The 126529-nt window shown below is 46.2% G+C and overlaps 2 protein-coding genes across 5 annotated transcripts; one reads left to right on the top strand and one right to left on the bottom strand.

Annotated features, from left to right (window-relative positions):
• The first annotated feature begins 14958 nt into the window (after positions 1-14958).
• Il16 (interleukin 16) lies at positions 14959-109528 on the top strand. Of its 4 annotated transcripts, none has more exons than XM_036193510.1 (19): positions 14959-14991; positions 38387-38799; positions 63300-63408; positions 70110-70243; positions 72014-72124; positions 74663-74777; positions 78798-78871; positions 79668-79884; positions 82501-82618; positions 85071-85203; positions 89024-89111; positions 91038-91519; positions 97117-97261; positions 99512-100598; positions 101298-101466; positions 103454-103555; positions 105629-105887; positions 106193-106315; positions 109000-109528. In XM_036193510.1, the coding sequence occupies exons 2-19, from the start codon at positions 38488-38490 to the stop codon at positions 109185-109187; spliced, it is 3966 nt and encodes a 1321-aa protein (XP_036049403.1). In that variant the 5' UTR covers positions 14959-14991; positions 38387-38487; the 3' UTR covers positions 109188-109528. The 4 variants fall into 4 exon arrangements, with proteins under 4 accessions (XP_036049403.1, XP_036049396.1, XP_036049412.1 ...); XM_036193503.1 differs by lacking the exon at positions 14959-14991 and adding an exon at positions 28058-28367; XM_036193519.1 differs by lacking the exons at positions 14959-14991; positions 38387-38799 and adding an exon at positions 39175-39214 and having other exon boundaries at positions 109000-109527.
• A 2369-nt stretch (positions 109529-111897) lies between these two features.
• On the bottom strand, positions 111898-122361 carry Stard5 (StAR related lipid transfer domain containing 5). Its single transcript, XM_036179219.1, has 6 exons — positions 122212-122361; positions 121561-121610; positions 121088-121220; positions 117040-117157; positions 116216-116309; positions 111898-112706 (listed from the first exon to the last, which is right to left on the bottom strand). Exons 1-6 carry the CDS (start codon positions 122308-122310, stop codon positions 112559-112561), a joined length of 642 nt encoding a protein of 213 aa, XP_036035112.1. The 5' UTR covers positions 122311-122361; the 3' UTR covers positions 111898-112558.
• Positions 122362-126529: the final 4168 nt, after the last annotated feature.

Genomic DNA, 126529 nt, shown 5'->3' with positions numbered 1-126529 from the left:
CTCAGCCCTGAGGTCTCCTTCCTAGTTTTCCAGGTCCCTCCCATAGGTGCTACATGTTAAACAAATGTAACTGGAGAGTCAAAGCCAGGATCTACTCATGAGAGAGACCATGAAGAATTCGTCCTTCTGGGCCAGGATTACCTCACTCAGGACAAGATTTTCCCAATTTCATCTGTTTGGTTGCAAATTCCACAATTTCATTTTTCTTTATAGCTGAATACAGTTCATGTGTGTGCATGTACCACATTTACATATGTATATGTTTTCATTTTCCATTCATTAGCTGGTGGACATCTAGTCTGCCTTTATTTCCTAGGTATTGTGGATAGAGCAGTGATGAACATGGTTATGCAGATATTTTTATAAAATAAACCACAGTCCTTTGGGGATATGCCCAGGAGCCATGTGTCTGGGTCATATGTTTGTTCTATTTTTAGAGTTTTTGAATAACCCTACAGACATATTTCCAAGGTGGTTGCACCCCAATAACATTGTATAAGGGTTTCCCTTCCTCCACATCCATGCTAGCATTTATTGTCACTGGTATTCATGATGATGGCCATTCTTACTGGGGTAAGATGGAATATTAAAGTATAAAGAATATTTAATCTATATTTTCTCTGATAGGTAAGATTGTTGAACACTTTTTAAAAGTGTTTCCTATCAATTTACATTTATTTTTAGAGCTCTGTTTTTGCTTCATAGCCCACTTTTTAGTTGAGTTATTTGATTTCTTGGTTTCTAGAATTTTGAGTTCTTCATATATTTTGGACACTAATCCCTCTGTCAGATATGTATCTATTAAAGATAATCTCCCATTATGTGAGCTGTATCTCCACAAAGGATAGTCTCCTTTGCTGTACAGAAGCATTCCCATTTCATGAGATACACTTGTTAATTTTTAGTCTTACTTCTTTGTCAGGGACTAGCCTGACCTGTCAAATAGTCTTTGAAGGCAAGAGTGAGGACTGAGAAAAATATATGATATGATATGAATATAAAAAATATAGCATATGAAAAATATAGCTGTAGATGAAGAAAGGGACACAGGATAGCTTTGGGAAGGCTCTGGGTAAAGACCATAGTCACCTTGAGTTTATTCCTAATGGGATTTTTATACACTAGCAAGAGGAGAGGCAAAAGACCTCCACCTTTCAAGGTCAAGATACAAAGTACAAACAAGTGTTTAACCTTCCTTAATTTTCAAAACACTTGGCAACCAGCCTTATGGCAAAACATTTTGTAATTAGGCCTTGAAGTATAGGACATCTGGTAACCATGCCTTTGGCCAAAACTCCTATTATGAAGCCTTGCAGAGCAAAGCAAGCTCAGACTCTCTGACCCAGAGTCAAGATGGAATAAGGCCATACTATGGAGTATCTGTGGGCCCCCCACATTTCTTGTACCATCAGAGTTCCATTTAGAGAATTGGTTGAAGCATACTCCCTACTTTTTCTTCTAGAAGTTTCAGGGTGTCAAGTCTTATGTAGCAGTCCTTGATCTAGCTGGAGTCGACTTTTGTGAGCGGTGAAAGTAAAGGATCTAGTTTCCCTTTTCTGCAAGTTGATATCCGAGTTTCCCAGAACTGATTTTTTTTTTTTTTTAAGATACGATCTATTCTCTAGTCCATATTTCTGGCGTCATTATCAAAACTCAGGTAGTTGTAGTTGTATGGACTTATATCTGGCTCCTCTGTCTTATTCTACTGATGTACGTGTCCACTTTTTGCCAATACCATGAAGTTGTCTTTGTTGTTGTTGTTGTTGTTGTTGTTTTTCTATTTGTCACTCTACAGAAAACTTGAAATCAGGTGAAACACATCTACTGCAGCGTGCTTTTTGTTCAGGGTTGCTTTGGCTATATTTGGTCTTTTGTGTTTCTTTATAACTTTTTGGATTTTTTTTTGTGAAGAATGACCCTACACTTTTGATTAGAATTGTCTTGAATCTAGAGATTGCTCATGGGTGGATAGCTATTTTTGCAGTATTAATTCTTCTGATCCACGAGTGTGGGGCATGGTTCCATCTTCCAGCATCTTCTTCAGTGTCTTAATTCTGAAGTCTCTTCATTGTAGAGGCCTTTTATTTTCTTGGGAGGTTAATTTCTAAGTGTTTTATTTTAATTTATGTAGCTATTGTAAATGAGATCATTTCCCTGATCTCATTGTTAATATACTTGTTACTGGTATACAGGAAGGCTACTCATTCTGTGTGCTGATTTTGTATCCTGAAACTTTGCTGAAAGTCTTTATCAGCTCAAGGAGTTTTTAGGTGGAATCTTCATGGTCTCTTCTGTATAGAAATATGTCTGAAAATAGGAACACTTATCTTTTCATATTTGTGGCCCTTTTGTTTCCCTCTCTTTTCTTATTGATCAAGAACCTTATTGAATAGAAGTGAACATGAACACCTCATCTTCATTCTGGTCTTAGTAGGAATGCATTGGGTTTTCTCCAGTTAGTATGATGTTGGCCGTATTAAGTCTTTATTATGTTGAGGCATGTTCTCTCCATTCTCTCTCTCTCTCTCATCCTTCCTTCCCCCTTTTTCCCTTCATTCTTTCCCCTGTCTTATCTGGTCTTTGTATCAAGGTAACACTACCTTCATGACAATGTTTAGAAACAACCTTTCCTTTTCTATTATAGAGCAAGTTGAGTAGTATTGGTGTTAAGTCTTTGATGGTTACGTAGAATTCTGGAATATATCCACCTGGTCATGTTGTGGCTTTTTGTTTGTTGTGTTTTGTTTTTTTTGTGTGTGTGTGGAAACTTTTTATTACTGCTTCAATGTAACTGGTGATAATATATGTGTTTAAATTATTTATTTCATCTTGGTTTAATTTTGGTAAGTCATATGCACCTAGATATTCACCCATTTCCTTTAGGTTTTATTAGATTTAGTGAAACAGATTTTTTTCCAACACAGAAGATATTTTATTCAAGTGTACAAAACAGTGTTATTTTTTATGTGTTACTGGTTTTAAGTTACAGAAATAAGTCAAAACTAAAATATGAAAACAAATAGCTTCCATTTAGAGAGAGCTGAAATCAGTGAAGACATTCCTAACAACTGAACTTCTGTCTTGTGTCTATTTTCCAGTTTTTCAGGGTCTACTGGGCCAAGTCCTTTGCTGTCTGTGCTCTGCTTTTCCCAGTTTTTTTTCTTTTCCTCTCTCTTTGCCCTCTGTCTTTTTCTCTGACTCTGGTTCATTCATACAGGGTTCTGTTCATGCTGGTCTAGGAGAATCTTTTTGTTACTCTTAATTTCAGCCTCCATTTTCATGTCTTCCTTTTCATCCTCTACCACATGCTGAGTTTTCCCCTGGCACTGCTCGGGTACCACTACCATTCTGTTTCTTCAGCATCTTTTGTTAAAGCGTTACTGTCAACTCTGAGAACACTTTAAAGTCTGTGGAGCTCCCTTGGGGCATGTCCCCAACTTTTCAGCACACATCTTCCTTTTAGCCATGCTTTGACTAAGAAACAGGACCACACAATGTGTGTAGAATGCCAGCCACAGAATACAGATGTTTAAAAAGTATGTCTTTACGCTTTTCCCCCCCTGCATTTTATTGGTGTCTATTTTGATGTCTTTTAGTTCTAATTTTATTAATTTAGGTTCTATCTTTTTTAATATTTTGGTTGATTTGGCTAAGGGATGGTTTGTCAATATTGTTTATCTTTTAAATGTTGTTCTTTATTTTAGATTTCAATTTTTTTATGTGTATGGGTGTTTTACCTGCATGTATGGTCTATCTACCACATGCATCCAGTGTTCTCAGAGGCCTTAAGAGGGCATCAGGAACCCTGACACTGAAGTTGCAGTTGATTGTGAGTCACCATGTGGGTACTGGAACTTGAACCCAGATCTTCTGGAAGAGTAGCCAGTGCTCTTAACTGCTGAACTGTCTCTCCAGCCCTTTGTTTATCTTTTCAAAGAACTAACTCTTCATTTTATTTATTTATTTATTGGCATTTTTTTCCTATTTCACTAGTTCCTGCCATGATCTCTTGTTTGTCTACGTCTTTGGGTTTCATTTGTTCTTTCTTTTCCAAGGCCTTAAGGTGTGTCATTAAACTGCTTATTTGGGATCTCCCAAATTTTTGATGGAAGCCTTTAGAGCTATAACATTTTCTCTTAGGATGGCCTTCATTGTATCCCATATATAGATTTTGATATGCTCCATTTTTGTCTTTTTCAATCCTAGAATATTATATTTTCTCCTTAATTTCTGTAGGGACCCACACAACAGTGTGATGTTAATATCTGTGAGTTTGTGTGTTTGGTAGTATCTCTTAGTGCTGATATCTAACTTTATTTCAGTGTGGCCAGATAGTATACAGGATATTACTTATATTTTCCTATATTTGTTGAGGTTTGCTTTGTGTCCTGAGATATGATTTATGTTTATTTTGTGGAAAGTTCCATGAATTGTTGAGAAGAATGTGTATTCTGCTGTGTTTGGGTGGACTGTTCTGTAGATTCATGAGGTCTGTTTTTATTTATGGTTTCATTTAACTCCAATGTTTTTATTATTTTTTTTCTGTCTAGATGACCTGTCTATTGGTGATTGTGTGATATTGAAATACCTAACTATTAAAGTGTTGGAGTTAATCTGTGGCTTTCCATCTTGTAATATTTGTTCTATGAAATTTGGTTCACTTGAATTTGGTGCATATATATGTTGAGAATTGTAATGTCTTCTTGGTAGGTTGTTCACTTAATAAGTATAAAGTGACCTTTCTTATCCCTTCTGACTAGTTTAACTTAGAGTCTATTCTGTCTGGTATTTGAATAGATGTGCTTTTGTAGTTATATTTGTTTAAAGGACCTTTTTCTATCCCTTTACCCTAAAGTGTTTCTACCACTGATGGTAAGTTGTGCTTCTTGGACATCCTATTTTCTAATCCAGTCTGCTAGTCTTTGTCTTTCTATTGATCAATTGGCATCATTAATATCCAGAATTATTATTGAAAGATGTGTATTCATTCCCATCATGTTGTTGGTCTTGTGGTATTTTCTTCGATTTCTTTGGATGAACTGTCTCAGTGTTGTTTAGTTTTCCCTTATGTCCTCTTAGATGTGTTTATCCTACTCTTCAGTCTGAAGCAATCCTTCCAAGATCCTCTATAGTCCTGCCTTAGCTGTCCTGTATTTCTTTAGTCTGTTTTTATCACAGGGACTTTGAGTTTCTCTTTCAATTATAATAGATAGTTTTGTTGGGTGTAATAGTCTGCTTTGGCAGTTGTGATCTTTTAGAACTTGGACTACATCTTTCCAGGCCCTTGGGGCATTAAAAGTTCCCATTGAACTATCAGCTGTTATTATAATGGGTCTGCCTTTATATGTGGCCTGGCCTTCATCTCATGAAACTTTTAGTACCTTTCATTTACTATATATTTTTACCATTTTAACTATCGTATGTAATGGGGAGTTTTTTCCTCCTCTGGTCTTGTCTCTTTTGTATTCTGTGGTCCTCTTCTACCTGGATAGGCATTTCTTTCTCCAGGTTTGGAAATTTTCTGTGGTTTTATTGACAATCTTAACTATGCCTTTGTCCAGGAATTCTCCCCTTTTCTATGCTCATACATAGATTTGGTGTTTAAGGTGTTATAAAGTTTTGATATGTTCCAGTCTGTGTTTTTATTGAATGATTCAATTTTTCTACTTTGTCTTCCATCCCTCTGTTTTTAACATGATTCACTCTGTTGGTGAGGCTTTCCACTGAACTTTTTATTAGGATTATTGAGTTTTTCATTTCCTGTTTCATTTCACTTTGGGTTTTCTTTAGTGGCTCTGTTTCTTTACTAAATTCAACTTTCATATCCTGCATTGTCCTTACAATTTCTTTCATCCATTTGTCTTTTCTTGGATTTTAATAGTTTTATCCAATGTTCTCTTTATGTTCATTCATTCAGGCATTTAGTTGTGTCTTGTCTGAATGTTTTAAACTCATTGAACACGTTTGTAATTGGTCTTTGGAATTCTGTCTTGAATTTCATCTAAGTTGTTCCTTAGGGAACATTACTGTGGGACTGGTGATGGAGAGAGGGGACATGTTGCTTTGGTTTATCATGTTGTTTGTATTTTTACAATGCAGATTTAGCATGCTCATTATCTTTCAGTATAAATTCTAGCCTACCAGGCTGAGATCCTGACGTGGGATGATAGACTGGGTGGCTTGAGGGCAGCCTCAATAGTGTGAAGCCCAGACTAAGAGGCAGGGGTCCTAGTGAGACTAAGGTCTCTTACTGGGGCCAGGGTCAGAGGGAGTGGGTGGAGTAACTATGGTGTATAGGACCTAGGGAATTATGGGACAAGGGTCCAGGCAGGGTCTAGGGCTGGAGGGACTGTATGGGACTAGAAGTGGCATGGGCCAGTACCAGAGTCTGGGGAAGCAGCAGGGTCATTTACCACACTAGGAATAGAAGGATTCTGTGGCAGCTATTGGGCATAGGACTAGAGATGGAACTGTGTAGATTTGAATTTTATTGTATAGTTTATGTGGCCTTCAGAGCAGCAAGCTAAATGTATATAGGCCCAGTTCCTGTGACTATGGAAGAGGGAGGACTGGAAGAAGGTTAGATTGGCAGAAGGTAAGAGATTTTGAGGATTACCCCAATGCATATTACAAGAACTTTGAGCGGAAAGTGGCAGAGGAACAGAGAGGCATCATTATCTATCCTAGACATCTGACTTAGGGCTCGGGTTGCACACGAAGATAATTAAAAGGAGTTGGGGCACTTTGGAAAGATGGGCTTGTGTGTCAGGACTATAGATGATGCTAGGAGAGAAAACACAGAAGGTCTCAGAAACAGTCTCCATCTATCAGATTGCCATCTCTTGAACTCACTCCGTGTTTCATCCATACTGGTTCCTAATACAGAATTGATTATCCTTATTACCTTTTTCCTTTCAGCTCACTCAATGACTGCCAAAATGAACTCATTCATATGGAGCTTCCCTAAATGGACTCTTGCTAAGCTTCTTTTCCAAGCCCCTGTGTCCTCCATTGCTTTGTGAGTGTCTGAGCCTCCAAGGACAGCACCCATGCCACTCAACTGCTATTTGGCAACACCAAGTGCCACTTTGGAACAAATGAAGGCAGTTCTTTTTGGTGATGGAATTTAAATCCAATATACCTGCTTACCATGGTCAACACAAAAAAGCATCAGAGATTCTGTAGTGTGAGTTGCTATTAGTGTGGGCTCAAGGAGAAGAGGGATCAGGGAAGCATGTGCAATGGTCTGTGGCCATGTAATGGTATGGCAGTTTCTCTACTGTTAAGTGGGTGGGTAGGTTCATCTCTGTGGGTGAATGGCTAGTACTTTGGAGGCATAGCATAAGAGCAATGGAATGTGGGCTTAAGTCTCGTAGGGACCAGCATGGGAAAAAATGATGATGGAATAGTGGTCAAATGGAATTGGCAGCGGAAGACCACAGAAAGAAAAGCTGTATCCTGGGGCTTCAGGGATGCCTTCCCCTTGGCTCCTCGCAGGGCAGCCTGGGGACCAACTAGCACGGGGTCATTACAAAGTGCAAGGACAAGAACAGACTAGGATTTAAGGGCAGAGGTAGAGGAAGGTGGGGGAAAAGCAATTGAAAGAAAAGAAAAGGTTAGAGAATCATGGCTGTGTGCTTTGTAGACAGTACAAGCATAGAGAAAGGAAGCCAGCCGAGGGCCAACCCTGCACAGGAGCCATATCTACCAATTATCACAGAGAAAAAGGGACAGGAACCTCAGTAAGCTCCAAGCCAACATAGGGGTTGTGTCCACTGCTGACCATGAAGACAAAGGGACAGAAACCCAGGTGAGGGCCAAACCTATGGTAGGCATGGTGTAGGGATGCTTTGGGTCCTCACAGCCTCACTGGTGACTTCTCCTGGCTCTGCAGCTTGTATAAAAGAAAGGAAATCTGTTGAAGGCAGTTGGGCAGCTGGGTGCGAGAATGCCTCAGTGCTGTGGTTTCTGTGACGTCCATTCTGTTTTTTCATCACTGAGCTCCTTTTTCTCCTGTTTCATGCCTGAGCTTAAAGTCACACAGGCCACCACTCCCTGTGTGCCCAGTTTGCCCTTTGCATCTAAGGCGACAGTATGTTTCTGGTTTTCTCTTGCTTTTTTTGGTTTTTGTTTACTTATTTGTTTTAATTTTTTGTGGTTTGACTGTGGAGCTTCCCTTGTGAACTGATCGCCACTCTGTGACCCTTACCTGTAGTTTTGATTGCCTCAGATTGGACCATGGGTCTCTTTCTGGTTGGCAGTCATCTATGTTCATCCAGTTGTCCTGGAGAGGTGGGATGCAAACAATAGACTTTTGTCCCTGGGCTCTGCATGCTATGGCAGTCTCCATCCCAACATTCCATCCATGCTTCTGCCTCCCCCAGCTTGGCCCAGCTGCGGCCACAGAGTCAACTCTCTGAGTCCAGGCTGATCTCAGGTAGGAAGAGCAATACCAACTCCACACAGTGGATGCGTTATCCTTTAATCCTTCAAGGACAGAATAAAGTCATGATCTTCCAGAATAAGCCCTTTGCTTTGGATCTGTTACCTAAGCTGTCTCTGTGTTTCCCTGGATGCTCTCTGGGTCTCCAGTTGCTTTGTGGATCCCTCTCTAAGCTCATACTTAGTCACCTCCCTTATCTATCTATCTATCTATCTATCTATCTATCTATTTATTTATTATCTATCTATCTATCATCTATCTGTTTGTTTGAATGCAGGCTTGTGTATATGGGTACATGTGGGCATGGGATACCTGCGTGTGTGTGTGTGTGTGTGTGTGTGTGTGTGTGTGTGTGTGTGTGTTTTCAATCTATCACTGCCACGTCCAATATAGACTATCTCCGTCCATCATTTTGTCATCGTATAGGACTAGGGTGGCCAGCAGCTGCTGCCTTAAATTGAAAGGGTCAGAGTAAGAGTCAGTACACTTCATCCCTGAAGAAAGAAGACAAGCTGTTGTGTGGGAAGGAAAAGTCAGAGATCCTTCAGTGTGGGAGTCTCCAGGAATGGTCCAAACAGTGGTCAGTCTCACATTGAGAAGAAGCTGGAGAGAAAGAGCCAGGCTGGAATAGGAGTAGAGAGCTCATTGGGGAGGGAACAGAGGCAGGGAAGACAAAAAAAAAAAAAACTGGCTTGCAAGTAGCCTTGCACTGCTCAACATCCTCAGTGGAGTTCTGGTTCTATCAAGAGCTGACTTGAGTCAGATCCGTGAGGATGGAAGAGGGCCCTGAAGCTGGGTGGGCATATGGATGCCCAGCTGGGACACTACAGCATCATGTTTGGCCCAGAGCATGTGCCAAGAAGTCCTTGCCACGTTGAACTGACATCCTGGTGACTTGGCATATTTCTCACTGTGACCCATGTTTGCTCTTGGGAATTCATACATAGTTCACAGAGTAGTTTGGAATTTTGTGTATTGGCCACGGATGAGTAATGATGAATATGAATTTATGTCTGTGCACGTATGTATACACAATGCAAAACATACATAATAGAAAACACTTGCAAGAAAGGCTTCTAGAATTAAATGAGACACTATGTCTGTGTCTTCAGAAAACAGTCTATAAGTTAAACATATAAGATGAGACAGCTATAAAGCACATAGAAGGTCAATTAAGTCGGTCGGATCCATTTCTACAGTCTGTTGAAAAGTCTCCTGCCAGGGATCCCTGCAGACAAGGCAGCCCTGGCCCAAGTGTCTTTGGCTCATCTTGCTGGTGTTTACGGACAGAGCAGGATAGCTATTTATTCTTTCTGAGTTGGATTTGGGGGTAGAGGAAGTGGGCAGTGCTCTTTAAGACTCTCGTTGCTTCTGTGGTCCTTTGTCTTTAAGAAAGTCATTTCCCCTTAATGCCCCAGCATCCCCATGCTTGTGTTGAAAGGCCACCATAGAAGAAAGTCTTTGCAGGTGCTCAACAAAGTCCTGGGGCCTGCTAAGGTAGGGGTGAAGACAGCAGTCCTGTTCCTGTTATTCATTCCACCAGAACAACTTCACAGAGGTTCATTTCAGAGCTTGCTGTCCCAAGCTTTGAGAAAAGAAGCTGGTTCTCTCAAGACACATGACTTAGATCCTCTAGAAACAATGGTCACCAGGGATCAGTCTGGGGACCAAAGATCCTTGTTGTCTCACCTGGGGACTGGTGTGATGCATTTTCATTGATGCAGCTGTTTAGTTCTTGGTTGAGAAACTGGTTGGTATTTTTTATGTGTTTTGCACGAATACTGGGTGTGGCCCCACCTCTGTCATTTCTTAGTTCTATGGCCATAAAGAAATTCCCTAAGCTCTCTGAGCATCTTTTTCTGTAGTTTCAATGGGGGAAACTGTGAGGTTTAATAACAACATCTGTGCTGTTCCATTCTTTGTGCAGTATGAAACTCGAGCATTAGCTGACAGCTGAGCTGAGTTTGGGATCTCTAACACTACCACTGATGACCTATCAGAATTTGGGGGTTGTTTCTCTGTGACTTGTACTTACCAAATAATCCAGGTTAGAGAGGCAATCTGTGCATTTGCTCTTCTTTGAAGACTGTTTGAAGCCCCATTTCTCCTTACCATCAATATTTAAAAATAAAAAAGTATTTGAAATAGCATCAATTCATATATAGATTGTTTCTCATTCCCTGAGGGAAAAAAAATTGGCGAAGCCTGTGAACATTTAAAAAATAACAGGTTTGTTGAACAATGTTTAGTGGTGCTGGTTAATCTAGGCTGTTAACTTGAGAAGGTATAAGATCACCTATGAGACAAATCTCTAGGTGTGTCAGTGAGGGAGATTCCCAATCAGTTTAGCTGAAGTAGGAAGATCTACCTTGAATGTGGACAGCACCATCCTTTGGGGTAGGGTCCTGCACTGAAGAAGAGGGTAAAAGTAAACTGAACATGGACGTCTGTCTCTCAGTTTCCTGACTGCTGACAGTGTGACCAGCCACCTCATGCTCCTTCTCCATGCTATACCCTCAGGTTGTGAGCTGAAAGAAATTCTTCCTTCCTTGAGTTACTTCTTGGTAATCATTTTGTCATGGAAATGAAAAACATAACTAATACAAACAAGAACATTAACCTTTAGGTGGGCTTAACATCCTTGAGTTGAAAACACATGATTTAATGCTTATCATTAGGCCCTAACCCCTTTCCTGGCTTTTCTGAGTTTTCTGCAATTCTCTTGGGTTTCTGTCATGTGGGCTGTCCCTTATCATGACATGTGGCAGGCAGGTCTGTCTGTAAGAATGTGTGGGGAGTGGCCAAGGGATGGAAAGTCAATGCTAATGTCTTCTGATGACAGAGCTTGGAGGACAGCAGGTCACTTGGGGCACAGACCTTTGTGGACAATGAACAACGCCTTGGAGGTCTGTGTTGTGTATGATTTGACAATGCCAATGGGGAACAACACAGAAGTCCAGGAAATGGGCAGTGGAAGTGGAAGCAAAGTGGGATCTCCATCATTGAGCAACATTGTCCTCCCAATCCTGAACAGTGTGTTTAATTAGTTTATTTGGCATGGATTAAAACAATGGCTCCTTCCTGGATTGTGGGGTTAATGAAATGGGCCATGGGATGAACAAAGGAATACTCATGCAAATAAAAAGCAACTCCATTATACTTCTCCAAACTTTGTGTTATGTAGGTGGATGAGCAACACACCTTGTTTTGTAAACTGTCTTGCTCACTTAGCACAATCTCACAGACCTCTTCCTGTGACTGTAAGTGTCACCCTATCTACCTTGTTTATTTAGCCTGTTTCTAGGGCCACTGCAATTTGGGACCATGGAAATGGCATAACAGATGAGGCTCTCCTGGTGCATCCTACAGGTCCAGGATCCAAGATGTTCTAGGTCCCCATCCTCACCAAGGGTGACTCTCAGGGAGTTGTTCTGACCTCAGGTGCTAATAACAGGGGCCTTACTTGAAACCCACATTGTTACTCTGAGAAACAATGATGACCTAGACTTGTCTTTTTCAATTGTGGGTTTCTACCCCACATGGGATCACACAACTGAGTAAAAATCTAATTTAAATCAAAGACTTACCAAATTTAAGATTTTTCTGGAAGTTCTGGCTTGTGCTCATGGAGTCTCACAACTTTATAGCCACCTACTATTATTATGCATCACAAAATCAGCCACACAGTGCCGATAAACACTGTCTGCAAAGCCTCAGCTCAGATGCAAGACTATGCCATGAATTGCAGTGGTCTGGGCAGTACATCCAAAGTCTTCTGTTCTTTTTAAAATGTAATGGGTTAGTTACAGATAACAAAGACTTAATATTTTTCTACCATCATGCCCCATCACATAAGCATTGAAATTGTAAGCCTATGGATTGCATTGTGATAGAATGCTTGATTTAAAAAAAAAAAAGTTTGTGAGATACACGGTGGTCAAGATGAAGAGAGTGAGACTGTGGAATAGTCAGCCTTTAACGGGACATCTGTATCACACTTTCCTCCGAAGGCTCAGGAGTCAGTGTGAAAAGAGGGTGGGAAGACTGTCAGAATCAGAGGCAGTGGATGACTCCAAGGAAAGAGTACTTTTCAGACACAGCAGGGCAGTTGCATGTGTGAACCCACAACAATGGTGACAGTATGCACAAGACTTTTGCAAGCTCAAGCCAGACCAAATGACAACATGGACAGGGGAGGTGGGTACCAAGTCCATTCCTAGCTCAGGAGCTATCAGAAACTGATAGGTGCTGGGAGAGAAACGGCCAGTTTTCTTTAAAGGTGTGGCTCCTGGTATGTGAACCATGGTCCAGTGGATGCTCGAACACCCAAGAGAATATGGGCATAACACACTGGACTCAACGGGTGCAAAAAGAGAAAGAAAAGAGGTCACAAAATTGGAGGAGGGGAGGAGGGGAGGGAGGGGGGGAGGGGAAGGGGAAGAGGACAGGGAGGGGAGAGTGAATCCTGGAGGAGGTGGGATGAGAGGTGAATATGATGAAAATGCATTCTATGAAATTCTCAATGAATTAATTAAAAATTGCTGTAAGTCACTGATTTGAGTTTGATTAAAAATTTATTACTTGTGGGGCTGGTGAGATTACTTAGCAGTTAAGAGCACTGACTGCTCTTCCAGAGGACCTGGGTTCAATCCCCAGCACCCACATGGCAGTTCACAACTGTCTGTAACTCCAGTTCCAGGGGATCTTCACACAGACATGCACACAGGCAAAACACCAATGCACATAAAATAAAAATACATCAATTACTTAAAAAAATCTTTAAAAAATTAAAAAAATTTACTTGTATTTCATTTTGAGATTAGGACAGAATTTCCAGACATTTTTGAATAACCCTGAACCTACTTTGCTACATATTTATGCTAAGCAGTATTCTCAGCACTGATGATCATAAAATCAAAATATTGGCCAACTCTACATTTTGCATCATCAAATACTCACCTAAGATTTAGTCTTTTATGTAAAAATAAAGAATCCTTCTCATTAGCAATGCAAAATTGCTTTTTTCTTTAATAAATGGTAAAATTGTAGATATACTAAAGAATTTTTTATGATTTGTAGATAAATGTTTGATTTGAATGTCTATTTGTTGTTGCTGTTGAGACAGGGTTTCTCTGTGTAATTTTGGAGCCTGTCCTGGATCTCACTCTGTAGCCCAGGCTGGCCTCAAACTCACAGAGATCCTCCTGGCTCTGCCTCCCAAGTGCTGGGATTAAAGGCATGCTCCACCACCACCCGGCTGAATGTCTATTTTAAATACCTATCTACCCAAGGACATGTAAAAATTTCTTGGGTGCAAAGAAGTCATGAGAAAAAAAAAAACATTTAAGAAGCCTTAATCTAAGGTATATTTGTGAATGTGCAGGTGCATCCCCTGAGTAGAGCAATGGAGGTTCAAAGGGATCAGGGCTGCCACGATAGGGCTGTATTCTAGGAAGACTCGGTTGCTTGACAGGTATTTCAAGAACTGCCCCAGGGTCTGTCTCACTTTGTCCCTTTTGATCCCAAGAGTCTGGTTTATGTTCCCCACTTCCAGTTCCGTTTGCCCACTTACTATGTATCCTTTTTGTCTTTGCAGTAAAGAAATCCAAGAATTTGTTTAAGCCAGCAGTCAAATTGGTCACTTAAAATAACAGTACATCTTGTCCAAGTCCAAAAATACTACCCAATATAAGGAGGCAAGTGGGGAAAATTGGGCAGAGAAGGCTGACGACATTTAACAGTGTGCTGGAACCCCTGCTCTTTGATCCCTCCGTTTCCAGACATGGGGCAGGAGCCCAAAGCCTGCTGTTTGTATTGATCAAAGTCAGCATCCACCTTCCCCAGAGCCCCTCTGCCCTTCTGGGGACACAGGCTGCATTCACCACCAGCCACTCTGCCCAGACCCTGTGTACACTTTATGAAAGGCGTTTCCCACTTGGATTGAACAGGCGCTGTGTTTGTGTGTGAGGGAGAAAATGAATCACTGTAACGTGAGGGCTAGGATTCGGGGTGTTTTGTTTGTCCCATGCAAGTACATAAACACAGCAGAACTCTCTGGAAATACCAGGGGCGGGCACAGAGACTGGAGTGATACGGTGGCCCCAACAGTGGGGCACATTTTCCATATGTAGGACCTCTCTGGGTTCTGCCCTCTCACAGCGTTCTCCAAGTCCACGGGAAAGGCGGAGGTTTTTGCATTTCTGTCTGTGGTCCGGGAAGAGGCACAGGATCCGAGGGCTCTCTCCAGTCCAGTGAAATACACACTCCCTTCATACGGAGGCCGGAGTTGGAAGCGACCGTTGTGAAACGTTAAAGATTTTCTGGCAGTGGGAAAGGGATTTTTTTTTTCCCTTCCTCCCTCCCTGCCGAGGAAAAACAGTTCTAAGGAGAGAATCACTTTGTAGTTTTAACTCCCATTCAAAGACTCCCAGCCCTGAGGAGCTGCGGATCCCTGTGCCTCCAGTGTGTGGTCTGTGGGAGACTGTCACTGGTCCTCACTGCCCTGCTCATGAGTTTGCCGAGGACCATCTTCCCCAGGCGGGAGGCCGGTAAGTGCAGCCTCTTCGTCTGTCTCTGGGGACTTGAAGGGGCCTGATCTTTTTGGACATCTTCCCGGAGGGGTGGGAGAGCAGTTTTCCTTACTTGGTGAGGGTGTGTGTGACTGTGTGCACACGTGTGCTGTGAGACTGTCTGTCCTTGTAGGGGCTGGCTGGCCTCTCACCCTTCATGCACTTGGCAGAGGGGTGAAGTGCCTGTCACCAGGTCTCTCCCTAAGTGGGTGAACACACCTGGCTTCCTCTGTGACTGTTGCAAGTAAGGAGCAGGGCCATCCATGTCCAATGATGGAGCTGTCAGGGTTCCCACAGCAGAGGCAGAATATAAGAGAATTGTGCAGTGGGGTAGGGCAGTGGAACAGATGGGGACCTCCTAAGTCTAGACTCTGAGGGTCTAGGGCACCCTAGCTTGAAGCCCTGCCTTCCTGCCGGTATAGCCCACGAGATGAGGTCACTTCTTATGGCAGCCCCCTGCGTGTGCTCCGGAAACAGACACAAACAGGCACTGGACAGCTGAGGTTAATCCCTCTGCCCAACTGTGAAAGCCGGTGAAACTTGGGTTCCACTTTACCTTTGGCAAAGGGAATGCACACATGGTTTTCTTTAAAAAAGGAGAGTGAGGCAAGTCTAGAGCACAGCCTGACTTTTCCAGCTCCAGGAAGATAGGGACAAAACTCTTGAGAGCTTTTGATTAGCTCCCTCAAAAACCTCTGAATTCAGAGGGAAGGCAGAAAGGGGCAGGCCACCACCCGACATGGGGTGTGATGTCTGTGGCTCCAAGAGGAGCTAGTTGGCTTCCTAATCTTGGAAAAGGTGTTCACTGTTGCTGTGACTCAGTTTCCTCTTTTGCAGATCAGGGATAATCCATTCCTGCCTCACAGGGTAAAAGAAAAAAATGACAGAGCTCAAGTCTGTGAATGTCTTGAACAGCATGGGTATAATATGGTGACCATGTCAAGTCTCAGGATTGGCTCTCCTAGGTGGCCCAGCAACCATCACAGACACCCAGCTCTTGGGTAAAAAGCAGTAGTGGTCTCCTTTGGAGCAGGCAATAGCCTTCCATTCAAATACTTCTTTGTAGAAAACGACTGTGTGGCTGTTGTCTTTTTCCCCTAGGGAATCTGTCTCAGCAAGCGCTGACCCGGTACTTAACTAGTGCTGGGTGCTGGGTAGAACGTCTCGGCTCGGCTTTTACCCACTTTCTGTCTCTGATTGTATCTCCTTTGGTGAGGTTTCCCTGGCAACAGACAGAGGCAGAGCTGTGAGAGTGGGAAGTTCCCTGCAGAACGCTGTGAGTATAGCACCCATGAGGGTAAAGGACACAGTAGGGCAGGCAGAAGGACAGGGATGGAGTTTCAGCATTGGCTATGGCTGGTCTAGCTGTTCTTAGAGAGCTTGGTATCCTTGCACTTACCAGCCATTGCATATGGGCTGCCCCTGAGGCTTGACCATCATCACGAGCAAGGCAGCTTTAGGGTTCTGGGAAATGCTTGAAGAGTTCAGCTGTGATCTGCCCTGAGCAACCTTTGTATTGACTGTGGAAAAGAATGTCTTAGTTGTGGGGTAAGGAGCCTCTCTGAGTGACAGCTACTGAGTGCCTTCTCTTTTTCTGAATTTAGTTATCTACAAGATTGGGCATTAGCAATACGGCCACTTGTCCAGTTGAACTCCTACAAAACATTGTGATCTTGGATAAGTCCTTGTCCATCATAGGACTCAGAATCCCTGACAAGAGAATGGCGAGATAGGAGATGGACTAGAGATGGCCCCAGGAGCCATTCCAACAGTACCTTTTTCCAAGTGTAGATTACTGCTAATGTGACCATGCTGGTTGCTAGGGTCTTTCACATGACTACAGGTGCCTTAATTTCTTCCACTAGAAAATAGGAACCTAGATCCTTTAGGAAGGAGGAGCAGCTGCCAGCAGGGCATCGGCTTGCAAGGCAAACACTGGCTCTGCATAAGGCTGGCAGCAGGATGGGCTGGGACTGGAGACTCCTGCTATTGACTTTCCCTGCTCCAGGGAAGAAGGCCAGCTGTGTAAGACACTGTACATGTCTTCAATAGTTCAGAGCTTTCTAATGTTCCCTGGTAGTGGGATTTGTTTCTCCTTCCCTGACCTCTTTATTTTCTGTATATTTTTTTCTTCCTTCCTTCCTTCCTTCCTTCCTTCCTTCCTTCCTTTCTTTTTTTTTTGTGGGCACCACTTGTAAAGTTCATTTCATTGCATTTTAGCTTACATTATTTAAAAATACTTATGTATTGAAAAGTTGTATTAGCAAAACCAGAAAATAGTAGGTATGTTGAATTAAATTAATTGGTATATTAAACAATGAAGTATAAATTTAGATTCACATTATTGAATATAAGCAGGAACAAGTTAAACATAAATTATTAGGAAAAAGTTTCTATTGCAGTTTTCAATGAGAGAAATGCATTGGACTTCAGGCTTTCTTACATATGCAAATTTTAATTTTTATTAACTTTGAAAGTTAGTATAAAACGCAGTGGGTTTTATTATGCATTTTCATATGTGTGTCATTATGCTTTGTTCTAATTCATGCCCTCTTCCAATTTACTTTTCAATACACCAAGAATGAAATCACTTTCTTAAACACTTGGGACTCATTTACAGCACATTACTTGTCCAGAGCATTTGACGCTGCAGGCACTGTGCTGGGTGCTAGAGAGCTGATGGTACATATTAAATAAACAACAGGCTTTAAAAATACGAAGCTGCAGGCCTTCAAGATGCACCCGTTGGGGAAACTAGCCTAATGTGGTGGGTCAGAATGGGCTTCTGGGAGGAAATCTTACTTGAATTTTTTTTTTTTTTTTGTGCCAGAGTGGATGGGTAAAGTCGGGGTAGGTCTGTTGCGGTGCGGTGGTGCATTGTCAGTAGGCAATTTGCTTAAGAGGATGAGGTGGGAGGGTCAAGAGTGTGAGACCAACTTGTGCTATGCTTTTCTAAATATGTATTGTGGTGTACACCTGTAATACTTGGGAGACTGAGACAGGAGAATTGCTGTGAGTTTGAGCTCAAGACCAGTGAGGGCTTGATAGGAAGACCCTGTCTGAGCCAACAGCACCATCATCACCACACAGGTCAGGACAGGGGTGGAAATGTAGGTCCTAGGCAAAGGGGACTGGATGGTGTTGGACCAAGGGAAGACAGTGGCCTCAGACCTCCCCCCTCAAACTAGCCACTGTATAGAAGGACGGTTTTGCTAGTGGGGCACGATTCTACCTGTCATCAGTCAACTGTCTTTGTTCCTGATCCCAAGTATGCAAATTATTATGAGGCCTCCTCGTGCCTTTTGGAACAGCCTTTTGGAAGATCAACTCCCCCTTCCTCCTCTGGAGTGTGTTCAGCAGAAACAGCTCTTCAGGGCCTCCTTGAGCAGAGCTTACCTGACTTTCCCCACCATGCCAGGGCAGTGTATATGTTTCAGCAAATGGTATGGGGTAGGACTAAGGTTTGAATCCTGGCCTGTGTGTTCCACGTGTGGAAAATCATGTCTTAGTGTGCTACACTATTGCTGGAAAATAACGTTCACACATGTGTGCCAGCATGTGCACACACACATATGTGCACACATGGGATACACACAGGGGACACACGTGTGCCCAAGTACACACATGCACACACCGATGTGCATACACATGCATGCACACATGCAGAGATTTTTCCACAGGTGCTTCTACTTGACATTAGGCCTCCATAACTCCTTATGCCTAAAGGTATTAGAACCCTAACCTTGATGGACTAAAACAGTCTGTGTCAGTGACTATTTCCATTTTCTGTATTCTTAAAACTTGCTTTCAATTTTGTGTTTTCCAAAGCTGCATTAAGAAGGGCTTCAAGCATACAGAGAGGCAGAAACCACCATACTAACTGTTTAGACAGTGTCCTATTGCTGTGAAGAGACACCATGACCAAGGCGACTCTTATAAGATAAAGCATTTAATCGGGGGGCTTGCTTACAGTTTTGGGGGTTTAGTCCATTATCGTCATGGTGGGGAGCATGGCAGCATGCAGGCAGGTGCTGTCGCTGTAGCTGAGAGAGAGATGCTGGGCATGGCATGGGCTTTTGAACCCTCAAAGCCCATGTGTCACACCTCCAACAAGTCCACACCTCCTAATCCTTTCAAATAGTGGTACTCCCTGGTGACCAAATCTATCAGCCCATGGGTTTACCACACTAACCGTGCCTGTATCCACCAGCTACACTCAATTTTCTCATCTTTCCCTCATTGTGTCTATCATCACTTAGTCTTTCTCTCCTTCTGTCCTCCATCTTTTTTATGTATTTGCATATGTATCAGGTATCACTAAACCCCAAAATGTGTAGAACGACCTCAATATTTTCCAATTTACAGACAGTGAAATACACAAATCTTTTAAAAAAGATTTATTTATTTTTATGTATATTGGTGTTTTGCGTACATGTATGTCTGTGCAAGGGTGCCAGAGCCCCCAGAACTGGAGTTACAGAGAGTTGTGAGCTGCCATGTGGGTGCTGGGAATTGAACCCCAGTCCTCTGGAAGAGTAGGCAGTGCTTTTAACTGTTGAGCCATCTCTCCAACCCTGAAACACACAAATCTTAAGCCAATGTGTAGAGTACTTTGAGAAGTGCATGTACTGGTGTGAGACACACTGTTAGGGAATACTGAACTGGAGATACAGCTCAGTTGGTAGAGTGCCTCCCTAGTGTGCACAAGGCTCTAGGTTTGATCCCTAGCACTCCCTAAAGCATGCATAGTGGTGCAATCCTTCAATCCTAGCACTTAGGAGATGGGATGCAGAAAGATAAGGCCATTGTCATCCTTGGCTACATTGTGAATTTGAAGACAGCTTGGGCTGCATGAGACCCTTGCCTCCTCTTACCTCCCCTCCCTCTCTAAGGAAAAAAAGCCACCATACCAGAAAGCTCTTGTATTCTTGTATGTACTTTCAAATTGCTTGGTGGCCATATAACATGCCATTAAATTTAAAGGCTTTTTTTTTTTTTTTTAAAGTGTAGTATCTGTTCAGCATCTCTTATCTCCAGAGACAGAACCCTTACCTGTGATTGGTAGACATGCCTCACAGTGGGTACCAGTGCAAATCAGATTCTGCAACATGGGGCAGCTCCAAGAGGGTGGTAACTCTCCATTCAAGGGGCTAAAGGGAAGTTACACAGAGACTGACCCAGGCTGTCACTAGGAGCAGGTGAGGGTTACAGCTTTTGGTCAGATAGCAGAGTGGGAGGAGTCAACTGGAGCAGGTGGACCTTGGGAACAGATCAGGATGATGAAAGAACTACATAGAGGCTCTATGTATACCCATGTCTTTCCCAGGGCCTCCCGAGGGCCCCAATGGACCCTGAGCAAGTGTGTGTTCATCTGCCTCCCTGAGGCTTCCCTGTGCTTCCTGGTCCAGCCCAGCCTGGCCCTGGCCCCAGCCCTGGCAGCAAAGATCTGCTTTTACTGGAAAGGACACTCAGAACAGCCGAGAGCAGGCTGCAGGCAGTGTTGGTGGACAAGCTTTCAACTGTTTGAGTGATCTTGCGACAGAGAGAGAGAGAGAGGGTCCAGTTACAGGGCGTTGAGGCTGCTGTGCCCTGCGGGTCCCTCCTCCCCTCCTTGGAAAGCAAATGGGGCACTGTAGTACCATGGGGTCTAGGGAAGCAAAGCTAGTATTTGAGTTGCCAGTATGTCAGGCAGCAAGACATTCTCCAGGCCTTATAATAACCCATTTGCAAAAGGGAGTCTGGCTCTCAGGCGGGAGAAGGCTTGTGGTAGGTCACGCCGCCAGTGAACAGCAGAGCTGAGGATGCTGGCTGCTGGACTCCAGAGCCAGTGCTCCGTTTCCTGCCGGTTCTGCCTCCTGTTGCCAGGGTGTGAGCACATGAGCCCAGCTTGATGCAAGCTTAGCCTCCTATTTGTCTATCTTATGTCTGTGTCTGTAGATCTGACCGCAGCATCCCTCTCTCCTGCTTCCTTGTCCTCCTCCCTTCTCTGTCTTTCCTTCTTTTTTTTCTTCCCCCTCTTGCTCCTTCAGCTAGCAGCTACTGAGCATGCACTTTGTGCCAGCCCTGTGCTGGGTTTCAAGGCTGCAGAGGGAGATATGAACCACAGTCCCCAGAGCGGGGAAGTCATAGTTATTGGGTAAGGCAGATTCACAAAGGAGGGAGACAAGCACAGAGTGCTTTGAGAGGATGAGAGGACAACCCTACATTCAGTGATGCAATTGGCAGGCCATGTCAGGGAGGGCTTCCCGGTGGAGGTGATGGAGGCAAAACTCAAAAGCCATACAAGTTTGTTGGGAAGCAGTAGCTGGCTAGTCTCTCTGTCAAAGGGGGTGTGCTGTCTGAGCCGAGGAGGAGGAGGAGGAGGAGGAAGAAAGGCACATCTGTAGGAAAGAAGTCTATGACCTTGGCAGAGATTTAACATTTTTATGGACCAAGTCAGTCATACCAAGACAGTAACAAATGAGGAAAAGAAAGGATTTCTTCATCTTTAAAACATTGCTTTCTGATAGGAGGCAGGAGGCAGTGTTCTTCAGATAGTTGTGTGGGCAGAGAGTGTGAGGCCAGTTACTGCCTGGCACAACTAGACACAGTCATCTTCTGATTCTATCTTTCCCAGTCTGAAATGACACCCCAGAACCCAAACCCCATCCCTTGGAACACCTCTGACACCCTTAAAAAGCCAGAAAAGATGAGGTGTTCAATTAATCCCCACTCTTTGGAACCAGCAGACCCTCTAGTGTCCCAGCTATTGCCAGGGCTCTGCTGGGTGGGGCTGTCTATTTCCTCACCCCTTATGTCAGCCAGTGAGAACTGGCTTTCCATTTTTTTCCAGGTGGAGAGGCTGGCAGGGTGCTGGTGCTTAGTAAACTGCTCCAGTCCTGTCCTTAAAATAGCACCACCCAAGCTGGGACCACTCCCTCCAGCTTTGTGTTAACCCTTTCCAAACCTGTCCTAACAGATGGGGACAGTGGGACAGGCAGAAATCTCCAGCAGCTCAGCTGGGCAAAGTGTACTTCTTCAGCTCATGTTAGAAGGACAGGGCCATCCAGGTGATGTTGGGTTCACATCTGGCCTCTGCACCCTGCTGGGTCCTCCTAAGGGAAAAGGTGGGAACTACACCTTCCAAAGGAAACTGAGCAGCAGACACTAGGTTGGCCATGCTTACTTAGCATTACAGCACAGTGTCAGTAAGTTCTGTGCAGTGGAGACTGTCACTGTCAGTCAGGTTCTGTACCTCCAGGTGATTCCCTTTGTCCTATAGCTCTGAAATAAAGTCTTATAACTAAATTCTGCTCCTTTGAGGAGAATATGCTCCCTTGTTTTCCTGGCCCGAGGCCTTGAGGGGCTAAGGAGTGAAGTGTGTTTTTAAAGTGCTATTTAACCTGAGTCTAATCACATGAGTTAGATGAGGGAAATGTCTGTAAGGGCTCTTTGTAAACCGTAAAGTACAAACAAATGTGGAAAGCCCATTAGAAGGCATGGGTCGTTTATTTTTTCTCTGAGTTATGTGTTGACTCATTCTGTAAATGTTTAGGGAGCCCTTATGTGGGCCTGGCGTGTTTGGGGGACCCTGTGGTGAGTGAAGCAGATGAGGTCGCTGTTTGGGGGATTGTATTCTAGATGGGATAGATGGACAATTCACAGGGACTCAAGTAGGCTAATAGGTCACCCTCCAATGGTGGCAGGTTCCCCAGTGGAAATAAACAAGGGTAACATCATAGAGAGCTTGCGGGGAGGTCACTGAGACAGAGTGGACAGGACAGGCTGCATTTAGGATGGGGTCGGCCTCAGAAAGAGCTGGAAGGGGAGCTTTCTCGGGAGAGGAAGCAGCTGTGGCAACATGAGGCTGACTTGTTTGAGAATCAGAAGGCCAAGGTGACTGTGGAATTCGGCGAGCAGGAGGTCCCCAGGGTAAGGAATAGTGGCAGGAAGCACAAGGAACGCAGGCTTCTTCCCCTCATGGTGCATTCCTGAGCCTGTGAGACTATGCCCCCTTCCCCTTCTCTCAATCACACCCTGCACTTGGAGTTTCTGGTTTCACTTCTTAGACCAAGCACAGGACTCAGCTCCCGAGTTGTCAGCAAGGCCGAGCTCTCTTAGCAGTCTCTTCTTTGCTTCCTCTGGGCAGACATAAGGCCTGTGGAGTGCTGGCCAGAGAGGAAGGGTCCTCCTCTTTAGAAGGCCTGATGTCCTAGGTGTGATGGAGTTTCCAGTTTGGGGTACAGATTGCATATGCGTTAGAGTCAGTCAGGGTCCCGATCATATTTGGGAATGAGTTTACCTTATGAGAGCAAGAGAGGATGGATTACCTGAAAATGGAGGGCAAGGAAAAATCTAGTCTCAGGCCAGATGATGGGGAGGGCTTGGCTCTGATGCAAGGGGCACCTAGGATCCTCCTCAGGTCCAGGTTACAGATTCCTCAACCTTCTGTCAGAGGACAGTAGCCACAGTAACGCCTATTGGAGTCCCAGTTACACTGTTCTGATACTTGAAGAGAGGCTATGGCGCACAGAAGAGGCAGTGCTGACTAACGCCCCCATCCCCAGCACTTCAGAAATTCCTGCACCTTCCTCCAGACTTGGTCCCACAATAGCGGACTGTCCCCATGCCTGCTGACAAAGGCAGCTTTCTGTTCAGAATGCCCTCTCAGGACGCCTCTTGTGACCACCCTGGTTGCCTAGCGGTGCATGTACCTCTACAGTCTTGCATGGAATGTCAAGGGCATCCTACAGTTTGCCCCCACACCCTTGTTAATGTGCAGGGACCTGGAACATTTGGTAGAGTGTCAGAAAACATGCCAGAGAGGCCACATAAGGGTCAACCTGTTGCTCACAGAGGGTGTGCTTAGGAGAGGTATATAGGAAGTTCTCTCGGGGCCAATGTCACACTGAGATCAGGCTCTCTAAAGGGACATGAGGGGAAAAGGTATGCTGGTCACATGATAATAAACACTCAGAAGAAAGGGCCGTGTCCCTTAAGACTGGTTTTCAAAGTGCTTCATGAAAGTTAAGTCATTGGTCTCACATGGAGCATATGCAGTCTCATATGGCACATCCATGGCTCATTCAGAGCTGGCCACTCCTTCTGGAGGATGCAGCTGGGGCCTGAGAACTCCTGCAGTCAGTTCATCTGTTAGCAAAAGTACGGCACAAAGATGGAAGAGGGGGCTGGGCCGTGGAGTCAGGAACACCTTGTTTGGAGTTCCCATGTGGTAATTTGCTAGCCATGACCTTGGAGAGTCCAGTGTTTAGCTATGACTCAAGGTCACCCAGCACAGCACAGAATGAGTAGGTGTGCACTGAATTTTTGAGTGGTGACTATGTGACGTGGTTATGATAGGACTTGGGTTGCCGGCGGGCTCGTGTGGTGATGTTTCCTTCAGTGCTGGGGAACCTAACTCATGCTAGGCATGCACATGCTAGGCATGCACATGCTAGGCATGCACATGCTAGGCAAGCACATGCTAGGCATGCACATGCTAGGCATGCACATGCTAGGCAAGCACATGCTAGGCATGCACATGCTAGGCAAGCACATGCTAGGCATGCACATGCTAGGCATGCACATGCTAGGCATGCACATGCTAGGCATGCACATGGCCACTGAGCTACCATTCTTTTTCTCGGTTTTGTGTTGAGATAGTCTTGCTTGGTTGCCTAGGCTGGCCTTGAACTTGTGACCCTCCTGTCTCAGCCTCCTGAACAGTCAGGGTCTCAGGTGCACGGCCATCAGGTCATGCATTGTTGTGCAATGACATTTACAGAAGACTCCTGGCAGGTGCCAAACCCTTGTCTGTAACCCTCTCGTCCTAATCACACTGCTGCTGCCTCTGAATGTCAGGGACGCTCAGGGACAGAGCAGGAGTCTCACTGTGCTCTGGAAAGTGCCTGCCGCCTGGGTGCTTCTGCCAGCCCAGATGGTGGACTTTGTTCTGAGGTTCAGCTCTCAGCTCTGACTTCCCTCTGCTTGGACCAGGCCTTTCATGTGGAGAAGTCAGATGGCTCTGGCTGGGAGTGTTCGCACAAATCTGCCAGGTTGGACTCACTTACCCTTTGTCACCTGTCCGGAGCAGGTGGTGAAGGCAGTGTCTGACAGGGTGTGTCATCTCTCTGAGCCCCATGTGACTCGGGCTGGCCTCAGTGTGAGAGTGGAGTATTCTCCCACTTACTCCAACCCAGGCCTGGTACCCTGGCAGTGAAGATTACTGGTGCTCTGGTCCCTGCAATTGGAGAGAGAAGCAAAGGCGAGGACATCCTGAAGGGCCGCACCAAGAGGGTGAGTGAATGGCCCCTCAGTCAGTGTGCAGAGCCAGTGGCCATTTCCTATACAGGAAACCGACTCTTCTGAACGGGGAGAGATTTGGTTGCTAGGATGTAATGTTCTGTTTGGAGGCTGTCAGGGAAGGCTCAGAGGGGAGAGCTGTTTGTGCGGAAGTCCTGGTGTCACCATGTTGCATGATGGGGCTTTTCCAGTCACGGTGGGTGGTTGGATGCCCTGGTTGTGAGTTTGGGGTTTCTGGTTCCCAGTTTGGTCCTGTCCTCATTGCTGGGGTGTGGAAGTAGCTGGGAAGTGGAAGGGAGGCAACAAGGCGTTGGGTACCTGAAGGATGCTTTCCTGTTGACCTGGCCAGGTGGGCATCATGAGTGTGTGTATCTAATGGCTTTGACAGCAAGAAGAGAATTCACTGTGCTTTTTGGCTCCTCCACTCTGCTTCTGACCAACCCCTGCTTTGGTTCCTTCCCAGAGGTGCTAATCTTGTCCTCTAGCTAGCAGTGTGATTGTTTCCTGTTGTTGGGGACTCGGGTGACAGACACAACAGTGAAGAGCAGCAGGTGCCCTGAAGTCACAGGGCAGCATCGCTCCTTCTGTTCTTATTTGGAAAAATTGCCCCTTTCTGGTTGAGCGACCTGAAGATGACAGCTACATCCCAGGAGCCAACTGAAGCCATGTTGGAGCTCCCAGGAGCAGGCTGGGGTCACTGCCCTTGATAGTGTCTCTCCTTATTTAATCAGCTCCCTAGAAGAAGGTCATCAGACCTCTGTTCTCTCTGTCCTCCTCTCTGCCCTGCAGTTACACAGTGGCCAATCCTTCTGAGCCCTGCAGAGGCCCTTCCCTTGCCCAGGAACTGCCAGGCTGCCCTTGTACTTTGTTGGAAGCCCCAGCTAGTCATTTATTCCTTAATGGTGCTTACTGTCTCACATCTTCTCAGGCATTCTTCCACACCCAGACACTGTGCTGACATCTTTTCACACATTGTCCATGAGGTCACACAGTGTGGCTCCACCTGAATGGTGGGATTCACTCAGGGGTGCATTCTGGGTCTTAATTGCAGCCTCTGACTCCAGGCTTCATTCTCGTTACTGCCCTAAGAAGCACCTCAACAAACACAAACTGGTTATGTATCCACAAAGTAGGAACACAACAGAACAACATTCCCTGTCAAGACGGCTTTTGGGTAAACGTACTTCTCACACAAGCACACAAGCCTAGTGACCTGAGTTCAATACCAAGAACCCCAGCGAATGTGGAAGGAGAGAACCAATTCCACAAAGTTGTCTTCTAGTCTCCCCAAGTTCATGCTTACACACACACACACACACACACACACACACACACACACACACACACGAAACTCTATTGGATTTCAATTCCTTGGAGATCTTTAATACTACTTAGAAACCATTTTAGAATTAGTATCTGAATACTCACATACAAAGAACTGAGGCAGAATTATTTTAGGAGAAAGCAGGCCAAAAGCTGAGGCCCGGCCTTCCTGCCAGCTCTCTCCATTCCTGCCTTCTGGATCTCCTCATGAGCAACCCAAGAACTTGGGGAGGTGGAGGGTACTTTGAACTGAATTTGGTTACAGCACAGAGAGGTCATATTCCTGAGGAGCACCTTAAACCTTAATGGGCTATTGCATCCCTGTCCTCTCTTCTACAACCCCAAGCTCCATTACCACCAAGAGATTTGTATGACTCAAATGCCAATGACCCCTCATTCAGCTTCTGAAGCTTTGCTCATGGGTAGGTCTTTGGTGAGATGCTTCAAAGAGTCATGTCAGCCATAGCACTTAACTCAAGCCTCTGCTGTAGAAATCCCCACGCTAGGAATAATGTCTGTCTGCATCTGCGGTCCCAAGTAGGCTACAGGGGACCATATCTTTATCCTGGGTGACCCAAGTACCTGAATTACAGTGAACCTTAGACACTGACTGTTGTGTGGATGAACACCAACAGTAATTTTAGAGACTGGAAAGATGCCTCAGCAGGTAAAGGGCTTGCTTACCCAAGAACAAGGACCTGAGTTCAAACCCCCAGTACTCACGTGAAAGTGGACTCAGCATCTTGTGTCTATAAGATTAGCACTGGGCAGGAAGAGATTGGCAGACCCTGGAGCTTGCTGGACAGCCAGCCTATCCAAACTAGCAGCAAGCTTCAAGTTCAGTGAGAGATCCTGTCTCAAAAAGTAAGGTTGCTAGCAGTAGAAGAAAGACATCCAGGGTTGATTATTGCCTCCAAGGGTGCATGCACAGGTTAGTACATCCATGTATGCAGCTCTTGAGCATGTGCGTATTGCAGCACACACACACGCACACGCACACGCACACACACACACCTTATCAGGAGAGGGAATTTGTTGTGTCTGAACTGCCTATTAGGCTAGCAATACATTTCTGTATGTGAGGTGGTATTCACCTTAAAACACAGCTCACTGTAGGCAGCTACACACTCCCATACCTGGAGAACAAAAATCCAAGAGAGTGAAAATAAGCAAATGGCTCGAAGAGCCCCATGTTTCTGTTTGGGAGGCAGCTTTGAATCAGCAATGAACTCCAAGTTCTTCTTTCGGATCTCTGTGGAAATTAGGACTCACCCATGTCAGTCTTGTAATTAGACAAGGTTGCCTGGTGTCTGCCAGAAACATGAAGAGGTCCCTGCCCGAAAGAGCACAGAGCAGATGGGGTTGCTGAGCGCAGCTTGTGCGTGAGCACGCCGCCTGGGGAGAGGAAGGCAGAGAATCAGGAGCTGTGGTGCCTGCTACATGCATCACTGGAGGAGAGAATTAGATGCCACAGAAGCAGCTCCTAGGCTGCTAGCTCCCTGCACTGTGACCCAGATGTCAGGGCCCATGCAGAATAGGCATCTTCATGGGTCTTGCACCGTGGGGCCAGAAGTGCATCTGTAATGGACAGGTGCAGCAGCTAGGATGTGGCTGCCCTGCTCTGCCAACCAGAGGTGGTCACCACCAATATGCACTTTGGCATATCCACAGGCGCTCCCCGCTGCTGGGATGCCAGGGACCGGCACCCCTTCTCTTCTGCTCATGGCGTCTCTTACCTGGCCAGGCTAACTGTGAGTAACTCTGAGCCCTTTTCTCAGTCTTGTCTCAGCATAGGAAAAAGCCCCACAGGGAACTCAGCCCCCAAAAAGTGGCAGAAAAGGGTCTGTCTATTCAAATCAGGATCCTTCCACATCAGCCAGTGCTGTGAGACCCAAGGGCACATAGAGTGACCCAGGGGATCCAGTGAACTGAGAACTCCAAGCCCACACCCCACAAGAACTGCCTGGAAACAACAAAGGAAGCTTCAGGCTTGTGGTTTCCAACGTAACTCTCAAGTAGATTGGAAATCAATATAGATGTTGAGAAATCCCCTTTTCCATAGAAAATGAATAGGGAAAACAAATGTATAAGAGCCTTCAAAAATCAGTCTTTCTGCATGTGTATGTGTGTAGTGTATGTGTATATGTGTGTATGTTCCTGTGTCTAGGCACACACGTGGGTGGGTGCTTGTGTATGTGTGTGCACGTGAAGCTCAGAAGTTGGTGTGGGCACCTTCCTCACAGATCACTGATGCAGGGCCTTTCACTGATCACCAGTTTGACTAGTGTAGTTAGCTGGCTTGCTTTGGAGAATCCCTTGGCTCAGCTTCCCACGTGACCAGCTTATAGGCAGACTAGCAAACCACTGTGCAGTCCTCTAGGTGCTCGTTTTTGAAACTCTGGTCCTCATACTTGAAGGGCACAGTACTTTACCACTGTGGCATCTCTCCTCCACAGTCACATATTTCATGAACTTTCTAGTGTTTTTATTTATAGCACAGTAAGGGTATTGTGTAATAAAGTTTTGTTTTAGGGATGTAAGTTTATTTATGAATTCATAAACATATACTTACCTGTGTATCTTATGTGTTGCTAATGGTATGTTCTATTATATTTAAAAAAATGCAAACTCCAACTTTGAATCAGATCATAAAAACTTAAAAAGTGAGCCAGGCCATGGTGGCGCATGCCTGTAATCCCAGAACTCTGGAGACAGGTGGATCTCTGTGAGTTCGAGGCCAGTCTGGTCTACAGAGCTAGTCCAGGACAGGCTCCAAAGCTACAGAGAAACCCTGTCTCGAAAAACTAAAAACCCAAACAAAACAAAACAAAAACTTAAAAAACAAGCATTAGCCTAGGGCCTCAATGGGACAGAGAAGGGTGGGGTGTGACCCTGAAACACAGAGTATGCCTGACTTCTCTTTGGACACAGTGGCCATCTCCCTGCTGTCCAAGGCAAGGACTTCTGGCCCAGTTAGCCATGAGCTCTCCTTTCTTTTTCTTATGTTCACCTTATGTAACTGACTGAGTTATTAGATCCTTGAGCTACAGCAAGGACCAGAGGTAGGTGACTGGTGTAGTCTCACATGTCTGCCTTTCCTCTTTGCTCCTCATCCCCTAAGGGTGGCTGTTGCTACCTCCAGTCAAACCATAGGAGCCCAGGAATGGTCACAGCAGTTGCTAAAGAAGGTGGCAGACTGCCATATTTACTGCACAGGCGATATCTGGGCAACATGCGTTCCCAGCACTGAAATAATTGTCAAAAGCAGATAATGAAATATGTCTGCATGTGTGCGTGCGTGTGTGTGTGTGTGTGTGTGTGTGTGTGTGTGTGTGTGTGAGAGAGAGAGAGAGAGAGAGAGAGAGAGAGAGAGAGAGAGAGAGAGTCTCTCTCTTTGCAAATGATAATTCAAAGTATATTTAGAGCACTTACACATCTCATAGGCTATCTTACAAAGTCAACCTTAACACATGCCAACAAATAAAAAACATAAGCCAAGACACATCCCCATGGCTACAAAACAATTAAGCTGGAATTTTCTAATAAAAACATCAGAAACTAAAAGAAGCAAAATTGAAAATTAGTTGACAATAACCATGACGTTCCTGTGAAGAATGGAGTTTAAACTGGAGGTCAGCGCTTCAATTACTGACCTTCTAAGAAATAACCGGAAAAGGGCTGAGCCTGTGAGTCAGCATCTGCCTAGGTTGTGTGAGTCCCTCTACAAAATAAAAAACAAAGTAACTAACCAGTTAGGTAACAACAGTAACACACTGGACTGTCAAGATTTCTTGATTGTGGATGAAGGGTTCAGAGGAAACTTTTTAGCTTTAAGTAATAGTGACAAAGAATAACAATAATCAATAACATACTGCTGTATTTCAGAAACTGGAACACCTACTATGTATTAAATCGGCTATATCCTATATGGCTTTACTTTACTAAATTTTCTAAACATTTCAAAACTTCCTTAGATAATATTTATTAGTTCTTTGAGACTTTCATACTTACCATATTTTGACCATATTTACTCCTCATCCCCCAATCCCCCCCAGGTCCACCTTTACCTTCCTTCTCATTGAGACAAGGAGTCCTTTTTTTTTCTTCCTTCCTTCCTTCCTTCCTTCCTTCCTTCCTTCCTTCCTTCCTTCCTTCCTTTCTTTTTTTTTTAAAGAATCCCACGAAGTTCAATTTGTGTTGCCCAGATAATCTTGAGTATGGGGCCCTGGAGTGTAGTTGATCTACCAGGGGTCACATCCTTAAAGCAAACTGACTCTCCTTCTCCGAGCAACTATCCATAGTTCCTCAGACAGGGGTGGCATTTGCTGCCCACTTCCCCCACCCATGCAGGGATTTTCATCCACGTTGGGATTTTGCATGGTTTGAGCCTATAAAAGTCCCGTGCACGCTGTCACAGCCATTTTGAGTTTATGTGTACAACTGCCATGCTGTATCCGGAAACCACCATTTTGTTGTCGGCTTCCACTGCTTCTGCTGGCCCTTACAAACTTCTACCCACTCTCCACAATGATCTCTGAGCTTTGTGGGGAGGGAGTGAAGTAGGTGTCCTATTGAGAGAGGCCTGAGTCTTTAAGTAATAGTTATTAGTTCTTATATTATCTACACAGTCTTTTATTCTGTACACATTGTCTAATTGTGGGTCTCTGTGTTAATCACCATCTACTGCAAGAAGAAGAAGCTTCTCTAAGGAGACTGACAGATCAGTGATCTATGGGTATAATGATAAGCCATTGGGAGTTGGTTTAACACCATGTGTATTTAGTAGAATAATAATGTAGATTCTCCTGTAGGACCTGTGACCTGCCCAGCCATAGGCTAGTGGCCCTGATAACAGTGCCAGGTATAGGCTCCATCTCTTGGAAAGGGACTTAGATCCAATCAGAATATGCGTGGTTACTCGTATAACCACCATTGTATCAGTTGGGCTTTTTTCTGGGCTTATTATACCTTGCGGGGTTCACAGATGGGCGATATTGTTTCATTCCTCCTCCAGTAGAATGCATAGCAACTTGTAGTACTAGGAGAGCTAGCCAGTGGGTTAAGACCTCCAGGTCTGTACCAGATGGCTGAAAATTAGATGTAGCATGTTTGTGTCTCTTAAAGCAAAACCTTTATTTTTCTGACCATAATCTTGAGTTGTGACAGATGAAAAAAGGAACCAAAGACAGAAAACAATTATATAGAAAGGAAGGGATTCTTCTAAACACATCTCCCAGAATTACTCACCTTCCTAAAGTTCGCTGTTTATCCATAAAGGTAATTTTTTTTTGTAAATTAAGACTAAGTCTATACAACTCTTTTATGATATATCTTAGCTTTTCAAGACTCCCACTGTGTTTCTACATGTAGATCCATTTCATCCCTACTGTTGGCTGTGTAATATCCCACAGAACACACCGTTACCTGTTTAACGAAGTCTCCCACTGATGTAACTTTAGACAGTTACTTATATATTTTTTCATTTATCCTTTTATTTTCTATTTTTATTCTATCTTAGTTTCTTTCTCACTTTCTTTTGAGACATAGCCTCTCTGTGTCGCTCTGGCTGGCCTCAAACACACTATATAGACCAAGCTGGCCTCAAACTCACAGAGGTAACCCTGCCTCTACCTCCTGCATGCTTAGATTAAAGGTGTGTGCCACCACGCCTCACCCTCTCTTTCTTATTAATTCAGATAGCCAAGCAAGGTGGACCTTTCTTATCCAGGCTTTCATTTATGCTATTTTGAATATGTGTCTGTCTCTCTGTGTGTGCGAGTATAAAATTTACAGAGCAAGTTTAAGTCCTTGTCTGAATTATTTCCCTCATACCTCCCAGTGGTTAGCATAGCCATCTCCAGTTCATGGGCAGCTAAGCCACACAAGACATGCCTTGGTTAATGCTGCAGAGGTAAGTGGCCCACCCACCATTCAGATAAGGTTACTTCAGAGTCAAGCCTTTGGTGTTCTATTCATAACCTCTCTTGTCATTTCTCTGACTACAAGTGCGCTGTGTGGAGATGCTGTGTGGCTTTATGCAGATGGTCACTCAAAGCATTCTGTAGTGGCATTTCTGCTTGGAGCCTGGAAGTGGGAACGTCATAAGCACCGAGTCATAAACTAGCCTCTCCAGAGTAACAGCAGAGAAATGTGCCTGCTGGAGTTTTTCTAGATTCTTTTTAAGATGAATTACAGGCGTTACTTGTGCCTCGTTTGTATTACTTGCTCAAGGGGAAAATCCTTGGCCATGTGCTCTTGGTCTTGGGTGGTGTCGGGACACCTAAAGATGCCCCAGCCCTGCCTTGGTGACTTAGGACCACCTCTCAGGATGCTGAAAGTTTAGCACCTGTGTGAGATAGTCACACCGGCCTCTTTGGTAGTTTCCAGAGTCCAAAATGTCTTTTTGGATGGCTCTGAAGCTCAAAGGTCAGTTCATGTAGCTTCTAGTCAGCCTTAAGTCACTGGAGTCCTCCAGTCTGTGGTCCTAAGTGGAATGGTTTTCCTGTGTTAGGTCAGGTGTCAGGGGGAGGGGCCTCTGAGATGCTCTTTAGCTATTGATCCACCATATGCAAAGTCCCTGCATTGTGCCACACCTCGGAGTACAGTCTCCTCAGGGATGCAGTAGGGCAGAGGAAGAAAGGTGAGACTAGAATATTCCGGCACAGTCTGCTCGACGAGTGGGAACACTAAGGCCCAGAGACGCTGTCTGTCTTCCTAATCCTGTGTGCAATATATATAGAGAGACACAGAGGGTCAGACTCGGTGGGGGGCCCATGAATTCTATTGAAGACCTTTGCGTAGAAGAAGGGACATTCACCTCTTCCCTTCATTTCTTATCTCTGAATCACTTCTCAGTCCAAGACCAAAAAATATACCCCCTGGGCTGGAATGGCCAGACTTCAAAACTGCCTTTGAAATAGGACACTGTGGGAGAATGCAGAAACTCCACACACATTTATCAAACAGTTCCCCTTTCACCACATGGTGATTTAAAACTCTCTCCAATTTTCCAGCCAGCAAATGATGTTCCCAAATGTAAGGCTGTTCCTTTAGTGATGGCTTTGCCCAGCACACTGGCTGCAGGAGAAGGAGGAGCAGAAGGAGGGAGAGGAAGATGATAGAGGAAGGAAGGAAGCTCAGGGCAGGCAGGGGAATGGAGAAGAAAGGGAGGAGAGGGAGAGGAGGTGAGGCACCGGAGAAGAGGGGGAGGGAAGGCTTACAGACCTTGCTCCACAGCCCGTGGTCTGGAATTTTCTTCAAGGCCTCTAAAGGAAGCAAGTGTCCACTGACCTGCAGTCCTGTCCTGTCCCTTGGCACTGCACTCCATGTAGACGACATCTCAGCTGTGGTCGGCTGTCCTAAGCAACTGTGAGGACAGCAGTCCCCACCCCTCCTTTCCAGGTAGTCTCCTGAAAGATGGGATGAAGTGACCCCATGGAGCATCTTCGTGCTCTGGGAGGCCTGGCATAGAGAGCCAATCCTCTTCTTGTGTTTGGAGGGACACTAGCCAGGACTTGGGAGAGCAGTTTTCTAGTCCTTTGACCTTCTCTGGGCTTGGAGGGGAGGCTGTCCCCTAAGGAATGCCATGTTGAAGTCCTTCTGTGTGTAGGGAACCACAGGGCAGCCTTGTGCAGAACTTGCTAGGGACAGAGGGAACCAGGTAAGACACTGGCAAGGAATTCTGGGGCCGGGGAGCCAAATAGAGAAAGGCTATTGGTTTGAACTTTCAGAGAGTGCTGAGGAGGAGGGTGGCCCAGCTGGCCCCCGGCACCGCTGACATTTGGTTCCATGAGAGAGCAATAGCTGGTTCCAATGTCCTGAGCACAATTACCAAGGCCAAGCTGAGCCACGTGACTGCCATGCTGTGTTTTCAATTATTTCCTCTCCCTGCTTTGTCTCTCCTGGTGCCAGGCCTAGAGGGAAGTCCCTTCCACAGAAGCACAGCTCTGCATTTCAGCCCTGTGTTCCTCTCCCTTTCACACTTTCTGGGATGACAAGGCTCATGTGGAGCAGTCTTTGCTCTTAGATGGAGGATGAATGCCTTGCCCCTCCTCTCCTTCTTCACTCCCATCCCATGGTCCCTGTCATCTCTCAGGGGAGCCCAGCCTTAGAAATGGCCACTCCCTGTAGAAGAGCTTTTTACAGCTGACAGTACTCCGTGGACACATTCTGAAAATATCCTCACGGGACGAGCAGTTTCCACCAAGGAATCTGACCCTTATTTGGTCTAAGTCCTGCGTGCAGCCTGTGTAACCAAGGAAGCCTACAGCTTTACACCTCAACCTCAAAGGGCCCCATAGCTTCTTTGCACTGGAAGATGCCTAGCCAGTGTTTGGTCATAGCTGGGGAACTTGTAGGTTCAGAAAGGACATGGGGAAAAAGGAATGGGGTACATAATTCCAGGGTCTACGGGAATTGTTGGATAAAGACAGCTCTGTTGGATCAAGAACCAGCTGCTACGCATGGGAATGGACAGAGGCGAAGACAAGCTTTGAAGTAGCTTAGGAACTCCTAAGGGCCTAGGAAGTCATTGTGTTCCAGGACTTAGACCTCCAGCAGCCGACTAAATGACTATAATTGCATGAAGATAGATACACTCTTAAGCCCAAACTGGAATATGTTAATTCACATAACAGAATAAATACCATAGCTTCGGGCATGGCTGGATCCAGCTGCTGTATGATAGCATCTAGGCCTGGTTCTGCTAACATTCCACATTCCGTCTGTTCTTCTGTTCTTTGTTCTTCCCTCCACTTCCCTCCCCATCTGCATGACTTCTGAACCTTCCATGTTGATGTCACTGTCCAAACAGTGGTGCTCAGCAACTCCCTCTCAGATCTTCCCTGCCTAGCGTCAGAAAGTCCTAGAAGGGTTTTAACACAAAACCGAGGAGTTTTCAGACTTTCAAATGGCTAATGTGCTGGTGCTGGCTGTGACACACACACACACACACACACACACACACACACACACACACACACACCATATACACAAAACACCCCACACACCACACATCCCACACACCACATACATACACTATGCATGCCCCACTGAGGTTGGTCTGAAAGCAAGGAGGTTCAAATCTAAGTTGTTATCTACAGCGATTCTGGCACTGACCTACCAGTTCTGGGAACTTGAAAGGACAGAGAGTTGAGACATGCTGGAGACGTCAGCCCAAGGGCAGCTGGGATGATTTGGATTTGAAAGGGGATATCTGAAAGAGAGACAAGTAACAGGAAGAAAATGGCACAGAGAACTCAAAGACCGCAAACAGACACAGAGCAATCCTCTCGAGACAAAGCAAGTTTCAGTGGAGAGGTTTGTAGCCTCTGGACTTGGCGATTGGGGCTCTGGACACATGAAATGCAGAACTGATACAGGAGTTTCCATGGCTTTAGGGGAAGGAAGCAAACCCCGGTGCCGGATCTGGAAGCAGTGGCGAGTTAAGGAGAGAAAGAGCAGAGAACAGAGCGTTTATTCAAGAGTACCAGGATGGGGGGGACAGGAGCCAGATTTGTTTGTTTTTCAAGATAGGGTCTTATCTGTCCCAGGGTGGCCTTGAACTCAGTGCATAGCTGAGGCTGGCCTTGAAGTCTTGATACTCCTGTCTCTCTACCTCCCGGATGCTGGGATTACAGGCACCACTACTCCTGGCTCACCACAACATTTAGGGACAGAAGAAGGTTGAGCGTATTCGCACGCTGATCATCCAGACCCCAGGCAGCTGGAGACACTGGGCAAAGGCAGTAGTCGGGGGCTGTGAGGAGCCAGCGTGAAGGTTCCGGCTCTGGCCACACTGCATAGTTTTTATGATGCTCACTGACCCATGCTCTGGCCATCTTTCTGTGACACGAGGGGCAGTGTCAGAGCCCACAAGCCATTTTCTGAGGACTAAGTGGTAGAACAATCAGAACGCTGCCTGGCACGCCACGGTGACATTCTGAAGTAGTCATTTATGAGTGCCCGGTGGAGCTAATACGGAGCTAGCACATTCACTGGCCAGTACTGGAGGCCGTGAAGGTCTCCATGTACCAATCTGCTCAAGAATGGGTGTGGCCTGCAGGACTCAGAAGCCTGCCACCAAGCACAGCTGTCACTGCAGGGCCCCTCCACTGTGGCTGGTGTCCTCCTGTCACGTGAGCTAGAAGGTCAGAGAGCGCAGGGCTTTGCTGCCTCATGAAATGGCTGCTGCTGAGTTACGTTCTTTTTTGTAATATTTATTTCTTTATTTAGTGTGTGCATATGTATGATTACGAACATATACACCATAGTCCATGTGTGGAGTTTAAAGGTCAGAGGACAACTTGGAAGAGTCAGCCTTCTACTGTGTGGGTTCCGGGATCAGACTGAGGTCCTCAGGCTTAGTGGCTTCATTGGCTGAGACACTTCATCTTGTCAGCCCAAGATGCAATGGTGCTTTTGGTCTGTTTTTGTTTTTGGTTTTTTATAAAATTTTGTGTGTGTGTGTGTGTGTGTGTGTGTGTGTGTGTGTGTGTGCCTACCTGTAATCCCAGTGTTGTGAAGACAGATAGAAGATGGCACCTGGTTCACTGTCCAGGGAGGTTAGCCAAATAGGAGAGCTCTGGGTTCAGTGAGAGACCCCCATCACAAAAAACAGGTGGAGAATGGTAGAGAAAACATCAGATGTTGATCTCTGGCATGTGCATGAGCGTGTGTGTGTGTGTGTGTGTGTGTGTGTGTGTGTGTGTGTGTGTGTGTAAGCCAGGTGTTTCAGACAGTATCCTAAGAAGGCATTCTCTTTTGGGGGACATGTGAAGGTTCCTACACCATGAAACATCGGAAGCTCTTTGCATCTCTCGATTCCATCCAGTATGAGCACAAACAGCAGGATGGGTTGCCAAGAGCATCTCCACAGTTTGTCGTTTTGGCAGCAGGCTTTATTGGGTGGCTTGTACTGAAATCAGAACTTAGTTGGCAACGGCATCAGGATGCTCTGCCACCTATCTCATGGACACCAATCCGTGGGAGGTGCCTCTGGGCAAAACTGTGCTGGGCTGTGGGCCTGATAGGGGAGCCAGCCTGGAGCTGGGAGACTGGGAGAATGAACCAGTAGGGACGGCTGACACTACCTGTCACATTGGTCAGAGTGTGACCTTGGGCCTGAGGAAGTGCACGTGTGTTTGTCAAGAGCCAGCTGTGTGCAGAACCTTCTGCGCTCACCCCAGCCACAGCAAGCTGGCCTTTAGAAGACTCCAGTCTTCAGATCTTCACCTGGGATAAGAATGGATCAGTGGTCACTGGGCTGAGTCCTGGGCTCTAGGGTTCCTTTGGAGACACTGTAAAAGATACTAAAGAGTACAAGGGGACCAGGGCAGTGAGCTCCATCTTCCTTGACCTCCTCCTTGCTCAGCTTTACAGACGATAGAGTTTCATTTAAAGATTAGCTTCCAAGTTTAAAAGCCCTACAAAGCCACAGTCCCTGGGAGCAATTCAATTGCTAAATCTTTCCCCATAACTCTGATTCTTAGCTTTTTTTGCTAGCATCCTGGATTAAATGTCTCTTCTCTGTTCCTCAGTTTCCCTGTCTGTAGGATGAAGGTTTGGATAACGAGTTATGGCTTGGTCTTTGTGTGCCTGAGACGTGGAGAGGGTGTTCACTAACTCCTGAGTTAGCTAAGCTCCATTTGGCCAGCAGACTGGCTGGGTCCAGGGATTCATCTGCTCTGCTTCATTGGCACCCTCAGCTCAGTCCCAGAACTTGAGCTGGCAGCATGTCACACCACTTCTTCCCATTTCTTCTTTCCTCCAGGGACTCATGCAGTGGCAGCTAAGGCCAGTTCAGCTGCCAGTCAGCGGCCAAGGCCTGGAGAACAGGAGAGGAAGAAGCGTGGCCTCGTTTCCTCTCTAAGGATGGAGCCCCACAGCCACTCCGGAAAGAGCCGGAAATCCACAAAATTTCGCTCCATTTCCCGTTCCCTGATTCTCTGTAATGCCAAGACCAGCGATGACGGTTCTAGCCCTGATGAGAAGTACCCCAACCCATTTGAGACTTCGCTGTACCAGGGCAAGGAGGGTTTCTTTCACTCCTCCATGCCACTGGCAGACACGTCGGAAGCTGGGCTCAGCAATATTCCAGACCTGGCACTGGCCTCGGAAGCTGCTCAACTCCAAGCAGCTGGGACTGATCGCGGCAAACACTGCAGGAAGATGTTCTTCATGAAGGTATGGCCAAGATCTGCGGCTCTGGCAGGGCCATGAGTTAGTCATTGGATCCATTTAAGCAAAAGCAGAAAAGCAAGAAGTTTTCATTCTGAACAGCAACGAGGGAAAAGTTGAGACAGGACCACCTAGAGCTCATGGCAATGGGCTTGGTAGTAAGTTGGGTACCACCAACATTCTTCTCTGAGATATTTGGTGAGAGGTGGTATCATTTGGAGATAGACTGAGCCTAGATCTCTGGTGAAAAATACCAGCTGCAGTAGCTCTCTGCATCACCCAAGCATCCCTGGGTAAAGTATAGACAGGTCAAAACACACCTACCCTTCATACTCAGAGCGGTAGGCAACTGGACACAGGAGAGGCCTTGGGAAAGCAGGCTAAGAAGCATGGATGGAAAACTAGCTTCCAGATTGCAACTGTGAGTGTTTTCCAGGTCCCTTCAGTCAATTGCAATGTCAAGTGTTTTGGGTTTGAGAATGTTATCCCCCGTTAGATGATTGTCCTTCTGCGATGAAAATTGTGGGGATATGGGGCATCCAGGCTAAAGATGTGTTGTAATTATTCCCTTAAGAGTGCCATAATTTTGCTTTTGTGCCATCTATGGAAGGAGAGACTTCTCAAGTATCCAAAGAGTCCTGGACCTGGAGTTGTTGCTGCCCACAGAAAATGGGCAGGACCCAAGGGTTTTCTCCCATAGCTTATTGCCAAGACCCTAAGGCAGTCATGTGATCAAGCAGCAGATAGAGAAGACATTCTGCTGTCTTGGTGAAATCTGGTACTTTTGTACACACTGACTATCAGGAGGGAACTTACTCTTGAGTACTTATCTAATATGTAGCATCAGGCCACACTATGGAGCAGTTAGAGGTGGTTATCCTAGTAACATCTAGACACAAGCATCATCCTCCTTAAGGTCCTGCTTAGAGTAGGCTGTGCCATCACCTTGAGGTTGACTCCTGATGAGCCTTGAATTCATCTTATGGAGTAGAAGACAAAGCCAGTGTCTTGATGGGATTCAGGTAAGCTGAGCAGGCTCTCAGCTGGCCATGAGTGAGGAGAGATTTACTCACCCAAGAGTTTGTTTGTTTAGTGACAGGATTTCATATATCACAGACTGGTCTTGACTTTCCTATGTAACCGAGGAAGATCATGAGTATCTCATTCTCCCTTCGCTACCTCCCCAGCAATGAGATTGCAGGTGTGTGCCACCACATCTGTTTCTGCAGTGCTGGAGATCAAATCTAGAGTTTCCTGCATAAGCATTTTACAACCAAGTTACATCTCCAGCCCGAGAGTCAAGTTTATTAATCACAATAGGAACTTGTGCAGATGACAGCCCAGGTAAGTGAGATTCCAGCATCACTTAGGGGATCTCACCAACTCCTAGTGCGGACTTTATTAATGCACTTCTATTTAATCACAAGGCATTCTGTGAGTGCCTACTATGTGCTGGGCTCTGTTGTGATCTGGATCCTGCCCATTGCGAACCTGCTTAGAGTGTAAGCTATACTCCAAGAGGAGTGTGGGGCTGCAGAAGGAGGGGAAAAATAAGGAGCATGTCTCCAGGGGTACTGGCTCTCCTTCCTTCAGGTAGTATTTACCTAGTACCTAACTGGAGCAGGCACTATGTGATGAATTGCCCTTGTATGGCTTGCATCTGGCCAAGGGATGTAGATGTCAACAACTTAATGCATGGTACAGCATTTGATAGAGAAGGGCCATGAAGAAACATTGAACAGGACAAGGGGTGTGTGGAGTGATAATCAGGCACATCGGTGCTGTTTGTGAGACGTGATCACAAAGCCTTCTCTACCAACCAGATCCTCGATCAGGAATCTTTGAGCTGAGGAGTGTGACCATTTCAGCAAGAGCATCACAGACAGAGGGGCAGCACATGCAACAAGGGGAAGAAAAGAATATCCTAGGAGTGTTCAGGAGGCTGATTCAAGAGGATGGCTGCAAGTTAAGGACCAGCCTGGGCTACATAGTAAGTTTAATTAGCCTGGGATAGGCAACATTTGGCCCAAGGGGAAAAAAGTAAATAAGAAAGAAAGTATGTTGTGCACATCAGAAAGTCTAGAACATGATGGGCAGAGAGTAAATGGAAGAACAGCAGGATGGGCAGCCAAAGTAGTGCCAGGGTCCTAAACAGGGCTGTGGCAAAGCATTGCAACTTTATTGTAAGGGTGGGAGGCAGGAAAGGGACGTGATCAGGATGTTTTAACAGGAGCATTGAGGGGCCTGGCAAACAGTGATGGGAGCCTTCTCAGGAGGCTACAGTGATAAGCCAGGGCAAGAATGATGTGGGTTAAACTGAGGTAGTGGTGGCAGGTCCTAGGAAATAGTCATGTGAGCCGGGCAAAGCTAGAAGGGCTTGTTGATGGGGGATGCAGAGTGTGAAGACGTGAGAGGAGTCACTTCCAGCTGCGTGTTTGGCCAGAGCGGCAGCTCAGAGAAGGGATGCGTGTGAGAGCGAGAGGTGGGGACTGGAATAAGACCAGGAGAAGCAGATGGACTCCCAGAACGAGGTACCATTTCTCTAGGCAGAAGATGCTGGAAAGGATTCCAGGTGGAGAAAACTGCTCAAGCAAAGAGCTAGAGGAGAGGACGCTGGAGAGAGCTTGGTCTTTCCGTGTCCACTAGGCACAAATAGGCCTGTCCAGGGCTCCATTGATGGACCTGTCCAGGCGAGGTATTGGGGGAGGGAGGAAAATAGAAAGAGACCATAGATAGTAGTAAAAACCAAAACCAAAACAAATAAAAACTTTCTTCCTTATCCTTTGTTAATTCTCATGTGCTATATTCACCACTCCTTGGTCTTCCAAGACCCTAGGTAGGAGGTAGTCATAGCCTCATCCTTAACGGCATGAGGTGGGGGTATGGGCTCACTGCGCCGATGGTCTGGGTTGGAATCAAATTTGCCTACATACTATGTGTCTGATCGTGGACAATTCATCTTTCTCCCTTGCACCCCAGTTTTCTCATGTAAGAAACTGAGAATGCTAGTGATAGAACACGCCATACGTGGGTTTTGAGAAGACAAAACCAGGTGTTCGCAGGTTCATCTGTGCTGATTCGGTGGGCTTAGCAACTGCTTGATAGATGCCGTCATCTCTGTTCTCAAGGATGAAAACTTTGTTTCTGAGTAATTAAGTAATTAATGAATTCGGTAGCGTTTATTAAGTCCATTCCAGTGTGCCAGGCAACACTCAAGAGTTGTGGCTTTAGTGGTGCTGTAGGCTAATGATGGAGACAGGGGCAGACCAGACCACTGCAGTTTCTGTTGTGGTCAGGGCAGAGCATGGATATAGAAGACTCCTGAATTTGGAGAGGACTATCGTAGTGGGGATGACTATGGGAATCTGGGTGGGTAGGGCTGAAGTTTGGACCATAACAAGATGTGACAGGAATCATGGGCTAAGCTGAGTCTGGGAAGAGTGAGACAGGGTACAAACTGAGTCAAGATTGGAGAGAGAGAGAGGCCGGGCAGTGATGGCGCACGCCTTTAATCCCAGCACTCGGGAGGCAGAGCCAGGCGGATCTTTGTGAGTTCGAGCCCAGCCTGGTGTACAGAGCAAGATCCAGGAAAGGCACAAAGCCACACAGAGAAACACTGTCTTGAAAAACCAAAAAAAAAAAAAAAAAAAAAAGAGAGAGAGAGAGAGAGAGAGAGAGAGAGAGGGGTACTGTCTGGCTGGGGGTTGGAGATATGTTCCCTGTTAATCGAGCGCATGTGTGTCTTAAAGACCCATTAATGTGTTGCAAGCAAGTGAGATTTTGATTGTTTGAGCCCCCCCCCCCTTTTTTTTTTATCAAAGATGCCAGGTCAGGAAGGTCAAAGGCCATAGCTTGTCCCAGTCGCTTTTGTGGGGACCCTTGAGAACAACTCAGGTCACCAACTTCTTCCTTCCAGCAGGGACATTCTGGTCCCTCCCTTGGGCTCCCTGCTTCTCCTCAACAGAAGCTCCCTCTACTCAGGCATGACTCAGTTGGCCCAGATGGACTTCTCAGCTTCCAACAGTGCCATGGTTACACTGCGCTCAAAACAACATCTGGAAGAGACCCTGTGACGTCAGCCCCTGCTCTAGAAGCGCCTAATGTGAAACTTGAAGAAGAGGAAGTTGTATAAAGAGCCAACTTGAAAATTTTTTTTTTGAAAGGAAGCATCATTGGAGGGTTGTGTGTGGCACACCCAGCACTGAGCTGATTCCTGCCCACGGATGTGCAAAGCCGGTGGAGATGGCTGGAGTTACAATCAGAGTGTGAAGGAGCCTGGGTAGTACACCGAGGCCCTAGTGGCCACTCGCTCCAGGGCCAGCTTTCCAAAGGAACCTTGGTCCACCAGACCTATAATGTTTACAGGAGGAAGTGAGAGGATTTCCTTAACACTTCAGACTGGCTGGCTTTTTTCACATAAAAACTGGTTTTTAATTTTTTTCTTCCTTCCTTCCTTCCTTCCTTCCTTCCTTCCTTCCTTCCTTCCTTCCTTCCTTCCTTCCTCCCTCCCTCCCTCTCCCTCCCTCCCTCCCTCCCTCCCTCTTGCTTGCTTGCATTCTTTGAGTTTTGTGGACAAAGATGATCTTGAATGTTTGATCTTCCCGCCTTTGACCTCTGGGGCATACCCTACCACACCCAGTTTAAGCAGGGGTGAGGATCAGACTTCATGCTAAGCAAGCATTCTACCAGCTGAGCTATATTTCTAGCCCCAAAGAGTATTTTTAAAAATGTCTTTTGAGCAGTTTATCAAGGCCAAGGAAAGAAAGCTAAGCCAGAGAAGGACACTCCCTTCCTCCCTCCCTTCCTCCTCGTCCCTTCTCTCTCTCTTCCTTCCCCTTCAATATTTGCTTCCAGTCTCTACAAAAACTGGATTTTCACATGCTCTATTATATGGAGCAAAGAAACAAATCTGGGGCCTGGAAGAAGGCTCAACAATTAAGAGCACTTACTTTTCTTTCAGAGGACCCAGGTTCTATTCCCAACACATACATGGTGGCTCATAACCACGTCAGTTTGCAACTTCAGTTTGAGGGGATCCAACCTCTCTTTTGGCCTTCATGGGCACCAGGAAAGAATGTGGTGCACAGATATACATGCAGGCAAAACACCAATAAGATTTTTAAAAATTTTTAAAGAAAAAAAATTGGTGCTATACCTTCAGGAGGCTTGTGTAGAGATGACAATTGTAGATGTAATGAATCCTGTCCCTTCTTCCAAACTGCTCATACCGTGTTCTTAGTGAACAGCTCCATGAAGAGCTATTATGTCCCAGACAGACACTTCCAAGCTAATGATTTCTCAGCTTTCTGTGGTATTCTGTTATAACACACACACACACACACACACACACACACACACGCACACGCACGCACGCATGCACGCACGCACACGCACACGCACACGCACACGCACACGCACCATGTATAACAGAATACCACAGATTAGATAAATTGCAAAGAAAAGAAGGCTTGGGGGATGGTCAAATTCACTTAATGTCAGAACTGAGGAGGGGGGAGGCAGGAGAATTTTGAGTTGTTGGCATGGCTTATCTTTATTTCTCTCTTTATCTTTAACTTGTACTCATACATTCAAGGCACAGGTTACATAAGCAGCACACAATTATTTACATTCGCCTGGATTTAGTGTCACTCCAGGTGTGTTTACACTATGTCTACCATCTTGTCATTTGGTTTCTAATTGTCTTGAGTATTTTATGTTGTTCTCTCTCTTATCATCTTTTAGATTAACGTATTTGTTACATCTTCTTTTGGTTTAATTTGCTAGTTATGGATTTTCTTTAACTATTTTTATCACCGAAATAAATAAAAAATACACTCTAAACATTATACTCTTATTTAAACTGGTACTTTATGACAGCACCCAATCAATACTAAGAATGTGGAACACCCGGTTCCATCGATATTGCTGCCATGCATTTCCAAGCATATTGTTATTATTACTCTGCGAGTCACCTGTTCATCTGCAGAGATGCTCGTGTTTATCCCTCCACCACTATTTCTTCCCATCTTTCTGTGTCTCACTGAGGTCTTTTCTGACTGAAACAGCCTTGTCTTCAACAGGGGCAGGGCCTGAGCTAAGAGCACAGATGACACCCTGAAGCTAACTGTCTAAAAAGTTCAATCAAGGTAAAGATTGAAAATGTATTCTTCTGCCATTCCACTTTGACAAGCAGACCTCCACAAGAACTTGCAGACCAGTTTCAATTAAGGGCTTGGACTTCTCAGAGTCCTGCCCTGGGTGCTGGGAGGCCCATCTTGACTCTTGGCCATCATCCTCTGTCTGGCCAACCCCTGCTGTCCATCATCATAAGGACCTTAGGTGGAAGCAAGTGGTCCCCAGCAGTTCCCTATTCGCTGCTCTTCTTCAGCCCTGAGATGTTCATGCTCATGCTGAGATCCACTCTGGATGGCACACACCTCAGAGAGAGAGAGGGGATTGGCACACAAGTGCTCCTGATGGAATTTGATGCCATCACCCACAAGTGCTCTTCACCTTCTTCTGGCTGGATCTTAGCAGGTCACCATATTGTCCTGTTTGCTCACTTGGTACTCTTTGGAGTTGGTCCTCTTTTTAAGGTACAGTGGGACACAGACTGTGTTGGGACTGGGAACTGGTACAGAGTAATTGCCCTATAAATACTTAAGGAGAGAACTATGTATGAATCGGCACCGTGAGGCCACCTTAAGACAGTCGACAGGCATAGCCCCTTTCTTGAGCCAACTGTGGGGTTCCATTGGACATTCCGTCAGCATCCTCTGGCTGGGATCTAGTCAGTGGTGCTCAGTCCAGGAGGAGGACAGCAGTCTGGAAGCCAGACACGTGCTGTGGGGGTGGGGTGGGGAGGCCATCCTACCTCTAGAGCGGTCTCCCTGGAAGGATGTGAAATGCTTTGATCCACAGTGTGGCACATCCTGCTTCTCTTTACAGATTTAAAACACTGGTTAGACAAAGTCACCACTCATGTACCGTGACTCAGTGGTGGTGTATGGGAATCAGCTCAAATGTCTGCATCTCTGGCATGTGCTGTGGGTGCAGAGAGTAGGGGAGGTCCAAGGCTGGGCAGACCAGTTCCTTCACTGCTCTGCCTATGAGCAGCCCAGTCTGTGGCTTGAGGCCTAGGCTTTCTTGACAAGCAGGAAACCCGATACCCTGGCTGCTTGTCTCTTCCTGCCACAGAAGAACCACTTGTGGGTACTGAGAGCAGTCACTGTGAGGGAAGCTTGGGCTTCCAGGACTCCCACGGAGCTGCTGGGTCCCCAGAGTATATGGGAGGACACAGAGGGAGGCAAGGGTGGTCCATGCGCAGGAAGTGGGGAGGGACAGCCCACAGGTATGATTCATGCCCACTTGCTGATGCTCACCCAAATTCCATGTGATTTCTAGTTGTTTCCAATGCTAGAAGACATTTGGAAATGTTCCCTTAGAAGTTGACTTCATAGGCTGGCATTTTGAATCTCATTGGTTTTTTTTGGCAAGACACCGTTTGGCTAGTAAAGAGTTTTCCTGGGTAGGAGAATAACAGAAACTGGGAAGAATCGGGGAAGCAGCTACCTTTCCAGCTCTCCTCTTCATCATTGTCCTTTGCATGTAGGTTACAGCCCCTCTAGGCTTCTCCCCACCCCTGCACACAGTCTGCGCCTTCTCTCCTTGTGTGTTAGCCAGCTTTCCAGGACTGTATCAGAACACCCAAGAGAATCAACTCAAAGGTAGAAAGGCTGATTTGGGTTCGTGAATCCAGAGGTCTCAGCTCACAACTGTTCCGGTTGCTCTTGGGCTCATGGTGGGGTTAGAGCATCCTGGTGGTGGAAGCTTGTGATAGAGGATGGTGTTCACCAAGTAGCAGATGGAACAAGGAGCAGGGTGAGAACCAGAGTCGGGGGGTTGGCAGCTTGCTTTGGCAGCCAAGTCTCTCCTTCCAAGGCCAGCGAGCTGCAAATCGGCACGTGAGTTCATCCGTGGATGGGATCAGAGCCCTTGCTGCGCTGGGGACCAGGGTGAGGGTTGGAAGAGCACTAGTGTTGCAGCAGAGCTCCATGAAGCCTTCCCCGCCCCCTCCTCTTACCCTCCGCCCCAGTTCCCACCATCCCAGTTGAAACAACAATCAATAAAAAAATGCTTCCATGCTTCCATCAAAGAATGTGTTCTGGGTGCTGGCTGCAGGCAGGCAGGATTCACTCCTCAATATGTGCTTCTACTATGAGCTTAGGAGACAGTTCAAAGAGTATTTAAGGCCTCATGAGGTTCCATCCATTATCTGAATGTATCCTTTTTTGAATTTTAGGATTTAAAAAGTTTCATTAAATCCTGAGCATAGACAAATAAATATATGAAATGTATTCATACTCTAAAAAAAGTGTTTTATTTACCTTTATACAAAACACTCCTGGGAGTGTCCCACCCGATGCTCTCCACTCCTGTTCCTCTCACGGGTGACACTAGCCTTGCTTTGAGTGTATTCTTTCCCTGCGTGTGTATATTCTTTGCCCTATCTATTTATTTACTGGAATGATGTTTGGTTAGCTCTTCTTGTTGATTAATGTTTGTTTGATATTTTTACTTCTGACCTGTGTCATAATGTTTTATGTGAGTTTCTTATAAACAGTTATGTCCTTTATTTTCAGTACTGAAGATTGAACTCAGGATTAGCATATTCTGCAAAAGTACTCTACTTCAAAGCTACACCCTCAGCCCTCTTTCCAATTTTTATTTGGGCACAGGGTTTTCCTAAGTTTCTCAGGTTGCCCTTGAACTCACTTTGTATTTCACTCAGGCTTTGATCTTGCAATCCTTCTGCCTCAGCCTCTAGAGTAGTTGGGATAACAGACCTACCTGCCAGTCCCAGCTTAATTTTAAAAATCTGCATCCAGTCTGGTAATCTCTGTATTTAGGCCATTCACATTTGAAGTGATAATTCATATGTGAGATCTTAAGTCAAATTTTCTTTTCTGTTTCTCTGCTTGTTTTCTCTTGCTTTTCTGTGGATTGTTGCACACTTTCTGGAGCTCCCTTTGGTTTATTTAGTGCTTTGAGATTATATTTTATAGTAGTCACAGTGGTTGTTATGTGTATGGTCCTTTACACCACACATGACTTGTCAAACTACCTCTTGGAACTGACATTTTATCACTCTGACTCCAACCTTACTTATACCCTGCCTTAGTTAGGTCTCTATTGCTAAGAAAAACACCATGACCACAAAGCAACTTAAGGACGATAGCGTTTATTTCACCTGACAGCTTGCAGTCATGAAAAGAAGTCAGGGCAGGAACTCAAGACAGAAACCTGGAGGCAGGAACAGAAGCAGAGACCATGGAGGAGTGCTGGTTACTGACTTACTCCTCTGGCTTGCTCAGATAGCTTTTTCACACACTCCAGTACCGTCTGCTCAGGGATAGCACCGCCCACAGTGGGCTGAGCCGTCCACATCGATCATTAATCAGGGATAAGCCTCACAGATTTGCCTACAGACAGTTGATGCAGGTAATTCCTTAACTGAGGTTTCTTCTCAGATGTCTCCAGCTTGTGCAAGTTGACAAAAACTAGTTGGCACAGGTCCCTTGCTTCGTCTTTTATACCATCCTCCCAAGAATTTCTTTTACAGTTTGAGCACCACATCAGAAGATATGCTGTTTGCTTCAAGCATAAATATAACTAAACTTACATCAGAGAATCTATTCTGTTTGCTGCTGTTTTTACCTATCCCACAGTTCTTACGGTCTTTCTGAAGGTTCCAGCTCATTTGTCATTTTCTTTCTATTTGGGCAGCTTTCTTCAGACAATTTTTAATTGTAGACTGAATTAAAATAAATTCTTTGTACTTTTATCCATCTGAGAATATCTTTTATTTCTCATTTGTGCCTAAAGCATGATGGTGTTTGCTTGTTTTTTTGAGACATGTGTTCTTGATATATAGGCCTCTAACTCAGGGCAATCCTCCTGCCTTGGCCTCCTAAGTGCTGGGATATCAGTTCTCTGACTGACACTTATTTTCTGTGCTTCTGCCTGTTGGATGTGTCCTTCTGCCTTCTATGTGTTCAGGTGTAAGTGTTTCTTTATAGATGTGGGATCATTTACCTCTACTTCGTTTTTTCTTTTTTGGTTTTTCAAGACAGGGTTTCTTTGTGTAGTTTTGGTGCCTGTCCTGGATCTCGCTCTGTAGACCACCAGGCTGGCCTTGAACTCACCGAGATCCGCCTGGTTCTGCCTCCTGAGTGCTGGGATTAAAGGCATGTGCCACCACTGCCCAGCACCTCTACTTATTTTAAAGCATTTGCTTTGCCTCGGCCTCTGATTTTAGAAGTTTGATTATGAAGTACCTTAATGTTGATCCTTTGGGCTGGATCTGTCTGGTTCTAGCATCTCTTGTGGCTGCTTTTTGAAAACATCTATTTCTTTTCCATTGTAGTTCAAAGAAGAAGCCTCTATCCTACCATTTATTACTTTAACTCCTTGACTATGTCTAATTTTTATTTATTTCTGTGGGAATTTGTAAATATGGCATCCAGAAAGCAGAGAGAGAGAGAGAGAGAGAGAGAGAGAGAGAGAGAGAGAGAGAGAGAGAGAGAGAAGGAGAGGGGATGGAAACAAGGTACATCTTTCTGGGTCACACACCAGTGAATTGTCCACTCAGCAACCAATCATCTCTCAGTGACTGGATCCACCAATTTGGGATCAAATTTTCCACATGTGTTCATTGTTGTTGTTCATTTTATTTTATTTAGGGATAGTTCATATCCAAGCTACACCAAACCTCATAAAAAATGTGATGTGGTCCTTAGTTACCAAAGTCTCAGATTACTTATTTCTGTAATGATCTGTAACACTTAGAGTTTATGCCATCTGGAATTAGTGCTTTCCTTGTGGGAAGGCTTACTATTCAGCTTATTTCATTTTTTTGCAAGGCCATGAAGATTTCCTAATTTTTCTGGAGTTGATTTTGATCAAGCATTCTTTCCCATAATTTCCCAATTTCATCTGATTGCTCAGGTGTGTCTTGTGTCTCCTTGCCGTCTTTTGCCTCCCGAGGCTGCATCTACAGCTATTTTCTTTCTGTCACTTGTGTTCTCTGTCTTTCTCCCCTGGGTCCTCTTCTGGAATAGCACCAGCATTTTAAAAGCTTTGCACAGAACCAACTTTTAATTTGTTCAGTGTCCTTGTTGCACACTCGTCTTTATTTTAGAAGTTCCTTACTATCTGCTCTATTCAGTTTCCTGTGATGATTATCTCATAATTTTCATCTTTCCTTTTGAATGTGAACACTTAAGATAGTAATTGTTCCTACATATATTGCTGTATCTTTAGCTGCATTCCTCAAGCTTTGCTAAGTACACTTTCATGTCCATTTTGTGCTAACTGCCTCAGATTTGCAATGTGCTTTCCTCCAAGGGTCACAAGCTCCTTAAAGGATGCTTCTTAATTTCCAGATGCACAAGTATTTTCCAGTTACCTTCAAAAATGCATTTTACTGCTTTTGAAATGACTATATATTCACAGGAAATTGCAAAGCTAACACAGAGGAGCCCCAACTCTGCACAAATTTTCTTCAACAGTACTTCTCACATAACCATAGTACATGGAAATGGCAACCTGGGGACTAGAGAGATGGCTTGGTGGTTAAGAGTATACAGTGCTCTTCTAGAGGACTCACAACCTCCTGTAACTTCAGCTCCAGGGGCATCTAATGCCTCTGGCATCCAAGAGCACCTGCATTATGTGCACATACACACACACATATACACGATTTAAAATAATAATAATAATAATAATAATAATAATAATAATAATAAACTTTTAAAATGGGAAATATGATGTTATTACAATACATGTGTAGTTCTGTATAGGTTTTAATATACTCACCATCACTGCACCCACCAAGTACAGAAGTGATGCCTTACCAAGAAAAGTCTCCCTACTGCCTTACCACCCAGTCACATTCTAGGCCTCCTTTCCAAACTTAACTACCCAAGTAATAGTCTCTTCCCTTCTCTCCATTTATTTGTGGTGTTGCCGGTGTGACGTCCTAGTTCTTTGTTTATTACCTATAAACTGTTTGATGGTCCTGCATGTGATTATTTGTGGAAGCATTTTGTGTATGTTTAAGAAGACATTGTGTTCTGCAGTTACCCTCATTATTTTTGCCTATGTTGATCTATCAGTTTCTTTTTTTTTTCCTTTGGTTTTTTGGGGCAGGGTTTCTCTGTAGCTTTGGAGTCTGTCCTGGACTAGCTCTGTAGACCAGGCTGGTCTCGAACTCACAGAGATCCACTTGCCTCTGCCTCCCGAGTGCTGGGATTACAGGCGTGCGCCACCACTGCCAGGTGATCTATCAGTTTCTTAAGGTTTGAACGAGATGGTTTGAACAAGAATGTCCTCATGGACTTTGGCACTTGAATACTTGGTCCTAGGGGGTGGTGCTGTCTGGGCAGGCTTAAGAGGAAGTAAGTCTCTGGGGTTGGACTTAGAATGATCTGGAACCATTTCCAGTTCAGTCTCTCTGCTTCCTGCTTGTGGCTCAAGATGGCAGCCCACAGCATCCTATGGCAGCCTACTGCCTGCTGCCATGTTTCCTCATCATGAAGGACTCTTATCTTCTGTAACCATGAGCCCAAGCAAGCCTTTCCTACGGTAAGCTGTCTTGGCCATGTTGTTTTATCATAGCAACAAAAAGTGACTAATACAGAGGGCTAAAGGTATTGCATTCTATTTTCCTTTTAGTTGTGTTAGCCATTTGTGAAGCTGTGCTATGTGGGTGAGCACGTTCAGACTTATTCATTTAATTTGTGATTTGAATATGTTATTATTTAGAAGATCAATAACTATTATTTTTTTAAATAAAAAATCAGCTTAATATGGGCTGGAGAGATGGTTCAGAGGTTAAGAGCACTTTCTGCTCTTCCAGAGGACCTGGCTTAATTAATGATTCTATTGCTGTGAAGAGATACCATAACCATGGCAACTCTTATAAAGAAAACATTTAATTGGGGTGGGCTTACTTCCAGTTTCAGAGGTTCAGTCCATTATCAACATGGTGGGGAGCATGGCAGCATGCAGGCAGACATGGTGCTGGAGGAATAGCCGAGAGTCCTACATCTTGCAGGCAACAGGAAGTCGACTGACTCACTAGGAGGTATTCCAAGCATAGAAAACCTCAAAGCCCGCCCCCACAGTGACATACTTCCCATATCAAGGCCATATCCATTCCAACAAAGCCTCCTAATAGTGCCACTCCCTATGTGATTGTGGGGGACAATTACATTCAAGCTGCCACAGGACCCAAGTTCAATTCCCAGCACCCCTGTAGAATCCCACAGCCATCTGTAACTCCAGTTCCAGAAAATACAGTACTTCTTCTAACCTCTGTGGGCAACTGGCATACACTAGGTGCATATACATACAGCAAAAACACTTATATACATAGTATAAAAATAAATCAGTTTTTATTCTATAAAGTGTACCAGTTTTACTTTGCTTAGCATTTATTTCTTCTTTTTTGCAAAAGTTTTAGTTTTATTTTATTTTTAATTTCATATATGTATACTGTATTAACACCAACTCCCCTACAAATCCTTCCATATTTCCCACCCCCTCTCAAATTTGGCCTCTTTTTCTTTAATTATTTGTATTTAATTATTCATTAAACATATGTATATAAATGAATTAACATACAGACACAGACTCCTGCATCTGTTTGGTGTTGCTTGTATGTACATGTTTTTAGGCACCCATATTTAATCTAATTTTTCTTCTTTTTGTTTTAACTCCACCCTACAGACATAAGTACACACACATATGGTTTTTAATGACTTGTTTCCTGTTGTTTGTCTTACACAGTTCCTGCTGAGAAGTGAGTTAATTGTTTCCTGTTGGAAGATAGTTCCTCATTTCTCTCTGCCTGCTGCTCCTAACAATTCATTTATTTGTGTGTATGTGGTTTATGTTTGTGTGGTGTTTGCACATGTGTATATATGTCTGTCTGTATATATATGATGTATGAGTTATGTATATACTCCCTATATGTAGGCATATATATATATATATATATATTATAACTCTCCTCTCTCTTTCTCTTTCTTTCTCTCTTACACACACACACACACACACACACACACACACACACACACACACATTTAATTTTAAGGCTAGGATGTTTTGCCAGCATGTGTTATCTGAATATCACTTGTGTGCTTGGTGCTGGCAGAGGCCAGAAGAGGAGACTATTGGATTTCTTGGAACTGGAGTTACAGACAGTCATGAGCTGCTATGTGAGCACTGGAAATTGAACCTTGGTTCCTTGCAAAAGCATCTAGTTCTCCTAATTGCTGAGCCACCTCTCTAGTGGCCCAACCATCTTATTCGTTTTTTAGACAGGGTCTCTCACAGAGCAAGGAGCTAGACTAGAGATCATGAAGCCCAGCAATCCTTCTGTCCCCACTCCTCCCCCAAATGCTGCGATTACAGGTGTGCACATGATGCCTGGCATTTCACTTTAACTCTAGGATGAAAACTCAGGTCCTCATGCTTGCCCAGCAAGTATCCTTACCCACTGAGCCATCTCCCTAGCTCCTGTCTATTGCTTTTAAGAACTAAAAATTAGAGTTTTTTAAAATTTACTCAGAATTTTTGTTATGCTTTCATTTCCATTTATTTTACTTAGAGTTTGTTGTGTTTGATGAGTTTATGGTTTAATGTCTTTTAGATATTGTCATGTGAAGTATTAGATGATAGATGATAGATAAATAGGCAGATAGATAGATGATAGATAGATAGATGATAGATAGATAGATAGATAGATAGATAGATAGATAGATAGATAATAGGTAGAGAGATGATAGAAGATAGACAGACACACAGAAAGATAATATAGGTCCCTTCATTGTGGAAATTCGCCAAGTGGGCTGGCTAGTCACGGTCTGACATGCTGGTTTAAGCTCCCGAATTCGTATTTTTCAAGTCTCTGTGTTGCCGTCTGGGTATTTTGCAAACCTGTGTCTCAGCTCTCCTGTCTTCTCTACAGTGCTGTCTAAAGACCTTATTCAGTCTGTTTACTTCTGAATATTCATTCATTTTTGAGTCTTCTGAGAAACTTTCAGTTGCTGCTGTGAATTTTCAGTCACTTCCTTAATGTCTTTAAAACATGCAGTGTATTGATTTTGCAGTCTGTGCGGGTCTGGCTTTCGTGTGTGTGGTTTTTGAGGCTTTCTCTGATCATACCACGTTCCAGTGAGTTTTATTTTTACTTAACTGTTTTCTCTGATGACTCCGATGTCCCACCACTTTCTCCATGGGTGTTTTGGTGGGCCCCAGGCAGTGCTGGCTCTTTCACAGAAGATTCAAATTTGCTCCTGTGGGGGTAGTTGGGGCACCACTGGGCTGGAGCAGAATCAACCCTTACAACCGTCCTCTTGTCTGGAGGGTTCTAAAGCATCCATGTGGCATCAATTAGGACTGTGGCTCCTACATGTACTCACTGGTAGTCATCAGTTCTCAGGAGATTCCCCCTTCCCTTGAGGGCTATATCCGGACTATAATTTCCTTTCATTTCCTCAGGGGTGGCATGAATTCATTCTAGTTCACACTTAAAATAAGGAGATAATACTTTGAATCACCCTCTTGGTGAAGAAAGAATGTCCTGTTAAGTGCTGGTCTTAGGAAGAAACTGAGATTTCTCTTGCTCTGTGAATCCCATAAGGCTACAGACAGCAAAATTCAAATCCAGTCACTCAGCAAATGATCTCAGAACCACAGCAGATCCTGGGCTCTGCTTATCTCTCAAGAAGCTATCTTGCGGCCTTTCACGTAGGCAGCGGCCTTTGGCGATGCTTAATACGGATGCTTTTTCATTGCTAGGTTTTCGGCCAACTTAAGACAGTTACTTGGTTTTGCTGAAGGATCACAGGTGGTGGATACCACACTAGGGAAAGCATGATCCTCCTCTATCCTTGAACTCCCCACCTACCAGGGTCTTCTGTTTTACAGGTGTGGTGATGAACAAACAGCCGTGTGTGTTTTATACAATTATTGTACAAACATTCATGTGCGTTTTATATAATTATTTTCTATAATAAAATTTGAGAATGTGAAGAGATGGAGTTGAGAATCAATTGGGATGTGAGTTGGTATTGGATGTGGGTTGGTATTCCTTGGAGAATGGATATTAGGGTTCTTGATGGCCATCACAGGTGCTATTTAATTTGTTCAATTCTCTGAAACTCTCTCTCTCTCTCTCTCTCTCTCTCTCTCTCTCTCTCTCTCTCTCTCTCTCTGTGTGTGTGTGTGTGTGTGTGTGTGTGTGTGTGTGTGTATTAGATAGTATGTAATACAGGCTAACCTTCAACTCATGGGTGGTTTAAGAAATATCTGTCTCAGACCCCTGAGTTCTAGGATTCTGGGTGCAGACCACCATTCTGCTTTTCTTTGGGTGTTTTTATTACACAGTTCATATATCATACAATTAAATCTATAATATTCTGTGGTTTCAGTATGTCTGCAGAAATGTACAACCATCACTGCTAATTGAAAACCATTTACCAAGTCAAAAGAAACTCCATAGGCTTTAGCAATTCCCCAGAGCCCACACATCTGTCCCATCCCTGTTCACCATAAGACCATGAGCTTCAAAGACTATGATCACATCTACTCTATTCCTATCAGCATAGCTCTGGACATCTCATAAATGGAGTCACACATAGTGTGACATTTTACACTGGCTTATTTTGATTACTGTAACTTCTAGTCATCTGTGTTGCAGATGTTAGCCCTTTATTACTTCTAATTGACATACAACATTATAATATATGAACATACCATATTCCAGCCACCCATCTATCATTTAATCAACACCAAATATTTTCCTATTTTGGGATATTATGAATCCTCCCTCTTTGAGAATTTGTGTAAGTTTTTTTAAACATGGGTATGTATTTTCAGTTCTCTTGAGTATATACCTAAGAGTGTAATTGTTGGATGATACTGATGATTAAAAGTTTTGACAAATGATGCCAGGTGTGGTGGCACATGCTTTTAATCCTAGAATCTGGGAGGCAGAGGCAGGTGGATCTCTATGAGTTAGAGGCCAGCCTTGTCTATATAGCAAGTTCCAGAATATCCAGAGCTACATAAAGAGACCATATCTGGAAAAATCACAACAAAACAAGTTTTTTTTTTTTTTTGTCAAATCTTCAACATGTTTTCCATAGCAGTTTCACTGCCTTACATTTCTACCATTAGCATGAGACTAAAAAATATTGTATATTTTTGGTTGTGAGTCCAGCCTTTAACAGCTGAGCCATCTCTTCAGCCTGGGCTACCAAGTGAGTTCCAGGAAAGGCGCAAAGCTACACAGGGAAACCCTGTCTCGAAAAACTAAAAACAAAACAAAACAAAACAAAAAAACTATTGTATATATGTATGGTTATTTGTATATGTGTTCACACATATGCAGATTCATGTGTGTGGGTGTGTGCAGGCCCACCTGGTTGCAAATTCATGTGCAAGCTACAGGTCAGCCTAGGGTGTCATTTCTCAGGTGCTATCTACCTTATTTTTTTATGCATTCAAAAATATTTTAATACAGGAGTGAGACAACCAGCTGGTAGGTAGGAAGAAGTTAAAAACCAGAATAGATTTGAAGAACTTAGTCATCCCATTTTCATCCCCAGTACCAAGACATCCACATGATACTGATGCAGATGGATGAAGGCTGAAAGCCCATGCTATCTGCCTGATTCTTACATCACTCCCACAACACAAACAGGTAACTTTTATCAGCACTTTTTCCTGACAGGCCCAGTGGTGGTGATCCATCAATGTAGTTGAATTCATCTTTGGAGGACTTTCTTTTCTTTTATTATAAAATTACTTTATTACCATGAACCCTAAAATGAAAATATCACACAGCTAGATTAAGGTAGCCACTCAAAGACTTTTCCAGCCCCCAACTCTATACATCTCAGGAAACAGAATGGCCGTTCTGAAGTTGCGGGGCTTGGATTAGAGTTTTACACTCTCACTTAGCAATTGCATTTTTATACACTTCATCATCACCTGACCCTCCTGCCCCCCCTCCCAAAGACCAACAATAGAGATGAAACTATAAAAAACATCAGCTGTAACCCTCTTCTACCACTCTGGGTCCTTTTGCATGTATTCTGTTCTTCCCCTTCACCAAATAGCACCCTTCCTTGACCCCCTTTCTAAGTAGTATGCTGTACCCACACTTACAGCTGTTTACATGTGTGCATGTATACATTCAGGAGAGGACCTGAGTACGAGAGAAAACACCTTGTTTTCTGAGACAGGCTCTGTCATTGGTAGGGAGCTCTCTGGGTAGTCTAGGCTGTCCCTCAAATCCCAAAGATGGTCACCTTCCCAGCAGTGGCGTTATAACTGTGTGCCACCGTGTCAGGCTGGAGACTGAGTTTAGGGACTGGTATTTTCCAGGAAAGCACTTTTCTCGATGGGGCACCTCCCAAGCCTCAGGACCAACTTTGTGTGTCTTCTCTGTACGGGTGGGAATAGTGGGGGTGTGGACGTAACCCTTGCAGCTGGTGTGAAATAGCGTCTCACCATGGCTTTGACTGACATCCCTTGGATGAGTACTGCTCTGTTTCCTTTCTGGTGTTGTGACAAACCCCATTGCCAATGGCAGCTCATGAGGGGAAAGCATTGATCTGGCTTCCATTTCCCTTGGCCTGATTCCCCTCTTAGAGTTTTATGTCTCTTTCTTATAGACATAGGGATCCTTTTGAGTTACTTCGTGTGTATGGTGTGAGAAAGGAGTCCAACTTGTGCTCTTATATGTGGAGATGTGTCTGTCCTGGTATCATTTGTTAGAAATGTTCTTTGCGAGGTAGTATCAGGCTGATGTGGGCTGGGACCTTGAACTATGACAGACTGAGAGTGATGTGTTGGGGAGGCTTGAGAAGGTGGAGTTAGAAGAACTTGGTGACAGTCATGTTGTGGATAAGGGGAATGGACATCAGAGGGAAGTCCTGGTTGTGTTTGTCCCTTCCCCGAGACTAGCAGATAGGCAACGTCATCCATGTGACCAGGTAGCTGCCCCGGACCCATCTGCTGGAGCCTGCTCCTGTGTCCTTGTGACTTAAAGATTCAAGCCTGTTGCCACAATATTAGCCCAACCACAGGTAATGGACCTTGCTGGAATAGTTGGGTTACGTTGTGCGGTTCCCAAAGAGGCAGCAGTCACAGCAACTCTGTTCAAAAGAAAACAGTAGAGTTTCCATCGAGGAGGAATGCAGCCAGCAAGCTCCAGAAGTGTCAAGCTTGTCCCTGATGCCAGCTAGCAGTCCACATGCAAAATGAGCTCTCCCCATGGAGCAATGGGACTCATCAGCCTTGGGAGAAGTTTAGGCTCTGGAATCATTTTGCTTGTAGGACACAATGCCCCCAAATCCCTCGCTACCATTCTGGGTTCATCCTCTCACTCCATGAGGACTAAGTAGCTTTCTGTTTTTAGAGTTGGCTGTTTGTTCCTAGAAGCAATGCATGACTGATCATAATGTTGGCAAAAGTACTATGAAGAGCCTTCTGGACAGTGGACCCCAAGGCCATTTGGTCCCACTGGGGCTGGTTTGGTACAGAGATGGGTGTCAAGGTAATGGTGAGGCGCATTGCCCCCAGAATAGCTGCCATGGCCATGGTCTCTGATGAGAACAAGGGGAAGTGTGTTCCAATGACTGAGTTAGCCCTTTAACTGCAGTGACAAAGCCCCAGCATGGAGAGAAGCCCCACCTTGGGAGCAGGAACAGAAGTGTACTGTTCTGTGGACTGCAGAGGGAGGCCTCTGTGGAATTGCTCTCTGGGCTCCTACAGAGACTCCTTTGATGAGAAGCTGCCCCACCCAGGACATGCTGGTCTAAGAGTGGCCAGGCTCCCCTGGGAGCTGAGGGAAGCAGTTTGAGTCTTGTGAATCATTTTCTGATTTGTGTCATTTAAGAAAGGGAAGCAGCCCAGGAAGCTTGAAACCTAATCATCAGTTGCATTTATAAGTACAGAGCTGAAGGTGATGGCGAGGGATGGCTAATATACCCTCAACTTCCAGGAGAGGAAACTGAGTCTGAGCAATGACACGAGAAGTCTAGAGTCATGCTGCTCTCATGACCCGATCATCCATCTTGTCACACATTTAGGAGGCCACCAAGTTTGACATCTTAAAAAAACACTTGTTTTGAGATTTATTTACTTTAATTATGTATGTGGGTGTTTTGCCTATATACATACATACATGTATGTATGTATACATGTATGTATATATATACATACATACATACACATATATATATATGGCTTGGGCCTATAATCCCAGTACTCAGGAGAATCAGAAGTTTCGAGGTATCCTTAGCTATATATTGAGTTAAAAGTCAGCCTGGGCTACATGAGACCCTATCTCAAAAGGGGGAAAAAAGCCTGGGATAGTAGCTACCAGTAGAGTGCTTGCTGCATGTGCAGGGGGACCTCAGTTCAAACCCCTAGAGCCTACATTTAAGAAAGAAAGAAAGAAAAGGCGGGGCTTAGTGGTGTGAACCTGCAATCCAGCACTGAGGACTGAGGACTGAGGACGGTGGATCGCCGGGGCTTGCTCACCAGCCGGCCTATCTAATGCGTTTCAGATCAATGAGAAACGCTGTCTCCCAAAACAAGAGGAACAACACCTGAGTTGTCTCCACACACACGTGCCCACACAGTTACACACAAATATAAAACAAAAAGAAAGGAAACCGCAGATGTAACGTCATCATTCAAATCATTCTTGCTAATTCATGAGAACTGTGTCTTGTATGTCTTGTTGATTGTGTATTCTCACAACCAGGGAGAGAGCCCAGTCCATGGTAAGTCCCTAGTAAATGTTTGTTGAATGAACGTTGTTATTTTACTGCATCTATTTCTAGCCCCATTCAGTGTACTTTTTTATTATAGTCATATTATTATAAAATATTTTTAAAATTACAGATAACACAAATATAGTTTCACTAAAAAAGCTCTTTAAACATTATTTTACAAGAAGGTTAGCATGCCATGTCTTGTGTGTATCCCATTTACTTATTTCCTTTCATACTATTAAACATCTAGAAGTGGGACTATTCAGTCTGAATACATGTCTCAAAGGTACTTCAGGAATAAGGGTCACCCTTGGACAGGTGGACCAGTTAGTTGCTGTGCTTAGCAGGCCTGCAAATGTCCCAAGGCCACAGTACATTGCTCCTTCCATTGTCTCACTGGAGCGCACGAAACGAAGATGGTACTGGACGGAAGTCTTCACATTAGAGTCACTGTAATGAAGAAGTAATGTAATAAAGAATGAAACATCTTTAGGATATTAGGTTGGATCTTTCCATGTGCTCAAAGAAGTAGTTCATATACTTAATTTTGAGATCAGAGTCTCAAGAATTCAACTAAAATCAATTGCCTTCTGTATATAGTCACACCTTTTGTAGCTTTTAAAGAATTTCCTGGGTTAGTGCAGTTAAATCATGTGCAGGTAAAAGTTATGTTGTTCAGGCTAACACAGTGCCATCTGTTGTTAAAAAGAAAAATGACCGCCTAGGAGTCTACCCAGACTTAATATCCGATTTTCACGTTGGCTTACACAGGAAATAAAAGGGAATTGATTTGTGGTTTCTTGCATGAGTTCTTGGGTCAAACTGGATATAGCTTTATTTTTGAGAGGATGTCTGTATCCAATTGCTTACAAAGCTCACCTGGTTAACTCTGCCACTGGGCAGAAAATTTTTTCAAAACTCTAAAAGGAATATACACTTCGGGAGAAACGATTGTCCGAACAGTAGCCACGGAAGGGGGCTAACTGTGCTCTGGAACCTGTGAGAAGTTTCTGTGTGTCACAGCACAGGTGGAACTGGAGTCAGGAAGGCTCACTATTCTGCCATCAATGACAGAAGAGGAAAGCCCTGGAGCAAGTGGGCAGATGCCAGCAGTGAGGTGGGGAGGCTGGTGGTACCCGGTGAGAGGCAGAGCAGAGGGGAATTCTCTCTGTGCTCTGGCCACACACCTGGTGCTGGATATGTACCTACTCGACATACAGAATTAATATGGCCCCTGACATCCCTGTCTTCTCAAAAAGGTAGTCATGTCAGATAGACTAGGGGTCTCTAGGACACTGCAACACTAAGTGTCTGCCCCTAAACATCTAAGCTACCTATAGCTGTACTTCCTGGTCCAATGGCAAATATCCAAAGGTCATTTACCTAGTTATTTAAATCTGACAGCCGTAGACGTGCTTCTGTTTAGAGAGTTTCCCATCTACCGCTTCCCCGAAACACACACCCACACCCATACCCAAACCCATTCTTTCTCTCTCGCACACACACATTCCCACACACAGTTGCAGTAGTAAGTGATGAAACCAATGTAACTCAAAACTTGTCACAGGCTTCATAAAGTTACAAAATAGAACAGACCCAGGAGTTAAGTAAAGTGATCCCTTCACCCCTGACTGCCACCGACTTCTGTGCCCTCACCGCCGACTGACTTCTGTGCCCTCACCGCCGACTTCTGTGCCCTCACCGCCGACTTCTGTGCCCTCACTGCCGACTTCTAATATCTCAGAGAAAGGAGAGGAAAGAGAGTAGTTCTTCCAGACGCTTCGCTCACACGAGGAAGAGTTGAATAGTTTCCTTCATCCTGACAGAGAAATGAGGCCAACTATGTTGTTTAACATATTCAGTACAATGGAAACTCTGTGTGTGTGTGTGTGTGTGTGTGTGTGTGTGTGTGTGTGTGTATGTGGTGTGGTATGTGTGTGTGTGTGTGTATGTGGTGTGTGTGTGTGTGTGTGTGTGTGTGGCTGGTGTGTGTGTGTGTATGTGTTGTGTGTGTGTGGTATGTGGGGTGTGTGGTGTGTGTGTGTATGTGTGTGTGTGTGTGTGTGTATGTGTTGTGTGTGTGTGGTATGTGGTGTGTATGTGTGTGTGTACCTATGGTATGTGGTGTGTGTGTGTGTGTGTGTGTGTGTGTGTGTGTGTATACCTGTGGTACAGCTGGAGACAGGATCTCAAGCTGAACCTGGAGCTCACTGATCCAGCAAAACCTGGCCAGTGAGCACCAGGGGTCCACCTGCCTCTAGATTACTGCCTAATCCCAGCACTGAGATTATAGGCAAAAACTGCTACACCTGGCTTTTTATATGGGACTGGGAATCCAAATTGAAGTCCTTATCCTTATGCGGCAAGCACTTTCCAGATTGAGCCCTCTTCCCAGCCCTGGAAACTACTTATATAAAATCATTGCTATAAAGAAAAGTGAAATCATTCAGTATGGTAAGGCAAAAATAAAAGAGAATCGTAAACAACTTGACTTGGTATTGACATTTAAGGTTCTAAATTAAATGCTGGCAAAAAGAAATCAGCAATATAATAAAATCACAATGCCCAGAAGAATACATGAATGATTCAATACTTGAGAACCCTATAGTAGTTCAACAGTAATTTTGTGAGTCCTGTCTCAGGACAGCAGAGCACCGCCATCATCTCCAGTACAGGTCTCCAGGGCTCTCTGTTCAGGCCTTCTCTAATCCTTTTGACAGAACACTTACCATTCTCTGTAGTGACCTTTCACCTGTGTTTCCTGTTAGCCTTTCTTTACTAAAATGCCAGTTATCCAACGTCAGGTCCTTATCTGTCCTGATTAGGACTGAATTCCCTGTGTGTAATCGTGACCTCGACATATGCACTCAACATTTGTTCATTAGTTTAATAGCTATGCCATTTCTATTTGTTAAGTACCCTTTTAATTAAATAAATGTTTGCAGCATGAATCTTAAAATGTCTTATTAATAAAATCAAATCTGAGGCCAGTTATTGGGGTGAATGCTGGAAGATCAGAGAGACAGAACAAGCCACAGCTATCTCACCTTGCTAGTTCCTCAGCTGGTCTTGTTTCCTCAGACTGGAAGCTTCTGAGTCCTCCTCCAAATGAATCTTAGCTGAACTGTGCTGCTCCAAAGCCTAAAAGTGTAACCAGCCAAATGCTAAACCAGCCAAAAGCTAAACCAGCCAAAAATGCTTAGTTTGTGGTCTTCACGCCTTATATATCTTTCTCTTTCTGCCGTCACTCCCTGGGATTAAAGGCGTGTGTCATCATGCCTGGCTGTTTCCAATGTGGCCTTGAACTCACAGAGATCCAGAGGGATTTCTGTCTCTGGAATGCTAGGATTAATGGTGTGAGTGCCACCATTTTCTAGCCTTTGTATCTAGTGGTTGTTCTGTCCTCTGTCCCCAGATAAATTTATTAGGGTGCACAATATTTTGGGGAACACAATACTACCACAAATGTTTCTCTGAGAATAAATGATTATGAATGGTCCCAAATCCCAGCCCTCAAAGCGTCTATTTCAGTAGAGATACAGGCAAATCAACAGATATTCCTCTGGTCCATGCCAAGGCCCCATTATGCTAAGCATTCATTTCGACTCTTAATCTGCTGAATAAAAAAGACGCAAACTGTTTTCACAGGAACCTTCTTCAACTTCCTCTAAAGAAAAGACTGGAAAACCAGAAGCACAAAGTAGCAATTTCCTGTTCCCTAAAGCCTGCCACCAAAGGACACGCAGCAATTCCACCAGTGAGTATCTTACCAAAATATCTCCGGGAACAGGATTGTATTAGTTCCTTTTCTGTTGTTGTGATAAAACACCATGACCAAGGCTACTTAAAGAATGCATTTATTCTGGCTTATAGTTCCAGGGGTTAGAGTCCATGATGGCAGGAGGAGACAGCAAATAGTCATGGCAGCAGGAACAGCCTGTTGAGGGCTCGCACATCTTGAAACACAAGCACAGAGCAGGGAGAGAGCTGGAAATGGTAGTCTTTAAACTCTCAAGGCTACCTCTCATATTTCCTCCACCAAGACCACATCTCCTAAGCTTCCTCAAGCAGCACTACCAACCAGGGACCAAATATTTTAAAATACACGAGCCTCCAGGGGATGTTATCATTGAAACCACCACAAGGGCTGAACTCCTCCTGAATATCAGGACTGTCACTGCTGTGGGGGAGTCTAGGGGGCTGGGTCCTTCCTGGGTTATCAAGGGTAAACCAGCGTAACAGCTGTCTGTCTGTTAGGGAGCATGTTTCATGGTTGTGCTTCCCAGACAACTAGAGAGGTTCTGCATTGGCCTGGCCATGTCTCTGTGGACAGCATCTCTGGCTGGGTGTTATGCTGGGGAGATCCTGTCTAGGGAGAAGAGAAAAACTTTGGCTCCTACCCTGAGTGCTAGCATAGCCTGTGTTGAGCAAGCCTCCTCACAACCCCAACCTCTTTTGCCTTGCCTGTGACATGGCAGGGCTGAGGTCTGAAGAGCTCAGGGCTCTTGATGACTGTAAATAGAAGAATGAAGAAAGGCGTGAAGAAATTAAGACCGTGCTAGAGATGCTGACACAAGGCTATTTCAGTTAATTCCATGCTCTTCCCACATGACTACAGAAAACTTGAATGCACAAGTCATTGGAAATTCCATTCTAAACACCATTTTTTGAAAGTGGTAATACAAAATTTCATTGTATGAACATTTACAGTCTAGTTAACCAACTCCCTCTTATTAGAATTTGCATTATTTTCATCTTTCAATGGCATCATCCACATTGCTTACTTTATACATGAAATTGTTTTCTGCATCTATGTTGATTCCTGAAGGGAACCCAGTTAGCCTCCATGTCTGTAAATGGGAAATACTTGAAAGAAATAACATTTTTACAGAAAATGTGTGGATCCTTTTCTATTTTCATTGTCTTCTAAACAATCCAGCATAAACAGTACACTTATATGCATCTATTATGTGCTAATAATGCAGTGAGTTTATACAAAACATGGAAAAGCACCCACATAGTCTGGTACCGATGGGGGTTCCTGGAAGCAATTGGTCCCTGCGAATAATGAATGACAGCCACATAGGAGAGAGTGGCTGGTGAATGACTAACAATGCTTGAAAACTGAATGTGCTTGTTTCTGTAGCCCCATCATGTGAGCCATACAGATTGGATGATCAGGAGTTCAAAGCCTGCCTGGAGTATATGCATTGAGTGTGTGGCCAGGCTGGGCTACAACAGATCCTGTCTCTAAACTAACCCCACCCCTCAAACCAAAGCAAAATGAAAGACACCACATTTGAGGGCCACTGTGCTTGGACTGGGATCAAGCTTCCTTGGAAGTGATTATCTGTGTGACTTTGAGGAAGTTTCTTGACTCTCTGAGACTCATTACTCTGTGGCATTACCAGCCGTCCTTAAATGAGTGGCCTGTTTGGAGGCTTGTAAACTTGGTTTCTTGTTAATGTAATTGCCTAGGGGTTGAATCTTGGTTTAAATGCTAGGTAGATACAGCTTAAGGACTTTGGTGCATTGCCAAGTTAGCCCGCCCTTCCTTCAGCAGCAGACATGATCACCTACTTCACACTGGTTTTGCTTGTTCGTGTTTTGTTTTTGTTTTTGAATATTTGGGGCACAGGCTTTGCTACCTCTTGCCTGTTTCTGCCTCTCTGCCTTGCTTCACACCTGGGACCAGTTACACACTTGGTGGGGGCTCTGTCTGAAATGAAACAAAGGGAGCCTGTCCAAAATTAGTAAGAATTTCAAAGTGGCAATGACCCAGCATTAAACCAAGCTGGGAGTCTTCTGACCACAGGCCCTGCTCACTGCTCAGGGCATATGTCCGCAAAGCCAGCCATGTTGGTGTCCTGGGAGCTGATCCCTCAGACAACGTCACCCACCTCTCAACCTTCTGGATCCAAACTGAGTTCAGTTATTGAGAGAATCAGTGACTGACTGTAGGATGGAGCGATGGGGTGTGGTCCTCCCTGGTCTCTTGACTGTCTGTCCCCAAAGTGGCTTGTCTTCCCTGACTGTGGCTCATTGGGTCCCACTATTTCTTTCCTGTGCCCTTTAGGCCCTGGGAGGTAATGGCCTCCAGGACCCCAGAACATCTGGCTGTTTTTTAAAGTATGCCTTTGCTTTTTTTATGCAAACCCTGACTTGCACACTGGCTTCCAAAATGGAAAACAGATCTCTTTAGGCAGACTGAAAGATTTCTTCATTTATTATTTAGTACATTATTATTATTATTATTATTATTATTATTATTATTATTATTATTTGGTGAATCTTACTAGTTTTCTATTGGGGTCATCATTGTCTTATTAATTTAAAAAATTCTTGGTTAAATTAATAGTTGAACATTAGATTTCTCAAATACACACACACACACACACACACACACACACACACACAATTCCTCTAGTTATTTATTTTTTATCTTGAAGATGTTTTGATTTTTATACTATCAAACTTGATCTTTTTTCCTTTTACATGAAATTCCTCCCATGTTGGAAGTATATTAAATATGTGTGATGTGTGCATCTAAGTTTGCTTTCTGCTGCTATGATAAACACTATGACCAAAAACAACGTAGAGAGGAAAAGGTTCATCTGGCTTACTTGACAACCACAATCCATCACTGAGGGAAGTCAGGGCAAGAATTCAGGCAGGACCAGAGGCAGGAAACATGGAGGAATGCTGTTTACAAGCCTGCTTTCTTCCATAACCTGGGACCACCCGCCCAGGGGTAGCACTGCCAAACGGTGGGCTGGACTCTCCCATACTAGTCAGGAACCATTAAAATGTCCCACAGACTTGCCCATAGTCCAGTCTGATGGAGGCAGTGCCCCAACTGATGGCCCCTCTTCCCAGGTGACTCTGGCTTGTGTCAAGTTGACGAAAACCAACCAGCATTGCTTGTTTAGATGTTTCTTCTAATTTATGAATGATTTCTCTCCATATCAAACATGTTATATTTAGAATTTCTTGGCACTTTATATGAAGTAAGAAGCATTGTGGGTTTTTTTTTTTTCCTGAATGACAAGCTGAGGACTAGCATCACTTTTGATGACCAGTTCTTGCCCATGTTCTTAAAAAATAGATTAGTGGGTGGGGTGGAGGTTGGGGGGAGTGGGGAGCATGTGCCACAGAGTATGTGTTCCTGTGGAGGTCAGAAGACAACTTGAGGGGTCAGCTCTCTCCTTCCACAATGTGGGACCTAGAGATGGTCACAGTCAGCAGCAAGGGCCTTTACCCACTGAGCCATCCTGCCAGACCCCTGTCCTTTTGTAAATACCTTTCTTGGTTCATTCTGTGTCGTTTCCAGAGTAACTTGCTGTTGGTTGGTTTTCTGCCTCTTGCTGTACCTTGTTTCAGTTTCTAAGATCTGGTCAATTCCATTTCCACTTCAGCTTATCTTTCAGTTTAAATTAACTAATTAATTAAATTAATTAATAAATAATTCAGAATAAAATTTCTAAATCATTCCTTTTATGAGAGACTAAGGACTTAGTGTTATTCATTTTTAGTTCCTTTGCCAATTACCTTTTCCAGTTCATAATTCAACTTAGCTTCAAAGCACAAACTCATTACTATTGTTACATATTCATCTCAACTTATAGTGTCTCTTTCTAAAACTGTATGGGCTTCTGAACTGGGTTTCTAACTGCATTTAGTATCATCCCAGCCAGTGCTGCAGGTATGGCAGGTTTTAACTCCCCTTCACTCGTGATGATAATTTTGATACACTTCTCTGTTGGCTGGTGTACATCCACAGGTAATTTTCAGGCAGAGAGAAGGAGGACCCAAACCAGCCAGAACTTTGGAGAATGAAGTCCTGCGCTGGCCTCTGTTTATACAGATCTGAATCTATAGAGGAGACAGAGCATCCCAAAGCACAGTGGCTGCCAGGTCAGGCAGGGCAGAGCCCAGCTCAGCATGACCTCAGCACTTTGCACTGGGCTTGCCCAGGGCTCTGGGGTCTATCTGCTGTCACTCATTCCCAATGGCAGCCTGTTTATTTGTCCTTATCTGTCTTCCCCTCTTTCATCCAGGAGAGGGCATCGCCATGGGCAGTAGCCACAGGACCCAGAGGTCTGGGTTATGCTCTAGACTTACTATTATGAAGCCCTTGATCCTCTGTTTGCTCACTTGAAAGTAAGGAGTAGATCGGGGCTCCCCAAAGCCTATGATCCAATGATGGCTGCATTATCAGGAGAGTTGTCTCAGTCCCCATCATTGGGTCAGGAGCTATGTGTGATCTGCATTATTCCTGTTGAACACACATAAATGTGATGCCTGGGCAGGTCTGGAACAGGTGACCTCTGGCTTCCTCCCAGCTCTGATCCGAAGCCCTGCATCCTGTCTTCCCCACGCTGCTCCCTCCTGGCCCATCTGGGAGTAATTGGTCCCTACAAGTTAGAGAGGACCAGTGACTCCTTCTGAAGGGATTTCTGGAAGCAACCACCATTGCAGGGAGTTTTCCCAGCTACTTCCAGAGCACTGAAGAACCTAAATCTCCCCACTTCCATGGTGCCTTGACCTCTGTCCCTTATCTTCTTTACATCTTACATCCTCCTTGGGGAGTCTCATTCTGAACCCGCCCTAGCTAGTCACTTCCTCTTGTTAGTCTATAGACAGGTCTTTCCCATTCTCCGCCCCTACAGAAAGGAGATCTCAACCTTGATCCATCTTTCATGCCTTGTGAGCCACCACGGATCTCACTTTTTCCTTGGGATGGAGGGTTGGGTTTCCCACCAAGGTCTGTCCACTTTCTCAAGCTGAAGGATGCTGGGAAAACGTTGTTTCTCTCTGGGCCTCTGGAACCCTGATGCCCATGCACTGACCACACATGGCTCCTGAGCACATGGCTGCTCTCTGTGGAGAATATAGAAATTTCAGAGGACATGCCCAGATGAAGACTAAGCATGAGGAAAAATAAAACATGAATGTCTTGTTAATGTTTTTACGTATTGTTTATACATTGAAGGGACACAGCTTAGACATAGTGGACAGAATAAAATATATTAATATAATGAAACCAATTGCAATAATTTCCTTTTAGTTCTTCTTTAATAATAATAATAATTATTATCATTATTATTTACCTATTTTGCATTGGTTCATTGAGACAGGCTCATACTGTGTAGGTCAGGCTAGCCTGGGACTCTCTTTTTTTTTTTTCTTTTCTTTTATTTAGATTTTTGCTTTCTTTGAGACAGGATCTCAGATACCCTAGGTTCTTTTCCAACTTACTATGTGGCAGAGGATGTTCTTGAACTCCTGACCCTATTGTCCCTACCTTTGTGAGGGCTGGGATTACAGATGTGCACCACTGGTGCCTGATCCTCCTCTTACTTTTTCAATGTGGCTACTAGACAAATTTAAGTGGCCTGTGCAGCTAACTTTGTATCTCAGCTGGGCAGCTCTAGGCATCAGGGGGTTAAGTCTGTCAACCCTAGAGGTTTTCAGATTGACTGTGAGAGTCCAGTGGTGGGTGGTGAGTGGTGGGTGGTAAGTGGTGGGAGTGAATGGTGGTTGGTGAATGATGGGTAGTGAGTGGTGGGTGGTAAGTGGTGGGTGGTGAGTGGTGGGAGTGAATGGTGGTTGGTGAATGATGGGTAGTGAGTGGTGGGTGGTAAGTGGTGGGTGGTGAGTGGTGGGTGGTGAGTGGCAGGTAGTGAGTGGCAGGGAGTGATTAGTGGGTGGTGAGTGATAGATAGTGAGTGGTGGGTGGTGAGTCGTGGGTAGTGCATGGCAGGTAGTGAGTGGTGGTGGAGCTGGGTGAAAGACAGGAAGGCTGGGATGCCACACAGACCAGGGAGCTAATAGTTTGTATTTCCACAAATTCCTAAAGATTCAAGTTGTTCACCTGTGTGAGGGGTCTGCATGGAAGACAGGAGTAACCCTGGGCACTCTGCCTGTGTGTGGGGTGTATAAGAGGCAGTAAGGGGTCTGCATGGAAGACAAGAGAACCCCAAGGCCCACCCTCTCCCTGCCAAGTCTCCCCATGTGGTCACTTGTTGGGTCCCTGCTTGGTCTCTGGCTCAGTTCCTGTCCCAGGAACCTTTGTGCTGCCCCCCCACCCTGTGGTTGGGATTGAAAACTCTCTGGCAGCCTGGACTACAAGCATGATGTGGCATGCAGAAGACCCCTGTCACCTCCTGTTGAGTTGAACAGGGGTGCAAAGGGAGCCCACTCTGGTGAAGAATTCTGTTGCACCCTGCAGCACCAAATTCATGGATGAAGAGAGTTAGAATGATGTTGTGTCTTCCACTGCCTCGAGGACGGCACCAACCATCCTGGGTGCTGGATGGTTTCTGGCCCCTCAGACCCTTGTCTAAGGAAGGGCTGGTGGCTGATGGTCGAGGCTGAATGTGTTCTTTGTCACGCTTGATGTTAGAGTGCACACACATGATTTCTTCCTGCTTCTTTCCCATTTCCCTCTCCGTTTAGGTGTGAATCCCTATTGCACCGGAGAAATTGATTTTCCCATGACGAAGAAATCTGCAGCTCCCACCGACAGGCAGCCATACTCTCTCTGTAGCAACAGGAAGTCTCTCTCTCAACAACTGGACTACCCAGCTTCGGTAAAATGGAGGGGAGGGGCCCAGATCTGTGGGAGGACAGGAGGCTGTGAAATGGCACAGTGGTGCTTTTCTGCCCACAGCCCACAGAGAGCTTGTTTCCATGGCTAAAGCAAAATCACTTAGGAATGTCTACCTGTCAAGCGCCCCCTTGTGCCAGGTACATGTCACTTCTGTGCTGTTAAAAGCCAATAGAGAACACCCCCACCCTATTCCGAAGCTCTCAACTAAAGCTTCCCAAGAATCTCTCTCTTTCACCTGCACAATAACTCTGAGGTGAGAAGACTAGGGAAATAGCTTTGACAAACTAAAGAATTTATTATTATTCATAATAGTGGTATGTAACAGATTTGGGACTTGAAGTCGCATCATTTTTTTAAACATTTATTACATTTATTTATTATTTGTGAGTGTCTGTATTTTTGTGTGGGGGTGGTGGGGAGTGCAGCAGCAGCATATGTGTGGAGGTCAAAGGACAAGTCATGAGGGAGGGAGGGGGGGAGGGAGGGAGAGAGAGACAGAGAGAGAGAGACAGAGAGACAGAGAGAATGTTTGATTTGACATCATCTCGTGGCCAGTGACATTGGTATGTTAACTGCACAGTGGCTTCCAAGGCAGGCAGCAAGGCTGTTTCTAGGGTAGGGGTAGGGACAGCCTTGGTTGGAGCTTACGGATGCAAAGCCTGGGATATTGTGGTAACTTTGGGTAGATCACCTAACCAAGTATGAAGAGGGAAGGGAGCAGTGGGGCGGGGGAGGGAGAAGGGAAAAGGAGGGACAGAGAGGGGAGGGGAAGATGAGCTGTTTCTTTAGCGAGTGATGGTCCCGAAGCCCAAATCTACTCCAGGTTCCCTGCAGGCTAGTCACATATGTGCCTCGCCTTGCAACATCAGATCTTTGTGAGCAGGGATTCCGCAGCCCCTCTACACACTCTCGGCTGATATGTTGGCTTGTGGTCAGATAGGAAGCACTAGGGTGTTCCCGGGGTTGCAGACACATAGCAAAGCAGCACATAGTTACAGCAGCACTTAGCAAAGGAAGGATGTATAGGCACTTCCTGGAGATGATGCCCTGCCCTAAGCACCTGCATAGTTAGCACAGTTAACTATTCCTTGTAACTATGCATCTTCTACTGGAGGAAACTGAGGCATAGAGGGACCAAGTCACTTCTCCAAGATCACCAGCTGATAACTGGCAGAGCCACGAGAACAGTCTGGGACATGGATGTGGCTTCCAAAGTGTCAACATCACCACTACGCCACACTGCTCCCCACTGGGACTCTGGGACACAAAACTGATCTTGGTTGACACCCTCTGCTTTTTTGATGCAGCTGGTTAGCCTCCATCTGTCTCCCCTGGAATTCATGTCCTCCTTTTGAGTCTTTGGGTGCTAGACTTCTTGCCTATGCACCAGGCCTGGGACAAGCAGACCTTTTGGTAAACATGATTTGAGCTGAACAGTTTACAGTGATGTCTCAGACTCAGCTGAAGGTCTTGCTTGGCCTCCAGGGCTTTTTCTGGGGAGCAGTGTGGTCTGTGTATTATTTACCCTTGGCTTACTGCCTTCACAAGCCTGTGTGAGCCTTTGAAGCTGGTCTGCCTCCAGGTCACCTTGAGTAAAGCTTCCTGCCCAAGCCACTAGAATCTAAATGGCATCCCAGGAATCACCTTCCAGCGCTTATCCTGCTGACCCTTGGAGACAGAGGGTGGGACTCTTCTCCTTGGCTGATGTCACAGGTGGCTCATTCCTACCTTCTTGCGTTCTTCATTACAGGGTACTACAAGACCTACTCGGTCACTGAGCACAGCTCAACTTGGACAGCTGTCTGGGGGTCTTCAGGCTTCAGTCATCTCCAACATCGTGCTGATGAAGGGCCAAGCAAAGGTAAGCACAGATCATTACTGACTGGAAGCCCCGGTGCAACGTTCTCTTCCAGGAGCTGTTGCTCCAAGGAGGAGTGGGAAGAGGACTGTGGGACACAGAGTGCAGCAGAGGGCCAAACACAAGCTCACGGGCACTCGATGGAGTTCAAGCAACACCGACTCTTCCAATTCCACCAAGTGATCATTTCCTCTCTGAGGACACCAGTGTTCCCCGACGGCTTGAGCACTCTCCAAGCTTGTTTCCTATTCCATCTTGACACGATATTCTCCACAACATCATCTCGCCTGATGCATAAATTAAAATCCCTTATGTAGATTTATGGGGCTGAATTTCACCTCCACATTCAGGTAGAATAAAGTTGGACTCAAACACAAATTTTCCAAACTCTATGCACCCTGTTTTGTACAGGTCATTTGATGGCCACAGACATCCTGGCCTCTGTTGGAGCATCCTGAAGAGTCCAAATGGACTCTGCTTTGTCTAAATGATGGCACAGCATACTATGTCTACCCCATGGCTGTGAAGTGTCAATAGAGGGGACCAAAGTGTGAGCAGTGAGAGAACAATCCCCAGGATCTCCTGTGCTCACCCACGCTTGGGGCTTTGTATTGGACACCTTCCTGGTGGCCTTGACCAAATGCCTGACAAGAAATGGCTTAGGGGAGGAAGTGTTCAGGCAGACGGTTTGAGTGCCTGGTCCATTGCCATAGGTAAGGCACTACAGCAGAAGCTGCTCTTGCCTGTGGTGTCAGGAGCGTGAGGCTCCTTGCTCCTATCTCAGTGGTTCCGGAAACAGACGCTGAGTAGGAAGTGGAATCAGGCTATACATTCTATCACCTGCCTTCCAATGACCTACTTCCTCCAGGTAGGCCTTGCTTCCTAAATGTACCACCATCTCCCCAAACAACCCCACCAGTTGAGGACAAAGCACTCAGACATTTCACATCCAAACTGGAACAGACTTGCCCATGCCTAAAATAACTAGGACAGACACAGGCAGCTGCTGCCACGTTTTCAAAGCAGTTTAAACCACCCAGCTGTTCCGATGAACAGTGGGTGTATTAACCTACCCAAGTACATCTCAGTTGAGGTGAGATAAGGGTTTAAGGCCACTATGTTCTAGGGAGGGTACTCACCACATACCTGGAGTCGTCTTTCCGCCTGCCATCTGTTCCTTCTCACTCCTGGGAGACAAGCAGGGAATACAAAAGAGGCCCCTCAAGCCAAGGGGAGAATCGTGGGCAGTGCTCTCTGGACAGTCCCACTTTCTGACTAACAAGCCGGACATTTGGTCACAGTGGCCAAAAAGGTACCCAATACAAAGCTCCAGGAAGAAGGTAGCAGCATGTTTTGAGGTGAACACAAGAGACACTGGGTGCTCTCTCACCACTGATACTTTTGTTTCCATGTGGGCTCTAGGACTGTGAGTCTGAGATGAACAACTGATGAATAGTGATGCAGTCACCAGTGGCAACCATCACTTAAAGGTCTTGTGTAGGAGCCGAGCTCCCAGGCCCACTTAGATGCTTCCGAGTTGAACCAAAAGACCTGCATGATTCCACACCATTTGTGTCTTGAGCACTTGTCTAAAGCTGGTCACTGTAAAATGAGACTCACCAGCTTCTAGTAGCTCACAGTCGAAAGGGGAGTTCCCTGAGGCCGAACTCAGTTTATCTGGGAATTACAGAGATCCTCCGTCTTCAACATAGTGAATGGAGCTGTAGATGTTCCCTTTGCTGCTCCCTAAGCCAGTTCAGATTGTCCCTTTAGTCTCCTGGCAAGTCTGCAGGGGAAGCCAGACCGCCTCTTCCCTCGCTTCTTGCTGTAGACATCATTCTTACCTTGCATGGGGCAGTTCTGCCTCGGACTTACCTTGACTGCCTTGTGGCTGTTCCCACAGCTGAGGCTGTCTGCTGAGCCCCAGCTTCTCCTGGTGCCACCAACAAATCCCTAGGATGTGATGGTTGGCTCCTGAGAGCGACCTAGAAATAATTACAGGGAGGACAGCACCTATCAGAAGAGCAGGTGACTTGTGTCTTTAGGCATGGGATAGGATAGACACAGAATGGAGGGCAACAAGGGGCCTCTGGTAACAGAAAGGAGGCTTTCCGTAGCATACATGGTTACTACTAATGCCATTAATGTCTCCTCGATGTTTCTGGGTATTGTATTTTTTTTCAAGTACAGCCTGTGTATTATGTAACCTTATTTTACAATATATTTCTTACAACAATGTTTGAGGTTCAGGAGGAGGAGGTGATTGAATGAAAATAGTCAAGTGGAGAAAATGAGGTACTAGTCTCTACCCAACCTCTGTCTGTCAGCTTTGTGGGCCAACCTCCGATACTCCTAGCCCAAACTGCTCATAAACTGCTTTCCTGGCTTTACTTGGTTAATCTCTGAGATTAATCCCTGGGACTATGGGGACTTTGTCTCCTCCCTGATTCCTTTCTTCAGGATTTAGTCAGGTCCTTAGGAAAATATCAGTCCAAGAAACAGCTGGAATATTCTATATCTAGCCCTCTCTTCTTTCCCCAGGGCCTGGGCTTCAGCATTGTTGGGGGAAAGGACAGCATTTACGGCCCCATTGGGATTTATGTGAAGAGCATCTTTGCAGGGGGTGCAGCTGCTGCTGATGGACGGCTACAAGAAGGTAGGTTTCCATCCCTCAGGGTGTGGTTGAGAGGGCAAAAGCACAATCCAGAGCTGCCAGGACACAGAAGATGCTGAAAGTTTAAAGTATGTCTTGGGCTTTCAGAGGATACTTTGGTGGTGGTGGTGGTGGTGGTGGTGGTGGTGGTGGTGGTGGCGGTACGGAGGGTGGTGTACTTCTCTAGGGGGAAACTTCTCCCCTCAAGGGCACCATCAAGTGATGACCAGATTATCTTTCCCTGGCAGCAACAGCTACCCCTGGTTATTCTGTTAGCCTTGGATGAAGCCTTTGTTGTTCTTGGTTGACTCTATTCCTTCATTTCCAGTGTTCCTGTTCAGTTTCTGGGATTCACTGATACCCCCTCTCCTTCATCTTCCCTGCCATGCTCCACATGAAACTGTGGGACACCAGGTCCAGCACTTCTGACAGATGAGTGGGTACAATTCTCAGAGTCCCAGGAAGCTCTAAGCCAGCGGTTCTCAACCTTCCTAATGCTGTGACCCTCTAATACAGTTCCTCATGTTGTGGTGACCCCAACCATAAAATTATTTTTGTGGCTACTTCATAACTGTAATCTTGCTACTGTTATGAATTGTAATGTAAATATCTGTGTTTTCTGATGGTCTTAAGTGACCTTGGTGAAAGAGTCCATTTGAATCCCCAAGTGGTTGTAAGCCACAGTTGAGAACTGCTGCTCTGGGCTCTAGAAATACAGAGTACATTGGCACAAACCACAGTTCTTACACCAGTGGGAATAAGATGAAGTTTAGTCTGAGCCATATATGAGTGACTATGCTTAGGAACATATATCTAGATCGTCACAGCAGTTTGTAAAAGGGGTCCTGTGAAGTCTTTTCTGGTCACAGAATGAAAGGAAGTCAGAAATCAAGGCCTCTTCACATGGAGTAGTGGGAAGACCAGGCAGGTGGGTTATGGTGAAATGGGTAAATTCTGCTTTAGGTTATAGAGGACATATGACAGCATTCCTAGCTTTTAAGTTGGTAGGTGGTAGTGATCTGCTGAGTTCATACATTGGAAAAGATTTCACTCAGTAGTCTGAAAGATGGTAGGTCAGGTATGAAGGTGGTGAGTGATACATGACTATCAAGGCAACCAAAGATAGCCTAAAGTAATGATCTGCAACATCCATACTCTCTATAGTGAGATAGTTCTAAACAGCCAGCCATTCTGTAGCCTCTTCATCAAAGAGGCATCTTTTGGGGGGGGCTTTATCCACAGAAAACCAGACAGAACCCCTCTTTTGAACTGTTATTGGCTTCCCCACTGGCCTTCCCCTGTGCCTTCCTTCTTTTTCCAGCCCCTTCCTCTCAGTTCTCTTTGTATATTCAGTGGACAGAAGCTCCTTCAGAGTGAGCAGAGGCCTGGGGACACAGCTGTCAGAGCAGGGGACTCCACCTCACCTCAAGTCTGTGCTCGGGTTACTGGGCAACCAGCTTGGTCCAAAGAGATCTCTGGATTTCAGTCAGGGGGCAAGTTTCAAGGACAAGTATTGAAGAGAAGAGGAGAGGAGAGAAGAGAAGAGGGGAAGGGAGGAGAGGGGAGAGGGGAGAGGGGAGAGGAGGGGAGAGGAGGGGAGGGGGAGGGGAGGGGGAGGGGAGGGGAGGGTTGAGAAGAAAGGGGCAATGTCAGAGCAATGTCTGTAAGCCAGGCTGGAAGTCCACTCACTGTGGCATCCTGAATTATCTAGGGGACAGTGAGGACACTATAGTCCCAGAGGTCAGGCTTATATCACAACAAAGGAAGGTTTCTACCTATCTGAATGATTGAAACAGTTCTGTTGGGAGCTGGAGAGATGGCTCTGTGATTCGGAGCACTGGCTGATCTTCCAGAACACTGGAGTTTGATTCCCAGCACCCACACAGTGGCTCACAACCATCTGTAACTCCAGTTCCAAGGGATCTGATGCCCTCTTCTGGCCTCTGAAGGTATCAGGCACACATGTGGTGCACCAATATACATGCAAGCAAAACACCTATACATATCAATCAGTCAATCAATCAATCAATCATCAGTCCTCAATCAATTAATTTTTAAAAAGTACATTTAAAAAATGTACTGTTGGGTGGTTGTGGCAAATGCCTTTAAACTTGGGAGGCAGAGGCAGGTGGATTTCTGAGAGTTTGAGGCCAGGCTGACTACAGAGCAAGTTCCAGGACAGCCAGGGCTACACATAGACACCCTTTTTCAGAAAACAAAAACAAACAAAACAAAACCCTCAAACAATTCCTCCCAAAACTAATAAAATGTAATTTAAAAAGCATTCTATCTTGTTTTTTTTGTGATATGTGCAAATTATGATAGGGTTGAAATTTCAGCCATGTTCTTTCATATGAGGCCATAGCTGCCTTGATGTTCTAGCCCTGTGTTGAGTCATCATAACAGAAATGGTATGACTTGGAAAGACTTAAATATTTACAGAAAACACTGCCAACCCAAGCACTATGCAGCATTGGGTAGTGGGAGGCTTTGCATTTATCCTTGGTGAGACACTGGATAGAGAGGTCTTGGGTGAGTCAGGAAGCGGTGTATAGGATGCAGTGGGCTGGCAGGAAGCAGAGGAGATGGCATGGGAGCCTGGCACGGGAGCCTGGCACGGGAGGCCTGTTCTTAAGGCTGTCTGGAACAGGAACCCTTCCAGAGGACTTGAGTCAATAAGAATGGACAAAGCCTGGGAAGAGGCAGTACATGAATAATGGGGACTCGTGAAGGTTTCCAGTTTCCTGTCCACTGGAGGAAAGGAAGAGGAGGCCAAGGAGGAAAAGAGGAAATGGCTGAGGAAGTTAACTGCAGGAGGGCGATGCGCCTGTGAGCACTAGATGGAGCTGCCTGGCAGGCCACAGAAACGGGAGGTGTGGGGAAAGAGGTGACTAGGTGAATTAAAGAACAAGAAAGATGTAGAGGAAGAAGAGGAGGAAGAGGAGGGAAAGGGACCAAGAGCGGGTCTAGAGGAACAGTCGAGTCAAGATGAGGAAGAGAAGAGGAGCCAGAGAAGGGAGGTGGGCCAGATCCAGGGTGTGTGCTTTGGGGTTTTGCTACTTTTGTACTTTTTTGGAAACCTTTGATTTTTTTGAGGGGGGCAGAGGATTTGTCTCCCTTAGTTAATAACAACAATAAAAACAGGGAATTCCAGCCAGTCAGTTCCTGGCTCGAGCCTCAAATAATTGGCCAAATTGTTTTCAAAAGTGGCTTTCTCAAACTGACTCTGGGGGAATATGCTGGTTATGACAGGCTTGCTATACAGGTCAAAGCTGCTAATGATTTGTTTTTCTTCTCCTTCCCAAAAATGATTGTGTAAAATAGATTTGGCACAACCTAGGCTCATCAATGTTCACCAGATATGGCCAAAAGAGGACACAACAGACAGGCCCAGAACTGGCTCATTTGGCCTTTGGGGACAGATATTGTAATCACTTAGAGCCAGCCGCTGTGGAATTAAGAATGGGCATTCTGAAGTTTTGACTTTTGCCTATCCCTTTCCCAGCACACATTTAATTATGTTTTGATTCTGTTTGTTTTGTAGCCCTGGCTAACCTTGGGCTCAATAAGTAGCCCAGGATGGCCTCCAACTTCTGGTGATCCTGTGGCCTGTGCTTCATGAGTATCGAGATTGCATGCCTGGAGTAGTTTTAAATACTTTTACTGTGTGTGTTCTCAGTCCCTTGGAGTCTTCTGGTGACCAGGGTTGAGCTTTCATCGGTCCCTTTGGTTGCAGAGACCCACCATTCTGCGTTGCTCAGCAGCCTCAGTTTCTAACATATAGACACATTGGATAAACCGTAGCTGAGCTGAAAAGGAACAGTTATATCAAGCTGCTAGAAACACTGTTAATTCTGAGTGGCAGCCAAGTGATTGGTAGCCCAGGCACTGCTCAAGCGTGGTGAACCCCAAAGGCCACGGGCTAGCCTTGGAAGGCACAGATAGGGTTGGGGCACGAGGCCCCGAGTATATTCTAAAAGCCTGAATAAAGCTTGTAGCTACTGTTTTTCTATCTCTCAACAGGCGATGAAATTCTGGAACTCAATGGTGAATCAATGGCTGGCCTAACACACCAGGAGGCTTTGCAGAAGTTCAAGGTGACTTTTCAGCCTCTGTCCATGGTCTAGGGCCTTCAGGCAATGAAGCCAAACCTGGTGTCACCTGCTTCCTCCACACCCACACAATTAAAAATTGGTCCTTTGCAGGGGCCTAACCTTTGGGCACATTAAGGAAATTCTTCCACAAATGTTAGTAGAATCAGAACATTCAAACTACTAAAGACTTACAAAACTGTCTCAAAACACTCCATGTATTTACAATAATAGTTTATCATATGTTTTGAGGTTTGAGTTTTTTTTTTTTTTTTTTTTAATTCGGAGCTGAGGACCGAACCCAGGGCCTTGCACTTGCTAGGCAAGCACTCTACCACTGGGCTAAATCCCCCAACCCCCTAGGGTTTGTTTTTGTTTTTTTGGAGGAGTGATAGAGACAGGGTTTCTCTGAGTAGCTCAGACTGTCTTGGAACTCGATCTATAGAACAGATTGGCCTTGAACTCAGAGATCCTCCTGCCTCTGCCTACCCGGTGCTGGGATTAAAGGTGTGTGCCACCATGCCCAGCATGTTTTGAGTTTTTAAGACATCACTAAAGCCATTTTGCATCTCCATCCAGTTAGTTTAAGAGTCTGCCTGGGGTAAGCACCCATGTCACATGTCATATAACATGGGTGCTCTGGGTGTATGTGTACGAATGTGTCCTGTGTAACTAGTCACATGTTTGTACACTACACATGCACACACACCTGCATTTCCTTGGGGGACATCGGTCATTGTTTCCGGCCTTCTCTTTTGTCACCTGTCTGAGAATTGCTCCAAATGCTGTCGCTCTTTTCCAGCAAGCCAAGAAGGGGCTGCTGACCCTGACAGTGAGGACCCGCCTGACCGCATCCCCGCCACTCAGCAGCCACGTGTCACCTCCTCTGTGCCGCTCCCTGAGCTCCAGCACGTGCGCTGCCCAGGACAGCAGCCCCTTCTCCTTGGAGAGCCCAGCCTCCCCTGCCAGCACTGCCAAGCCCAACTACAGAGTCATGGTGGAGGTGTCTCTGAAGAAAGGTGGGAGCGTTGTGCCAGCCTTTGCCCATTGCCGTCCTAGGCAAGCAGCACAGAAGAGGCTGACTAGCACATGTTCTGTCTGTCCAGCTGGGCCTGAAATCAGGGCTCACCCTCTTTCCTTCCCTCCCTTCTCTACCCCTCTTCCTTTTCTCTTGCTTATGCGCATGCCACACAGAAGACAACCAGTGGGGGCTGAGAGTCTCTCTTTCTACCACGTGGGTTCTGACAATTGAACTCAGTTCTTGAGGCTTAAGGTTAGTGACCGTCACTAGCTGAGCCACATCTCACTGCCACACATCCTGTTTCTAGCTTAATTTGTGCCGTCCAAACCCAGACAATGTCTTTTGATGAGACAGTTAGTAAGCACATACCAGGGAACTACACACACACACACACACACACACACACACACACACACACACACACACGGGGTGGGAAAGAGAGAGAGAGAGAGAGAGAGAGAGAGAGAGAGAGAGAGAGAGAGAGAGAGAGAGAGAAGCAGCTCACTGACCCTCTCTGGGCCCATTTTCTTGTTTCTGTAAGAGAACAGACATTTTGTTTGTTTGGTTTTAAATCAAGCTGACATTCAGGGATCCACAGCCACTCCCTCTGTGACCCCAGGTGGATGGCTAGTTCAGAAGGCTCTGGAGGCTAGCTCTGCCAAAGTGTAGCTGAGCTGAGACTGGAAGGACAAGGGACACTGTCAGGGGCAGAGCTGGGCTCCAAGCACAGTGACCAGCAAGTGTTCTGGGAATGAAGGGAAGGCCAGCATGGCTGGTGCAAGGCAGGCAAATGGAGGAGGGGGAGGATGGAAAGACGGAGGAAGAAAGGAGTCTCTCAGGCAGAGGCTGGGAAACCAGAGGAAGGGATGTGTGTGGAGCAACGTGTGTGGCGTTGGGGGCCGGGGGATGCAATGGATCCCTTGCCTGATGTACATCTTAGGCCCTCTATTGGACCATGAGCTTGTTGAGCCTTCAAGTGCAAATACTCAGTGGCCATTGCCAGTAGGGCTCCTGTGCTGAAGTCCATGGAGCAGGCCTGGCATGGTGTGTGGGTGAGGCATGGCCTTAATGTGGTGCTCCTGCTGACAGCATACACTAGAAACAGTGCCGACTCACTTTAAATATCGGAGTCTTAGCCTCTGCCCTGCAGATCATTTAGGCATTGTTTTGGAAATCTCAAGGATCTATGCATGACAGCTACCCATGAGGCCAAAGAGCCTAGCTCTGCTTAGGAAACCTGGATGCCAGGATTGACTCTGACCTCTGCACAGTGCATGTCACAGCCTACCTTTTTTACCTTGATAACGATGACCCACAATATCCATCTCTCATGCAGCTGTTGGTCTCCCAGCATCGAAATGTGAAGATGCAGAGTCTTTAGTAAGCTATGTGTGCCTAAAGAAAAGCCGAAGGAGGCTCTTTCTCTTTCCTATTGCATGGACCCCCAATTGGTCCTTCTTAGCTGCCAATTTTTGTTTCCAGGGCCTTTCCAATCTAGCAAACCCTCTGTCTCCCCTTCCATGCTGGAGGTCCCCACAGCCCTAACATCACTTCTGTTTGTCTGGACTCAGGCTCCCCACGCAACCCTCTTCTCCTCACATCTTCCCAATCACCTTCAAGAGCATCATGGGTGCCTGTGGGACAGAACTTCACAGGTCTGGTCCTGCCTAGACTTTCCTGTTTGATAGCATGGTTGTTCAATTCAAGATGGCCTTTGAGATATTTTTGTTGATCCAATCCTTTTATTTCATCCCTTTGGAATATATTGTATGTACTTCTGTTTCTCCCTCTGCCACCCTCTTTACCCACTGGACCTTCCCAATGGCCTTTGTGCTTCCATTCTTGACCATCCATAGTTATTTCTCCATATAGAGACAGGTGTGTTCATAAAGACGGTAGTTACATTATGCCACTTCCTCATTCCCAACTGCCCCACAGCATTTCTTCTGAGTTCAACAGTTGTTTGTATCTGTACACTTGTGCACACGAGACCTATTAAGTCTGGCCCTTGATCCCTGCTCTGTGTCACCTCATCCCACTCTCCCCATGCCTGATGGTGTTCTGGCCACGCTGGCCTTTCTGGACCTACAACAACAAGGCACACTCCTCCCAGCCTCCAGCCTCTGCCTAGGCTGGTTGTGCTACCCAATGCTCTGCCCCATCTCCTCATCCTGGCTCTTCCTTGTCATCCATGGTTTACACCAAATGTAGTCATTTGTACTAATTGTCCTAGTTTGTACTACTTGTCAAATGAGGCCTGAAGGGGCATCCTGCCACTTTCCAGCACATTTCCCATTTGCTTCCTGCATAATACTCATCACTGTCTCCTCCCTTCTACCCACTTCCTCTTTCCTCCTTCTGACAGCCTCCCCTCTCTCATTTCCTAGTGTTTCTCCACTTGACCATACTACACACCCTTATCACTGCCTGCGTTGGCCATCACTTGGTCCCTAAATGGCCCCTGTGCACAGTGACGCTCCACACACAGGGGTGGGAGGAGTGTCATGACTGTGACACTTGCCTAGCCCAGGACACCAGGTGTCAGAGACATCTAATAGGCTCCTGCCCTCACCCCCAGGAAAGCTCACACCCCCTCCCCCATTCTGCCTTGCAGAGGCTGGTGTTGGCCTGGGGATTGGCTTGTGCAGCATCCCCTACTTCCAGTGCATCTCGGGCATCTTCGTCCACACACTGTCACCGGGATCTGTGGCGCATCTGGATGGACGGTTGCGGTGGGTCCTCCTTTCTCTTTCTGAATAGACCCCCGTCGTAGAGCAGAGAAAACATCCTTTAGGGGGAGCTGAGGTTGACCTCAGGAGAAATGGTGAATGATTCAGGCTTGACTCAGTGGCCACGTCAATCACCCGGGCATAAGGAAAGAGGGCGGGATACAAAATCTCAGCAGCCCCACACCAGAGCTGCCGACTAAGTCCAGTGTTACCAAGTACCCAGAAATGTGTGTGCGTGTTGCAGTTTAAGGAGCATGGCCTCTGAGAAGGTCAGAGTGCCACAGAAGACAGGGAAGAAGCTAACTTTAACTCAGACTCGACTGACACAGAATCTATGGTGTCACAGATGACCGTCTCCGTGAGGTTTACCTGTGAGCTCTTTGTGCAAACCCAGGTGTTTTAAGTAAACCAGCTGTGTGCATGCATGTCCTTGCCAAGAGAAGCAAAAATAATTTCGGATAGATACTGCAGCCACCCCTCTCTACAAAGAATGTCTGCCTTCAGTAAGCAGTCTGATTGGGTAGAGGTCGTTAGCTCAGTTTAGCCTTTTACAATACTTCCACAACCATTCTAATATCTGCCAGTGGTACAAATGCATCTTTCACAAGGACACACTTTTGCTAAGCAGGAAGGTTTTGCCCCGTTTTTAATTTATTCCCTTGTGATTGCAGCGTAGGAAGGCAAGGCCACTTCAGGTGGTGTCTGGAGATAAGTTCAAGCTGGAAACAGATCTGTGCTGCCCTCTGCAGGAGAACTACTGCTACTGTGCTTGGGACACAGCTGCAGGATAGGGGCCCAGTTGCAGGGCTGGGAGATCTGGGTTCAGGCTCAGGGCCCCCAGCTGCAGGGTTGGAGGACCCAGCTGCAGAGTTGGGGTGATTGCTTGATCTCTTCTGCCCTCTCCCAGAGGCCCACAGTGGGGTGGGGACTGTTCCGTGCTGCATTACATTCAGAGAATGTGAATCATCTTGGCAAGATAAGGGGGTCAGCTTAGCAGAAACACGGAAGGAAGTAAGGCACCACAGCAGGGGATGCAGAATTAGGAGACTCATTCTGACCTTTCTGATACCCTGAAAACGACTGCCCTTCACCAGTTCCCAGTGAAGTTTCATTTGAACAAAGCCACACACCTGCTCTTTGTTTGCTGACCGTGGCTGCAGCTGTCTCCCACAAGGGAAGAGTTGAGCCTTTGTGACACAGATAGCATGTCCTGCAAATCATAAAGCATTTACTGTTGGCCCTTTACAGAAAAGTGTCTGTCTCCAATATGGGTTGCAATAGGAAAGTTATTTCATCTTCCGTGCCTCAGTTTCTCCATCTGTGAGGGGGGAAGGGGTTGTTCACGTCTCAGTTGGGGTTTCTATTGTTGCGATGAAACACCATGACCAGAAGTAACTTGAGGAGGAAAGGATTTATTCTGCTTATGCTTCCACATCACTGAAGCAAGTCAGGATAGGAACTCAAGCAGGGCAGGAACCTGGAGGCAGGAGCTGATGCAGAGGCCATGGAGGGGTGCTGCTTACTGGCTTGTTTCTCATGGCTTGACTAGCCTGCTTTCTTATAGAACCCAAGACCTCCAGCCTAGGGATGGCCCTACCCACAATGGGTGGGACCTTCCCCATCTCAACCATTCAGAAAATGCTCTTCAGGCTTGCCTACAGTCTGATATTCTGGAGGCATTTTTTCAATGAGGCTCTCAGATGATTTTAGCCTGTGCCAAGTTGACATAAAACTAGCTGGGGTCATTTTTATCAACAATCTAATCCAATACTATCTTTTCTAGTGTTCACCTCCAGTCTGGAACTCTGAAAAGAGAGGGCAGAGTCACACTGCCCCCTGCAAAGGCACATCCCCAGTAACCAGAAGGGCTCTCCCTGGGCCCCAGCTCCTAAAGTTTTCGGCACTTCTCAGGGCCTTCGAAGGCTGCCCATCCAAACCACAGCAGCTGACAGTAGCTGGCGCCCTATCTTGGAACTAACATAAGCTCCCTTGGCTGCTGTACTTGATCCCCTTTGCAAGAACCTCTGCTGTACCCTCCTCTGTCATTTCTTTACCTCTAGCACACCCTGCCCAGTCCTTCCTGCTAGCCACTCTACTTCTGAGGACACTGAGGCCCATAATGTGATGAGCTACATCCTAGATAATGGGCTAGAGGGGGCAAACCACATCCTCAATGTTGACCAGGTCAATGGGAGAAGGAGAGGGAAATGACAGGTGACTTTCTGTCTATGTTGGGTGGCTCCGGGTGGGAAACACTGGCCATTTTATGGTCTACAGTGAAAGGAGTAGATGGCTGCTTTCTTCTGCCATGTTCTGAGCTTTGGTCAAATAGTAAAGAAAGTCTACTCACTGAGATGTTATGAACAGCCTGGCAAGGAGTGGGTTACTGAGAGGTGGCCCTCTTTCTGTTACACTGTTAGTTTTACTTTGAGGCTCCTGTGGGTGTTTTTTGCAGGTGTGGTGATGAGATTGTAGAAATCAATGATTCTCCAGTGCACTGCATGACCCTCAATGAAGTCTACACAATCCTGAGCCACTGTGAACCTGGCCCAGTTCCCATCATCATTAGCCGACATCCAGACCCACAGGTAATGTGCTGCTGGGCTTTTCTCTGCCCAGGCTCTCTCTTTCAGTATGAAAATCAGGGCAAGAACTGGATGGAAACAAAGATGTTCCTGGCTAGGGATTTGAACCCTACTCCCCCCAACCTGTCCAGACTATCTGTGGGAACAAATTTCTGTAGCAGAGGCCCACTGACAAACTCCTAGACAACAGAAGCAATTGTTATCCATATAGGAAAATCTTATAACTAAGTTACAAGTTTTGGGGTAGGAGAAAGAATCCTAGAGTCCCATATAGCAAATGGAAGAGATATATTTGTGTGTGTATCTGATGGGCACTCACAATGGGAATATCTGGAGCTCAGCAATGAGGATTCAGAGACAAAGTAAACTTATAGTACAGAGTTCTAAATAAGCAGGTGGCCTCAACAAAGAGACTGACACATGGAAGAGGAGGGCTTAATAAAGCAGAGCTTGCTAGAGCTTAGATTTCTCTAGACAGGGGCTGTAGAAAATCATTCCAGCACGTGGGAGCACTAAGTTCAAAGCCAGAGTATGAAGGGACCAGCTATAGCTGGAGAGTGGATGGCAGGTTTTGTGGGCCAGGCAAGAGTGAGAACTGATGTTGACTGGGATTGAACTGTGAAGTGTCTGCACACTACTGATGCATCTGTGTTCTTTCTGGATCTGACTGATGAGGAGCTACAGGCCAGTAACTACAGACGTAACAGGTTCATATTTTATTGTTCCAACCTTTGAAAAGAGTAGAGTGGGAGGAGTGTAGAAAGGAATGGATGGTGAGGCCCTGGTCTACACAGAAGGCATGGAAAGAGACTGGAGAAGAAGGAATTCAAAGCCATTCATCACTGTGAAGAATCAGCAGTAGCTCCTAGATACTTAGCTTTGGGCTAAGAGACAGAACATGACTACGGGATTGGCACAGGAGACAATGGCCTAGGAGTTGGGGGTTGCATGATGGGGCTTAGATGTCTGTGGGATGTCCAGATAGAGACACTCTGTGGGTAGCTATACCGAGGGCTAATGCCACTGTAAGATCCAGGCTGGACCTAGACTTGAGACTTGATGGCATGGCGACAGATAGGTGAGATCACCTTGGAGAACGTAGGGATAGCCACTCCCACTATTATTTAATCTTTCTTCCATGTGTGTTAGTCATGTTTGTCAAGTTCCAGTTCACAAATGAGGAAACCAAGGCTTGAAAGGAAAATGAACACACCTTATGAGTCACAGAGAGACAGGCAGTCGGGGGTACAGTTCAGTGGCATGAAGGCCACCCACACTGTTGTGCAATCACTGCCAAGTTTTGTCTTGAAAACCTGAACTCTACCCATTGAACAATTCCCTCCCCATAGGCCTTAGTAAGCATGCTTCTGTTTTCTGTTCTGCCTACATCCCACATAAGCAGAACCATGACACATTTTGTTTTGCCCTTTTGTTACAGCCTTATGTCATTTACATTACACTCTTAAAATGTATCCATGTCATAACCCGTGCCATTTGCCTCCCTTTCTAAGGTTGACCAATACTCCCTTGTATGCATATGCTGCATTTTGTTTAGGCACCCAGCTTTCAATGGGTAGTTATTGTTTCTGCCTTTGACTATTGCAATAATGGAAAAAAGATCATGAGGCATACACATGGCTTTGAGATACTTTTTAATTTCTTGTTTGTTTGAGATGGAGTCTCATACTGCAGTTCAAACTGGCCTGACACTCACCATGTGGCTCAAGCTGACCTCAGACTTGAAGCAATCCTCCTGCTTCATGTTTCTGAGTGCTGAGATTGCAGGCATGAGCCACCACACTGGTCTTATTTGTCTGTCTGTCTGTCTGTCTATCTGTCTATCTATCTATCTATCTATCTATCTATCTATCTATCTATCATCTATCTATCTATCATTCCTTTGTGTCTATTCCCAGATGTGGTCATCTATTAATTCTATTTTTAATTATTTAAGGACTCTCATACTGTCTTCTATAGACACTAAACCACTTTACAGTCCCATGAACAGTGCACAAGAGTTCCAATTTCTCCATGCCCTTGCCAAGACTTGTTATATTTTTATGTGGGGGGTGTGTGTGTGTGTGTGTGTGTGTGTGTGTGTGTGTGTGAGTGCAGTACCTGGAGAGGCCAGAAGAGGACATTGGATGCCCTGGATCTGTTCAATGTGGTTTGGTCCTCTGAAAGAGCAGCAAGCATCTCTGTTAACCACAGAGCAGAGACCTTTCTCCAGCCCCAAGACTTGTTCTTGTTTGTTTGTGTAGCTGTCTTAATGAGTGTCAAGTGATATTTCTCTGTGATTGAGATTTTCATCCAGTAGTTAGTGGCCTTGCATATCTTTTCACGTGTGTGTTGACCATTTATATGTCTTCTTGAGAGAAATGTCCACCCAAGCCTTTTACTTATTTTTTAAATGAATTTTGACTTTTGCTATTGTTCTTTATCTTCTGGATTTTGACTTGTCACTAGATGGATTTGCAAGTATTCTTTCCCATCTTGAGAGTTGTTATTTCAGTCTATTGACTGTGTCTGAGAATGCATGCTTGAAATTTTTGGTGTTAGTTATTTTTAGAATTTATTTTTACTGTTTAAAATGACGTGTATGTATATGTGTCTGTGTGTGGGTATGTGCATGTGAGTGCAGGTGCCCTCAGAGGCCAGAAGCAATGGATTCCTTGTAGGCAGTTGTGAACTGCCCAGCATGGCTGCTGGAAATTGAATTCTGGCCTTTACTTTAAATGATGGCTCTTAACTTCTGAGCCTTCTCTCCAGCCTAGGAAATTTTTTTATTGTTTTCTTCTTTTCTTTCTCATATTTACATTAGCAATAACTTATTTTGTAAAATGCCCTCTTTCCACACTGTGAAGATTTTTACTGAATAGCTTATAGAACAAGAAATTGAGGCTTAGAAGGTTAAGCTGTGTCTAAGTGTAGATGATGGAGAAACTGCTATGGGGTGTAAGTCTGCTTGATTCCTAGACTCACACTTTCTATCTATCTATCTATCTATCTATCTATCTATCTATCTATCTATCTATCTATCTATCTACCTACCTTCTATCTATCTATCTATCTATCTATATCTATCTATCTATCTATCTATCTATCTACCTACCTATCTACCTACCTATCATCTACCTACCTTCTATCTATCTATCTATCTATCTATCTATCTATCTACCTACTATCTATCTATCTATCTATCTATCTATCTATCTATCTATCATCTATCTATTATTTTCATGTGTGTGGATGCTTGCCTGCTTCTGTCTGTGTTCTACATCCATGCAGTATACAAGGAAGCCAGACGAAGGTGTCATATCCCTGAAGCTGGAATTACAAATAATTGTTAGCCACCATGTGAGGGTTGGGAGTCCAACCCTGGTCTTCTAGAAGAGCAGCCAGTGCTCTTAAGTGCTGAGCCAGCCCCTCACATTTAACTATTACTGTGAAGGGACTAATGGCTTGTGGGGCATAACACAGGCTCTATAATGATCATGCTGATGACCATGACAATGACAGTGACTTCATTGCTAAGGGAATAGCTTTCAGAAGTAGACTATGAAATGGTGACTTTGCCTAGAGTTTCACAGTAGTGAGGAGAAGGAGAACCAGGGGGATCAATGGAAATGCCTTTATTGATGGACATGACACGACACCCGGAAGACCCTGGGGGAGGGTTGGTGCCCAGGGTGCTTCTGGAAGCTGAATTCATCAGCTCTTTGCAGAGTGGAAAGTAGAAGCCATGGGCAGGGTAGGTACAGGCTTTGGAGTCTGCGGCACCTGCCTCCACATCTTGCTTGAGTCGGTGATGGATCTTTTCCAGGTTTCTGAGCAGCAGCTCAAGGAAGCCGTGGCTCAGGCTGTGGAAGGCATCAAGTTCGGGAAGGACAGGCACCAGTGGAGCTTGGAAGGTAAGGGGAGTGGTGAAGCTTTACTCAAAATATCCTTGTCTCCTTAGAAAGCTTGGGGTTCAGCCATTAACCCACCCCCTACCTCAGCAGCATGAGAACAGTCACGGCGTGCATGCGTGACATTAGATGGTGGTTGAAAGACAGGAGCTCACCGGTTAAATTTGGCTCTCATTTTTGCTTTGTGTGCAAAGCACAAGGTTGGTATTGTTTTAAATGTGGCAGGTGCTCTGCAGTCATTTCAATTCCTCTCCTGATCTGCCAGAATGCCTTACCCTCAAAATGACCCTGCAGGCCCTGAGTTTGCAATTCCTAATCTGTATATAGACACTGCAAATTCCTAATTAATCTTAATGTATTATTCCACCACAACCCCGAATCAATTTTTATGTACATGTTGTTAGAATAAGCGAGGCCCTGGAAGAGAGGCTCCTTGCCAAAGACATATGACCAGTACATGAAGAAGCTGGCCAGGGGGTCACAGACCTGGCTCTCTAGGCGGTTCCTTGTGTTTAACCTTTGAGCACTAGCCAGGTCACTCCAGGACACTCATGTGCTAGGCCAACCTGGAGAGTTAACACTTATGTTGGCAAGGAGGCTGAAGTGTGTGGGAAAACATTCAGAGGAAATGGCAGGACCACATTTTATTTCCACTGGGTCCTACTTAGGGCCCACCCACCCCAGATGTACAGTAGCACAGGGGAGTTGGCAGGGAGCCCTTGCCCCCCACCCTCACGAGCACACTGTTTACAGTGGTAGGGGTGGGTGGGGGGGGTTAGATGCATGGGAGTGTTAGCGTTCATGTCTTCCTCTAGTGTTTTAGGTTTCTCAAATAGAGACATGCTATCCTCTGACCAAGATAGAGCAAAAAGCTCCTCCTTTAACGTGTGTTTTGGATCACATCCTGTTGGCTTTGCTGCTTTCTCATGAGGGTCCATTTGGCTCTCCTAACTGCACCAAATGAACCCACAAATGACTAGGTCTCCATGGCCCCCAGTCCCTTGAGTTGCAGTTTCAGGAAAGAGGTATCTGGGACCATTTGCCACTAGAAAGAACAGTGTCTTGGAGATAGGTAGATGCCACAGTTCAGAAAACCATGGTGTGTGTGATGGGAAAGAAAAGGAGCAGGGGTCGGGGGTGCACGGTGGGGTGGGGAGGGTGGGAGTGGGAGGTGGGGGTGGGGATGGGAGTGGGGCTGTGGTTTCACTTCTTTTGTAGGAAAAAGAGGGTACCCCTTCAAATGTGGGGTTCAAAGCACCGCCACATGTTTTCCGTCTTTGCTAGTGAACTTCAAGGCAAGTCTAGCAACATTATGCAGAAGCGGAGTGTAAGTCTCCTCCCAGGAAGAGGATGCTGAGGCAGAGTGTAGTGTGTAAAATGTCTTTTAGGTTAGCTGGGGGTCGGCTTCTATGCAAGGGAGTGGAATAGAGAAGCGGAGCTGGGTGAAACTGAAATCAGCCAGCCCTGGGGCCCTGCAGTTAGCATGGTTCATTCAGGTAACCCCGAGTTGGCAGCAACGGCTAGCTCTGTATAGGCCACCCTCACTTCCACTAGCCGCTGAGACTGGGCTGCTCCCATGTTGGTATGGCATTTCTGTGCAGCGGCAAAGCCCTGGAAAGGCTCACAGCTAAACCTGGCCACCAGTTTCCATACAGCTGGGACACCGGGCTCTTGCACATGAGTAATGTTGAGTGGTCTGAACAGTGCGTCTTCCTGTCTGTCCCTGGCAGGCTCAGAAAGGTTGAATGATTTTCTCAACTCCAAGTTAGAAAACTTATTGGAGTCCAAACCCAAGGCTGCCAGGCTCCAAGTCTGAGGGGCCGGCCCACCACCTCTGGAGCAGTGGGATGTTCAGAGTGCCGCCTGCAGCCCTAGGGATGTCGGTCTTCTGAGGCTTAGCTAGGATGTTTCCTTGTGCTTCCCATGCAGGTGTCAAAAGGCTGGAGAGCAGCTGGCATGGGCGGCCCACCTTGGAGAAGGAACGTGAGAAGCACTCGGCACCCCCACATCGGAGGGCCCAGAAGATCATGGTCCGCTCCAGCAGCGACAGCAGCTACATGTCTGGGTCACCAGGGGGAAGTCCCTGCAGTGCAGGTGCGGAGCCACAACCTTCTGAGAGGGAAGGCTGCACACTCAGCCCCAGCCTGCCCCCAGGGCAGGAGCAAGAGCCGTGTCCCGGGGTCCCATCCAGGCCTCATCAGGAAAGCCCGCCCCTTCCTGGGAGCCTGGAAAGAGACAGCCACCCACCACTGAGACTGAAGAAATCTTTTGAGATTTTGGTGAGAAAGCCGACATCCTCCAAACCCAAGCCTCCACCCAGAAAATACTTTAAAAATGACAGCGAGCCTCAGAAGAAACTGGAAGAGAAGGTCACAGACCCTTCCGGGCACACCTTGCCCACATGCAGCCAGGTAGGAGGGTGTGCGTAGTGGGACGCGTGTCCCCTGCATCGTGCACAGCTGCCCTTGAGCATTAGAAGTATCTGCAGGTTGCTGTGTTGCCTAGAGAAACGCGCTCTTTAGGCCCACTGTGGAGAGACACGTGAAGCTTCGCAGGACCCACATGGAAGTTCCAGGCCTGGCAGCTGTTGGCACTAACACTCAGAGTTCTCTCTGCATGGGTCATGGGTCTCACACCGTGGTGGATCAGGAGCAGGCTCGCTCCACGATGGGGAGGCTGAGCCCGGAAATCTCAGGTGCTCTGCTTACCCACACAAGCTGTCACCTAAATAACTAAGAGAGGGGGAATTAATTGCCTGTGGGAATACCGTGAAAAACTGGCCCCGTTACCCATTCTTAACTTGGCCTCTTGTAGGTGGGGAGAATGGGGGAACCAGACTCGCTAACTCCAGGTGTCCTTAGCTGCTACTTGGGGCTTCCTTGAGTGCCTCCCTCTACCGGCTGTTGTGAGCATTACATCTCCCTTCAGAATACAGCGCCAAGCCTTCCCCACCACCCTGTCAAGACCTTCTTCTTCCTCCAGCCCCACTTCTCAGGGAAGGCAGGTAGACAGGAAGGTGGCTGCTGAAACTTTTAACATAGGGCACTAGGCTAGACATGTTTATGCATATTGTCTGTTTGTCCTTGCAAGGGTCTGAGGGCAAGGGTCCCAGTTACCAGAAAAGGAACTTACTAAGTTCACATTGCTAGGAGAAGCATGTAAAGTAAGGCCTCTGGGAATCCCCTAGGAGAAGCCAAATTGCAGATTGACAAACTTTGGTGAGGTGTGTGGGGCTGGAAGGTCTTGAGTTTTCTGGCTAAGGCACAGAAGGAAGGAGGAGCCGTGTTACCCAACAGGAAGACTTTCAGGGCACACTAGCAACCATGGCTGGGCTATCCCAGGCCAGGAATCTGCTTCCCTGACACCCCCTTCCAGCAAATATGTCATTGCTTCTGACTCTGAGAATGAATCTAGAAAGCAAATCAGAAACAGGCAGGTGAGAAGGTAGATGTTTCGCTTTCCTCCTGCAGATTCAGGAAAGGAGAACACCTGCCCTGATGACTGCCTTGGGCTGCTTGATTGGGTGGGGCCCCATGTAGGGCTGGGAGCATTGCCAAGTTTGGCAGCCAGGGGAGGAAGCAGGTTTTCTGCAGAGAAGGGCAGGCAAGGAGCCAAGGTGTTAAAGATAGCACATAGACACATATAAACACACGTGTGTGAGTTCCCTCCCTCTCTCTCTCACACACACACACACACACACACACACACACACACACACACACACACACACACACACACACACACACACCTTCCTCAGATTCAACATCTCACATCTTGAGCAATTTGCCCCACCCAGCCTTTGGCTTCCTTCCCTGACCTCACCAGCAACACGGTCCCCAGTAACACAAAGGCCATTCTGTGGCTGCTCTTTCTGTCCTCTCTGGACATCTTCCATGGCCAGCAGACCCTTCTGTGACTTATTCATACAGCCAACAGAGCACTGTTGCGAAGAGACATCACAAAGACAGGATCCCAGGCTGGCAGAAAACAGGAAGCAACTGACTTTATGCACCATCTTCTTAACAACCACCTCCTTGGCCACTCCTACACCTTTCCGAATGACCTTATTGCTTGTGGTTCCATCTTCAACCCCTCTTACCCTCTCTCCATTTCCTCCCCCTCCCTTCTTCTTTTCCTCCTACATTCGCCTCTTATTCCTCTCTGTCGTCTTTTTCTAGCTGGGGCCCTAAGACCCTTCTCAAGCCGATATGTATGACAGTCTATGCATGTTTCCCATTTATGTTAACTTAAGGCAACCCAATTTCCTCTACCAAAAGGACCTTCAAGGTATTTCCTGTGGGGCTGGAGAGATGACACAAGAGCTGCTTTTCTAAAGGATCCACACTCCATTCCCAGCACCTACATGGTAGCTAATAATTGCCTGCAACTCCGGTTCTTGGGGATCTAATGCCCACTTCTGGCATCTGTGGGCACTGCACCCACACTGCCTCAAAATACTATTCACACTGAAGAAAACTATTTTGTCGTTTTTGCTGAATCCGTGTCCTCACCGTCTTATCTTCTTTCCTCCCCTCCCTCTCAATCAGGAAGCACTGAACCAGAAAAAAATTTGCCTGAGAAAATTTTGTTTAGAAGTCAAAATAATTTTAGAATTAATTTTAAAGACTTCTTCCACAGAGAATGCAACATCAAAAGTGTTGATTAAAAGATAAAACATGGGCGGGCGGTGGTGGCACACGCCTTTAATCCCAGCACTTGGGAGGCAGAGCCAGGTGGATCTCTGTGAGTTCAAGGCCAGCCTGGTCTACAAAGTGAGTTCCAGGAAAGGCGCAAAGCTACACAGAGAAACCCTGTCTCGAAAAACAAAAACAAACAAATAAATCATAGAATAGCTGAAAGCAATACTACCCCCCCTCACAAAAAGGTAAAACATGGAGGTCTAGGAAATAGCTAATTGATAAAAGGCCTGCAGTGAAGCATAAGGGTCTGAGAACCCATGTCAAAAACAGCAGCAGCAAGCCAGCGTGGGGAGGCAGAGGCAGGCAGATCTTATTGCCAGTCAGTCTAGCCTGTCTGTGGCACTCCAGACCAGGGAGAGACTTTCTCAAAAAACAGACAGACAGCTCCTGAGGACACCTGAAGTTGTCCCTCTAGCCTCTACACCCATATACACACAGGCACAAGCACACATACATGTAAGTACCTACTTGTTTGTGTACTTACGTGTGTATGTGCACACACAGGAAGGGAGGGAGGGAGAGAGGGGGGACAAATAGATACACATAAAATGGAATACTTCTCAACTCTAAAGAAAAAGTAAATGAAAAAAATTCAGGAAATTGTTTTTCAGAAAAATGGATGGGCTTAGAATGTATACTATTAAGTGAGGTCATACAGTCTCAGAAATAAACCATATGTTCATCTGAGAATAAATGGCATCTAGCCAAATAATATGTGTGTACATTTAAACAAATGTACACATGGGTGCAGTCTAACATGAAGAAAGAACAAGAAAATATGGACACAAGAGCCTGAGGAAGGGCTGAGTGCAGGAGATGGAAAGGAGTTTGAAGGAGGATGGAAAGATCATTACTTTTCCAGTGATCATTTGATCATAGATTGTTTTTGTCTTTGGTGGCAGATAAGTACAGAAGATATATATGATACAGAAAGTGTGAAATTTAATGTGAAGCTTCACAACTTCCATTTCAAGTCCAATTCTAACTGTATATAAGTTCTTTAAATTGTATAGACTTTGGGTCTGGTTAATTTTGGTGTGAGAAATTTTTATTTATTTCTAAGTTTTTTTTTTAAATAAGAAAATTTTAAAAAGGAAAGTAAGACATACAGCCTTTGTCTTAGTGACTTTTCTATTGTTGTGAAGAGATACCATGACCACGGTAGCTTATAGAAGAATTTATTAGGCTTATGGTGCCAGAGCTTAGAGTTCATGACCGTAAGTTCATGTTCATGCAGGCATGGTGCCTGAGCAGTAGCTGAGCGCTTACATGTTGAGACTACAATGGGGGGGGCGGAGGGAGAAAGAGAGAGAGAGAGAGAGAGAGAGAGAGAGAGAGAGAGAGGAGACTTTTGAGACCTCAAAGCCCCACCCCTAGTGACACACCTCACCAACAAGGTCACGCCTCCTAATCCTTCCCAAACAGTTCCACCAACTGGGGACCAAGCATTCAAATATAGCGCCTGTGGGGGCCGTTCTCATTCAATCCACCACAGATATACATCAGGGTCTTTTTCAAGATGACTTGCTGGCATTGGCTATGTCTGTCTGTAAAAGTACCCAACAGTCTGTGGATATGGGTGGCTGTCACCTCACAGAACCCCTAACTGTACAGTGAGTTTTCCTGTGTGGTGAACATCTTGGAGAAGACTGGATGTTATTACTGGCTTACTGTTAAGTGCTAATGGAACTAGTTCAGGAGGGCCTCCTTGCACACTCTGACCCTCAGTAATTCAGAACACTCCCTTACATCTCCACGTCTTCACCCTAGAGTAGGGACCTTGGGCTGGCCAATGACTGTGACCACTTTCCAACTGTTACAGTTCTTTCTTTCCCAAAGAATGTTTGTGGACAGCATAGATGCTAAGTCTGAGACCCTGGGCACTTGACATGTCTTTTTCAATACTAAATGAGGCAAGTGGCCCCTACCGCTGTCCTTCCTCTGGAAGAAGGCCTATAGCCTTGTCACCTGGCCCATGGTGACCTGAGTCCCCAATGAACAGGGCTTGGGAGCCACCCTAGCACAGAAAACTGTTTCTCTTCCATACAAACCCGTGTCAGAAGCATCATTTAGATGGGTCCTGGCATTGCCTTTTCTTCTAGAGGGCACTTGCTTGCTACCATGCTTGGTTGCCTGGGAAAGTCTCAGTTTTGTTCCAGAAGCAGATGTAAAATGTTTTCCTAGCAAGCCTTCCATGCTACCAAGATCCAACGTGCCCTCGGCTGCTGCTGCCTCTGGACACCGAATCTCACGCAGGCTTTATGATAGCTCTACCTAACTAGTAGATGGCTACTTGGTACCTGGTCCAGCTCCTCACAAGGTTGTTTGAAGGAGGATCCTGAGGCAGCAGCCCTTTCCATGGAGAAAACATTCTGCAATAGCTTGGTGGTGTCATTCATTCTAAGTGCTGCAGAGGGGAGCCAGAACATGGTGCTGACTAAGTACTAATTACCCTGTGAATCTCGGTGTGGAGCTCAGTTGATAGAGTGCTTACCTCATAAGCCTGGGTTTGACCTCCAACACCATATAAAACCAGTGTGGTGGTGCATGCTTTGAGTCCATGCACTTGGGGCATGGGTGCAGGAGCATTGGGTCATCCTTGACTACATAGAGAGCTCGAGGCTAGCTTAGGGTATGCAAGACCTTACCTCAAACAAAAGAAAACAAAGTTGGAACTGGTAAGAAGGCCCAGTGGGTAAAGGTGCTTGTCACCAAGCCCGATGACCTGAATTCAGTCCTCGGGACCCACATGATAGAGGGAGAGAAGAGATTCCCACACACTGTCTTCTGATCTTCATGTGTGTGCTGTGAACACAATAAATACACAAATAAACAATGTCATTGTAAAAACTTAAAACCAATGAGGGAAGCAACTGACATGCTTTTCTCTTGAGTGGTCTCACGGAGGTTTCTTTGGCCCCTGCCTGGACCTTCCTGGGTCAGGTAGTTGACCAACACTCTGTTGTAAGCAAAGTAGTGCCAGCATTTTTCTTATCCCCACCTCTTGTGTCCACCACAGACAGCCAGTAACTTCCCATGTCTATGATGCATACCCACATCGGGCACAGCAGGTTGCTGGAAGGCTAGGGATACCCAGAGCATCTAAGAGGGGTTCACTGTGCAGCAGCAACAGCCCAGTGTGTGTGTGTGGGAAGGGACCTTTCCCCATGGCTGCTGTGGGAGTCATGTGGGGACACCTCTAGAGGTGTCTCAATATTCATGTTCAAGTCCTAACCCAAGAGTGCCTTGCATTCTCACAGCTGGAGACTACCGTTTTGACACGCTCTGGCTTCCTGTTTACACCACAGGAAACCAGAGAGCTGCTGCCTCTGCTGCCACAGGAAGACACTGCAGGGAAAAGTCCTTGCACCGCTGCCTGCTGCCCAGGACCTGCAGTCAGCACACCGACTTCGTCCTCCACAGAGGGAGAGCCAAGGAGGAGTGCCAGTCCAGGTGAGCCATGAGGATCTTCCAGAAGGAAGGTCTTTCTGGAGAAAGTTCTAGGGATCAAGTAGGAGCTAGAGTCTAGTCTGAGATCAGTGCCTTCCATGGGTTGGCCATCAGTGGCCGGGGTTGATGGACAGGGAGGCTTTTGGAGTGCTGGGGCAGAAGGACAGGGGAAGTGCTCTTTGGAAAGATAAGCTTCCTGGTTGAAGCAGCGATTCCAGGGAGGTGATGGTGTGGATGCAGGCCATTCTTGAGGGTCTACACGGAAAGATGTCCAACGATCGTAGCTAACCCAGCTACCCTGAGCAGCTGCATTGTATGGGTGTCAGCAAGACAGCATACTTGATTTGTTTATGCTCAAATGTGAGAGCGCAGTGTGGGAAAAGCCTGAGCAGTACTTGCTCATGGTCACCACATCCAGGAGGTGGATAGCCATGGGAAGTCCAAGTGATACACCTGCCAATGCAAGGCCATAGCCTGAGTGTTTATTGGCTTACTAGAAAGAACAGAGGATCCTGGGTTCAGCCTTCATTAACTGTGATCTTGGGCACTTTCCTTTGCTTTTGTGGGCTCCTTCACTGGTCAGCAAATATTAAAGACTACACGGAATCCTGATATGTGACTCACTGCAGCTAGCATACAGTGAGTGGTGGGTGTTTGCGGCTGTGTTTGGTGCCAGGGGTGAGGAAGGAAGGGATGGATGCTCCAGACAGTTTCCTGCCCCGAGGAGCTCCCAGTGTGGCAGAGGAGTAAGTAAATAGGGAGGCTACAAACAATATTCTCTAAGCACATGAAGGTCTCTGGAGAGTAAAGGACAATAGGAGTGAAATGATCTCACACAGAGAGGTGCCCCACCAGGGAGATTCCACCTCCCTCCCCTCCCTTCTCTTGGTCATCCTAATTGAGGACACACCCTAGCTTCCCTGTAGAACTTTGGACTCCTAATTCTTACCATCCCAGCCCTTATAGCTGAACAATTTATAAATGCAGAAACAGCCTAAGGGCCAGACTTACTTGCTAAAGTTCTGGAGTCTCTAGTACCCACACAGGCCTTCACGATCACGCATGGCTCTTCTTTGGTGTCATCAGAGTTCAGGGCTCTGCTTCCCTTGAGTCTGGGCACTGTCGTAAGAGATGGGAGGAAACAGTGTTCCTCAAACAAGGGTGCATCCTCATATGAAGACTCTCCCTGGAACATGCGCCCCAAGTGGCCTAATTCTCCGCAGAGAAGGATGAGGCATGGGAAACACGGAAGACTGACAGTGGCATCCATCTTGATGCCAACCTTCCCTAGGGAAGGGAGTCGAGTGCAACAGAGGTCCCCCCCACCCCCACCCCCCGCCCACGGAGGTACATGTCGCTTTAATGTTTTCTTATTCTGAGAAAGCTTTTGCCATGCTGCCCCTTGGACATGGCAGCCTGACGACATCATGGGCATAAAGTGGATGAAACAGAAAAATATCTTATGGGGCTTACCACATTCCGAATGCCCAGACTATAACCCAGATATACCACCTCAGAACTGAGGAAGGGACCCTTCAGATTCCAATGGATGGCCATAATTCAAAATCAATGACACATAGCTTTTCTCGACTTGCAACAGTTTCAACAATTCTTTTTGATTGAGAAACACCCATTTCCCAAGCAAGCTGGTCAATGCCCTGTGTGTGGGCAGAGTACCACACTCACGTGACTTCATGGCTTCCGGTGGGCACATAGGTATGCAATATTGAAACGAGAGAGCCTCAGTATGCTGTACACACCCCACCGGTAGGCACACTCATTCTTCTTGCTCTTGAATGACATGGAGAGTCCAAATCAAAATCGCAGACCAGCATGAGACGTGCGGAGTGAAAGTCTAAAAGGGAAAGAATTGCTCTCACTTTCCATTTCTCATAAGTTATCTGTGTGACTACTTTAGCCTGTGGAGAGGACGTTTGAGTGGGCAGTGAGGCGACATGGGGTCTGGCCTGACTCTGACAACCCTGGCCCCTCATCCATCTAGAGTCCTCTCTTGTCAGATGATGGAGCAAATATTTCCCGAGAACAGAGAACACATCTACTTGGTAGAAGGTACTCTCCTCCGGTTCTTCAGTTCTGCCTGCTGGCACCCCAGTGAGGTGGCAGCCCTTGGAGCTGGTCCCTAGCATGCTCATTGTTTCTGCTTCATAGCCCTTCAACAGGGTAACTATAATTTAGAAAGAAAATCCCCAATGAGGTGTAATGCTCAGGTCTGGCTTTGTTTCTGCCCCCCAGCATCACCAGGAAAACACCCGCTGCTGAGGAGGCAGGCGCGGATGGACTATAGCTTTGAGACCACCACTGAAGACCCTTGGGTTAGAATTTCTGACTGCATCAAAAACTTATTTAGCCCTATCATGAGTGAGAACCACAGCCACATGCCACTACAGCCAAACGCCAGCCTGGGTGAAGAGGATGGGACACAGGGTCACCCAGAGGGGGTCCTGTCAAAAGTGGACACTACCAATGGTGCTCCCAGAGTTCACAAGCTAGCAGATGGCTGTACTGTGAAGAAGGGGCCCCCAGTGGCCCCCAAGCCAGCCTGGTTTCGTCAGAGCTTGAAAGGTCTGAGAAATCGTGTCCAAGACCCCAGAAGACTCTCAGAAGTAGCCTCAGCCACTCAGCCAGCACCTGTTTGCAGGGAGCCATCAGGGCCACATTCACAGGCCTCCTTCTCCTCCTCCTCCTCCATCAGGCAGAGAATCAGCTCCTTTGAAAACTTTGGCTCCTCACAACTGCCAGAGAGAGGAGTCCAGAGACTGAGCCTGCAGCCCAGCTCTGGGGAGACCACCAAACTTGCAGGAAAGCAAGATGGAGGACGGTTTTCTGGTCTCTTGGGACATGGGGCTACAGTCTCTGTTAAGCACAGGCAGGTGGAAATAGAGCCCATAGCCACAGGCCTTCCTAACACTTTGGAGGTCAGGGACTCAGATATGTCTGATTCCCCACCCCCAGGTCAGCGACCCAGCCCAAAAGCTCTCTCCCCAGACTCTCTTCTGAGACTTCTGACTACACAGACTGAGGACGCTCAAGGCCCAGGCCTCAAGATGCCAAGTCAGAGGGCCCGGAGCTTCCCCCTGACCAGGACCCAGTCCTGTGAGACCAAGCTGCTGGATGAAAAGACCAGTAAGCTCTACTCCATCAGTAGCCAGTTATCGTCAGCTGTCATGAAATCCCTGCTGTGCCTTCCATCTTCAGTCTCCTGTGGCCAGATCACCTGTGTCCCCAGAGAAAGGGTTTCTCCAAAGCCGCCTCCCAACAATTACACAGCTACAGAAGGTCTTGGTGAAGTCATTGCCTCGGACACAGGGTTCTCCCTCAAGTGAGTGTGTGCACCCCGCTTCCTCTCCACTGCCCCCATCCTTTTTTTTTTTTTAAACGTTATATAGCAGTTAAAGGTTTCTCAGTTACACCATCAAAAAACCATCTCACCTCATGTCAGTGTGTACAGATGTTCACTGTATCTCTGTCTTCCACTTTAAGGAGTAGTTTACACAACACCTGACCTCAGCTGGGATGGGAAGTGTGGGGGACGGACCAGACCCCTAGTAAGCTGCCCACAAACACACACAAGGCTGATGCATCCTGAAAGGCCCACTCTCAACTTAAGGAGCTGCGGGTGAGGCCAGGAGATGCTCTCCAACAAGAATCCATTTTGCTTTTTGCTTGGGCCCAGGACCTAGACAGGGAGTATGCACATTTAGTCCTCTTTCCCTCCGGGCCTTACTCTGGCCATGAGCAGAGTTCTGCCCTGTGCACTCTGCCTCCCTCTTTCGCTGGAACTTGGAGGTGGATGAGACCTGCTTCACTTATGTGTGGCTTAGTAGGGGGATCTTAGTAGGGGCCTTCTCCTGCAGGCCTGGGGCTAGGTCTATCCCTCTTGAATCAGCTATGATTTACTTATTGTTTATGCTGCAGAGAAAGGATGTATTATATAAAATAATAGAGTTCCCAAAGCACTGCACCCCATGCAGGATGGAGTAGTTCAAGAACCACACTGTGTTATCTCTGTTTGTGAAAGCCTTTCAGAGCTCAGAGAATATTCAGAAGGCCTTGCCAACCCTGGGGAAACTGAGGACAGGGACCACTGTTCTTCTCAGCCGGGCCAGTCAGTTATCTCCCTGCTGAGCTCAGAAGAACTGAAAAAGCTCATCGAGGAAGTGAGAGTTCTAGACGAGGCAACATTGAAGGTGGGTTTCCTGTGTGCACATCTGCAGTGACAAGAACTCCCGGTGGGCTGTTGTGGTCACCGCGGGAAGTAGCTAAAGAAGCTCAAGGCTTGTGATGGTGCTGGCATTAGGTCCAGGTTTTGTCCTGTCTGTGTCAGAGGGACAACATGTCACTTGATACAGCAAGTGTCAAGACCTGACCTTAGCTGGGATGGTGTGTGTGTGTGCGTGTGCGTGTGCGTGTGCGTGTGCGTGTGCGTGTGCGTGTGTGTGTGTGTGTGTGTGTGTGTGTGTGTTTGGAGGTGGATGGGAAATGTGACCAGGTCCTTATGAATGAGAAGGGAGGTTCGTGATCCCAGAGCCAGGGTGCTCTGTCTCTAAGCTCAAGTCCAGTGCTGTGCCAACATCCCATGGGCTGCTGACCTGGCATCAGAGTCCAGAGAGAAGCATCATGGTGTAGCCCTGCCAGTGATAAACAGCATAGGTGAGGTAAGCTCTCGCCTTGAGGCTTTCGTTCTTTCCGCTGCACACATCAAGGTGAGCTCAGGAGGGCCTCCGTGCCTAGCCACGTCATTCTGAAAGCCCCGCTTCCCCCATAGGTGCTGAACACAGTCGATGGTGTGTAGAGAGGAAGTGGCCCACCCAGAGCTGGAGGCAGCAGTCAGGAGCGGGGCTCGTGGCTCTCACTCTCTGCAAGCTTGTGAGGGCCCATACCCATTCCTGCACTGAGATCATGCAGACTGGGAAGGGAAGACTCTCCTTTGCTATTGGAAGAGTCAAAACTGCCCTTCTGAGGTCAAGAGTGCAGTTAAGGCCAATGGTTCCGAGATGCCTCTGGGCTGTAGTTTCTCCTCTGTGGTTCTCACCAATCATTTGTAGCCTGCATGAGCCACTGGGCACCGGAGCCTGGTTTAATGCAAATAACATGCTGGAAGTAAACCTTCAACTTCAGAGCTGACTATCTAAGTGTTAGCAGAAGACATTTTTCCCCCTAGCATGGCAGGCACCCACAGGACCAAGAAATAAAGCCTGCAAATAATCCTAAAGTTGTGTGACAGTGTGGGTCAATGGGACGTGTACACTTGGGTTACTCTTCTGTCCTGGGAACTCCCCTTAAAAGATGTCAGAAGACCTGCAAGTCAGGGGCTCCAGTAGCCCATGACCAAGGGACTGCTTTGTCAGGTTTTTCTTTCCTAGTACCATGTACAAACTAGTGGCCCAGGAACCATGGCCTTGAAACTAAATTTTACTTGATATTTTAAAGTTATCAGATTCCAGAGGCTGTAAGTCCTGAGATTTCTGACTGTTTCATTTAAAGGCAATAAGCCAGTAGCACTGGATCTGCCTTCCTTCGAATTAGATGTGATTGGCTCTCCCTCTGTGCCTATCACTCATGCCCATGTCTGTCACCTTTATGGCTCTTGTGGGCACTGGAGTGCCAGGTTCCAGCTCTAGACTAGAATGGTATTCCCTGCTTTTGGGTAGTGCCATAAAGCTGTCCTGGCTCCTGCCTGGGAGTTTCTGTTTGTACCTGTGTGTGTGTGTACATATGTGTACATGCACATATGATGGAGCATGATACCAGCTGGGCCCCTTAGTGCTGCTGTGCCCCTGGGGGAAGGAGCAGCTAGCAATTGTGAACCAGCACTGGCCTCTGAGAGTCTGACCCAAATCCTACCATTTGCCCTTGTCCCACAATGTCTCCGTAAAGCAGCATTTCCAACCTGGACGGATCTCTAGCTGACTTAGTGATGTGCCGCCAGTCTGTGGGAGTTGGGTGTGGATGGGTACGAGAGTAAAAGGCCGGGCTTGCTGTTTTACATACATTTGCTTCCCCTCCTCAGCTTCCTGTAATTCCTGTGGGCTGCTGAAACTGAAGTCTGAGGAGGTGGCAGTCCCGGCCCAGCTGGTGTTTAATAAAACAAACCAGCATGGTGCTAAAGCATGTGTTAAATTGTTCACGCTGCAGCAGTACAGTGTGTGTGAATGTATGTATTTTCATCCACAGCAATTAGACAGCATTCACGTCACCATCTTACATAAGGAAGAAGGCGCTGGCCTTGGGTTCAGCTTGGCAGGAGGGGCGGATCTGGAAAACAAGGTGATCACGGTGAGTGGCCTAGGAATCGGCATGCCAGAGCCAGAGTGGGTTGCTGGAGGTGGGAAGACTTGCCTGGAAGGGGTCTTGTGCTGGGAAACACCAGGCCACTGGGCAGGGTAAGGACAGGGGGTCTAAAGGAAAGTCATTGGGACCGTTCTCAAGAGGCACAGTGTGGGCTCCTGCCTGATACAGATTTAACTCTTTGACATTATATCCCTTTCAGTGAAGAAGGTCTCTGTGTACCCTAAACAGCCCCAGTACACTGAAACAGACACTAAATACACATGGAGCATCAAAATATACTGTGTATATGTGTGAGTATATGTGCACACATGCACACATGTGTATGCATGCACATGTTCTACACCAGAACACCTGAATGGAAAGTTTGCATGGTTTAAAGCTCTTATATTTTTGAAAATATGTGGAGGATACATTAAAAATGGAGACCAGAATCAGGGAGATATCTCAGTCAACAAATCCCTTGCCTTACAAGCATGGGAAGCTTGGCTTGATTCCCAGAACTCATGTTAAAAGAAAGGTGGGAACGAAGGTGCATTTCTAATTCCAGAGCTGGGGAAGCTAAGACAGGCAGATTCCCAGGTGCTCAGCCAGGCGAGGCTACTCAGCGGATTCCAGGCTACTGAGAGACTGACTCTGCCTTAACAAACAAAGGGAATGATGTCTAAGGTGTGATAGCTGAGGTTGTCCTGTGCTCTCTACATGTATGTGCACACATACGCTGCTGCAGACACATACAAATGTGCATACACGTGTGTGCATATGCACACATGAATTGGGGCCAACTTTATCACATAATTTCCTTTGGAAATGTAGATTGTGGTGGTCGTTAGGATTTAGATAGGTACCATTTATAGCCACAGGGCATTTTAAAAAAACTTCTGGACTAGGAAGTCCATACTACATAAAGAGGAGCCCATGGAAGGCAAGTTCTTGCAAAGGAAGGAGCCACCCTGTTTTTGTCCACGTGTAGAAGGTGAATATTCAAGTGGCCAGTTGTGAAGTTGACCTGTTGGGTGGCTGAGCTCAGTGGAATCCACCCGAAGGGTGGAGTGATTCCTGCGCTGTGCACAGGCCACACACACCACAGTGTTCACCCAGGCTGCAGAGCCTGTGTCCAGCCTCCTGTTTTGCAGGATCTAGAATCTGGAACAGCATGGGGAGAGCAGCAGGTCTGCATTCTAGGCATCTTTACCTGTGGACCCACAGTCAATCCTGGTCTTGTTGATCTGACCAGCATGGGCTACTGTCCTCACCCACAAGTTCAAGTCACCAGTTGCAGACTTGGATATTCTCAGACCCCCTAACTTCATGATCCAGGCTGTGTGGAATAGGATCTGGGGCTCAAACTCAGGCCTCTGGGTGGGGTGGAAAGGACCTTTACCCACTGAGCTGTCTTTCTTTCTGGCCATAAGATAGGTTTTTATTTTTTTCCTGCATATCATGCAGAAAGAGGAAAGGGACCAGCTAAAGAATGAGGCTGTCTAGGCAGCCTAGGATAGTGCCCCTCAAGTACTTCCTGTAGAAATGGGACCTGAGTGTATCTCCAGAAGGTATAAGCTTCCCTAAAATGTGTTTAGAGAGTTACCACGTTATTATGTTGCTTACTGAGAGAACTGAGGTGTAAACTGGCATTGGAGGGTTGCTGGGGTCTTTAAACAATGAACATTTTGGGAGATTTTGTTTAACCTGGTGTCTCCAAATTTCTTTGATCTTAGAAACCTGTTCTTATAAATACCCCTCGATAAGCCATAGACTCAGTTTTTGCCAGGAAAGCATTCTTAGAAATGTGATCTGGGAAGGCAGAAGACGTTCTCTGGGAGTGGCCGGGACTGGAGTCAGTCAAGGATATTATGTGGGAAGAGTGCTAGGGACTCTCTGGCCATCACCTTTGGTGGTTTCTGCCCGGGCCTGTTGCTCTGCCCTGAGATACAGTCAATCTATGTTGTCTTTGCCTTAACCTCCTCTGGGCTTGGTTGGATACCTGGCTTGGACTCTGTCAGCACAAACAGGAATCTGATTTGGGTGGTGTGTGGGTTCTGATTCCTTTGGCTTCTTTAGGTTCACAGAGTGTTTCCAAATGGCCTGGCTTCCCAGGAAGGCACAATTCAAAAAGGCAACGAGGTCCTTTCCATCAATGGCAAATCTCTCAAGGGGGCTACCCACAATGATGCCCTGGCTATCCTCCGGCAAGCTCGGGACCCAAGGCAAGCTGTCATTGTCACCAGGAGAGCGACTGTGGAGGCCACTCACGACTTGAACTCCTCTACTGAATCTGCAGCATCAGCTTCAGCATCCAGTGACATTTCTACAGATTCTAGTAAGTGTTCCCAGTGCAGTGGGGTGGGGACTGGTATGGGGAAAGGCCCCTCGTGAGCCACATACTGACTGCCTTTGGCCAGTTAGATCCATCCTTGGTGGCACTGTGCGGGAATGTGTGACCCCCATACACCTTCCCAGCTTGCCTGTTGTGCTGCAGAGATGTGAGTGTGTTCCCCTGTGTGTGTGTGTGTGTGTGTGTGTGTGTGTGTGTGTGTGTGTAGTTAAGCAGCTGGCATCAGCCTGGGCAGCTGGGCCTGGGAGAAGAGCAAATCACTGACCACACCCATGTGCTTTCCTCTGCAGTGGAGACCACTGTCTGCACAGTGATTCTGGAGAAGACCTCTGCAGGGCTGGGCTTCAGCCTGGAGGGAGGAAAGGGCTCCCTTCATGGAGACAAGCCTCTCACCATCAACAGGATTTTCAAAGGTGGGTCCCTTTTCCCTCTACATCCTCTCCAGTTGTAGGCATACAGGAGGCATCTCAAACCCAACACTCCTGAGACCCCTCTGGGCCACCGTGGATTCCCACGTCCTTTGAGTCATGTGTTGACCCCTCTGTGTTCAGTTCTGCTTTTCTGGCCTAGTGCCCTTGCTCAGCCACACCCTTACTTCTCTTTTTGCTGGGTCCTCTCATGTGACTGAGCCCTGGGCTTGTGTAATGAGTCTTTTTCTGTCCCACCAGCCAACTCCCAAGTGACACATAGACTTACTATTAATTATGAAAGCTCGGCCGATTATTTAGGCTTGTTCCTAACTAGCTCTTATAACTTAAATTAACCCATTTATATTAATCTATGTTCTATCACGTGGCATTACTGCTCTTCCATCTTTTTTTTTGTTTGTTTGTTTTTTCGAGACAGGGTTTCTCTGTGTAGTTTTGGTGCTTGTCCTGGATCTCGCTCTGTAGACCAGGCTGGCCTCAAACTCACAGAGATCCGCCTGCCTCTGCCTCTCAAGTGCTGGGATTAAAGGCATGCACCACCACTCCCTGGCTTCCGCTCTTCCATCTTGCATCTCTGTTTCCTCTCTGTGTCTCCTGGTATCTCCTCTGTGCCTAGATTATCTCCTCCTATTTCCTTGCTCTGCCTGGAAGTCCCGCCTATACCTCCTGCCTAGCTATTGGCTGTTCACACTGTGTACAAATATCCCACAACAGGTTTTGTTCAGCTTGGCAGGACCAAGGATAGAAAGCAAGTAAGGCTCTGGCTTGAGGCATAGAGTTGAGAGGCACCAAAAGATGCAAAAGATCAATATTATTTCTCTACAATGTGCTTAGAAACAAATGTTATAGCATTGAGGTGAAGGCAAGACACTCAGGAATTCAAGGTCATCCTTAGCTACATAGTGACTGAAAGGTCAGCCTGGGTTATGTGAGTCTGTCTCCAACCAACCAACCAAACAATCCATGATGCATAGGATGGCAACATTTTTTAAAAGACACATTTATTCATGTATTTTATGTACATGAGTGCTCCATCTCCATGCATACCAGAAGAAGGAATCTGATCCCATTACAGATAGTTGTGAGCCACCATGTGGTTGCTGGGAATTGAACTCAGGGCCTCTGGAAGAGCAGTCAAGTGCTCCTACCACTGAGCCATCTCTCCAGCCTCAGATGGGAGCATTTTGAGGAAAGCCAGAGGCTGGTACTTGCCTCAAAGCCTAGCTCTACTCTAGTCCTGGACTCACTGATTCTTGTCTTTGTTTTCATTTGGTGTCTTAATCATTATGAATTGGGCTGCCAGGCAATCTGACATGTGTATCAGTTGGATATGGATTTTCCTGAGAAAATCATGAATACCTTGTCGCTACAATGCAAATCTACCTGCAACTCCTTGTCACTTCTTAGGTGGAAGCCTTGGGCAAGGGAGCAAGGCATGTGGAGGAAAAAACCACTGGTCAGATGCCAGGCTCTGGGTATAGTCCAGCCCTATCTCTAACTCACCAGGTGACCATTCTTTACCACCCTAGAGGTTCCTTATCCACAAGAAGATGTAAAAAGTATGGGTGCATGTCTGAGAGCTTTTAGAACTGGGATCCCAAAGGCATCCAATCCCTATTATCTCTCCTTATGGGCCTTTATAGCTAACAGATTTTAAGTTCTGCAGCATTGTGGAAACCAAGTGGGTAGACTGAGTCTTGCATGGTAATTAACCCCAAGTTTCCATGTTAACTGCAGTTCTGGGAAAGATGCTTTTAGCTTTCGAGGAAACCAAACCTGAGAGACCTGGGTTCTAATGTTAATTTCACCAGGTAGAGTGTCATAGCCTTGGGCAAGTCACTACACTATTCTGGGTTCATGTGTACACATGGGAATAAGCCTCCAGCCATGGGCAGGTGTGGTACCATGGGATGTGCATGCTAGAGCCTGATGGTCAGAGTTCAAGCCTAGACCCTAAAACTGAGTCACTTTCAAGCTCTGAGTGAGGTTCTCCATCTTTGGTTTCCACCCCTGTGAAAAGGGAATCTATTGGTGTGTACCCCCAAGGGATACTGCCATGAGTGCAGAGCACCAGCACAAGCCTGTTGTGCCTGTTCACTATCCCTCTCTGTATTTTCATTAGTATTCTATACTCTTATTCACTGTTGGTAAAGGCCAATTGGAGGGTTCCCTTCAGTGTAAGCAGTAAAAGATGTCATGGTTTCTGTATGCATCTTTGACTGAGTGAGTGCCATGCAAGGGTAGGTCTTTCTGAGTAGATACAGAGCTCTTCCCAAGCCAACTAAGCCAACAGCCCTTTGAAGATCACTTCAGGAATGTTTCAGCAGCTCACACCCTTTCCGACCCATTGCTGGGTCAGAAAGAAGGGAGTCAATACAAATTAGGATAGATTAGGGGGTGTTGGGAAGGGTTTCTCTAGAAATTGTGGAAGTTTCTAGCTGAGCTCTGGCTTGGGGCTGCCTGCCATCTCTTTGCTTGAAAAGAGAGCTGAGTCTGGTGTCTAAGCTCTGAGCTACCACGCTGTGAAACACCTCACTTTAGAACCACTGACAAGCTCCCAGAGGTGGGTGGCAATCCACATCTGAGCTGTCCTCGTTCCTCAGAAAGCACCTTTTATTCTTTCTGTTGCCTGCAAAGCCCAGGATCATCTGTCATCTTCTTCTTTATAGGGATCGAACAGAGTGAGACAGTCCAGCCAGGAGATGAAATCTTGCAGCTCGCTGGCACCGCCGTGCAAGGTCTTTCTCGGTTTGAAGCTTGGAATATCATCAAGGCATTGCCTGACGGACCTGTCACTGTAGTCATCAGAAGGAAAGGCCTCCAGTGCCAGCAGATGACAGCTTCTGGAGACTCCTAGACAGGATGCCGATGCTAAGACAAGGCAGGAGCATGAAGCTCCTGTCACTGCTGATTCTCAGGGTCTCTGCTACCCACCTCACCCAGGCTAGGAAAAGCCCGGGTGTGCTTCTGGTAGCTGCTGCTCAGGTTTGGACCTTCTGGGACACTCCCCATCAGGAGGGTTGTTCTAAATGTCAGGACAGAGTCACACAGAAGTGGCTGATACAAAGCATAGACTGTATGTATATAAACAGCTTAGTGATAATAGTCTGGTGCCATAATAAAGTGGATGTGTTGCAGTTTGCTATGAAACTGCATGGCCTGAGTTGAACACCACCCAGGTACAATGAAAGCCACCTCATGGCAGCAAGTTTTCTCTTAGGAATCTGCAGGATAGGCAGGACTTGCCGAACAGCTCCTTTGGGCCCCACAAGCATCATCTGGAGCAACTCAAGGCTGAGCTGAGGTCCTATGAAGGGTCACTGCTTGTGCCTCTGGTTGCTGGTGCTGGGTGGTGACTGAGAGGTCTCTTTATGGCCTGGGCTTCTGCACCATGAAGCCAGGCTGCCGAGTACACACACCATAGCCAGACAGGAGCTGCATCTTTTTAATGTTCTACCTTTGAAGACGCATAGCATTGCTTGCACTATACTCCCACTGAGAGCAGGCAAAAACCTGCCTGGGTTCAAGGAAAAGGGATATGTTGTCAGGAACATTTTTGTAAGATGCAGCCTGTCATGAAGAACATTTTCAAACACATAAAAGACCGTTTTAGGTTGGGTTAAGAAGCGATCCTAGAAAGGGTGGCACCACGATAGAGGAGTGCAGAGTGAGTTAAGGTGTGGAAAGATGTGCTCACGGGATGAATATGAGCATAAAATAGAAATTACTACCGATGTCCCACCTGTCACATCAGACATTCTGCTTGCTGTTAAATGACAGTCATTTGTGATCACAGCCACTTCACCAATGGTGGTCCTGTGACAGTATATTGGAAGGTACTAAGCCTCAGGACAATGAATGGCTTGTCTGCCTGGGATATGGTGGGGCAGAGATTGTCATTCCTTCTGTGATCTGGTAGACATGAGCAGGTCCAGAGCCTTAAAACACAACACACCAGGGGAAAACAACCCCCTCCCCAGCCTGTTTGTAGCATGGGTATGGCCAGTAGAATATTTGCTTTGGGCAGTTTTGAATATCTGTAAGGCAAGCTCAGGACAACTCAGTGTGAATCTTGATTATCCACAGCAAGTATTGTTTATTAGGTCTGGCCAGGGGTTCATATCCTCATCCCTAGTCTTCTGTTCCCATGAAATAAGGATAATATGGGGAAGGCCTGGCAAGGACCACAGACAAAACACCAGAGACCATTTATTTCAGGGCCCTGCCAATGGGAGCTTGCTGGGGTAACCTGCTGGACTCTCCAGAATTTGAAGCCAAGAATTCTGCTCTTCGTGCAAAGCCCTTTGTGACCCTTGCAGAGCTTAGTCTCACCTACTCTGAGAAATGACAGCCTATTATTGGAGCTGGCATGCTTATTTCTCCAGCCCACTTTGAATTTTGTCCTAAAGCAGATAAGTAGATGAAGAATCCAAGACGCCATTTGTATGAGCCTTTTAGATCTAATACAAGTTAAATTTGATCTAACCATAAAAGGTGTGGGGCTGGGAAGATAGCTGTCAGTAGGTGCTTGCCATATAATCATGGAGACTTGAATTCAATCCCCAGAGACCAGAAAAACAAAATCAAATAAAACCAAACAATCAAACAGACACACAGAAACAAAAGAACCAGGTGTGGTAGCATCTGCTTGTAATCACACACCTGAGGGAACAGAAAGACACAGCTCCCTGGAACTCGCTGGGCATCCAGCCTAGCCTATTTGGTCAATGAGAAAGCCTGTCTCAAAACCCAAGGTGCTGCAAAACATGCAGCAAGTAAGCTTAACACAGAGACAAAACCAGAGAGAGATCAACAGTCAGTATCCCAACCCCAGGGAACAGAGCAGCAGCAAGAAAACCAGAGAGATCTAGGCAGGATGTCTGAACCAGCCTCATCAAAAGGCAAATGTGTCCAAATGAGCCCTTCGACTAGGGCTCACCCCCCCATGATGTGAAGAACAAACAGAGGAGTAGAGGAATTATTAAAATCTACTAAAGGGCTGGGCGGTGGTAGCACACGCTTTTAATCCCAGCACTCAAGAGGCAGAGCCAGGCGGGTCTCTGTGAGTTCGAGGCCAGCCTGGTCTACCAAGCGAGTTCCAGGAAAGGTGCAAAGCTACACAGAGAAACCCTGTCTTGAAAAACAAAAACAAAAACAAACAAACAAAAAATCTACTCAAGGGGAGAAGCTGGCTGGACTGTGAGGGGCATCATGGCTCTGAAGAATTTTCAAGCAATCAGTGTCAGCCACCAGAGATCTCTCCTTTCTTCATATGAAAAGCGGGACTCTAAATGTATTTGAAAAACTAAGGAGACAACATTTGTCCCTATTGGAAAGGCAGGTTTTGTGGCAATTGTTAGGCACCGTGGGCTTGTGCTTCTTCCTTCCTAATGGCAGCAAGGCCTGATGGGGCCAGGGGACCAGAGCACTCTTGCCTCACCCCCGTGACTGAGGACACAGTGAGGTATATACCAGGGGTCTCTTCCCAGAGTCTTCCATGCACACGGGGGCATGGACACAGGTCACAAGAACTTCCACTCTCTCCCAAAGACACAATTTGGCCTGGGTCAGATTCAAACTGGTTTCATGGGGACATGAGCTAATATCAACTCATGAAGGGACAAACATTTAGGAAAAGATGATTCGGACAGAAGATATAACAAATATTAGGTAGCAAGTGTTTTTCCTTAAGGCTTATTCTGGGCCTTAAAACGTATTTTCCAAGTTGGACATCTTTGTAAGGGGGGAAAGTCTTGTGTTAAAAACTGGTATATAAAACTGCATCAGAAAATGAACACAGGAGTCTGGGAGAAAAGCCTGGGAACTCCAGATGCCAGAGAAAGCAGGACTTAGTGACCAGGATAGAAGACAGTTGGTTATCTAAGACCAGCAGAGAGACAGGTGTGTGACAGTAGTGTACAGGGCCCTGGACCACAAGGAATCAAAGGATGCTTGAGCCATGTCTTCGTCTGGTGGCCACAGCAGTATCTGCACTGCCACATCTGCCCAGATGTGTACCACCACAGGCTGATGGACAGCTCCTTCCACACCAGCACCAAGAGGAAGGAGGTGTGGGGGGGAGAGGGAGAGGGACTGCTGTCCTGGACTGGCACCCAGAGACTTCCTGTTCACCAGGGCATCTCAAAAGGCCGCAGTAGCTCTTCCGTGTTCTTTGAGGATCACCAGCTGGAGCTCCTGAAGGGTATCTCTTGCCAAGAGGCAACTATGTCAGTGATGGAACTTCCTCACGGCCTTCTGAAGGTTGGGGTAGAACTCAGCCATGCTGCGAGGGAAGAAGGAGTCTACCACACTCTGAGGGAGGTAGCCACTCAGGTCTGTCTGGAAGAATGTGACCAGATTGGTTTTGTTGGGCTCCCTGAGAAAAGAAACAGCAGCGGTGGGTTAGATATGTACCATAGAAGCATCGCGCACAGAGCCACGACCAGCAGAAGTGGCCCAGACAGGGTGTTCATTTCCCTCCTGCTCCAGACCCAGTGCCCAGGGCTCCTCTCAAACTCCTTGTTCTGGGTAATACCATATCTTTTAGGGGACACACTGCCCAGCCCACTGCTAACATATTGGGGAGCTGGTGGCATGCCCTGGATACATACAGATGTTCCTTGTGGCCATCCTGTGGATGGCCCTTTCCAGAGGTCAGCAAGGTTAAAACTCCTTCCATGCCAAGACTTCCTATGAACATATGGTGGAGTTTTCAGCCTGTGTGATCTGAGACCCCACAACACACTCTGTCACAGATGTGACATGAAAGAAGACATGAAAGAAGTTTGCAAAACTGGAAAACAGTGCCTTTCTTTTCAGTTTTTATTTAGAAAAGCTGATTATTCTTTATAAAATGTCACTTAGCATGCAATTCACTTACTACTATTGTGTGATCAGAATTTTTTTAGGTTGCTCAATCTTAATTTAAAGCATACCACATAATGGCAACTACAATTTAGATGGACTGGAGTCTTCTGAAATCCTCAATCATATTGTAGGAGGTGAATGGAACCTTAGATTATTTGAGGGAACTGAGGGCTAATTTCTGTATGTGAAGAGACCTTCACAAGGGCTGGCAGAGGCCCAAATGCAGGTCCAGGGGATTAGATTAATCCAGAAGCTAACACCAGATTCCACACAGAAGAGGAAGTGGGGCATGACCACACAGGAGCCTGGAGAGGTCCTCATGGTCACAAACTCTGCAGAGGCCAGATCTGGAGAAAGCATGGGGCGTTTTCCCCTCCCTCACCATGTGGCATTTTATTTGAATGATGCTGTCCAAAGCTTTGGTCACATCAGAAACTCCACACAACACTGCACCTCAGAGGTTCTCGGACATGGAACTTCTGGTATTGGAGACTAAACCCCCCTCCCCAGCTGTATAGACAACTACTGAGGCCTCGGGAGGACAGGGCAAGCAGATGAGCAATGTAGGACAGCATGGACTGCTCTGCTCCAGACTGGCATTTCTTTACCCCTGTGCAGAGAGGGGGGAGGAGGGAGGAAGGGAAGGAGGGAGGGGGAGAGAGAGAGAGAGAAGGGAGGGAGAGAGGGAGAGAGACAGAGTACAGAAAGGAGACAGAGAAAGAGAGGAGAGAGAGAGAGAGAGAGAGAGGGAGACAGAGAGCACTCTGGGGGTGGGGCTCCTTTTGGATCTCAAATCCTCAGCTTCGATCTCTCTCAGCACCTCCTACCAATTCTGGGGCCCTTTCCCTGCGCCTCCTCCCCTGGGCTCAGGCTATCCCTCATCTTCACTCTGCTGTGTTCTCTCTGGAAACTTGAACAGGTAAGTAAGACATCAGAGTTAGTGACCACATTTCTCTCTGGGGAGCCCTGGGCTTGATAGGACAGCATCACAGGAGGGGCAAGCTACACGGGGAGAGACCCATGGGGAAAGCCACAGTGGCTAAAAGGGGGCTCGGGGGCATCATGACTGTCCTCACAGAGAGCCGGGAGTTTGTGGTGACACTCTCATCAGAACTCATGTGGAGCACAGAGAATGCTCCCCGCACACACAGTAGGTGCACCCCAAATGCCGCTCTGATGCTGCCTCCTCCAATCACACCCTCTGCCCTCTGAGAGAGCTCTCCCTTTTACAGTCCGAGCCCAACCACCTCCATCTCTGGTCAGGACACAGCCTCACTCCCCAGTGTGGCCTCTTGCTCTGACTCACAGCTCCATCTACTCTGGGCACAGCAGAGCAGCTTACATTGAGGTCATGGAATGCTCAGACCCCTCTGAAGCTTGCAGTTACTCAGACAAGTGTTTGAGCCAATTCCACAATGACTGTATTTCCTGGCCTCTCCCCTGATCCAGCTCAGTGCTTCCTTCCACAGTTTCCCTTGTACTCACACCTGCTTCCACCCAGAGGAAGCCTGCACCTGCACAGGCCGCTGTGATATGTGAGGCTCCTGCCAAGGAGACTTTTGCTGACCTCCTGGGTGACTCACTCCCACCCTAGCCCAGGTTCGTTCATCATCTTTTAGTTTTCTACACAGGACTTCACCTGTAGCAATTCCTAGTGTACATATAACATCATTGCTTTCATTTGTGCCTTGTTTATCTTCTGCCCCATCAGAATTAAGCCCTCAGAGAACAGATGTTTTTTTAAACACAGAAAAAAAAAATACACAGTCAATAGAGAAGACAGATGGCTGGGTTTAAGCTGCAGCTTTATCACTTGCTTGGCTTGTGATGTTGGGCTAGTTATACAACCTCTCTGTCCTACCTACCCCTTCTATAGAACCTGGGCCATACCACTGCTACATGGTCTAAAGCTTGCATACTGTGTGTTCCCTAAGCCAGCCCTGAGATTCAGCCTCAAGGAGAAAGGGCTCCGTTCTTACTCTGGACACTCCACTGGCAGCCTGGAAAGGCAAGGCAGGCCTCAGCACCTGACTGCTGGGAAGAGAGAGGGGAAAGTGGTCCAGAGCAGTTTTCCAGACCCAAGCCAGAGGATGTGGTTTCCTCAGTACCAGGACTAAAGCTGTGTGCATGTGTGCATGTGTGCATGTGTGCATGTGTGCATGTGTGCATGAGTTTACTATTGTCAACTCAAACTCCAAATCTTGAGACATTTAAGAAAAGCCTCCAAGAGATGTTTGGAGAGCCAGCTTGGCAGACACAGTGTTCTGCGGGGGTGCTCTGTCTGGGTTTTAGTAATACCCTAGGCATGGAGACCTGCCTCCTGGGACTGCGTGGGGAAGCCCACACCATTCCCTCCGGCTGTCTGTGGGAAACACAGGGCTGCATCAGCAGGTGCAATCCCTCTCCTCGTTAACTTGGGTGGTACTCATAATAAACCCATGCCCTTCAGGTAACTCATTACCCAGAGAACTCTTGGCAAGATCCTGCCTGTGTCTGTGAATGCATGCAGGGCTCCCCTGCTCCTGATTTACAACGTGGTCTCGGAACTGTCCTTGGGGTCCTGAGCTCTGTCCCATTTCTTGTAAAAGAGGGTGTGTACAACACAGGATGGGGATTTGTTCCTGCAGCCAATCTAGTCTGTATCCTCAGAGAGTACAGAAGACCCAGAGCTCAGGCACTGCACTGCACTCATGGCCTTTGACTATGGACACATCTCTTACCTATGCTCAGCTTCGGTTTCCTTATTTGCTCAATGTGACTGGGACATTTGCCTGACCTGTTCTGTGGGACTGGAGAGAGGAATTCTTGCATCAAAACTAATCCGAGTAACACCTCCTTACAGCTTCCCCAGGAGCCACCTACAATGGCACATCGTGTCGCTGAGTACCTGTGTGTGACGATGCATTTTGTAACATCACTATTATTTTTGTGGGTTACATAGTCAAAGTACCCATTTTTTGAGTTCACAGAGGTGTCATGGTCAGGTCTGAGACAAAGTCCTCCACCCACTTTCCTTACCCTGGCAATGGTTCACAGAAGCATCCGCATGGATGGTTAAATCCTCGCACAAAACCTGGCTTTGGGGGACACGATGGATGTTCCACGTGGGTAGCTGGAAGACATTCATGAGGTCAGTGAACTCACTTTCAGGCAGCAGGGTCACCGCCACCAGCAATGAAGATCTGCCATCTGCGCAGACCCAATGACCGAAGTCCAGCAGGCCAGCAAAGGGTTTACTACCGGCCAACTTCCTTACTGCTTATACCCATTCCAGTTCACACACACGTGCGTCCTCACCCCCCACCACACACACTCACAAACACACTTGCTTTCACTCTCACACACAGTTTTCTCCAACCCTTTAAGAATTTCAGAAGAAAGAACATTCCAATATATCAGGCACAGAGTAGGAGGAGAAAGATTCCCCTCTCAAATTTCAGTCCACAGAAGTGAGGATGTGCCCCCATCTTCCCCAGAGGCAGATGCAGAGGAATCGTGGGGCTCTGTTTCCCACAGGGCAGGAATGGGGCAGAAAGCAATCACCACATGATTAGGATGCTTCTGTGGACTCGACACACTGACATACAAAGAGATCAATCTGCACACTGACAGCTTGAACTCTAAGCTCAGCAGGAATAAACACAGTGCTGACGAAACATCAGACATAATAAAGCCCAGGCGTACGGGCTCCCCATTTCAGACCTTCTGGTACAAAATCTCCTCAACTCTACAAGGGGAGAAGATGGAACGCATGAGCTTGCTGATGGTTTCTGATCGCCCAGCTTTCCTCAAAGATCTAGGGGTGCATCTATGACAGCCGGTTGACACCTACCGTCACTTACCATTGGAACTGATGGTGCCATCTTCATATTTCTTCACTAGCACCAAGTCCACAAAGTCCCGGGGAGAAATAAGCTTCATGGCAGCTGACGGTGTGGAGGTTCGGCTCACACACAGCATCTGGCTGAGACAAAGTGGGCTCAGGTCTACTGAAGCCAAGTCCATTTCATACACAGCAGAGTATGGGGAGCTGTAAGCAGGAGAACCCAAAGAAATCCTGGGGGCACTTGGGCACTTTCTAGTAGGTGCACCAAGGACAAATGATCTCATCTCCATGTCTTAAAAAACAAAACAAAACACCTCACATGAGAACAGTGTGTGCCTGTAAAATGAGTCTTCTCCTCCGTCCATCTAGTATCATCCTAACTTGCATTGCCCAGGGTACAATCCCTCACAGTGCTAAAGATCTGCAGGAATGCTGACTGCAATATTTGTTCATGGTGCTCCATATTGGACTCAGAATGTCAGTTTCCCCCATGCACAGTCTAAGAAGCAAGTCCATTTCTGAATTCCCATATCTTGTAGCAGGCACAGTTAGAAGTAATTGTTATTTTCGACAACCATAACATCTGTTTCGGATTCCATCTGGAGCCTGAGGGAAGAGTCTATTTTTAAGAATGCTGAAGACAGAGTCATTTGTTACAGATACAAGTTCACCCCAGGTACATGTCTCATCCACACATCTTTTACCTGTTATTTTTTAAGAATCAGGATGTTTGTGAGCTGTCCAAATCATGCTGATGAATGCCACCCGAAAGGAAGGGTCTTTGTCCCTTATCAGGGACTGTTTCTCCTAATGAACAAGGAACCCCCCCCCCCCCCCCCCCGGCTTATCTGTATCTAAGTTCCCCAGCAGCCTGTATTTTCTCTCCTTCTGTGTCTAGTGTCTGCTGAAGGCTGTGTCTTTCTGGCAACAAGACAAATCTTTCCATGGACATATGAATTAATGAGAACAAAGAGTTCCCACACATCTCATACAGAGATGAAAAATACTTTTTCTCTTTGTGTTTAATCATTCTTCATTCAAATTTCCAAATGTAATCATGTTACCTTAATAAATCACACTCATACATACCTCAGTTCAGTTCTTTCATATTTTTGCTTTTGTTATCAAAAGAATACACGATTAAAAAAGTTTTTTCTCCCAATATGCATGACTATCTCTAATAAAACTTGGTGATGTCCAAAGAAACACATTTATGTGAGTGTTATGTGAGGGATAAAATGGAGTGGGATGTTGGGCCTGGTGGTATAAGCATGCAATCTCAGCACTTGGTAGGCAGAAGCGGGTGGATCTCTGTGAGTTCAAGGTCAGTCTGATCTATATATCGAGTTCCAGGCCAGGGCTATAGAAAGATACCTTGTTTTTTTTAAAAAAAAAAAAAAAATTAAATTAAATAAAAATCAGTGGGCTGTGTAAAACAGAGGTCAAGGAAAAATAATTACATTCTGATTAAGAAACAATCTTCTTGTAGTTGGTGGCTTGCTTTGTTTATTGAATTGAAATGTAACCCTGCCTAGCCTGGAGCTCCTAAGTAGTCTGGCTGTCCCCAGCCCCTTGGTCTTCACACCTTCACCTCCTGGATGCTGCTGGGATTACAGGTATGTGCCATTTTAAAAATGGGACGTAATAAATAAAAGCCCATATTATTTAGACAGAACTAAAAGAATAATGCCATTGCTTGGATCAAAACTAACAAACAGTACATGTCAAAAATCGATGCTCCATGTTATATGAAAATTAAGCTGTGAACTGAATGTTAGATAACAACAGGTATTAGGATGAGACATCATTTTTCAAAAATCTGTTAGAGGAGACACAAACCAAAAGTTGGAAGATTCATGCACCAGAAGGCTAACTGGGCTCAGGCAGGGGATACGGGGCTGCTGAGGACTGACATTGGCCCAACCAGCGTTCAGGGAAATGGATGCACCAGGATGAGGGCCTCTGAGTTGTCTGCAGCATCAGTCCCACACAGGGACCACGGCATAGCCGAGGATAAGCCGGAGTCTCCAGAGGAGCCCGAAAGCCCCGTCAGCACCAACCATTCAGCCATGCTGGGGAGGTGACAAAGAAGGAAACAGCCACACGCACTGAGAAGTCTGCCCAGGTGCGGTACGTGCTGCGTGCATGCCAAGTGTGATGGGAGCTTGAGGTGCCTAGAAAGCAGCGCTAGAGAAAAACATCCCCCAAGGGAGGAGCTGAGAGATAACGCCACTGGGACCCAGATCTGGAGCTGAGGTGAAGGGGGAAGAGTTAGAAAGTCATTTTGGTTCTCTTTGAGAGGTGGCACTGTGACAGTAGGGACCAGCTCTTGCTTGGCTCCTTGACCTGTATGCACTTGGCAACTGTGCTTTACCTCTGTCAGACCGTTCCCTTCCCCCAGGGCTCAGGATGGGGAGCTTGTAGTCAGGAATAGACACCCAATAACTGCCGTGACAGCACTGATGGATTAACCATCATTATGGCTGCTCGGCTGTCAGCCTATGGCTCTCCTAGCCCTTCATTCTCTTAGTCCCACCAGCCACTGTACTGAGATGGAGAGGTGCAAATGTGCTAAAGAGACGGGGCTACTGCTGATTCCAACAGATGGTGTGCAGTGGGTAATGTTGCTGTGCAAGCGTGAGGACTGGAACTTAGATTCCCTAGAACCCACATACAAGCTGGATGGCAGAGGTAGTTGGGCTGTAATCCCAGAAGGCAGAGAGAGGCAGGGAGTCCCTGGAGCAAGCTGGCTAGAACTGCAAGCTCCAGATTCAGTAGGAGAGTCTGCCTCAGTGTATAAAGTGGAGAATGACTGTGGGAGACACTTCTTGGGGCTCCCCACACACATGAACATGAATGCATACACACATGTACCCCCCCTCACATATACGCAAGTCCTTCTGTTATGGCATTTGTATTATACACAAAAGGCATTAAGCAAGGGTTGCTCAACTTTACCCGTTTGTGCACAATACTTTGTATTCTCTCTCTGCATTCTTTTTGTCTTGGGCTGGTGTCACTTAAACCAGAACAGGAAAATCTTACCTATTTATTGTGGTTCTAAAGGAAGCTATTTAACTCTTAGAAATGAAAAGAGAAAGAAAGAAGAAAGAACGAGTCATTTGTCGTAAGTTGAAGGCAACTGCAAGTTACTGCCTCATCCTTCAGACAACCTGACAAAAACTCCCATGAACAGACTGAACTGAAATGAGGTCAGGACAAAGACACCTGGAGCCACAGCTTGGCCAGCTGCAAAACACTGTGAGGTTTCACAATGCTCCCCGCTTATGTAAGCACCAGCCAATGCCAGAGAGGTCCTAGACAGCAAGCAATACTAAGACGCCATTCAAATCACACAGGTCGGCCTCTCTAGGGTTGCTGGTGTATGTGTTTTCACCGTGATTTCCTATTTTTCTGAGCTTCTATGATCGAAATGAAACAAAATCTTAAAGTGATAGATGATGCCAGGGCAGGCTCATCAAGACTGGAGCTGTCTCCTGTAGCAGCCCCTAGATCATGTGGCTATTTAAATTTACATTTAGATTTGTTCAAATGAATAATTCATTTCCTCAAACCAGCCACCTTTTCATGCTCTGTGGCCCCATGGGAACTTGAGGCTCCCACACTAGACAAGGCAGTTGCAGAACAATGCTGCCATATAGCAAGGCTTCCCAATGAGCAGGGCTGGTGTGCAGGCATACATTCTTAAAGGAGACACTGCAATCCAGAAGTGGCCACTTACGGTGGTCCTACCATGGGCAAAGGACTGAAATGGCCCTGTCTAGGGACAAGGCTTCAAACTAGATCTGTTGGTCTAAATCCAGGCCTGCCTCAGTATTGGGAGAGCTCAGACTTGCCTGGGACTTCCTCATCTACAGCCCCCTGGCTCTGCCGAGCATTTCTGGCCTCTCAGAGTCACACTCTTTCCAGAGGGCCAAGGCTGGGATGCTGGTGTAGGGCACTCCTCTTGCCTATAGGTGCTACAGATGCCTCTTCAGAGGAGATAGGGTCAGGGTTCTGTGGCAAGACAAGACATTACAGGTAACGCACCCAGAGAAACTTACATCCGTGATGCTTTGGACAACTTCAAAGCTGGTCACGTTGTCATCCCATTTCTCCCGGAGGCCTCCCGCAACTGGCTTTATGCAATCCCACACCTCTGCCGGTGTCCCACACAGAATCCCTTCTCCTCGGTACCTGGAACATAGAGAGGAATGTGACCCAAGGCATCAACTAAATTCATTTATCTTAGGATTTTACCTCAAGTCTATTACATGTCTGTCCTAGTTCTAGGGCTGGCTGACAGAAAAGGAGCTAAAATATGCTAGCCCACCTCCCCTCCAGCCTGCACAAAAGGTACTAAGCCCTCATCAAACTCAGCTTGCTAGAAACAATTCAAAACACAACCTGATGCTTTTCTGGAAGATGACTGGTAATCACAGAGGGCCAGGGTGTGTTTGATCCTTCATGAGGCAACCCCAGAGAAACCAGGAAGGAGTGGAGGCTCTGACAAGCTGTGTTAGAAGTGTGCACTTACAGATTCCCTGGAAACTCCTCAGATGGCCTCCAGGAAACTGAAACTCCATTCTGTCAAAAGGCACAGAATCGTAGAATTTTAGAGCTAGAGGAAGTCTTGGAGATGAGATCTCAAGACGTGATTCTCCAAGGTCACCCAACCCGTTCCTGGCACAGCTGGGATTCGTCATGGATGGAGCTGCCCCCCACAGCAGGTGATGAGCCAAGAGATCCTGGCTGGCTGACTGACTACAGGAGTTGTGGGAGGTTCTCCAGTCGTCTAAACGCCACCAAGAACTTTGTTTCCTTAAGCAATTTAGGGATATTTGTTTAAATAAAATCAGAAGCGTCAAGGAAGAAAACTGTTTCCCTGGCACTTCCTAGGAGAAGGGATTGTATTATAATGTGCGGAGGAAAGACTTGGCAGCTGGAGTTTCAGGTCCAATCCTAACCTCATACCAGTCAGGTGACCTTGAGTGTGCTTCTCATTGAAAGGTGCAGGAGTTTCAAGGAGTCCCAGACAGCAGCCACCCTCAATGGAATAGGTCCCTCAATCCTCCTCGGGGGTCTGCGGTGCAGAAAATCCAGGGAGAGGAGAAGCCTGGGAGCTTGGAGGACTCCCGCCCCAAGGAGCAGTCTCCAGTCCCCTTTTCCCGCCCAGTCCCTCACTCACGCCTTCCCGGCACTTCTTCCAGCCGGACTCGTCCCGCCGGTACCGGAGCACCTTCTCTGCCACGGCCTCACTCTCTTGTGTAGCCCACGATACGTCCATAGCGCCAGAGTGCAGGGACCCAGCTGTGCAGCACAGGTTCTGCTAGGCGGAAAACCGGGCCTTGGGCGGAGCCTGGAGCCCCGCCCCTGGGCTCCGCCTCCCCACTCTCAGAATTGGTCTTTGCTCTCAGACAGTTCCGCCCGTCCTGCAAATTGGCAGGTCTGGAGATGGAGGCTGGCCCTGCGGTAGGCGTCTTCTCTGGGCGGGTCTCTGGAACCCTGCGCGGCATCTGTAGGCTCTGAGTAGGACCAGGAACCACTCACAGGCTGGAGTATGGAGTGGTGTGTTTTCCCTGGGTGCTCAGACGCTTTTGGCCTCCACTGAGACCATGCAGTTTTCATAGCAAACAACTCCCCAGGGGGATTCTGCGGGGTGGCCCCGGAGGTGTGGTGGAGCTGGCAGTGGAGATGGGCAGGAGAGCGACTCACCTGTGACTGACTGTTCAGGAGGTCGGCCCAGGGAGGTCTGCCTCTGACAGTAGAGGCTGAAGCCTGTGGAAGCGCCGCATTCCCATCTTTTGGGCTTGACTAGCTGGTGCCTTGGCTGAGTTGAGAAAGAGACAACTTCGAAGGGATGGGGTTTTAGTTGGGGAAAATGCTGGAACCAATGTCGGATCTATTTAATCCCAGGTGCCCAGGGAGCTCTAAGTAGACATACACATCCAATAGGCAATGCCATGTATGGGCACCAGGGGGAGACCCTGGCTTTCCCTTGAGAAATTTAATTCAGATTCCGGAGATGGAAACAGGAAGATCATGTATTAAAGGTCTGCCCCAGCAATTTAATGAGGCCCTCATCTCAAAGTAAAAAAAGGAGGTCTGGCGACAAAGTGAAGTAGTAGCATGCTTACTTAGCATGTGCTAGGACCTGAGTTCAATCCTAGAATCATCAAATAAATAAATACTAAGCAGATCAGAGTATTATCAGTAACCTCTGGACAGAGAGGTAGCCAGGCCAGTGGGAGAGTGTGGAATGGCATCCCCTTTGTAAGTGCAGCCCAGGTTTCTTCCTCTTTAAGCCTGTCTCCAACTGGATTGTTTGAAACTAGTTCACTGTTTTCCTCCAAGGTTAGGGAGCTAATGTAGGTAGTTATATGGCTTAAAAGTCCCTTTTGGAAGAAGTGAGGGAGTGTCTGGCCGGGTGAGGAATCTAGTCACCTTGAGGGCCAGACCCAGAATTGACTGTGTGGGTTTGGGAAGGCAGGTCTCTTAACATCTTTGAATAGCATTTTGCTTCAAGGTGAAATGTTATAATAATATGTCTTTCTGTGCTACTGTGAAGAGTGCATGTATTATTCTAGGAGTCATAAAATTGATGGCTCACTTTGTTGTGCTTTAAAAGTCAAGCACATAAAATCATAAAAGATAATAATTGGAGATAAATTGAGATACATTTTAATGAAAAGTAAGATGTTTGGCTGCAAAAAAAAAAAAAAAAAAAAAAAAACATGTCCTTAAATCATTGAGTCATGTCTAGCAAATTTAATACCAAAAGAAAAAGCATCACACGTGGAAAGATGCTTTGTGACAAAATAAACAACCATGACACAAAACATGTAGAAACCCTGGTCACAGAGAATTACAAATTCAATAAGGAGACCCATCTAGTAGAAGAACAGGACAAGATTTGTTAGTATGAGGTGTTAGTAACAGGACTGGAGAAAGGGATTTTCCTTACCACAGGTAAGGAAGGATGCAGACAGGATGCAACATTTTGCAAACAGAGCAGTGATACATAGTAACACTTTTGTGTTTGTACTTCCTCTTTAACCCAACAACCTCACTTGCACAGAGGCACGGAAGAGTGCCCTTGTAATGGAAACTAACTGATTTGTCAACGCATTAAACAAAGTTACAAGATACCTATTATGTGGGATATTGTGTAACCATTAAACTCATATAACACAGCTGATGGAACCGAGGTTGGCGCCAAGGAGGATTGCTCAAGAGAGCGAAAGAGGGGAGGCCCAGACTGAGTCTAATTCTAACGTGTCTTGATAGGAGGCAGCCCTTCTCATCAACAGTCATTTGCTGTTTGGAGGACGTGGATAGAGTGTAAAGCTTAACTGAATGTATTGTAAGTTCTTATCTTTCTCCAAATGTGACCTCTGTTTAAGAATGACAGGGAAAGATGGTTATATGTTACATCACATAACAAGTCAAAAATACAAGGTGAATGGTAACAGTGTTGTGAATACAAAGGCCTGTGCTTGAAAGCCAAGCATGGCAGCACATGTCTGTAATCTGAGCACTCAGGAGGCAGAGGAGGGAGAATTACCCAATTCTGATGCTCACTTGGTGTACATATTGAGTTCCAGGCCAGGCAGGGCTACAGAGTGTGACCCTATGGAGAGAAAGCCAGCCAGCTAGCCTTTGAGCAGGTGGGTACAGCTAAGCCATACAATATTTGCATACCATGTTCAAGATCGTGGGTTGCATTTCCAGCACTCAAAAAAAAAAAAAAAATTAAAATGTAAGAGTAATACAGAAAGATAAAGCCAGCACTTACCAGGTCACACATTGTGTTGGCAAGTGTATAGCATTGTTGGAAAATGAGTAGCCATTCCAGACCTTAAAATTTTCTCTCTCTTTTTTTTTCATTTGAAAAGTGAAATAGTAATGGTACTAGCAGCTGAAACTCAGGTCAAATGGCTTAATAGTGAATACTAATCAGGATGGCATTTGATGTGCAGTAAACATTTACGCACTATACCATATCTAAGTTCAATTAAGTACAAATATGTATTGAGTAAGAAAGAAGTATGTGTGCACTTGTGTGTATGTGTGTGTGTGTATGCACATGTGTGTGAGTTTGCTAATGTTTATATATAGCTGTGTACCGCATAAGGGTGTCATTTTGGTCAATCATAGGCAGTATGAACAACAGTTGTCCTGTAAGATGATATCGACCAATGACGTTGTAGACCTCTTGCCCTTCATAAGAACACACTATGATGTTCACACAGTGACAAAATCACTTCATGACACCTCTCTCAGGACGTTTATCCCCCACAAAGCATGCTAGGGATGTTTATATGTTTCAGTGCTCAGAATGTTCCAGTCTAGTAAGGTGTGATCTTAGAGCGATGTAAAGTCAGCTAGACACTTCCTTTTCATTTTATATCATCACATGCTGCCTCATTATTTCATTTACTAACATTTAAGAATTTTTCTTAAATATCTGTCTTAATTAGGGTTTACTATTGATGTGAAGAGACACCATGACCATGGCAACTCTTATAAAGAAAACATTATTTTACAGTTTCAGGGATTCAGTCCATCATGGCAGGGAGCCTGGCATTGTGCAGGCAGATGTGGTGCTGGAGCTGAGAGTGCTACACCTTGCAGGCAACAGGAAGTCAACTGTCACACTGAGTGAAGCTAGAGAAAAAGAGACCTCAAAGCCCGCCCCAACAGTGACACACTTCCTCCAAGAACGCCACACCTCCTAATAGTGCCGTTCCCTTTGAGGGCCATCTTCTTTCAAATCACCACAATGTCTAACTAAAAGTGAAGGAAAGTAAGTCTTGCCTTTTATTTTCTTTATGCTGGATACAAACTCAGGCATGCGAGGTTAATGCTCTGCTGCTGAGCTACGAGCCAGTCCAGGAAAGGCAATGTCTCTCCAGAAAATGACTTTTATTAGCTATCAATATCCAAGAGATGGCTATGCCCAGAGTGTAGTGGGCAGGTTTTTTTTTCTACAAAAATGTTGCTTTTATTTATATGTGTGTGTGTCTACATAGGCTTATGTGCATGTATGTATCGATGCCCACAGAAGCCAGAAGATACCCCAGAGTTGGAGTTACAGATGGTTGTGAGCCAGCCAACACAGAAAGGTGCAGGGAACCAAACTTGGGTCCTCTGCAACAGTAGCATGTGCTCTTAAATGCTAAGCCTTTTCTCTAGACCCTCCAAAACCAAACCCAAAGTTAATCCCAATTAACTTTGATCATTGCTCTTCAAAAAATGGGAGGTCCTGGGTAGACAAAATCTTTAGAGAAGCAAATTTTATACCCAAGGCCTGTGACAAACTCTTGCAGAAGGAAGCTGAGATCTGAGGTAGCCTGGACTTGCTCCATCTGTTTTGTGGCTGGAGACAGGCCCAGGGGAGGAAAAGCAACCAGCTGGAGCAGAGAGGAGCTAGTGCCCACACACCACTCCGAGGGGCACAGACAGGTACTCCTTTGAAGTCTGCTGCGCTGCAGTTGAGAGCTGAC

This window comes from Onychomys torridus, chromosome 1 (assembly GCF_903995425.1).
Source record: "Onychomys torridus chromosome 1, mOncTor1.1, whole genome shotgun sequence".
In the NCBI taxonomy this organism is placed as follows: Eukaryota; Metazoa; Chordata; class Mammalia; order Rodentia; family Cricetidae; genus Onychomys; species Onychomys torridus.
The sequence above is the reverse complement of the archived record's forward strand: the minus strand, read 5'-3'. Positions and strand labels throughout refer to the sequence as shown.

What these genes read in the sequence shown, in the direction of transcription:
- Il16 (XM_036193503.1), top strand. Translation starts at nt 28,163, where the DNA reads ATGGGTCTTGCACCGTGGGGCCAGAAGTGCATCTGTAATGGACAGGTG. An exon ending in GCCGACATCCAGACCCACAG is followed by an intron (nt 85,204 to 89,023) that starts GTAATGTGCTGC and finishes GATCTTTTCCAG; the next exon opens with GTTTCTGAGCAGCAGCTCAA. An exon ending in TGACATTTCTACAGATTCTA is followed by an intron (nt 105,888 to 106,192) that starts GTAAGTGTTCCC and finishes TTTCCTCTGCAG; the next exon opens with TGGAGACCACTGTCTGCACA.
- Stard5 (XM_036179219.1), bottom strand. Translation starts at nt 122,310, where the DNA reads ATGGACGTATCGTGGGCTACACAAGAGAGTGAGGCCGTGGCAGAGAAG. An exon ending in TTGTCCAAAGCATCACGGAT is followed by an intron (nt 117,158 to 121,087) that starts GTAAGTTTCTCT and finishes TGTCTCAGCCAG; the next exon opens with ATGCTGTGTGTGAGCCGAAC. An exon ending in TGGCACCATCAGTTCCAATG is followed by an intron (nt 116,310 to 117,039) that starts GTAAGTGACGGT and finishes AATGTCTTCCAG; the next exon opens with CTACCCACGTGGAACATCCA.